The sequence below is a fragment of the Microplitis mediator genome, chromosome 2 (assembly GCF_029852145.1).
Source record: "Microplitis mediator isolate UGA2020A chromosome 2, iyMicMedi2.1, whole genome shotgun sequence".
Classification (NCBI taxonomy): Eukaryota; Metazoa; Arthropoda; class Insecta; order Hymenoptera; family Braconidae; genus Microplitis; species Microplitis mediator.
Genome location: NC_079970.1, coordinates 19144861 through 19289039, shown reverse-complemented (window position 1 = coordinate 19289039; position 144179 = coordinate 19144861). Strand labels below are relative to the sequence as shown.

The following is a 144179-nucleotide window of genomic DNA, read 5'->3' as shown; positions in this document are numbered from 1 at the left end:
TTTTTACTCGAGTCGTGCACTCATATAATTTCATAAAATAAAACAAAAACAATGATTTACTTCATTATTTTCTTTTGGTATTGTTTATTATTCGAATTTTTGCAATGGAAGTTTAGAAATTACTATTTTTGAGCTCAAGAGCTCAAAAATAGCGAGAAGTTATAGGGCTGGTCTGCAGGGTCAGGCGATTTTCAGATATTTTTTACATTATAAGATTAAAAAAATCAGAAATAATTTATCAAAGTGGAATATCTAAAGTAACTACAGTTGAAAATATTTTAGCAATTACGATATAAAAAATATTGAATTTTCATAACTTTCTATCTTAATTTGATTTTAAATAAGACTTTAAATTTGAGGATTAAACTATGAATTTTTGAATAGTGTACAGTCGAACTTCATTATAAGATTGTCGGAACAGTACACTGTAAAAAATTAGCGGAGTGAACGTCGAGAAAATTTGGAGTGAATTCGGAGCGCATATCTTATTATTCATTTAATCCCCTCGGAGTGAAATTTACTCCGGAGGGGCACTGAACAAAAAGAATTTTTTCCAATGGGGGTTCAATTTATTATTGAAAATTCGATTTGGAGTGAAATTTACTCCCTAAAAGAGTTTATTTTAATATTAAAACTCCGATCGCTCCGAAATCATTCAGCTAAAAAAAACAAACTCCCTATTTACTCCGGATGCATATTGATTTTTTTTTAAACTCCGGAACTCCAAGTCCGTAGTCACTCCAAATTCACCCCCAATTTTTTACAGTGTAAGGGTAAAAACTTAGAATCCCGATCCCTTACTATGTCATGCTAAATAGCGTTTTGCGTCCGAATTTTTCTATGAGATCATCGATGTTTTATTTGTAAAAAAGCGATTTGTTGTATTTTGTGTCACTTTGCTCGGCTTTTCTTTCCTTTCTGACTATCGTTCATATTAGGCCACGGGTCAGATTTTGTTAGTCTTCTAACGAGAACTAAACATGTCTAACGAAAATGTAAATAAAGCGATTGGTCGGGAAATCGTTCCAGGCAATTTTTAACGAATTGAGGGGAAGAGTCTTATAACGTGGTTGGACTGTAATCTTCGTTGTTTACACGATTCATTTTATTAATATTAGTGTATTATCAAACTTTTTGTTATTTACAATTTTGCTCGTTTCCGAAATATATTTACACTATAAAATATGTTTTATGTTATATTATATGTTTACGCATTTATATTTTAGCCGTCACCGGTATAATATAGAGTAATTGATAATTTTCATTCAATAATTTAATTTCATTACATAAATAAAATCAGTTTATTTATTTATTATTTTAAAAAATAATATACATTATCCAGCCTTACTTTCCACAGTAAAATATAGTCTATGACGTATTTAATGCTACATCGAACCTTATATTTATTCATACCTATAAATTAAACATATCGCACATTTTTATAATTTTTATAAGGCGTACAGATGCTTTTTAGTGTACCCGTAAAGGAAGTTGTAACATCTCTCAGATGTCCGTCGCCCTTTTTCGATAAAAGTTTGATATCTTGGGAAATATGTATAACCGATTATTATAAAGTAAGTTTTCCGAACCCAGCGAGAAACTCTATTTTTATAAAAAAAAAATCATTTATTATTTATCGCACACCTAAACAACGAAGCGTTGTGTGTTTTACTCCCACTTTAAAAGTCCTTTAATGATTCACTCACGTTAAATTATATATGAAGTTTGTATTTTATACTAGTATAAAATAATAAACATTTTTATAAAAAATGTTTAATTTCCATGTCTTATTTTTAAAATTTACTTGATATTTTCGTTACAAAACATGAGTACTTATGTGCGCACTTTAGGACTTCATACACTAGTTTTGCGATTTGTTTTAAAAAATAAAAATTTCTCCTGCACAGAAAAAAAGGATTTTTTGATTCAAGAAAATTGTTATTTTTAATTATAATTCAGAAAATTTCTTGAAATGAGTAAAAATATTTTGCGTAAAAAAATCATCTTTTTCTGTGTGGCTACTGAATGAAAAGTAATGATTAATAGACTTCTCAATTTTTTTAAATGTATTTTTATTTATTTCACTACCAAAAATACTTGACTTTAATTTTCTATTCTGCTGAGAAAAATTGATTTGTTGAAAGTAAGCATTTTGGTTTCTATTGAAAAAATAAATTAAAAAGTTTGGAAAATCCAAAAGTGCACGCCTCATAACGCTTATTTAATTTTGAAGTCAAAATAACTTGTATTCCTCAATTATACTCCTCAATTACAGAGTAGAATAAAAAAAAAAATTTTGCTACTGTCACGCTACTGTTTATGTCAACATTTGACGTCAAAAAAATCGAAAGAAAGTAAAAAACAGTTGTGCAAAAAAAAGCCGTCTGGATGCAGCACCGGTAAAAGGCCCACAACTAAACAGAGTATATCTATATATATGAGGTATATATCCGTCAGAGGTAGCACCAGTGAAAAAAAAACATACACGGGATTTTGTATACAAAAATGCTATCACTCATCACTTTTAATTTAATATTTAAAAAACGATAGAAACTACGATAGTGAATATCGAAAGGGTTCATCTTGAGAAAATTCTGAACAAAATAAAAAAAAACCGCTCTCGATACAATAATTTTTTCGGCAGTTATTCTGACTACATCCCAAAAGAGTTAATACATACAGACATCGGGAGGTCCAAGTATAGTATATTACACACCTAGGGAAGTTAAGTAAAAAATGTCTCAGATCACATGTAATTGTTGGCCGAGGCGAAGCCGAGGTCAACAAACATGTGATCTGAGGCTTTCTTATTTACTTCCCGAGGAGTGTATACTATTTTTCTCCTCGACGGAGGCGGAAAGCGGCAACTTCGATTTGCACAGCGGGACGAAAGTTGCACTTTCCGCCCGGAGGTGAGAAAAAATTTTTTTCAAACTCGTTTTTTCTTTAAAGTAGCAGAACCAATGTTCTTTAAAAAACATAAAATAAGTTTTCTCAATTCTTTTCTTGATATACGTGTACTCATATTATCCTATCGATGAAATATGAACGTAATAGAGTCATTTTAAGGCCAGAAAATTGATTGACCTTGACGAGTTGAGAGTAGAGCACTACCTCAAACGCTTTGCGTTATGAGGCGTGCAATAGTATATTGTGTACGATATCAAGGAATGGAAGAAAAAATGATTTCATGACCCTAATTAAAAATTCCAATTAAAACCACTAAATTCCGATTGAATCCGATTGGTTCCGATTGACATCCGATAGACTTTCAATCGGAATTCATTGGTTTCAATCGGAGTTTTTAATCAGGGGAATTTGCCTACAAGCCAATTTGAGGTTAACGGACGTAAGTTTTAAATTGGTGTATCGTCATATAATGACATACCCTATCCAAAAATTCCCATAGAATCCACTCGAATGCAACAAAAACCGCATAGAAACCAATATAGCCTATAAGATTCTATGCGGTTTTTGTCGCATTTGAGTGAATTCTATGGGAATTTTTGAATAGGGCACAAAAGAACTTAATTATCTAGAGACGGTCAAAATAAGACAATTTAAAACCAATTACACATTTTTAAATTTAACTGTCAGTTTGTTTAGTTAGAACGGCATATATGGTTACTCTGGAGTTTACAATAAACAAATGCAATTTTAAAAGGGTTGGAATGATGCCAAAAACTAATTTAGTGGGTAGAAACTAGATGTTTTTCCGCACCAGAAAAGTAACCGATGATTTTAAATCCGTTAAATCACATTGCTCTTAAATTGGGTGGTTTCGATTGGCTAAACAGGCATTGAAACTAGTACTTTCAATGCAGAAAATATGCAAAGTCATCGGAAAATTATCGCTGAACAGACACTAACCGAAAAAAAACGATAAGAAAATTAAATCGACAACATGATAAAATTAGTTATTTTATAATAAACAATGATCGCATCACTATAATAAGTAACAAAATGGTCAAAAAATTACTTCATAAATAATTTGAGAAAAAAATTAGGTCATTATTTAAAATAGAAATAAATTTTTTTTTTTCTTAATTAAATATAATTATAATGGAGTGCAATGTTATGATTAAGAGACTCTAGAAATATATTTAAATGCATCTCGTGCATTTATGAAACCAAAAATAAATTGTTATTTAATAAATATACCGGATTTTAATGACAGCAATATATTTTCCGAGTTGGTATGTTGGAATTCAGTTAAGGATTTATGAGATTGACCTACGAAAACACTTGGATTATTAGTATCAGCTCACATTTATCAGTTTTTTTTTTTTTTTTAATACACTACTGCATTCATTTAAATGTGATGCTAATTATCTTATAAACTGTTCATTTTTTTGTAGTTACTGATTATTACTTCTTCAAATTACATAAAAACGTTTATTTAACTGTCATTTTCTCTGTATGAAAATCACTATATATTTTAAATAACAAATTATCAACGATAATTTAATTTAAACTAGCGTACATGTTTCGCGCACAAGGGCGCGCGTGTCGTTTTTCATATATTTCGTTTGATGTATATTTTTGTGTCGTTTTCATATATTTTTTCGCTTTCGACCAATCACGTTACGAATAGTTTGCCTTCACATATATTTCATCTAAATTTTATTATAGGATACTCTGTTTTTTTTTTTTTTTTTAACTTTTATTTTGTTCTTCTCAATATAAATAGTATTCAGTGAAGTATATTCTTTCATAACATACTAATATTAGTTTATTTGATGCCGTGAGATGGACAGCGGAGTCGCTTTATGTCCACCAAGGTAGCATCGTTTACGGTAAACGTGCACCTTCGTCGACTCGAAGTACGTAAGTTCGAGTCCAGGATACGAAAGAATATTCTTTTCTAGATAATTAGTGTTCAGTAAAGTATATTCTTTCATAAAATACTAATATTAGTTTATTTGATACTGTGAGATGGACAGCAGAGTCGCTTTATGTTCACCAAGGTAGCATCGTTTACGGTAAACATATACACTTTCGTTGACTCGAAGCTCATAGGTTTGAGTCAAGAAGACAAAATAATATTCTTTTCTGAATGATTTTTATTCAGTGAAGTATTCCTTCATAAAATACAAATATTTACTCATTTCTGTGCCACTTCGTTGCCATCAATTAGTTTTTTAATACGAATAGTTAATTGAATGTAAACAAGTAGATATTTGATGATCAAATGATTTTCGAAAATCTTCATCATCTCTTTATTCAAATTTTCATACTCATAAATAATGAAAAATGTAGGGATACATAAAAATAGAATAAAATTAACTTGAATTTCGTGAAAAAATCTTGATGGAGACTAAACAAACAGCCAACTAGAATAATTTTTTTTTATTAGAATTGCAAAAAAAAATTAAATGAAGTTATTTTTCAATTTATAACTTTATATTTTCAATCCAAATATTTTCAATGCGTGCTTGAAATTTTTTTAAATTTTAAATCAAATGTTTTTTCCAATAGTTCTACGAGCTTCAGATTTTTCAGCTATTGCTGCAAATGTTACGGTATTTTTTTAACTGAAAATTCTTCACTTCTCTATTTTTGGAGTCATAAGAGAATAAAGGAAACTGCTGAGTTATAAAATCGATCATTGTCGCGAGCAACAGCTAGCCAACTCTAATTCATAGCTTTTCGTTGTGTTAAAAACACAAAACATATTTTGTAAATGATGGATGAAGGCAAGTGTGAACATTTAATATAGTTATTGTGTCAATGAAAGTATGCTTTGCATAATATTATTCTAATAAATAACGATTTTATTTACTATACACATGCTGTAAAAAATTTTTGGTATCGGTGTAGTGTAAATGACTGAGTGTACAAATTTTGATGTGAAAATTTAAATATTCAAAATACTATTTACATAATATGTAAATAAAATTAATATAGTTAATGAGTACACTGTAAAAAGAGCGGTGTTAAAAATGGACTCATTTTAACTCCGCCCAGTGTTAAAATAAAATTACACCGGTGTAGGAAGAGTAATTCACCGGTGTTAAAAATATCGGTGTTAAATCAGGGTAACCGGTGTAAAAGCAGAGTAAAATCGGTATGAAAGCGGAGTAACCGGTGTAAAAACGGAGTAATATCGGTGTAAAAGCGGGGTTACCGGTGTAAAAGCTGGGTAAACTGCATCCGCTTGGAGTATTAACTTTAAAGATTATAAAACACAAAAAATGTCAGTTCTTTATGAAAATTAATAAAGAATATTATTTATTAACAAGTACAGTGATCGAATAAGTACAAATATTCACAAAGTAAAATATTTTAACACCGGTAAAGAATATCTACACCGACGGTGGGGTTATTTTAACACCGGTACAGAATATTTACACTGGCGGCGGCGTTATTTTCACACCGCTTTCGGTGTTGAAATTTAACACCGCCAATTTTAACATCTACACCGCTAGGACTCACCCCGGTGATTTTTTACAGTGTGATATACACTGTAAAAAGAGCAGTGTTAAAAATGGACTCAGTTTAACCCCACGTGGTATTAAAATAAAAAAACACCGATGTAGGCAGTGTAATTTGACGGTGTTAAATCGGTGTAAAAAAGTATTTTCAACACCGAAAAATATTTTAACATCGGTAAAGAATATTTACACCGGTGGCGGTGTTATTTTAAGACCGCTTTCGGTGTTGAAATTTAACACCGAAAATTTTAACACTTACACCACCTGGACTTACCCCGGTTTGTTTACAGTAGAAAAAATGTTCATCAATTATTTGTTGCTCATTAATTAAAATAATAATGAGTAACACGAAATGATGTAAAAAAGTAGACTACACCGTGTAATTACACGGATGGATAATTTACACCGAGGATTTTCTACACCGTTATTTCAGACTACACGGCCGTGTAAAGTTCTCGGGAACCATTTTTACACTAAAATTTTTTACAGTGCAGTAATAGTATATTATCTAACTGAGTTGAAAGTGCTTTGAAAATAAAGTGAATTAGCCCACGCGCCGTTAGACAAGTGTTGCCAACACACGAGCGTCGAAAGCACTATCTCACGCAGTTAGATACAATAGTTTTTGCATTGAATGGTAAGAACGTATGTCTTTTTATGGTAAAAAAGGGCACTACCCCGCATGCGCCGGGATTATTACACATAAGCGTACTCAACAAACACGACTAGGGTTTTTAGTCAGGTTCATATAAAGAATTATATATTATGATTGAATACAATGTAATCAGTAAGTTCATTCTTGTAGTCTGCGAGTTTCTGTTGTCCTTAATTGAGACAGATATTCAGTGGGTCTTTCGGTTGAGTCGTTTAGTGACTAATAAAAAGTATATTTATATGCATGTAAAAAGTGTACGATATCTGAAAACTTCGTGAAGAGTCTGGGCATTGTGAGAGATATTTATTCTTTGTAGTGTCCTTTGTATCCAATCTAAGACATACTTTCTTACTATGAGTTACAAAAAATGTTTTCAACTGAAAGCAGTTTTGAGCTCATAAAATTTTGCTTTTTCAGGAAAAAAAATTAGGAAGAAAATTTTTTTATCACTTATATTCCGTCAGTTCTAACCTCTTCTTTTATACTTTATGAATGTTATGAATGGATTTATAATTATTTTTTATACATTAGAGTTATTTTTGTTGAGAAATCTTTTATTTAATAAATATAAACATTGAAAATGTTAATCTAAGTGTCCAAGTAACTCAAAACTAAATTTTAAAATAAAAAATTTACTTGGTGTTGTAGATAACGTTTAAGACGAGACTTTTAATTTTTATTGGTGTTAATTTAGGGTCCGACATACTTTTAAAATTTTCAAAGAATCATTTTTTTTTTTTTTGCTGATTTTTATTTCTTTATTCGAATTAACACACGAAAATTACTAGGCCATAGTAATTTTTGCATGTGTTTATTTCAATATCCGTCAGGTGGCCAACATGGTCTGGCTTTACTATGAAGCCATAGCATTTCAAACAAGAATAATATCTCCGTGTACTTTTAAGAACTATTTAAAAAAAAAAAAATTTTAAGACATCAACCTGACTAATGTAACTGCCGCATCTACCAAAATTTAACCGCGTTTTTTGTCAAATCTATGTTTTTTATGATTGGCACGATGATCACTCAGTCAATTGTAAATATTTGTAAACGTTTTTTCATAAATTTAGATAATTGTTTTCTCTGGTTCTTTAATTTTTTTGTTAAGACATTTCATTGTGAATAATTAAACAAGTTTTTTGTTCAAAAATTGCAAACTTAAGTTTAAAACACCATAAATTTTGTATTAAAAAAAAAACACGTCCGTTCTACGATAACTTCTGCATGATTTCACAAGAATAGTTTTCATTTTTGCAAATAGGATCATTTTTCGCAAAGTTATCTTCATACCCGGTAAACATCATCGTTATTATCAGTGGCCCATTTGACCCCATAGAAGATAATCTTAATTAGGAAAAATAATTTTTTATATTTCTTTCATTATGATTTAGACTTTGATGAGGTTAATATTTAAGCTAAAAGTTATCTTGTATCTTGAAATAATCTGGCGTCAATCTCATAATCCGAGAGGTTTAATCGTCAATCTAATATCGAAATCGATAACGCTATTAATTATTATCAATAATTAAATAAAAAAATCTCATTACGATGATAAAATAATATATTTAAAAAAGATTATACAATTTTTATCATTATCTTGTCTACAACATATATCTTTTAAATGCATATATATCTAAATGAAATTTTCCAAATTTTTCTATCTGATTAAACTTTTCTGCATAAATTATTCCATTATTTTTTTTTAAATAGCTAAATATAGTAGATTATTAAAAAAAAAAAAAATTCATTGCAATTTTCAATTACTTTCGCATGAAAAAATTGCACTCGAGGGCGATGTCATGTTAAATATTCTTCACAACACTTGGAAATTTATGTAATCTCCGGAGGCACTTATTTTATGCATAAGAGAGTAGAAATTCTGGGGTGTCATATCATTTTATGGTAGTTAACAATTTACAACTCAATTAGGTCATAAAATTTCTATTTTACAAAAATTAAATCTATATTTAGAACCGTTCCCTTTGGATGCTTAGGTTACAATAATTTAAATATAGTCGGACCTCGTTATAAGACTACACGTTATAAGATTCTTCCCGTCAATTTGTTGAAACTCGCTCGGAACGCTTTCCCTACCAACAATTCAATAAAAGTTTTGTGCCGAAACCTCGCTATAAGACTAACGACTAGTACGACTAAAATCGAGATAAAATGTACGTACATAAAGATTGTAGATTAAATAACTTATTTTTACAAAAATACTTGAAATTTCGTGGTAGCACATAATTAATTAACAGAAAAGAATGACGAAATTCTGTTTATTTATGATTATGTATATTAGGGTGATCGTTAAAAATTATATTTTCTCAGACGCCCCATAAAAAGCTTCTTTTTAGTGAAAAAATACGTAGAGAAGTTAGTTTTTTCTTTTTAAGTAAAAGTAACACGTGCCGCAGGACGATCAAAGTTCATCTTTCGATACAATCGCGGTTTTTTTTAAATATCTCATGAAATATGCAGATTAAAGGAAAAAATCATAGAAATAATTTTGTAGGAAACTAAATTTTTGACAAAAAAGGTCATGTTCATTTTTTGAATAAAATGTGTATTTATAAAGATATTTAAAAAAAAACTTTTTTAGATCTTATCAATTGAGCATTTTAAGGATTGCGAATGTTTAAAATAACGTTTTTTCTTAAATATAGACAACTTCGTAACTCATAGCATATCAATCATTAATGCTTGTTGTAGTTTCTATATATTTAGAAAAATGTTATTTTCAAAATTTGTAATCTTTAAAACGCTTAATTCATTAGATCTAAAAAAAGTTTTTTTAAAATATCTTCATAAATACACATTTTATAAAAAAAATGAACATGACCTTTTTTGTCAAAGATTTAATTTCCTAAAAAATTGTTCTTATGATTTTTTCCTTTAATCTGCATATTTCATGAGATATTTAAAAAAACCGCGATTGTATCGAAAAATGAACTTTGATCGTCCTGAGGCCCCTTTTTTTTTTCTTAAAAAGGAAAAACCAAATTCCCCACGTATTTTTTCACTAAAAAGAAGCTTCTTATGGGGCGTCTGAGAAAATTTAATTTTTAACGACCACCCTAATATATATATATATATATATATATATATATATATATATATATATATATATATATATATATATATATATAAAATAGACACTCTGTATAATAGAGTAGAGTTGAACCGAATACATAAATAAAACGCAAAACGGCGATAGTCTTATAGCGAGGTGTGGGCGCAAACGCTGTTAAGCACAATAGTGGGGGTACCTCAATTCCAATAATTTTTTCCTCTAGAGCCCCGAGCTAGTCTTATAACGAGGTCCTACTGTAATAAGAAACAATAAATCATATTAAACCGGAATCGTAAATTTTGATCTGTATATTTTTTCAAGTTTTAAAAATTAAAAGAACTTATTTACGTATGCAGAAATCTAATCTTAGTAACGAACATGTTTGCAATGTTAAATAAATTTAAAATTTACATATGCAATGAATAATCGCGGGAAATAATTTAGTTTTCAACAAACCAGTTGACTTTTCATTAAAACTTTTTTTTTATCTAAATCGCTGTATATAAATTACATATTAGTAAAAATAAAAACGATTATCACTTAATATGAGAAGTAAAAAGTGATTCGATGATTAGATTTGTCTGATTACCTGCCACTGTGATAATTAAAAAATCTTTATCAATGAGCGAGATTTATTCCCACTATTAGTTTTTTAAATAATGAAAAAAAACTTTATTATTGTTCAGGATGCAAGTTAATGATAATTTTATCTTTAACGTTTGTTAGTAGTATATCAAGTCAGTTTTCCATGGAAATTTTTCTATCTAATCCAATTAAAAAAAGACTAAAAAAAAATTTATTGTATATGTATAAATATAGAGAGAACTGATAAAATTTGCATGAGCCCGCCAATGACAAGGCTCATAATCGGCAACCAATGAGAGACGTTGAATCCTCAAGTATTCTATCAATGGTCACTGGAACGTTATCAATTCCTACTGCATAAAACTACGACAAGTTTAACGTTTTCGGGTCATTCGGTTGAGTGGTCGGCTCTCAGCTGCCACTTTTAAATTCCATCGAAAAAAATATTTTCATCGTGTGTTACTGACAATAGATATTTTTTTTTTGTTTTAAAAAAGGACGAGATCCTTGTAAAAATTGTTAACTCAATCGAGTGAGCTTGTTAATTTAAAATAAAAATAAACAGGTGGTGACAAAAAATACAGCTTTGAAATAGAATTCAAATTTAAAACTCGTAAATTTTTTTTTGTGATTTCAAAATGTACACGTTTATTTACTTGCTGACCGTTGCATTAAGCTGTCATGTTCATGCCCTTAGTATCGTATCAACTCCGGAAAAATCAGATCTTTGTGACAGGTAAATTTAATTATTTTTTAATTTTATAACTTAAATACTATAAAATTTTTTTTTCATTATGTATATATAATATATCATTGTCATATTAAGAAAAGTTATTGTTAAAATTTGCGAAAGGTTTTAAGATCCATTAGCTATAAATATACTTTAAGATAAATTACGAAAAGTTTTTGCATTAATAATATCTACATAAATGTATACACGTGTACAAGACAATAGAGTAAAGTTATAAACAACAATTCGTCATATTAAAATAATATTTATCTACTTTACTGGCGTAAGCTAAAATAGAGTAAAATAGTAATATAACCGGTATTAAATGTAAACATTTAAATAAATATATATGACTAATTTTTTCAACACATGTATAACTATTGCTGATATGAGCATTATAAATTATAAGCTTCTTACTAGAGTTGCTTGTGAGTCACGAGGTTATTACATTTTATTCCGATAAAGTGTCAAGTTCACGTCACTTTTGCTGTCCTTAATAAGATCTTGAAATTGCGTCTTGTATATTAAACTCTTGAATAGGAAAAATGAAATGAAATAAAAATAGAGGACTAATTCTTACAACACATGTATACATAATATATTGTATACTACTCGTATAAATATTATAGATTATAAGCTTCTTTTTAGAATTGACCGTGAGCTACGAGGTTATTATATTTCATTCTGATAAAGTGTCAAGTTCACGTAATTTTTATTGTTTTTTCGCAATAAACCGACTTGGAAAAAAAAAAAACAGATTCCGTATCAGATTTAAATAATTTTTTTTTTTTTATTATTCTAAATTAGTTTATTTTTTTTTATTCTACACAGAAAAAATGAATTTCTTGGTGCAAGAAATATTTTGTTTTAGAAATTGAAAACAAAAATTTGCTTAGGACTAGAAAAAATTTCTCGACGCGAGAAATGTTTTTTTTTACCCCATGAAAAATTTTTATTGCCTCAGACAAACTTTTTTTTTTAAATTCATAATGCAAAACATTTCTTGGTACAAGTAAAAATTTTTTGCGCCAAAAATCTTTTTTTTCTGAATACTTTATTCTGTCTTGTAAAACGTGGCATAAATTTTGTTTTAGCGTTGGATTTTTTAATCATTAAAAACAATCTTCTAATGTGTATAACCTGTGATATTATATTTTTATTTCATTATATTCACATTAAAATTTTTAAGTAGCCAACATGTTACCAATATCTGTAAAAACTTTTAAATATTCGGCTAGATATTTTCTATTTCATGTAATTACTATTTAAGTACATTTTTAAGTCAAACACTACTGTCTAAGGCTTTTGCATCTGGCCTATCTCGCCCCTGGTTCTGCCGTGCGTCATACCCTTAATTTGGGCTTGGATAATTGTTTCTTGCTATCCTTAATCTGACGTTTGTCACGTATCCTTTGCCGAACATCGTCAGCCGCAGGAAAGGAATCGCTGCAATGTTGATTTCAGTGCAATGTTGCCATTCTGATTTCGAAGCTTCACTAATTTACATCAGATTATGAATTTTTTTTTAACATTTTTCGCAAATGAATATTTTTTATAAAATTTATGTATAATTTATACGACTAGGTTCCATATTTTTTTTCTGATTCAATCAGCTGAGAAAGTTTTTTATAAATATAGCAAAGTTGATGATCCTAAAGTTAGTAGACAATTAAAAATTTTCTGATATTTTTTTGCAAAAAAAAAAAAAAAAAAATATGCGCATGTAGAAAATTAAAAAAACTATAGGTGCAATTTTTTTTAATATTTTTTTTTTTATAATTTATGGTCTTAAAAAAAAAATCTTAAAATTATTAGACATCCGCTAACTTCAGTATCATAAACGTTGAACATCAAATGTTACTTTATAGTATACTTTTATTTTTATTTTTCTTATTTTAAAATAAGAGGATTTGAATATGGTTTAATTACAATAATAACACTGGCAAGTTTCACTTGATGTTATCAAACTATAGTATTACTTGAAGAAAACCTCATAATTGTACAAACTTGGCTATTGTCCGTGTAAAAGCAATTAGAAGACCGCTTACTCCAACAAAACTTAACTATAACGAGAGAAAACCACACGATGATAGATATATCAAGAACGCAGCTATTAATTAATTACTCATTAAAAATTTTTGTTTTTTAACATAGGGGGAGGGCAAAAGCGGGTAGGGTAGGCAAGACGGGGTACCTCCAAAATTTGATAAAAAAAAATTTTATATTTTAAATGGTTTTTAAACATTCCAAAATCACTTTTGTAAATATCCCGTGTAAAAAAAAATTGTTGATAAAAGGTTAAAAAAGTGTTGACTATTCTAAACTCCAAAACTTGACACAATGACGAACTTTTTTTAAACGATTTTCAAACTTTTAAAAATGCACAGAAAAAAACCATTGACTTATTACCATAAATAAACATTTTTCAGTGCAAAATACATTCAGAAAAAACGGATTTCGATCTATTTCTGACCATTTTTCGTTTTAGCATATCTTAATAATATTTGGACATGTATTGATTTTCCCTTGAATTTTCAAAAGTTTAAGAAATGTTCGTCACATTTAACCTTTTTTCAACAATTTTTTTTTACATGGGATAAATGAGCGTTATTTTGAATTTTTTGTTTTTGTTAAACTTTTTCAAAAATTAATTGTCAGTTGAAAAATATTAATGACTTGTTTTATGATAAAAACTATTAAAAATTTGTTTTTCTTCTTTTGTATCCAATAATTATGTAAAATATAATTTTTCTTCATGTAAATTACTTGCAAAAAAATTTAACTTAATCAAATTCATTTAAAATCCAGAAATTATTTTCTTTTACCTTTTTTAATGGTAACTAAAAATTTTTTCTATTTACTTTGAATATCATTAAAAACAAAAAAAAGATTCAGTGTATTTGAGTCCTCAAAAACTTGGTATTTCCTTAAGTACCCCGTTTTGCCCCTCCCTCCCCTATATTTTGTTTTCATTTTGATTTTATAGTAAAGAATGACAAATTATAAATTATATTAATATATCATATATTTGAAGGATATTTCGGAAATAAGATTAATAATTCTGGAAAAAATAGTTCTGATTTATGTAGACCTAATAAGTATGTTTTCGTAGATCGCGTAGGTTTGATAATAAACGAAATAAGTCGTGCGTAAATCTACAGAAATTTCATTAGATCTCCAAATAAATATAACTTTTTTTGATTTACGTTTATCTGAAGTATTATTTTTTGGTTAATTATTTAATTAAATGTTCAACAAAAAAAAAGTATCAATTTTTTATTAATTCATTAATAAGATGAAATTTAATGTCTGCAAAATTGAAAAGAAAATTCATTTTGTGATTTGCAAATTTAAAAATTTGGTGGTAAAATATTTTTTTTTTTTTTTAAATAAAATTTTAATAGATCGACTACAATTTTACCCTTCGTAAATTCATAGTTTTCATTGATGAAAATTTATAAATCGAAGCTCATCTTTAGCTGATCAATTTTATCCAGTTTAGCCAATCACTTTATATATGCATTCAAATTCAATTATGCAGATAATCATATAAAAAGTCTTTTTTTTTTATAAAATATTTTTATTTAAATTTTACATGTATTTCGACAATCACTTACTGAGTATTACTTATGCTTTGAATGATTTTATTTAAAATTCTTACAACTTTACGAACTTGTGCAAGCATTTTATTTTACCTCAATATTTCATTTTATTCCGTTTCCTTTTCCAATAGAAAAAAGATTGAACTATAAAAAAAAAAATAGTAAATGGTTGACTCTATCATCCAGCGCATAATCATTAACTTTTTTTATCTTCAATTCTCGCACGAAAAAAAAAATATATTATATCTCATCGTCATCTTTTTTTATTTTCCTTCATCGCTGAAATTCAGCTTTTCTCGTTTTTCACCGTCTCCTTACCGACTCGCTCATTTTTTTCAAATTATTTTTCTCGTGTCTAAAATAAAAAATTACTAGATTATGTTAATGATAATAATAATTTTTTCTCAACTATTTTTTTATTGTTATATGAAATTACCTAAAGTAGATGATCAAAAATATTAGAAAAAAAAATCCCTTTAACATTTGCATCTACTTGTGGGTGCTTCCGGTTTATTCTCTTCTATAGAGTAAAAAATGATGTGAGTGGCTTTTTTGTTAAAAATTAAAGAGACAGTTTGGGTAATGGGTGGAAGAGTTAGACACGGACATCTATTCATTTTGTGGGTTCTACCAAATACGCGGTTAGAATTAGCGTGATAGTTGATACGTACATTCCTGTGCAATAATAACTTCTCTCTCTATTTGTCTTTCTCTCTTTCTGTAAATGAGAGTTATCCCCCTCACAGAAAATTCAACGATGCATAGTCACATTGATAGGATGAGCTATTCTTGCGGTGACGAGTTCACGGTTCTGCAATTGCCGTTTTCATTGTAATTTGATTTGTGTATTGATGCGATGCATCAGTCAGAGATACGCTAACTAAATTGTCAATGAATGAAATAAAAAAAATTTTTATTTAAATAAAAAAATTTAAGTACAGCCGAGTCGCGTTATGAGTCCGCTCGTTATGGGTCCGTCGACTTATATTTATCTTGAAGACAATTCCCTCTCCATGAACTAAAAAAAAAAAATTCATTTCAGTCTCTTGATATGAGACCGGAACATTGGTGAGACGAACTAAATGTTGATTCTTTTTAGTTATACGTTACATTTTTTTTTTAAATAAAAAATACAACTTTTAATAGCATATTTCATAAATAATTAAATAATAATTATAAATTAAATACACGGAAAGAAAATTATGGGAATAGTTCCCAAAATGGTATTAGGGATGGTTCCCATAATATATGGGAATAGTTCCCATAATAGTATGGGAATAGATCTTATACCAATATGGGAACCATTCCCATAATATCATAAAAATTTTTTTTTGCAAAATAGTGTAAAAATTTCCCTCATGATATGGAAAGATTCAAATGAAGCTTCTTCGACGCTAAATTTGTTAAAAATTTTAATTTTTTTGCCAAATACGAATTTTATTTGAATGTTTGAATTTTTTTTTTATATTTAATAATATTTTTGGTTTTGTAGAAGTGATTACCACACTTTTCTTTAAATTAATTTTTCCATGTGAACCACTCCCATAATATTATAGGAATTGTTCCTATAATAGTATGGGACCTATTCCCATAATGGTAGAGGAACTATTTCAATAGCTTTATGAGAACCATTCCTATAATATTATGGAAATAATTCCCATACTATTATAGGAACCATTCCTATAATGTTATGGGAATGGTTCCTATAATTTATGGGAATGATTCCTATATATCATAGGTATGATTCCCATAATATTATAGGAACAATTCCTATAAATTATAGGAACCATTTCGATAATTATAGGAACCATTCCTATAATGTTATGGGTAGCATTCCCATAATTATAGAAACTGTTCTTATAATTATGGGAAACATTCCTATAATTATAGGAACTGCTCCCATAATTTATAGTCGTAATTCCTATGTTTGTATAGGAAAAAATTTTGTAGAATTATGGGAACTGTTTCCATAATTTTCTTTCCATGTACCGACTTATCAATCGGGCGAACTCATAACGCGACTATGAAAATAATCACGTACACACTCACACACTTATAAAGTAGGGGAAGCATAATCGACTAATGAGCAGAAGTGGGGATACAAGAACTCTTAAATTCTATTCTCCTACAGCCCTCTAGGCAAGTTCATAACGCGACTTTACTGTACATCTGTCAAACACTACTAACTAAATAGTTAATTGTAGTAAAGTAGCTCTATTACAATCGACTAACCCTCATAAGCCTGATCTAGGGGACGTAGGGTAAATTTTTCTGGTGATTTCAGGCTTCCCCCTACCATGCGTTCAGTTTTGTTCTCGATTACTCGTTATATATACCTGTTTTATTTTATGTGATTTTAAACGTCATATTTACGTTTTGTAAATAAAATAAGAATAAACAAATGAAATGTGTCGGTCGAAAATTATTAGCCAAGCAAATAAATGTTATAATAATATTATATATAATATTTAATATTTATTTATAATTAATATTTATTTTTCATTGAAAGTATAAATAACAATTTATCAATGAGAGAGTTGTTCTAGTTTACAATTTAAACGATACTTATATTTATATAAATAATAAAAGTAAATAATGACTTTATCAAATGTTGTACTTGCTAATTGTCAATAAATCAATATTTTTATAATAGTAATAAGTAATGACCGACATTTTTTGCATGGATATCTAATCGAAGACAATTAGTTCAATGTCAGACGATTAAATACGAATAAAGCTTTGAATCAATGAATTATTAATATAAAAATTTAGTGTTTAATGACTAAAACTTTTTTTTTTTTACCATTCTGAGAAAACTCAATTGTAAATTAAATCCCTCATTTTTATTGGAAATTGTTTACTTTCACGATTTCATAATTTTTTAGTGATGCAATTCGAATTAATATTTAAAAGAAAAAGTGTTAATAACGAGACAATTATCGATAATTATATTATAAAATTCAAATAAAAAAAATGTAGTGAAATTATATGATCTTGAAGTTGGCAGACAATTGACAACTTTTGAATTTTTTTTTCTACTAACTAATTTAAAAAAAAAAAATCTAAAAAAATGCACTTGTAGAAAATTAAAAAATCTATAAGTGCAATTATTTGAAATATTGTTTTTTTCATTATTTATAGTTTTTAAAAACATCCAAAGATTGTTAGACGTCGGCCAAATTCAGTATCATGAAATTATTATACGCAGAAAAAGAAAGGATTTCGCGGCACAAGAAATATTTTGCATCATGAATTAAGAACAATAATTTTTTTAAGATCAGAAAAAAATTTATTGGCGCAAAGAATTTTTTCTTGCCCAAAGAAAATTTTTGTTTTCAATTCATAACGCAAAAATTTTTGTTGGAAAGTAAAAATTTTTTTTAGGTCGAGTAAAAATTTTTTGCGCCAAAAAATTCTTTTTTTTTGTGATCATTTATATATTACATATATATGCTGTTAATTAAATGTGTCGCACATACCGCGATCTTGCGCCGCAGAAATTGAGAATTCAAATTTAAATAATTTAGTATAAATATTTTAATCTACATGACCTATCATAATAAATTTTTGTGACTTTTTACATCTTTAATGCTTCTAATATTCCATTTTATTTAAATAATTTTAAAAACATATATTTTTGTTATCAATAATTGAATATTTAAATATTGACCTTGAGGCTCTAGATACTTGACCAAAATTTCTGTTAGATATCCGTATTAATGAAAATAAATTGACAGTACAAATCTCAATAAATCGAATATTTAAAATTTGCTTCTATATCATCAATTAGCTGCGTTATTGTAACATTTTTAAATGAGTTAAAATAATTAAGTAATCGATATAATACTCATTCTAATGTATTAGAGTGAAAAAAACACATTTTTACGTGATGCTTACACAGATAACTTTAAAATTACCGCGTAAAATTATTCGTAAAAAATAAAATAAGAACGAAATATAAAGATTAGACTGCCGCGCTGAAAGTTAAAGTCCGAAGCGACAAGAGGTTAAAGGGAGGGGGAGGGAATCTCATTCGGCTCTGATGGTAATTATTTCCATCTTATACAGTAAAGTTTACGATACGATTTTTTCCAAGTTTATTGTTCCAATAATAAGTGTCACACTAGTGGTAATGAATATAATTTTTACCAATAAAAATTACTAACTCTTGATAACATACAGGATTACAAATTTCATTACACAGTTAGTATATATTCTCTTATTGAAAATACAATAATATGAATAATAAACGCTTTCATCGGTACCGGTCAGTACGATTTTGCAATAACTTGATCATAACATTTACGATTTAATTTTTTCCGTACGAATGTAAATAAATAATTAAATAAATAAATAAATAGATAAATAATAAGTAAGTAAATCTAAAAATTTTAATTTTATTTTTTTTTTAAGCCGCTTATTTTACTCGTCAGATTAGAGAATAAACAAAAACAGCAGTACGTAAATTTTTGAGTCTTCAGTTTTGTTTTTTAAATTGGAAAAACGCTTATTTGCTGCCAAGCTGCTTAAATCTGCGCAAAGCTTAAGTGACATCCAGCAGAGAGGAGTACAAAAAAAGTTTAAGCAAACATATCATTAAATTTTTCTTTTTTTTTATAATACTTTTTGTCTTTTGGATAAAGAAATTTATTATAATAGTCATAACAATCGTTATCAGTTGACCGTGGCGCAAAACCATTGTATCTTATAATTTAAAGTAGAGTCCAAATAATTGTACTTAAAAATAATAATAATATTAATTTTTTTTTTTTTTTTTTTTTTTTTAATACAAATACTTTTTATCAATTGATATTACAGTGATTAGAATATTTTTGTTGATTTCAATTATCAAATAAACAGTTTGTAAAGTAACTATGGAAAAAAAAAGAAATAATAAGAATTTAATATTTCAATTACATTAATTGAATTTCATACATTTTTAACTTCCCGTTAAAAAAATCGACGATTTTTTAAAAATTAAGAAGTTAATGTTTTTGCCCCGATTTTCGAAAATCGAATTTTCATCAGATGTCGACGTTTTGAGGTCCTAGGAAGCTATTCTGACTATTTTCAGAATGATGTCCGAGTGGCTGTATGTATGAGTGTATGTGTATGTGTATGTATGTGTGTTTGTGTGCGTGTGTGTGTAAACTTTTCATAACTTTTAAACTAATTAACCGATTCAAATCGTTCTTGCGACAATCGAAAGAGGTTGTTGGCCTTCAACTTTCCTGAAAATTTCAGATCATTTGATCAAGTAGACCCGAAGATAATTGAGAATTACGAAAAAAAAAAAATTTTTTTTTTTCGTTTTTTTTAAATTTCTCGAAAACGATTCTAACGATCGATTTCAAAATCTAATCAGCTCGGAAACTCAATAAAATGCACTGACTGCTACATTGAACATCAAAATCCGTCAATTAGTTTAAAAGAAATTGACGACATAGAGTTGAAAAAGTAACATTTTATGTCATTTTCCCTGGATAAATCATGATATAATGAACTATAATGTGTGTTGAGTTCGAAAAGCTCGTAAGAAACCATTGGCATCCAAGAGTATTTTCGAGCTCGAAGAGCTTGAAAATGAACTCACAACAGTGTTTTCGAGCTCAAGGAGCTCAAAAACAGCGGGAGGTTTCGGGGCTAGCCCGCAGGGTCAACCGATATACAGATTTTTTTTTAATAAAAAATAAAATAACATGTTGGTGAAAAATTCTTTTACGTATTTGCCGTCACCTTAGAGCTGCATTTAATAAAAGATTCAGAATGTACAATATATTCTTAACTGAATTAAATTTAAGAAAAATTTCGTAATACATTTACTATGAATTTCAGGTGGTCAGTCTTAGAATAAAAGGTAATATAAGCTGTATATTCCATCATGTAACATTACAATGTCAAATCATATATATGTCGTAATCTAAATTTATATCGTATACAGAATAAAATAATATATAGTAGCAAAATATAAAAATTCTCAAGCCACAGTGACGTATAAAAATATACTGCCACATTCGAGAAAATGATATTTTAAAAAATTGCAATATTGATATATGAAAATTTTTTTCCAAATCTTATTGGCAATCGTCTCAAGCGGGCCACGTGCCAGACATTTAAAAACTTGAGCATTTTTATTTATTACTGATAGTAATTCAAGTCACAATATCATTTTATTCCACAACTTAATTAATTATTTAAAATTAAAGTGAATCGTAAATCATAATTTTAAATAATAGACAATATATCTACTGAAATGTTTTATTTTTGACAATATATTAATTTTTTTTCAGCCCAATTTATTGTCATGGAGAACTTTTGAAAACTGTACAATTGGCAGAAGTATTTTCCGATAGTAAAACCTTCGTTGATCTTTATCAGTTACATGATCCGTCAGTAACTTTGGCCAAGTAAGTAATATAAGTGTACAATAAATATCTGATTTTTAATTAATAAATTGAACTATAGATAAAAATACTTAATTTCAAATATTTAACTTGGTATTTATCCGAATCGTAATATTTATAAATCAGATTACTTTCTTATCATAAAAAAAAAATATTTGCTAGCATTTAATTTCAATAATAAATTAGGTCGGTCAACAATAAAACAAACTAATCAAAGCTTACCTATAAAATAAAGAAAAAAAATGTTTAAAAATCCTAAATCGCAAAACTTAATCGCTCATTTGATAATAAAAAATTTAAAAAACTTGGAAAATCCAAATGTGCACAACTCACTTGCTCATTTAAAAAGTGATCAATTATTCCCGCTCTTATATGCAAGAAAGACTTTAAAAAAAAAATAAATACTGATTAGAAAAAAAAAAAAAAAAAAAAAAAAAAAAAGTAGCAGCTAAATTTTTTCATTAATTGTCACTTTTGAATTTTTATTAATTATAATTAAACCAAAAAAAGTTCTTCTGTTTGAGAATGCAAGTGTAATAAAAAATAAAATGGATCAATTAGTTGTGTATTTTTCAAATTATTGTGTTTACCAACATCCGTCTATACTGACGGACATCATAGGATTTTTTCACATTTTTTTTATTTTCAATTACTATTTTTAAACAAAAAGCGATTTGAATTTGTCTTTGGTTCATTCATTAATAAATTATTTTTCAATTAGTACGAATTTTGTTTTAGTTGCGAGAATATTTAAGTAAGTGTAAATATGATTTCTATGTAAGTGAATCAGCTGAGACCGAGTAAACGTTAGCAGAACGTATCTCACTGCTTCGCAATTGAGTTGCGCAATAAACAAATAATATTAAAAATGTAAAACAACAACTGTTTCAAACAACACAAAATTTCAAAACTTTGCCTCTAAGGCTCCGATACTAATCATGAGTCTTTTAAAATTGTAAAAAATTATTGTTTGCATTTGAAATAGGATTTAACTTCCGATTGTTAAAAAATAAACCCATTTTTTTATACCACTTAAGAAAGATCTGAACTTTTCTTCTCTATCATATACACTAGGGTGTGCCATTTTGAGGCGACTTTTTTTTTAAACAAAAAAACAGGCTGAAAACTTGCAGGAAGGTGAGAAAAGAAGCCTGTTTAAAGCGAAGCTCTTAATATTAATATTTAGAGGTGCCTATCTCTAATTTTCCATTTCCCATTTGAATAACATGGGAAAAAAAAATTTTTATTTTTTTATTTTTCTCGCTCGGCATTCACACCTCATATAAATAAGTTCATAGCATAATCTTGTCGAGAATTTAACGCTCTACAAAAAAGATCTCTTATCATTTTTTGATAAATCCATCTATTCGAAAGTTATTGGAGCTGGAAGTCAAATCTATAATAAATTTCCAGATCTTTTTACTTTTCCAGCAAAACTATCAGACTTGTCAAAAAATGTCATAGTGCCTTTTTTATAGACAATTTTATTCCCTACAAATTATTCAGAATAAATTTTATTCAAATTTCGCATTGTTTTCTAGTTATTTTCATTTTAATGTTAAGTTCGTAAAAATAATAGTCTTCCAATCTATTCTGAGAACTTAACATTAAAATGAAAATTACTAGAAAATAATGCGGAATTTGAGTAAACTTTATTCTGAATAATTTGTAGGGAATAAAATTGTCTATAAAAAAGGCACTATGACATTTTTTGACAAGTCTGATAGTTTTGCTGGAAAAGTAAAAAGATCTGGAAATTTATTATAGATTTGATTTCCAGCTCCAATAACTTTCGAATAGATGGATTTATCAAAAAATGATAAGAGACCTTTTTTGTAGAGCGTTAAATTTTCGACAAGTTTTCAGCCTGTTTTTTTGTTTAAAAAAAAAAAGTCGCCTCAAAATGGCACACCCTAATATACACTGATACACTGAGAAAAAAAAATACTATTTTCCAAACAAGAATTTCTTGGTTGAAGAAATCCGATCAAAATTTTTATTTTATTATTATTAATTATCAATTTCTTGACAAAAAAAAGCTTCAAATTTATTTTTGTTATTATATGAATTTGATATTATATTATGAGTAAACAAAAGAATAGCTTTACTTGAATTAAATAAAAATTATTTCCTTTAATTCTACGAATTCTTGAGACAAAATTATATATTCTTGAAAATTATCAAGAATATATGTTTTTGTCGCAAGTAAATGTTCTTGATAAAAGTATTTTTTTTTCTCAGTGTAGAAAGAGTAGAAGTTTATTAATATTTAATAAATTTTTATTAACTATTGATATGTGAGATTTGTATATACTATTAATGAGTGTGGTGGCGTTGTATACAACAGGGTATACCTTCTAACCTAACATATTGCTTTATGTACGCATTACAACTAATAAATTGTTTTTATGCTCATTGAAATAATTAAAAAAAAAATAAATTGTTATGGAATAATTATTAAAAAAGTGGGACTTGCTAAATTCCACCTAACCTATATTAAACAAAGAAATTATTTACATCACGATAGTGTATAATATATGTAGAATCGTAAACTATAGATCAGTCCATATTTATTAATATTTTCTAAACCCGTTTACTAATATTTAATAAGCTGTTTATTAATATTTAATAAACTGTGTATTAATATTTGACAATGACTTACTTGGGAACAATCTCAGTAAAACCATTTATCAAATATTGATAAATTTGATTAATATTTGATAAATTATTTTCTCAGTATACTCGAGTTGACGAACGGTAGTATTCTTGTTACACTTGTGCAGTAAATGGAAACCTTGACCACGTTTTTCTCTTAAGCAGATAAACATTTCTTAAAAATGAAAACTTAGATTGCTAGATTATAGAGTAATGTATCGAGCTTCGTTGTTAATTTTGCGCTTAGAGGTTTTGTTTGAGAGAAAAACTGACAAAAATTACTATAGATCCTTTTTAACACCAAGAAAAATTTAAACACCGCTACCGGTGTTATTTTAACCCCGTTTTCAGGATTTAATTTAACACCGGAATAGCGTGGGCTTACACCGTTTTTTTTACTGCGTACTATCTGGATAAATATTACGTTTGAAATATTTTTCGCTGGTAAATATACATCTCTCAACCGATTTTAGTTTTTTTGTATTTGTTAGTTTACTTCATTTCCAAGTGGGCGAATTCATATAAAAAAAAAATACTGAATGAATAAAAACATTTTTCTGCCCTCCGGCCGGAAAGTGGCAACTTTCAGGCCGCTGCCCTAAACGAAGTTGCAACTTTCCGGCTTCGTCGAGCAGAAAAATAGTATACGCACCTTGGCCAGTAAAAAAGAAAGCCTCAGACCACATGTTTGTCAGCCTCGGCTTCGCCTCGGCCAACAATTACATGTGCTCTGAGACTTTTCTTATTTTACTGGCCTAGGTATGTAATATACTATTTTTACCATGTGAAAAAATTTACATAAATGAAACCATCGACAAACATATTTCTATCCATGTATTTGATTTAAATTCAAATATTCCAAAATAAATATCAATTTCTAGTTACGTTATTTAAAAATAACTTCTGTATACATAGTCCAGTTAAATAGACCCCCGAAACGGAAACAGGTCCCGCCAGGTCTGATTTTTTGAGGTAAGCTTCGGAACATGATTACAAAACATATGCCAAAAAATCAAGGTGAAATTTTAATTTTTTTTTCACCTGTCTAATAAAAATTTTACCTTGATTTTTTGGCATATGTTTTGTAATCATGTTCCGAAGCTTACCTCAAAAAATCAGACCTGGCGGGACCTGTTTCCGTTTCGGGGGTCTATTTAACTGGACTATATATTCGCCGCGAGAAATTAAAAATAAAAATATATTCTGTAAAATAAACAATAAAAAAATAAAATATTTTAGCTTCGAAAAGTTTATGTCGGCAACAGGAGGTAACCCAAATAAAACCGAGGTATCCAAATTCGTAGCAGCTAATTTTCACAGTAGTATTGACGTACTACCTTGGACACCTTCTGACTGGCAATCAAACCCCACAATACTCGAACGTATCCAGGATCCAAAATATCGTCAATGGGCATATCAATTAAACTTTGTATGGTTGAATTTATCACGACAAATGTCACCAGAAATAATAGCACGTCCTGAGAGATATAGTGCTATTCCTCTTGAGAATGGATTTATTGTCCCCGGTGGTAGATTTCAAGGTACATATTGATTAAGAATAAATTTCTATGTTTATCGAGGTATATTTCATAAAATAGCGGGGCCGCTCCTTCGCACAATAATTGAAAGAAAGAAAAATAAAAAAACCAGCTCATTTTTTATTATATTTTTTCTATAGAAACTTACTACTGGGACAGCTATTGGGTTATTGAAGGACTTCTAATTTCCGGAATGAAAGAAACAGCGAAAGGAATTATTTTAAATTTTATATCAATGGTAAATAGATTTGGCTTTATTCCAAACGGTGGACGGGTATACTACTTGATGAGAAGTCAACCTCCCCTACTTATTCCTATGGTAAGTACATTTTAAATATGCAAATTGTTATTATCTAAAGCATGTAAACTAAAAATTTAATCCAAGCAAAGCGAAATTCACTAATTAATAAATATACGTTTAATAAAAAAAATCTTAAGTGATGCATTTATAAACTAGTAGCCACAACTACCAATAAAAGTGACCTTACATTAAATTTATGTATGAGTCTCTTGGTAGAAATGGGATAGTCTCTAGAGTGTGAAACAAGAGGCCGTTGTCCTAGAATCTAATATCTCCCAGGCTTCCAGAATTCACATTAATTCTTTTCTACTCTTTACTTCTTTGCTTCTTCTTTGATATTTTTTTTATCCTGAGGTTTTATAGTTTATCCGACTTTTAAAAATAAAAATAAAATAAAAAGCGGAAATTACTTATAGAAAAGTTTATGGAATTAATTTTTTATAATACTGATCGAACATAGTAAATTTTTCTAATTAGATACTTTATAATTCATAGTAATGTATTTTAAATTCGTAGCCACTAATGAGTTATAACTTGAAACATTTATTTTAAATTTATGCTGATTAATAATAAAGTTTCCCAGTAATATGAATTTTTTTTTTTTAATAATATTTTTGAGATATAAAAAATCGAGTTAAAGTAGGTGTTGAATGCCAGATTACATGCCAAGAAGTTATATAGTAACGGAAGTTGTAATATTAGCTGATAAATGGCACGTATAGTGTTGATATCAAAAGCTATACTTGTCAAATGTTTGCTTGCTTACTTACCAGTTACATTCATGAATGTCAAACTTATTGGATTTTAGTTTATAGAATATAGCTTTTCTTAGCAAACTTTCATTTCACGTAATATATGTTGACAGTAACAGCGAAACAACATTTCAATGCTGTTATCTATACAATTGTCGCCAAAATCAATACAACATTTTTTATAAAAATAATTACTTGGTAATGAATTTTTCTATGTAGTCTAATTAAATGTACACGGAGAGAATTTCATGATACTATCTACAATAAAAAATTTTTAATTTTAACTATCTAAAATGGTAATAAAATTTTTCAGTAGTTATAATAATTAGTTTTACTATTGAAAATGATAACAGTAACAATTACTATCGATGATGCTAATTGTAACTACTAAAGACTATATTTCAATCGTTTATTTGAGAAACCCCATAAATCATGTTTTTTACGACATTGGGTTTTTTGCATTTTTGGGATCTTTGGATGTCCCTCCATAGAATTCAATCGAAATATGCATCAAATCAGCGTTTAAAAAAAAAATTAACCGGGTGACAGCAATTTCATTTAAGTGAGAAATCCCATAAGTCAATGACTCAAATGAACATATGCAGTTTTAGTTTTACAGAAATCATTTTTTTTTATTTTTTATTTAAAATTCGCGTTTTTTTGGGAAATTAATTTCAAATGTTGTTTTATTGTTGACTGTTATATGACTAATTAAAATGTTTAAATTAATTATAATTTTTTTTATCATTCATGCAATATAAGTGCTATCTTGGCGCACGCTCTTTTGTTCGCCAAATAGCTGTTTGCCCATTCAACTGTTTCCACGACATTTGTGTGCGTTAAACGATTATCTGCGTGCGACAAGTAAATTTGAGTGCGACAAGTAAACTTGTCGCACTCAAATTTACTTCTTGTCGCATGCAGATTATCGTTTAACCCACAAAAATGTCGCGGCAACAGTTGAATCAGCAAAAAGCTACTTGGAGAATAAAACAGCGAGCACTAAGATAGTACTTATATTGCATTAATGATAAAAAAAACTGTGTTCAATTCGTGCGGTGTTGTCGATTACCCACTCGAGCGAATGAGCGCACTCACTTCGTTCGTGCGCTCAACTTCGCTCTCGTGGGCAATCGACAACTTACCGCACTAGTTGTACAATATACTATTCTAATTTCTGAGTTTCAGAGTTCAAATACATATTGCACACCTCAAGCGCGAAAGCGTAGGTGTGCTTTATTTAATACTTCATTTTATCAGTGTAATAAATGATTTGAGTGGAAACATTTAAAAAAACAATGATTTTATAACTTTTTTTTCCGTTTGGTTGAGAAACCCCATAAGTCAATCAACTTTAAATAATTTTTTTAAGTAGTTTCAGTTAAAAAATTAAATTTTTCTTGTTGGAATCTTTTTCAGAGACGCTAACATTATTGTATTCAATTATTTATTTATTATTTTAATGTCAAGCTTTTCCAAAAAAATGTTTTTTGTGTTTCCTGAAAAATTTTGTTTTCTTGACTTATGGGGTTTTTCAAATAAACGATTCATTTGTTAAAACCGAAGATGGTAACTGTTACCATTCAAAGTTGTAAAAATTCTTAACTAAGAATGTGTGTGTGCATGAGTGCGCTTGCGTGTGTGCGCACCCGTGTGCATGTGTGTGCGCGGGTGTCTGCACACGTGTAGGGCGCGCGCGTGCATGTGTGTGTGTGTGTGTGTATATGTGAAATTAATCACTTCCACAGTTAAACAAATTACACATAGACAAGCATCAGACTGTAACGCTGACATTAAAATTTTTTATTAGCCTAGATGGTAATCATTATTTAGGCTGATAGTAATTATTACCATCAGGTTATTACGAATTACGATGTTTATAATAGTAGTAATTATTTAAGATAATAAAAGTTATAATTTCTGATTATCATAAATAATTGTAAATTTCATCATATAATTGGTAAATACTACCATTCAGATTGATTATTTAATAATTTAAATGATATTTTCTATCATAAAATTCAGTTTAAAAATTGTAATATTACTCAATGATAACTTTTACCATAAAATTTTCTCCGTGTATTATTATTATTGTTATTATTACACTGTAAAAAATCGGGAGTGCATATGGATTTTATTTCAATCCGAATTCACTCCGTCGCTCGGGGTTCCGGAATGTAAAAAAAATCACTTCGCATGCGGAGTGAATAGGGATTTTTTCATGAGCGGAGTGATTTCGGAATGACGCGGATTTTATTTCAATCCGCATTCACTCCGGTCCGGGGTTTTAATACTTAAATAAATTTATATTTAATAGAAACGGCTGTTAATTGAAAACATAATTATTTCAATAAATAATTAATTCAGATATTAATAATTAAACTTAAAACGTTATGTTTTTAATTTATAAAATGTTTTAGTAACTCACTCAATTGTAATTTTGTACATATAATACAGAGTGAAGATATTAAATTATTGAATAGCTATAGTGAGATAGATTTTATGGGAATATTTGATAGTTCGGTACAATATGAAATGTTATCTCGTGGTATAATTAATGTAAGTCCTCAAACAGTTTGTAACTCAATGAAATTAGATTTGTAAAAGTTTTATTAAAGCTGCTTATAATTTTTTTAAATCATTTCGCGTGAATATATAGAAAGGGAGCTCGTAATTATTTCCGTTCTCAATATGAATGTCAAAATATCAAAGACCTAAGCTTACTATGTATTAGTAATTTTTTTTATAATTAATATTTTCCAAAACTTTCCTTCGAAGTGAAATTCACTCCGAGGGAATTAAATAAATATAAAATCATCCAGTCTGCGATAATTCTCTTTCGAAGTGAATTTCACTCCGAAAGAGAGTGAATAAATTAAAAGTCATCTACTCCGTGTTCACTCCGCTTTACTCCGCAAATTTTTCACAGTATTATTATTGTTATTGTTTTTATTTTTATTATTACTCTATGAAAAATTTGAGAAATGAACGTGGACGAAATCCGGGGGGGGGGGGGGGGGGACTGTATTTATTTAAACCTCTTGGAGTAAATTTAACTCCAAAATGGTGATAATTTTTAAACATCAAAAGTCCGAGTTGGAGTGAATGCAGATTTAAATAAAATCCGTAATTACTTCGAATTCATTCACGATTTTTTGCCGTGTTTTATTATTTATTTTTAGTATTATTTTTTTTTTGTTTTAATTTTTACTAAAAAATATAAATTAAAAACAAACTCACAATATAATAAAAAACTCTTAATTAAAACTTGAATAACTATAAACCAATTAGTATTGACAATACGATTCATCACATCGAAGTTATTATTAAATCAAAAGTTCAATTGAATTTATTGAATTTTGATATGGAATGTATTTCTATTGTATATAATATTAATAACGTTTACGCTCGTCAAATAACATAATTAATGTTTAAACAAAAGAAATTTAATTGAATTTGTTGCACGAAATTGATTTTACTCAACAAAGAATCTAAAGCACTTTAATGAAAAAATAAATTTACATTTATTTATAAAGTAAAGTACATGGATGAGTTTTTTTTTTATGTATTATATATAAACTAGGCAAACTCGTTTTGATAAAACAATTTTAAAATCCAGCTGATTCTTTGTTGAAACGAAACGAATCGATAAAGTAATAAAAAAAAAAAAAAAAAAAAAAAAAACTAAAAATACTAAATTCTATTCGAAAGCTTTCTGACAGAAGCACATATATATCCTGTATCATATGTATTTTATACAGTATATATCAGCGATTCTGTCAGAAATCCTTGATCTAACCGCCCACGAGATATTATTCCCAGGCAAAACTTTCGATCAGATAAATTCAAATATTTATTTAAGGTCTTTTATCAATGATTTCGTTAATATTAAAATATTATAATTTTCTTTTATAAAATAATATTATAATTTTTGAATTTTATAAAAATAAAATAAATCATTGAAATATTTTATTATTAAATAACTTTATACGAAAGTGAATTAAAATTTAATATAATAAGTTCTTAAGTTGAGAAATAGTTTATTTTAAATTTATAAAATGTAACAATGTATCATCAGTTTAACAGTTGTTAAATTGTTTGAAAGCAAATCACTGTACAGTATTTTCAGTTTTAATTAAAGTCTAAGCGTAATAAGTAAAGTTTTAAGCCGATAGAAAGTAAAAATATGTGAGCTTTTATTCTATTTAATTTTCAAACAATTTTTCATAAGTCCGCCAAATTACTGACGACCACTCTTTTTTTCTAATTATTTGTTATTATTATCATTATTATTATTATTATTATTATTATTATTATTATTATTATTATTATTATTATTATTATTATTATTATTATTATTATATTTATTATTGTTTTGTTTTAATGAAGTTTGCAATGTAAAAAATTGTGAGTGAATTCGAAGTGATAACAGATTTTATTCAAATTCTAATTTACTCTGTCACTTTGGAGTTTTAGAAAAAAAATCACTCCGTATACGGGGTATATAGGGAGGTTGTTTTTTCAGCGGAGTTATTTCGGAGTGTTCTGAATTTAATTCAAATCTGCATTTATACCGCTTTGGAGTTTTAATATTAAAATAAAATCCCTTGAGGAGTTCATTTCACCCCCGACCGGAGTTTCAGTATTAAAACCCAATGAAAAAAGATTTTAGACAATTGTATAAAATTATACATAAATTGGATAGAAAAAATGGCCCGATCCAAATGTATACAATCGTACATAATTATATCTAATTGTATACAATCATATACAATCGTATACAAATATATACTTTTGTATATAATTACATACTGTATTCGTATAGACTATATATAATTATATACATTTCTATATAATTGTATACAAATATATACATTTGTATATAATTTTATAATTCTTTTTTGCATTTTTATATAGAATTATATACGATTGTATATAATTCATATATAACTGTATACAGTTATATAAAATCTTTTTTCATCGAGAATAAACTCCACTTCGGAGTGAATTTTACTCCGAAGGGATTAAATACACTGTAAAAAAAAACTGGGATAAGTACAGGTGGTGTAGGTGTTAAAATTTTCGGTGTTAAATTTCAACACCGAAAGTGGTATTAAAATAACACCGCCGTTGGTGTAAATATTCTTTAGCGGTATTAAAAAAATTTTTCAGTGTTAAAACATTTTTCCATATTGAAAATATTTTACTTTTGTGAATATTTTTTCTTACTCCATCACTACAGTTAAACAGTTTTTTTATTCATTAATTAAATTATTAGTAATTAAAATGGTAGGCATAAAATTGTGTAATTTTTAAATAAATTACGAATAACATAAATAATTATTTAAATAAGTACATAGCAAAATTTAAATTTCCTTCCGATAATATTCATTAAATTTTATGATCCTAAAGTTAGCCGACGTCTAATAATTTTTGAATTTTAGAAAAATGATGAATTAAAAAAAAACAAAATATTCAAAAAATTCCACTTGTAGCTTTTTTAATTTTCTACATGTTCATATTTTTATTTTATTTTTTTGCAATTCATTTGTTGAAAAAAGAAAATTCAAAAATTGTTAATTGTCTGCTAACTTCAGTATCATTAAATTTTTGTATTTTTTTTACATGGAAGACATTTTTTTTTTTCTAATTTCTATACGTGGATTTTTTTTACACCGGTATTTTAACACTACCAAATTACACCGCCTACACCGATGTTATTCAATTTTACCACCGCACTTTTTTGCAGTGTGAATACACAGTCATCTATTCTGCATCTGCTCCGAATTCACTCCGGATTTAATCCTCATTCACTTCGAAAATTTCTTATTTTGTATTTGAATATAAATAAATAAATATAAAATTTTATATTTTTCAGGTTGAAAAGTATATAGAAGCTACTGGTGATATAAAATTCCTATCAGATAATCTACTAACGCTTGAAAAAGAATTCGCTTTCTTTATACGAGAAAAAACGATTGAAGTCACGAAGAATAACAAAACTCATAAAATGGCACGCTATGTAGTAAACAGTGACGGCCCACGTCCGGAAAGTTATCGGTAACTTTTGTTAAATATATATTACGTCATTCCAACAATTTTATCAGCACTCACTAATTATATATCATGTTCTAAAACACGATAATAACTTTTTGTACATAATAGATTTATGTTAGTATTGAACTGCTGGCCTTTTAATTTAAATCACTATTAATTTAACTATTTTAAATCCAGGTCAATGACCATTAATTATGTGTCAACTATCAACTAATCGTTGCAGCGTAACGTAATTTTGTGGTGTACCAACAGATAAATGAATTTAAACTCAAATTTATTCACATACTCGCAGCCTTGCTAATCAATTCAAATAAATAACATTTTTATCTCTCTCGATAGCAACAGAGTATTTAAAAAATAAATAAATGCCTGTAGTTATTTTCTAACTTGACAATTTTTTTTAAATTTATTTCTTAGAGAACGCGAGTAAGAACTAATTACGAATTATTTTTTATGATTTAAATTTAAATAATCAATCGTCTATTTATTTATTTTTTTTTTTTTTCATTCAATGACTTATTGAAGTATTGAACATTTTACATAAAACTATTTTTAGCTTTTATTGCTCTCGAACTTTGTTACTAATATAAAAATAGTCGTTCAATATAAATCGATATTCACAATACAAACGTACCCATCTCATAATAATTTTTATATTTATTCCTTTTTAAACTTCTTATGAATGAGTTATATTTAACCTTTTGTTACTTTATATAATTACATGCTATCAATATTTTTCATATTAAGAGGCGTTCTTAGTTCTTCTCTCTCACACCCAAGTGGGCGAACGGTATTATCTTTGTTGCACTAATACAGCAATCAGCAACTTTAGCCAAGTTTTTCTTTTAAACAAAGGAATATTATCAAAAAATTAAAGCGCACTTCGCTAGATTAGACAGTAGTGCATCAATGCGCAGTAGGATGGTCGTTAAAAATTAAATTTTCTCAGGCGCCCCATAAAAAGCTTATTTTTAGTGAAAAAATAAGTGGGGAATTTGGTTTTTTCTTTTTAAGTAAAAGGAACACGTACCGCAGAACTATCGAAGTTCATTTTTCTATGCAATCGCGGTTTTTTTTTAATATCTCATGAAATATGCAGATTAAAGGAAAAAATCATAAGGACAACTTTGTAGGAAATTAAATTCTTGACAGAAAAGGTCATATTCATTTTTTTTATAAAATGTGTTTTTATGAAGATATTTTGAAAAAACTTTTATAGATCTTGTCAATTAAGCATTTAAAGGATAACGAATGTTAAAAATAACGTTTTTTCTTAAATACAGACAACTTCATAACTCGTAACATATCAATCATTAATGCATGTTATAGTTTCTATGTACTTAGAAAAATGTTGTTTTCAAAATTTGTAATCCTTAGAACGCTCAATTCATCAGATCTAAAAAAAGTTTTTTCAAAATATCTTCATAAATACACATTTTATAAAAAAAAATGAACATGACCTTTTTTGTCAAAAATTTAATTTCCTATGAAATTGTTCCTATGATTTTTTCCTTTAATCTGCATACTTCATGAGTTATTTAAAAAAAAACGCGATTGCATCGAAAAATGAACTTTGATCGTCCTGCAGCACTTGTTTTTTTTACTTATAACGGAAAAACCAACTTCCCCACGTATTTTTCCACTAAAAAGAAACTTTTTATGGGGCGTCCGAGAAAATTTAATTTTTAACGTCCACCCTAATGCGCAGTCTGTAGTTTGTATTTAGAGATTTTGTTTGAGAAAAACTCAGCTGAAAATATCTGACAACCCCTGATAAAAACCGTAAAATCATAAAATTAAAAAATGGAAAATCCAAAAGTGCACACCTCAATCGCTCAATTTATTTTTAATCATTACTTTTATTTTATAATATTAATTCATTTTTTTTATGAATTTTTATTCAACTTATAAATTATCAATTTGATTTTTTTTTTATTATTTTCAATTTAATATTTTTTGATTAACATTTTTTTTAAATATCCCGCCTTTTTCTCTTAGATGTCGCTGTTTTTTTTTCAAACCTATACTATTACGCTAGCGCTGCCACCAGTAGTTGATGGAGACATGAAATGAAAAAAATAAAAATAGTAAAAAAAAAAAATGGCAGCTATATTTTTCGTGAATAATCAGTTTTACGTTTTTAATTAATTGCAATTAAACTAAAAGAACTTAGATAGAGATTTTCAATAGGGTTCTTGTGATAAAAAATACAAAGATAATAAAAAAAAATTAGGCCGATTAATTGTGTCTATTGAGAGCTATCGTGTTTACGAAGCTTCATACATAACAATTGACAGCACTGGTTTCTAGAGTTAAAATAAGTCATCTTAAATTAATAAAATAAGGAAGCAACTTAATATTAGGTTCAAATCGTTCTTTAATAAATTCTCTATATGCTAGTATAAAATTTAAACTTTTTTGGTGTAATTAAAAGAGTGTAGAAATATTTTTGTATGAGTAATATAGCCGAAAAAAACCGTTCTTAGAGCACGCTCGGCGCTTCGCGCTTGAGGTGTGCAAAACTTTAATTTCCCATGCATTAAAAGAAAATCATCAGACGTCATTTGTCCATAATTTTGAATCATTCTTGTTAGTGTAATAAATATAAGTTTAATGATTAAATTTTTTTTTTTACTTATTTTTTACTCACCAAAATAATTTTCGTAAAAATAAAAGCGGCAACGCGTCATCCTGAATTTTTTAAGATTTTCCGAGGCCATAGAATTAAAAATTAGGGAGCGGAATGAGGTCATACTTTTAAATTTTAATTATTCGCGCTAGCTTGCCCGGCAATTTTTACTGCGTGGGAAGCACTATGCCTCGGGTTAAGAGAGATGTACCATTGCCATTTGTCACAATACCGTATCAAATAAATAGGAATTCAAGACCTAACATACGTTTGTTAATACTTTAATTTTTTTGTCTCTGAAGCTACGTCGCGCTTATAGCGCGAGAATTAGAAGCTGCGCGTATTTCGTCGCATTTTTAAATTCGTTTAGTCAACAAAAATAACTTTTAAAAAATTTTAATATATTGATGAAAAGCATTCATTGAAGGCAGTTCACTCGCGACCTATAGTGTGTACTATTGCTTACTCTCTCACTCGCTGTTGCTTCCTCTTTTACTTGATATCGCTTACTCGCTTTTTCTAATTTGAAATTGTGAGACAGATTTCTTTGAATACTTATAACTTTTTTACTAATCAGTAGAATGATTATTTAAATAATTTTAAATTCGAAATTTTTTTTTCTATAATCTGTTAGGTTTTGGAAAGATTCTTAAGCAAAATAATTTGAAATATACGTGAAGATATGACTTTTTTTTTAGGTTATTCCGAGCTACTACATGTTAACTGTGTTCACTTTGATTATCAATATCTCGCCTTACAAATGGTCAAAAATTCTAATTTTTTAAAACTACATGCAGGACATCTACCTTGATATCATATTTCAATTACATGAAATTCTTATTTAAAGTCGGTTTGCGAGTGAACTACCTTAATACCCAGCATGTAATTTTAATAAAAGAAAATATATTAAATTCAATCATGCAAAAGAAGTGATTTTTTTCTTAAAAAAATTTAAGCTTTCTTTGAATCTGAGATAGAAATTATTTTATCACTATACCATGTTTTTAAATAATCTGATGAATATATCTAAATTTTTTTAATATTCATTTAAAAAATATACTATCATACATCCGAGCAATCTTATAATTTAGTTCATAAAATTTTAAATAAAAAAAAAAAAATATCATTAATTAAATTAAAATAAAAGGCTTTGAATTACTTCGCTTGTGAATTCACACAAACAGAGGAGATCCTTTAATAATGTCTTCATCATCCGGGTTTTACAGTTGTTTTACTACCCTCCGGCATTCTCTATTTACCGACATCAAAAGCCATGAATTTATACATTTATCGTTAAATATAATTCTAGAATCCATTCAATTACTAAAACTATTACGAAAAATAATAATAAAATATAGGAAGTTTTCATTTTCATTTTATAAAAAAAAAAAGTATTATTGAATTGAAACTTAGTTTTTTTTTTTTGTTATAAATTTAAAATGTATATATTTCAGTGAGGACTTCAAGGAAGCTCAGAATTTTGACAGTATCGAACGTCGTAAAACTTTTTATGAAGACATAAAAGCTGGTGCTGAAAGTGGTTGGGACTTTTCGTCACGTTGGTTTATCCCCAGTGGACCAGGACTAGGAAATCTTTCAGATATTTCAACGAGAAATATTATTCCAGTCGATCTTAATGCATTTCTCCAACGTAATGCACGTCTCTTGAGTCAGTTTAACCAGCTTTTAGGAAATGAAGTGGTAAGTATCGTACTTGTGATTTATAATTCAGGTTTTCTTTTCACAAAAATTCAATTTAACAATCATTGACTCGATCCAATGGATCTTCTGAACACATAATGGAATTTCAAAAGTAATAATTAATAAACAATTATTTGCTTTTGTAATTGAAAGAAAAAATAGCCTTTAGAAACATCGTAATTTTCTCCCTACACAGAAAAAAATAAACTTTAAAAATTAGTGTTTAAAATTATAACCCGAAATCTAGGTGTTAATATTTAAGTTTCAATTATGAATGAAAGAATTTATATTTAGAATGATAGTATTTACTGATCATTTTATCATTATATTACTTGTCATTTTTTGCGTTCAACACCATGCTGGTATGGTCTCAAGACAGATACTAAAATAGTATGTGAAATATTCCAAGACAGTATTGTAACGAGTCCCAGAAGTATGGCGTTATTTACTATACTGTATAGTACTAGAACTATTGTATTGTTCACACATATGCATAGTAGGCACGGCGAAACAGCATGGCCCTGAGACCCATACTACAATGCCGAGGACACACTGCTACTAGTTCTTCCCGCCTTCATTTTTGGCGTGCCAATCAATGTATACTATCGTATTACCGCCAAAATTATATAGATGTAGTTAGACTAGGCTTATCTGCCAGAAGCATTGTGGATACGGCAACGCAGTATGGGCCTGACGGCCAAATTGACATCGCGGCGTCAGCGACAACTATCGCCGATGTTACTATTCCCGCAATGGTCGAATCATCTATGCATACAATTTTACAACCTATAAAAATCTTCGATACCATACAGTATGGCGTTCACGCCCATACTGGCATTGTGATATCCGCAAAATATTTCTCACCGTGTAAGAAATTGAAATTTGCCGCTGAAAAGTCCGATTCTTAAAGCGGAAATTTAGGAGTCATTGAAGTGAAGAATAATTTTGACACAAAATAATTATTTAACTCGGTTCTAAATATTTTGAGTTGAATCCCTTATTAAAGGAAACGATTTAAAACGATTAGAAAAAAAAATTTTAAATACTTTTTAATGCTTTTGAATACTTTGAATACTTTTGAATCGCCCTTCTTATGGACATTTAACATTGCAAATCGTTTCTTTTAATCAGGGATAATAAATTCTATTAAAATAAAAGCGCAATTGTTGAAATAATCATAACTTCATCAACTCAAACAAATTTAAATTTACTCAGTTTGTTTTAGTAATTTTCTCAAATAATTTTATTATTTAACTCGATAATTTTTTCTTTTCCATTGAAATTTATGTAACGTTGAAATAATTAGAGTATTCCATCGATTCAATTATTTACGAGTTGATTCGACCTTCAATAATTTTAAATCAACCACTGAAAATTTAGTGAATAAATATCAAAGTAGCTTAGAATCAAAGACATAGTTCTCACAGCGAATGTTGCCCAGCCAACGACGGCATCGCTAACTTTTTTCAGTGGATATATGAAAATATTGTTTTTGCAAAAATTATTTGTTTTTTCTGTTTTGATTGCTCGTCATAAGAATACGAGGTAGTTTTCTTAGATAACTTTTGCTTGCCTAAATGAATTATTCAAGTATTTTACCGCAGAAATAAAATGACTTTAAAATCTTTGTTTACATTTCACTATACATATATAAATCACTATGATTCTACTGTCCCTCGGCTTTTTTTAACTTCCGTTCTTTAGTATACCTCATTCCATTAAATTTTTCATTCCCTTTTATTCTTGAAAAAAAAAAAGAAAAGTAAAAAAAAACAACAATAATATGTAAACCAACATGTTTATTCACCAGAAAAAAGCTCACATGATATATTATACTTATGAGCAACACATCAAAAATTTAAATTGTAGTCCAATTAAAATATATATAATAAATTATTCAAAATATATTTCAATTAACATTTTAAAATATAAATAATTATATCATACTTTATTTTTATAAAATTATTACCGTAATTTATTAAAGTAAAAAAAAATTTTTTTGTCACAGAAAGCGAGAAAATACAGGAATATTGCGATTGATTACCAGAACGCGATTGATGATATTCTGTGGAACGAAGAGCTGGGTATTTGGTTAGATTATGACATGAAAAATGGACGTCCAAGAAAATTCTTTTATCCTTCTAATCTTACCCCGCTATATACTCGTAGTTTTGATCGTAAAAATGCATCAACTTATGCACAAAAAGTTGTCGATTACTTAAAAGCTGAAGGAATCGATAGTTTCATGGGTAAGTTCATTACTTACATCTATACTTTTCATATAAATTATCTTTTTTTTTTTTATTATAATTTATATTATTTAGAAAATAAGAAAAATTCTTTCCAAGCCATATCTTTACAAGGGAAAACATTCTTATGTTAAATTGAAACGGTACCGGACCTCTCACACTCGGAAATAAACGGGATTAGTTTTGTTGCGCTCGTAAAGTCAATGAGAGTTTTAAAACGTCTTTTCTTGAGGCGATGTAGAATTTTTCAAAATACGAAATTCTTAGCCTTCTGTTTACCCTCCGTCCGCCGCCATGTATTTAATATTGCGATGTTACCAAGTATCGTCACTACGATTTTTAAAAATTAAAACCACACAAACTTGTACACTCGACAATTGTAATTCTTTTTAGAATTTTCTTGCTAAAATAAAAATTTTTTATTAAATAAAAGTATTAAAGAAAGTGATGAATTGAGGGGGGGGGGGGGGAGGTTAAAGGCGAAAAGAAGGCATATTTCCATGATCTTGAAATTGACAGACAATCAACAATTTTCGTTTTTTTTTTTTTAACAAATAAATTACAAAAATAAATAAACTAAGAATATGCACATTTAGAAAATTTAAAAAACTGTAGGTGCAATTTTTCAAAAATTTTTTTTTTTTTTTTTAAATTTATCGTTTTGAAAAATTATTCAAAACTTATTAGACGTCGGCTAACTTCAGAATCATATATTTTCATGATTTTTTTTTGGAGATATGAATAATGTTGGTTTATTTATTTCATATACACGTTATAGTATGACATCTAAAGTAGTCTATGACAGCGAATCTCTGGAGGTGCCTCGAAAAAAAAGTTGTTATGCGGTGAACTTCATAACTCGTTACACAGAAAAAAAAGTTATCTTGAGTCAAGAAAATATTTTTTAAGACAAACGTTTTCGGGAACCAAGTCAAGATTTTCTTAAGCCAAGAGAATTTGTCTTGGTTAAAAAAAATCGTCTTGGTCGGAGAAGGTTTCTACTTTATCTGAGAAAATTTAGGTCTCCAAAAACTTTTCTTGAATCAAGAATATTTACCTTCAGCCGAGATTTTTTTTTTTCTGTGTACCGGGTCATCTAAAACGAAAAAATCGAAATGTGCTTAAAAGGTGATGTTTCTCTAGGTAATTAATAAGAGTTTTTTTTTATCATGTATATGAAATAAATAAACCAATATTATTCATATCTACAAAAGAAAATCTTCAAAATATGCCTTTTTTCGCGTTTAAAATCCTACCCCCCTCACCCCTCAAATGAGCTAGAAATGAACCTCTGATAGTAACCGGCAACACATCGCAGAAAACCCGAACAAAGTCGACGCCCGAGTTTACTCGCGCCAGCAGCAAATCGTCGCGTCTCTCAGGTTTTCCAACAAAAAAAATTATTTTATCAATATTTAAAATATCGGAAAAATAAGTATCATTCATTCATTCAATACTAAGAAGTATAGTAGAAAAACTCGTATAGTAGTAATACCCAGCAGTCACGCGTAAGGATGGCAGGTTGCTAATTTATTTAAAAAATATTTCATTTAATGTCTTTATTTCTTATATAATAACTCATTTATTGTCTCTATTTGTTTTTATTGATAAAATAGGCGGTACACCGACATCATTAACTCATACTGGTGAACAATGGGATTGGCCTAATGCATGGCCACCACTTCAATCAATTATGGTTCAAGGACTCCGAAACCTTGGTATTGAACCAGCGCTCAGTATGGCTAAAGAGCTTGCAATGAGGTGGCTTAAGGCCAATTATATTGGTTTCCAAGAGGGTGGAGTAATGTATGAAAAGGTAAGAAAATTTTTTAATTATTTATATTATATTTTTTTTTTCTATTGAAAATTTAAAGTATATAAAATTAATATACATGTTTGATGAATGGAATTGAAATTAAATTAGCTAGTAAAAATTTAATTGATAGGGCAAATTTATTCTGATCTAAAACATAAACTAATTAAAAATCATAAATCAATTACCTTAATTATTAAACATTAAATGTCAATGATCAATGACAATAAAAAAATGATTGGCAATTAAATACATTAGGTCTTTCTTTACATGCAACAGGAAAACTTAAATTCTTATATGCAACTGAATACTTTTATCCAGAAAACTTTTGAATAATTTATTTTAATAAAATATACTGTTATTGCAGATTGAAATTACTGAAATATTATTTTTTCACTCATATTTTACATCGTTATTATATTTCATTATAATTAAATTAGACAATTAAAATTATTATTATTATCATTATTAAAAATAATAATAATAAATGAATACAATTATGAGAAAATTATTCAGGAAAAATAAATTCCCAGGATTCCTTATATTTATAGAGTCATAAACTGAGAAATAATTGTAATTATTTACGCGCTTATTCACCGGAAACTCATAAGAAATTATTAAGCTACTTAGAGTGAATAATTTCATGAAATATAATTGCAGTACCATACATTGAAAAAAAAAACTTTTTAATAAATTCAGATCTACATTAGTCTAAGTAGATTTGAAAAAATAATTGTAGATCCAGAATTAAGAAATCGGAAAAAAACGATAGACCTTGCGGGCCAGCCCGAAATTTCTCGCTATGAGTTTTGGAACATGAGAAATTACAATATGCGTTATCCGAAAAAAATTAAGTAAATTGTTATCTCTAAAATTTTTCATGGCCTATATCCTTCGAACTAATTAACCAAATTTGATGTTAAAGGCAGGTTTTGACGTAGTTTTTTAGCTTCTAACGCTAGAACATTATGAGAATCGACCAGTTTTGTGATTTTTGAGTTTATTAGAAAAAAACCCTTTTTTGAAATTTTTCCGACAACGATATCTTTTAAACATTTAATCCGATTTTAATGGTTGAGGCGGCGTTCGACGCTGCTAATAGAGCTTTAGAGCTACTTAGATTTTTAAGAAAATCCATCACATGGAGAAAAATGTTGGTTCGAAACCTACCAATTTTTATTATGCTGTCAACCAAACTTGAAACAGGAAGAGAAGCATCCAAAAAATTATTATGCTCATACGAAAAATTATTATGCTGTATCATAATACTTACTACGCGCGAGAGACTTATCGATAAGATTTAATAACAATTACTTCCATACGTTATAATAATTGTGATGCGGCATAATAATTTTTCGTAAGAGCATAATAAATTTTTGGATGCTTCACTTTCTGTTTTAAGTTCGGTCGACAGCATAATAAAAATTGGTAGGTTTTGAGCCAACATTTTTCCCCATGCAAGTATACTAATAGTTATCAAAAAAAAACATTTTTCAAAAAAATATTCAAAAAATTTTATTTTTGGAATAACTCGGAATGTACTGTACCGATCAAGCTAAGTTTCTCACAGCACCTAGGAATTATGAAGTCGCTTCAAGTTATAGGATATTTACATATACATACATACACACATACATATAATGGGACATCCTTTTGAAAATAGTCAGAACAGCTTCATGAGACATTAAAACGTTGAGATCTGATTAAAAATCGGTTTTTGAAAATCGGACCGAAATCAATAACTTCCTTTTTTTTTTAAATTATCAATTTTCTTAGCGAGAAATTAAAAATTATACCTCCGGTGATCTAATTAAATCTTTTTGGGTCTAAATTTTTTTCCCGGGTTACGGACAAATTTATAAAGTATTGTTTGACATAAATACTTAATCTTTTTGTTTTGGTAATTTAAAAAAAAGAAAAAAAAGTTTCATCCATTTTGATAAGAAAAATAAATTACTTTGCTGCAAATAAATCTAGACAGTTAAACATATTAAAAAAAAACTTAACTTTTTTACTCTTAATTTTAAACTTCCGGCAATGAAAATTATAAATCTTAAAGAAAAAGGAAGTTAGTGGTTTCAGTCAGATTTTCAGAGCTCTTTTTTTAAACAAATGTAAGTGTTTCACAGTCTGAAGAATCATTTCTGGCTCTTTTTAAAAGGCCGTTCGTATGTGTGATCGTGTGTAGACTAAGTTTTGTCCTAGGATATATCGCAAATAAATCAACCGATTAAAACGTCCCTTGCGGCAATCAAAAGGGTTTATCAGAACCAAAATCTGATTTGTTTCTTAGGTAGATTAGCTAAGTAGTTTCCAAGTTATCTAAAAAATAAAATTTTTTGAAAATTTTCTTTACGTTCATTTTTGTAGATAACTTAAACTATACTCAGCTGATCGATCTCGAAAGTTAACCAAACCTAAGCTTGAATGAAACTTTCCATTTCCCTAACGTGCGTTCAAACTGTCAAGATTATAATTCCAAATTTCGAATTTCGTTAGTTAAAATTTATTCGAAAAACTTCTATCTGAGATTCCCTTTAACATTTGATTATTAAAATTTTGAAATAACTTTAAAGATATATACTTTCATTGATTGCAAAAGAGACAAGAATTTGAAAAAATTATAAATTTTTACACACTCAAAAAAAAATAACTTTTGTAAAAACAATATTTTCACAAGTAATGAATTATTAAAAATTATTGCATTATTAATTTCATTTCTAACTCAAAAAAGAATTTTCTTGACAGGAGAAAATCGAAATTTATTTACATTTTCGAAAAAAAGTAGATCGGCATATTTTGACCTGATTTCAGATTCCTTCGATTAAGAAAATGACTTTGAATGAAATCTTCAAACTTTTGCACCGAAAATATATTAGATTGAAAATTTTTTGTGACAGGACTAAATCGAGCTATCGGACTAGTAGAGTATGGGTTCCACATCAAAATTATTCACAAGTCATAAAATTTACACAAAATTCCTGAAAAAAAGGCCAAATAATTATATAACATTAACTTTGTTGTGGATGTTACGTCTTGAGACATAACTATGCATATTTTTGATATAGATATTGTAGTAAGTGGTAACTTAAATTACTATCACTTATATACTACAATGATAACACACTTAAATTAGAAATAATAACATCACAATTAACAGCAGTAAAAGTAAGGCAAGAGAGATATAGCTTATAAATATACAGATGTATGCTGTTATGCTGTCAAATTATGACTGACTGACTCTAGTCGCGTTTCTATAAAACAAGAAAAGAAGGTATTTATTTTCTAATTATTCAAACATTTTAAAGATCAGTTTCACATTCGTTACAATATTAAGATTCATAGATAATTTTGACATGGATATTTTGTCGTGTAACCAAAATTTTTAACAACACAATTTCTACTAGTAAGAAAATACAACGATTCGAAAAATTTTTTTTCTCTCAGTGCACATCTGTCAATTGCTTTAAATGGAGATATCCCAAAAAAACTAAAATAAAACTTTATTTTTTTTTTTTAATATGTTTCACAATATGTTGGGTATATGAGTATATGTTATAATGTGTGCAGAAAAAGTTCGACCACGGAGTCTCTTTAACTCGTTTCACTACTCGCTCGGGACAATAAAACATTCCTAAAACGTTCACGCGCTAAATTCTTGTGCAATGAAACTTTTATAAAATAAAAAAACTTCAAAGTAATAAAAATTATAAAAGTTTATTTTTTATTTTTTAGACAAATAGTATAACGTAAACTTTTTATAAAATATTTTCTTTTCATAATTTCTACATGAATAAACGTAATTAACTTTAGATGAATACCTCAGTATATATATATAGTTAAATAATAAATCCTTTTTGTTTTGTACAAAACAATGAATGAGAGAATGTCTCTATAAATTTTTTTGCTATCGTATAGATGCAGTGATTTATAAAAAAAAACATATATTCAAGTGTGTCGTTTATCGTTCGATCTAAATTTAAACAAGTCTGCGCTTTAATACAAATCGATAATCTCTTATATTCATTTTTTTTCTTTCTTTCTTCTAGTAGATACTTATGAAATTGTTCAAACAATATCTATAATTTAATTTGCTGAATAAGGTATTCTGTACATTGAAAAGTTTATATTTTCAATCTTCATGAATTATGTTAATAATGTAAGAAATTTACTTATTATAATTATTTGAAAAAAGGCCATTGAGCCTTTAATTAAAATTAGAAAATTTATCGTAAAACAAAAAGTAAAAAAAAGGAAAACATAGTTTACTCTATCAACTTGACGTTACTTTTACATAATAGAGATAGATGTTTCTGTTACAAAGTTTTTGAAGAAAAAAAACACAGAAGCAGTACACGGTGAGAAATATTTTTCGGATATTACTATGCCAGTATGGGCGTGAACGCCATACTGTATGGTATCGAAGATTTTTATAGGCCGTAAAATTGTATGCATAGATGATTCAACCATTGCGGGAATAGTAACATTGGCAGTAGTTGTCGCGGACGCCGCAATGTCAATTTGGCCGTCAGGCCCATACTGCGTTGCCGTATCCACAATGCTTCTGGCAGATAAGCCTAGTCTAACTACATCTATATAATTTTGGCGGTAATACGATAGTATACATTGATTGGCACGCTAAAAATTAAGGCGGGAAGAACTAGTAGCAGTGTGTCCTCGGCATTGTAGTATGGGTCTCAGGGCCATGCTGTTTCGCCGTGCCTGCTATGCATACGTGTGAGCAATGCAATAGCTCCAGTACCATACAGTATAATTGAGACCATACCAGCATGGTGTTGAACACCATGCATTTCTTACCGTGTATTTTCATTAATTAGAAAATTTCAAATTACCGCCATTTCTCAAATACTTAACTGATTTTCTGAATTTTTCATCAGAATGAAGAAAATCACCTACATGATAAGTATATAAAATTTCCTAATCATTTCTTAAAAACTTTCAAAGATGTGATAATGACAATTTTACCCTAACACTAAAAGCAATCATGTACTTTTGAACTGTTATTAAAATTCGGAAAATTTTCGTAAAACAATAACTACGAGAAGAAAAATATAGCTTATTTCATCAGCTTTGGCGTTCTTTTTACACACTAAGCCTTAATGTTTCCGTAAAAAAGTTATTCACGAAAAATGACATAGAAGTGGCATTTTTCGTTATTTTTGGAATTTCAAATCTACACCATTTCTAAACTAGTCAATCAGTTTTGTTCATTTTCAAACTTAACCTAACCGAGATAATTATTTATAGAATAAGTTTGTTAAGTTTCATCAACCTCTTAGCACTTTCGTTATGAGCATTTTGCTCTCTGAAACTACTCAAATTATAGGATGTCTCTGTAGCCCAAGTGAGACACTAAAAAAACACGAGAGTTCTGAAGGGTTAAGATCCGTGTAAAATTGTGGGTGCTATCGTCGCTATGAGACGCGATATGTTACACAGATATAAATTTTTGAACCAACGATATTTTTGGAACCAACTCGACGAATTATGATAGACTATGGCGAAATTCTTTGAAAATTCTACCATTGGGACAGATGCGATAGATAAATCTCTAAGAAATCTACTGTAAAAATACAGATATGTTTAAAAAATTGAATAAAAAAAAACAACAACTTATTTATCCCTTCTTTATTTGCGTTAAGAGGCGTTCGCACTTTTCTCTCTATTACATTCAAATCCACGGACGGTACTATCTTGGTTGCACTTGTGCAGTAAATGGAAACTTTGGCCGAGTGTTTCTCTTTAACAAACGAATATTATCAAACAATTAAAAGGCACTTCGCTTGATTAGATAGTAGTGCATCAATATGCGGTCTGTATTTTGTATTTAGAGATCTTGTTTTCAAAAAAATACTCAGCCGAAATTACTGATAACCCCTGTTATAAATAAATATGAATTAAATTTAAGTATACACGACAAATACTCATTTTTCATTGGATTTAAGAGCGTGACAATTGTTAGCCAGTCATTCCTTCAATTTATATTTATATTTTTCTCGAAATAACAAAATTCTTCATTTAAAAAAGAAAAGCTTCATATATCATGAAAACAATTAACAAATTCAATTAAATGTTAAAAAAAATTTTTAATTAAATAAAAAATAGACAAATTTTTTTTATTTTTATCATATGGATTACTGTAATTAAAAGCCGTATTCATTAAATTGAACAATGTTTCTTTATTTCGCTTGGGATCATTCTCTCATTTTAGATAAAAAAATTATTTTTTTTTCCATCAATGAACAGCAAATCAGTTAATTAGTTCGTCCATAGCTCGAAACATTATATGACCTTCATCATTATACTTTTGTTTGGTCGAAAATATGTTACATTGATAATAATTATTAAAAAAAAAAAAAAAAAAAAGAAACTTATTCCAACAAATCAACTCTTGTTGTAACGTCATTATTTATGACAACGTAATTAGTAACTTATTTCATAGGAGACAAACATACAAGGGTAATTAAAAAGCAAGTACAAGATGAGTTCTATTCATTGAAGTAGAGTATATATAAGACTCTACAATTCATATATGCAAATATACGTCTGAATAATATACAACTGACTGATTGAAACATCAGCAGTCAAGTGTATAATATTCCAGCTCATTTTCTATAGATATAATGTTTCAACTATTATTCATGATCTAAATTCTAAAGTAAACATTCACAATGAACTCTGCAGGGTTTATTTTCAATAGATAATCCAAATTATGTTTTTATTAAAAAAAAAATCTGAAGGCCGGTTGACTCTGCGGGCCAACCCCAAAACTTTCCGCTATTTTCGAGCTCAAAAATAATTTTCGGCTCCTCGAACTCAAATAAATCTATAGTGATCGAAAGAGACTATAAAATGGTAGACTCGGTTCAATTTTAGATACACTTGATAAATTATATAGTGAGTTATCTAGGAAAAATTAGGACAATTGTTATTTTTTAAATATTTCATCGCTGGATATCTTTTGAACTAATAGACCGATTTTGAGGTTCGAGCACGGAAAAAAGAGCAGTTTCAAACTCGATATTGTCGATTTAAACTGTAAAATTTGCTGCTTAAAATTGTATTAATTTTATTATTATAACAAATTTCTAAAATTACAGTTCAAGCTTTAATGTTTAAAGATTTTTGCCCGGAAGGCCTATTTTTACTGTAGAAACTGTAATTTTTCAACTGCTCTTTTTTCCGTGAGGTGCGCTCTAAAAGTAAATTAGCGAAATTCACTAGCAAATAGTTATTAGTCACTAATTCAGAGTTATAGTCGTATACCACTTTTTGGCGTAAGTGATACGACTGTCACTCCGGCATTCAACGCAGTCTTTTAGTCTCTAACGCTGAAATTTTTTTAGAAATAATCAAGTAATCGTTTTTAATTTCATTAAAAACAAATAATTCAATTTTGGTAAATAAGAAGTTTAAAGTTATCAGGAACGTGGACCAAGGGTAAAAACAAATGTTACGTTTTCAAATGTTGCAACGTTTCGTTGTTATTTACAACTTCTTCAGGCAAGCTGTGTACAGAGGAAAAAAAAATAAAAAAACATGTAAAACAAATGAGAGAATATAATTTGAAAAGATAAATTCTTACATTTGAGGTTAACATTTATGTAATAACAATAATCTTCTGAAACACTTCATCGTTAATTAAAGTAATAAATGAAGGAAAAACTACTTGGTAAATAAGGTGGTATTCGACGCGGCTTATAGAGTTTTAGAGCTGAATAGATTTTGGAATCAATCAATCAAGTAATTTATAAATTAGGTTAAAAAAACATTTTTTCTGAAATTTGATTTTTCAAATAACTCTGAACATACTGTACTGATTAAGCTCAATTCTGCTTAGATTGTAGGAATAATAAGCCGCTTCGAATGCCACCTTAATGCTCTAAATCGGTTTATCTGTTCAAATTATAGAACAATTACATACACACGTACGTACATACGAACACAGATACATAAACTCGGTCATCATCTCGAAATTAGTCAGAATAGCTTCTTAGGACCTGAAAACGTCATCTGTTAAAAACCCGGTTTTCGAAAATCGGACCGAAATCAATAGCTTCCCCTTTTTTTTTTTTAATTTTGAATTTTCGTAGCGGGAACTTAAAAAAAATGCATTAAATAATATTTTATTAATGATAGGAACGATCTCTTTTTAATGTTAAACTTGTTATTATTTTTCACACCTTCATCATTCTCGAAAATGGAGTACTGAAAGCTGACAGATGTTTTTATACTCCCAAACCATCTCGGCAAAGATCGATACTCTTACAACCCTCGTTTAGTAAAAAAAAAAAAAAAAAAGTTTTCTTTTAATCATTATCACATTTTAAATTCAAAAACTCATTCATTTATATGTGTATACATTTTTTTAAACTAAAAATATGTTTTATTAAAAAGTTTTATAATAATTATGAAATTTAAATCCATACAATTTTAGGAAATTTGATTAAGAATTGAATAATTAATTTCAATCACATTCTACAATGTACTTGAGGTTTAATAATTTACATATATACATTATAATAGGTATAATAACCCAGTAAACTTTTGAGGTTGCTAAAGTAATCTTATACCTCCAAGTTTTATAAAAGCTTTTATGGTATTACGCTAGATCATTACAGAAAATCCTTCAGATGTTGAACATTACGTAAAGTTTACAAAGGACTACAAAAATATGTACATACATGAGTTTAAATCGAAGAAAAACTTTACGGAACTTCCAAATCGCATTGAATTTTACTATATAGTTTTACTTTTATTTATGTGATTATTTTTATTTGAAACTACTTTGTTAGTATAATGAAAATATCAAAAAAATTATGTTTCTCAAAATATTAAAGTGTCATTATTTATTTTTATTTCTTTAAATTGAAATTTCAATTAACATATTATTAAGAGAGTAAAAAAAACTTTTTCAAAGCTTTATATTTCTAGGATAAAACAAATTGGATTGGGTAAATTTAGTACTTTAAAAAGGTCTTGACTTGAAGTTGTGACTTATTTTATGGTTTCGGATGTTTCTATGCGGTAATTAGTTCAATATATTAAGCGCCAACTTTTCAATCTGAGATTTAGGTAAAACCAAGATTAATTTATCGTTGTTAGTATATATACATACGGAAAAAAAGGATTTCTTGACGCGAAAAATTTGTAATCGCTCTAAGAAAATATTTGCATTATGTATTGGAAACAAAAATATTCTTGGGGTAACAAAAAATTTTTTCTAAGCCTAAGAAAATTTTCGACTTCATTTCATAACACGAAATATTTCTTGCACCAATAATTCCTATTTTTTTCTGTATATATATATATATATGTGTATACATATTAGGATGCTTTGGAAAAGTCAAAGATTTTTTTTTCGCTGACACATCTAAATATCGTTGTAAACATCGAAAAAAAAATTCCCTTAAAGTTTGAACCCCATATTAATTTTAAGTACTTCCTTTTTTATTTAAAATTTTTCCCATTTAAAAAGCATGTAAATCGAATAACTTTTTTTGTAAATCGCTGTAACTTCACTGGATTTTAAGCTATCGTTTTGAAACCATTTCTATTTGTAGAGTATTTGTTGCTTTTTGAAAGTCAATAGGACGATTTTGCTCTAACTCGATCCGTGTCGATTGTATCAGCTCCGAAAGTCAATTTTTTCACTGTTTTCATATATTTTTGTTAATAGTGAAAAAACGGCTCATCGTACGAAAAATATGCATACGACCAATCTTCTAGAAAATTTTGTCCTCTACAAAATTGTTCATTACACATATATTACTAAAACGCACTGTTCATAAGATATAAGCAGTTGAATATTTTTTATTGTTCTTAAGATATTTTAGAAGAAAAAATAACAAGAAAAATAGGCAACAAATATAAAAAAAAGTTAGCGGTTGTTAATTTCTTGAAATATTTCACAACTACAATTATAAAAATCAATAAGATTTAGGAAAAATAAGAACGGCTCGGCGAAAATGTGCCACAGCCGTCTAGGAGAAATGTAGTTTTAAACGTGACACATTTTCGCCGAGCCATAAGAACGTTTATCACAAAAATTGTAATAATAAAATAAATAATATCTGAAACTATGTTAAAAAAATAAAAAATTTTGAAAACGGTTATGATTAGATCAAGGACTTTTTTTTAAATTTCATCAAAAACATATCAAATATTTTTATTAGTGACCCTCAGGCAGTTACGTAGGGACTTCGGGTTCTTAGGATGATAAAGGAGTGAAAATATTTGAATTTCGAAAATTTATTTAAACATTTTTATTGTTATTCATGATTTCTTTTTACAGTATAGTGCCATCGATCCTGGAAAATACGGCGGAGGTGGTGAATACGATGTGCAAGCTGGTTTTGGATGGACGAATGGTATCGTATTTGAATTCCTTGATACATATCCAGATGCTAAGTCATAACTTATCGTTATCCTGATCCTACGATTCTACCGATAAATAACTTTAATTGTAAGTTGAAATTTTTTTTTAATTTATAATAAATCAAATTAAAAAATATATCTATTTACTACATACCCAAAAATAGTTTCGATTTTTTTTTTTTTAAAGGATATTTATATTTAATTACTTATGTATTCACTCAATCAGTAGAAAATCAATAAATGCAAATGTTTTTATTAATAAAACTATTAAGACCTTAATCGCTTATTCATAAAAAAAAACTTTACCAATAAAAGCGTGCGGTGAACTGATTGAAGTTGCATAACTTAACGCTTTTTTCCCTTTGTTAAGTATTGTAGCTATTTATAAATCCAATAATCTTTGTATTGCTTTCGTAACGTTTCTTTGAAATATTATAGAGAGAAATTAATTACTAAATTAAGTTCTGCAATACAAACAAAAAAATAATAATTTTTCATTTCAAATCAAAACTTTCCGCGGTATTCGAGCTCAGAAAACTCAAAAAGATTCTTTGGATATTTTTTCGAAAAACTCTTAAACCGAAAAAAAAATTAATTTTGCTGAAAAAATAATTGATTCAATTTTGAGGCAAATCGGTCAAGTGGTTTACAAGCTATGCAACAAATGAAAAAAAAAAAAAACATTTTTTTATTTTGATTTTTTAAATAACTAGAAAACTAATCGGCCATCGAGTTTAAAAACTCTAATCAGCTTTAAGTCTATGAGCTTATCGATTGCCGGAAAAAAAAAAAAAAATTGATTAATTCGTTTCAAAAAATATCGTCGGACAAAAAAAGTTTACACACACACACACACAGTTGGACGTCTATCCGGAAATAATTAGAATAGTTTCCTTGCACCACAAAACGTCAAGATCTGACGAAAACTGAATCTGAAATTTGAATCGAAATCAATAATTTCTCTATCTTTGGAAATTTTCGAATTTCTTAGCGGGAAGTTCAAAAAATTAAATTTATCTCTTTATCAACTGAATCGTTTATTTGAGAACCCCCATAAGTCAAGAAAACAAAATTTTTCAGGAAACACAAAAAACATTTTTTTGGAAAAGCTTGACATTAAAATAATAAATAAATAATTGAATACAATAATGTTCACGTCTCTGGAAAAGATTCCAACAAGAAAAATTTAATTTTTTAACTGAAACTACTTAAAAAAATTATTAATAGTTAATTGACTTATGGGGTTTCTCAACCAAACGGAAAAAAGTTATAAAATCATTGTTTTTTTCAATGTTTCCACTCAAATCATTTATTACACTGATAAAATGAAGTATTAAATGTGTATTTAAACTCTGAAACTCAGAAATTACAAAAAATTATAATTAATTTAAACATTTTAATTAGTCATATAACAGTGAACAATAAAACAACATTTGAAATTAATTTCCCAAAAAAGCGCGAATTTTAAATAAAAAAAAAAATTTCGTAAAAAACATGACTCATGGAGTTTCTCAAATAAACGTTTAAACTACTTTTTGCTTTTACATTAAATAAATATAATTTTAAAAAATTTTTTTTCACAATTATTGAATTATTAACTCGTCAGCACTCCCGTTATGAGCATTTTGCTCACAGGACACTATTCAACTTATAGGATGTCGCTGTCGCGCAAGTGAGACACTGAAAATCACGGGAGTGCTGACGGATTAAAGCTGCGAAAAAATTGCAACTTTTATTTTTAAAAAAATTTATAGTTTATTGAGACAAACCACAATAGAATCATTGAGTTAAAATATCATTGAATTTAAAAATAAGCTGCTTTTAAGAGATATAAAAGTTATATATTTATATACAATCGATTTCATCGAGAATTGTCATATATATATATATATATATATAAATATTTATTCTCATTATTGTACTCTGCTTCTATATTCTTCCATTTAATATATAAGATATTTAAAATTATGAAATAAATCATACACTTGTTTTATTTATTTATTTATTTTTTTTTTTTTTAGGTACAAGATTTATTTTCATATTTCACTGGTGTTACGTCTTTATACAAATTGGATGGTTACAAAGATCGATAAACTTTTTAGCAAAATGAAAACAATAAATTTTTATAAAAAACCTAAGTATTATATAAATTTATTTTATTATTGTCAACATAATAATTTGATAAATTATTGGAATCTAAACTAATTAATTAATTAAAATTTATGAAAACTTGATCAGTATTTCAATTAATTCTACAATTAGCTAATTAGTTTATGGCTGTGTTTGGTAGCGAAATTCCAAGAAAGAAAAAAAAGTTAATTTATATTTAATTAGTATTTGTAACAATTAATAAAAGTTTAATTTTCTTTTATCAATAAAATGACATTTAATTAACGTTCCGATAATACTTTTCACACTTTGCATGATTCGCAATCTCACAAACTTTCAAAAGTAAAGTTATAATAATAATCATAATTACTTGTACTTAATACTTGTGTTATATAATATTTATTATTGCATTTCATAAATTTATTGATTGCACTTCTAAGTTACTCTAGCGGATTTTTTAAACCGTATAAAAAAAGTTTAATTTATATTTTAAATAAAATAAAATTCAAATCTATTTTATTTTGGTTTTAAAAAATTTTTAATACGTCAAAGAATTTTAACGAGGGAAAATAAATTTTTAATTAAATCATTATCGAACTTGAATCGATTGATTTTGGTTTATAAAATTAAAAATAAACAAACTATCATTAAAAAAAAAATTAATACCATGATTATTTTTAATTTAAAAAATTTAATTAAAATTTTTTAAGTGAATGAAAATTTATTCAGTTTAAGGATTAATTTGTACTTGCATCAAGTTTATTATTAAAATTTGTACTTTCGTTTTAATGTTAATTTTGTAAACTTTAAGTTAGAAGAAAAAAGTATAAATAGTGATTTATTTTTCATTTGTTGCCGATTTATGAGGATTTATACAGAAAAAAAGGATTTCTTGGCGCAAGAAATATTTTTCATTTATATTGAAGACAAAATTTTCTGTGGACTAGAAAAAATTTCTCATCCAAGAATTTTTTTCGCCCCGAGAAAACTTTTTATCGCCTTAAGAAAAATTTTTTTTCAATTTATTATGCGAAAAATTTCTCAATGTAAGTAGAAGTTTTCTTAGGACGAGTTAAATTTTTTTGCACCAAGAAATTTTTTTTTCTGTGTACTTTCAATTTGAATTTGATACAGGTTTATTTTTAAAAAATATATATTTTGGATAATGGTTTATTTTTTATGTAAGTAACAAAAAAAAAAGTTCTGGGCCCAAGAAATTTTTCATGTTATGAATTAAAGACAAAAAATTTCTCGACGCAAGAATTTTTTCTAGCTCCAAAATACTTTTTTTTGCCCCAAGGAAATTTTTTCTTATCTCAAGAAATGTTTATTTTCAATTGATAATACAAAAAATTTCTTGGGTCAACTAAAAATTTTCTTAGGTCAAGTAAAATTTTTATGCCAAGAAATCATTTTTCTCTGTGTAAATGTAAGTTAAGATCAAATAATTTTTTTTTTTGTAAATTAAAATTATTTGATGTGAATTTATTCAAAAAAATTCTCCGAATCATTTATGGTAAAATTTAATTTAGTTAAGTAAAAATTCAATTGTTAATTATATATTCTAATAATTTTTTTTTCGTTTCTGTTTATAAATTAATTAATATACTTATTTTAATTTTACACTTCAATGCTTTTCTCAACGAAAATTTTATTCCATTAGATTATATACGAATGTAACGAACCTAAAGTCCATTCAGTCACTCATTTACATTTTAACTCACGAGAAAATGTTATAAAGTTTTCCACTACTCGTAATTTATTTTATATTTAAATCATCAAAGTAAATCGAAATAATATATAATTGTTAATTTATGTAATTTTTTTTTTTTATTGTTAACAGTACATTCAAAAAATAGAACAAAATACAATTTTAAGTAAAAATTATTGTGTAAAAAATAAATAAATTGAGTACAGAGTAAAAATATATTTTTTTTATTATTTACAATTTTTTTTTTTTACCCTTATCATTATTGTCGTATCCTAATTTATGAAAATCTTTTAAGACAACATTGAAGGATGCAGTGATCGCCCCCTGAACTTTCATCCGAGTTACTAAAAAAAAATTTATAATTTTATTATAATTTTGAATAAAAATTATAAAAAAAAATTTAATTAGAACTGTAATTAAAATTATTTATAAAATAATCATTAATATTTTTTTTTTTTTTTTTTTTAATTAAATTAAAATTGTAGAAGGAAAAGTTATTGATTAAATAATTTTTCACTCCAATTGTCAATCCCAAGAAAAACGAAATAACTGAGATAAAGAAATAGAACATATCCGTCTGTTTTATAATAATATCCGGTTTTTTACAGTTCTAATCTCCGATATTCAATAATTAATAATTCAATATTACATTCTCGACCAGAACCTGATGCTAGAATAGACGGCTCAATTAATTCGGGACGTTTTCCAGTAATCCATGCTGCAAAATGATGTAGCATCGATGAGGACTCGGGTACGTATATTGGAATTCTAAATAATTTCAAATAATAATTAATGAATACAGACTCATTCCGAGAAAAAATGATTTAAATCTACTTGGAGAAATTGTTTTTTTTTTTTTAATTTCATCCCACCCTGTGAAAAAAAAAAAAAGTTAAAAAGGCGATGGTGACTATTCTAAACTTGGAAACTTGACACAACGATTTACTCTTTTGAATGTTTCTTAAACTTTTGAAAATTAAAAGTATAAATTAATGATTGACTTGATACTATTAAAATATGGTCAAAGAAAAAAGTTCAGAAATAGTTCAAAATCAATTTTTTCTGGTCATATTTTGCACTGAAAAAAAAATGATAAAATTTATCATTTTTAATAAACTCAAAAAAAGTTTAGAAAAGAGTTTAAATAAATAAATGCCTTAAAAATAATTTTTACTTAAAAATTTTTGAGTTCTAATTTGAGGAAAATGGAAAAAAAAAAAAAAAAGTCTACGACACGTGGTGTTCCCAAGCGGTCACCCATCCAAGTACTAACCACGCTCAATGATGCTTGACTTCAGTGATCAGACGAGAACTGGTTTTTTTTTTTTTTTTTTTTTATAAAGAAGTTTATTTGCCTTATTTAATTACAAGTATTACAATAAATAAAAAAAAATATATATTGTTTAATTGGCTGCAAATAACTTAAAAAAATAGCCATTATTTGTATCCATGGATTTAAGGGGGTTGTTGGGCTCTTTGAGAGCAGCTGACAATCCTTGGGCTCATGTTAGAGATGTTTCTTTGATGGTTTATTGTTGTCTTTAAATGCTATGTCATTTAGGCTGATGATGTCGTTTTCGTTTAGTTTTAGTGCCATGATGTAAAAATATAATAATTTTATAAAAACTCATCTGGGCTTTTGGTCTTGTTAACGAGAACTGGTTTTTTCATCATGATGTGGCCGTAGACAATTACATTGGATTGTCTTGTACTTTATGTACACTTGCTATCAAATCATAATAACTTGGCGTAGAAATAGCATTTGCGGTCATTTTTGAACATTTAATACTTTATTTAATTAAGAAAAAATATAAAAACGTTCATTTATACCCAAAAAAAAACGGAGTAAGTTCAGGAGGTGTAAATGTTAGATCTAAATTATTAATTCCCGGGATTATTTTATAGATATAAAAAATTTTGAAATAACTCTACCTAGATTCGTGACGTCCTGATGTAAAAGGTATATGACAAACTCCATATCCTCTTATTACGTCATGCCCAAAAAAATCGAAACCATAAACTGAAATTACCAATTGTGGCCCTAAAATTTATTAAAATTTTTAAATTAAATTTTTTATTTTTTCCAGTGTTTTTATTTTGCTATTCAATATTTTATTAATTAAGCAAAAATCTACATGTTGCAATACTAAATAAACATACAATATATTTAATTTAAAGACAGATTAATTCATCAATTTGAAAACTAACTTTCTGAAATATTTATCGTTTAAATGTAGTTTAATTACTCTTGTAATACTATTAAAACTATTAAAGTAAAGTTTCATGAAAAAAAAATAAAGGAAATTAACGTAACGCTTCAGAAATTGTTAAATAATATATATATAAGACTTTCTGACTCTAACTAAAGCATTACTATCCTCGTAACAATAAAATTAAGTAATTAAATACAAAGTAAATTTACAAATTTAAAAAAAATACGAGTATTGCAATTTTTAACGTTAGTGAAAATAAAAAACTAATAAAATAAAAGAATTTGGCAGCAAAAGTAAAAAAAAGTGTAAATAATATAGTGCAGGAAGAATAAATATGTTTGTAAAATGCAGATAATGTAATGAAAGAAATGTATAGAGTTATAATTGTAATTGTACATTGCAGTAAAGTTTTATTTATTTATTTAAAAGGATTTGAATTTAATAAAATTGTAAGAAGAATTTAATATTATTAAAATAATTGTAATCCTAAGTAGCACAGTAGGCTTTTTGAGATTTATAAGATAGCAGTTGAGGCTGTTTTTTGATATCGATATGGCGCCAAAATGTTAACAAAATCAGAAATTAATGCCATGAAAAAAGATATCTTATTAAAAAACTTGACACAAGCGGTGGCGAAAAATTAATTTTAAATAAGTGAACGACGAATGAATCAGTATGACGTCAATTGAGATTTACTTTTTCAAAATTTGTCCTTTTAAAGACATCATAAATTTATCTCTGCTAATTGGGAAATCACGAGTAGAAACCCAAGTAGCGTATACTTGGCTTTGTGACGTTCACAAGATAGCATTTTTTTTACCTACCGATATGTCACTAAAATGTTGTCAAATTTATAAATTAGTGTCATCAGAAACAAAAATTTGATTAAAAGACTTGACATCAATGGTAGCAAAGAGCCAATTACAAATAAGACATCTAAACGACGTCAATTGAAATGACTTTTTTACGACGGGAAAAAGAAGACAAATTTTATTTATCTAAAAAAATTTGGCTTTAAGACATAAGAAAATTTGTCCTGTCCTTTTATAATGACATCTTAAAATTGTCTCTGTGCTACTTGGCTTTGTGACATCTATAAGATAGCAATTTTGAGGCTGTTTTCGACCTATCGACAAGGCACCAAAATATTGACAAAATCAGAAATGAATGTCATCAAAAATATCTGTTTCAAAAACTTGACACTGGCGGCAAAAATTTAATTTCAGATAATTCAGATAATTATCAAATAAGTCATCTAAACAATTTTTTAATTAAAATGACTTTTTTAAGACGGGAAAAAGAAGACGAATATTTTACGATTTACCTAAAAAAAATTTGAATTGAGACAAAATAAAATTTGTCGTCCTTTTCAAGGCATATTAAAGTCGTCTCTGTGCTACTTGGAAAATCACGAGCAGAAAATAAATTTTCGATCGTAAAGCACACTCTGATGCTTCGCATCATGAGTCGTGCAATTTTTTTTTAAATTATAAATTACTCTACATTATTTTTAGCGATTAAAATTTAACATTAAAATTAAACTTACAGCCATAGGGTGTTGTAGATTTAAAAGTAACATCCAAAGGAAAATTCCATGAAGTTAAACGTCTTGCATCATTACTGCACTTACTCATTTGCGTCAATCCTTCTTCAATACCCTGTTACGATTTCCACAAAATTATAAATACACATCAGCAGCATACACGGAAGTTTGTGCTCAACAATAAGAATTAAAGAAAAAAAATTCGCGCAAATTTCTCAAATAAATTTTTAAAAGATATATTCAAATATCGAATGCCATAAAAAAATGTTGAAATTAAGGTTGTGAAAAAAATATGTCAATAAGACAATTAGCAAGACCATCAGCAAGACAATTATCTTGCTCGTTGTCTTACTCGCGGTCTTGCTGCTTGTCTTGCTAGTGGTTTTGCTAGTTGTCTTATTGATATATTTTTTTCACAACCTTAATTTCAACATTTTTTTATGGCATTCGATATTTGAATATATCTTTTAATTTAATTCACATGAATTTGCTCGCGATCGTAAATTTGATACAGAGAAATTTGGGCAAATTCTTTTTTTTTATTCTTTTATTCTTATTGTTAAGCACAAACTTCTGTACCCTGCACATCAGTAATAAACAAAAAAAAACAAATATTATTTTTCTTACTCCGACAATATTCCATTCTGATCCATAGTGATAACCGTACTTACAATACGCGTTATCAATTTCGTAAAATTCTCCATACTCAATTGATCCAGTAGCACACACGTAAAACTCACCATCAACCATTTTTACTTTTTTTAAAAATAAGCAATTTAATTAATTAATTATTTTTTATTTTTTTAAGTTAATAAAATAATTAAAATAAATAAGACCACAAACTCGTTTGTAAAATGGGAAGATTTGTTTTGAAATATCAGTACCATAGCAACGAATTGTGTAAACACATGGACGGAAGCAGCAGGTGTGTAAAAAAAACAAACATTTTTTTTTTAAATGTATTTCCAAACATAATTTTATTTAAAATTAGGAGTCGTACAAGAGCTCTTATAAATATTTGAGCTGTTAAATTTATTCTTGTAGTGAGATGATAAATAATGTACAAGTTGATTTATTTTTTTAATTCTATAATTATAACAATGACTTTTTTTTTAAATTTAAAAACATGAGTTGGTATATTTCTTATATATACATAATTATACTGTCGACGTACGATTTTAATGATTAATAATTTAAAAAAAAAAAAAACAATTAATTATTTAGTTAATTTGTAAATGTCGGTAACGGGGCTGATGTTAAAGTACCGACATTTAAAAATTTAATAAATATCAAATTGTTCTTTTTTTAAATAAATACCAAAAAAGGAGAAAAAAATACTTGTCGTTTATTAAATATAAATAAAAATGGTAATTATTTGAGGTAAATATTGTCAGCTCAAGATAAAAATTCTTTTTGTAAAACGATTCATCATTGATTACCTCAAATACTTAAGTATCACATCCATCGTTATTTATATTTTTTTTTTATTTAATATTAATCTATTGCATAATTACGCATAATTATAATGCGATTTACAATACAATGGCATAATTTCATTCATAATTATTGACTACGTTGTGTCCTATCGTAGTGTATTAATCAATCACATATATATATAAATATATATATCATCGACTATTGTAAATGAACTGTATTCTTCACAGTGTATTATTATTATAAATTTTTACAGCTAAAGCAGCCTACGCACAATTGACTGCGTTAATATTTTCCAACAAAGATGTCAGCATTTACTTCTGCGTACATTATAAATAATTATCGCATGGTTGTTTATTTATTAATGTCCAGATGCAATTTCCTTCATACGATTTAATGCTGAGCCAGCTTTGAACCAACCGATTTGTTGTTCATTCAGAGTGTGGTTGAGCGTAATTGTCTCAACTTTGCCATCCTTATGTTTGATTTCAGCTTTTATTGGCTGTAATAATAAATAATAATAATTATAAGCATGTTGTAATAATAAAATATTTAATAATAGAAATGCGCTGACAGTTTCTTTAACAATAGGTGTTGTAATTAATACACGCAGATAAATTTTTAGTAAAAATTACCCAAAAAGTTGGGTACTGCGAGGACATAGATGTTCTACAGTGCCAAACTTTATGGGTAATTTTTACTCAAAAATTATCTGCGTGTAATTTTTGTACTTCGTCGATTTCCCAACTTTTTTCAAGTACTCAATTATTGAACATTAATTGTTAAGAAAATGAAAAATAATTAAGGCAATGTGATATACTACTCTTTCCTCCAATACACTATTTCTTAAGGGTCATTCATAAAATACTTCACGCTAAATTTTACAGACCCCCTCCCCCCCTTCGTCACATTTTCTGCGATCTCCCTGTCAATATTACCTCACAAATTAAAGACCCCCCCCCCCGTTATGACGGAAATATATACATAGAAATTAAACAATAAATACATAGAAATATTTATATATTTACAAATATGAAACGAATGACTTTCTATGGTAACAAAAAAATAAAATCGATGAAAAAATTTGAAAAATTGTTGATGAGCTGCGAACGTCAAGTTTCCTTAGACCCCCCGACCCCCCTGTCAAAGTAAACGACACCCCATCCTCCCCCATAAATGCGAAAGTATTTTATGAACGGCCCCTTATATTACTAATAATTATTTTAAAAAAACTTGAAAATCAAGAAAAAATTTTTAAAAAGTTAATAATAAATATGACATGTAAAAAAAAATTTGTTGTCTTGATATTTACATGTCATATTTATAATTAACTTTGTAAAAATTTTTATCTTGATTTTCAAGTTTTTTAAAAATAATTATCAGTAATATGAGTTATAGTGTAGTCCGCTTGTTATGAGTCCGTTGACTTATATTTCTATTGAAGCCATTCCCCCTCCATGTCTATGAAAATAATCATGTACGCACTGAATGCTTGTAAAGTAGGAGAAGTGTCAGTATGATGTCGACTGCTGGGAGAAGTGGGGGTACAGGGAAGTCTTAAAATTATATTCCCCTACGCCCCCGTAAGCGGGTTCATAACGCGACTAGACTGTATACCAGACTGTAATTAATGTTTAATAGTTGAGTACTGCCCAAGAAACTGTAAACTTATTTCTATTACATATAAAAAATGGATATGATTTGTAATAATTTAAACAATTAAATTTTAATTATATATACTCACTTTTCCTGGTGCGAGATCTTTTAGACCGAGTAAACTAATTTTGTCAGTCGGTTGAATTTTATCGTAATCACTGGCATTGGCGAAAGTTAATGGCAGAACACCTTGTTTTTTGAGATTTGTTTCGTGAATACGAGCAAAACTTTTGACAATTATTGCGCGGCCACCAAGATGACGAGGCTCAAGTGCTGCGTGCTCCCGAGATGATCCTTCTCCGTAGTTTTCATCACCGATTGCTACCCATCTAATGCCATTTTTCTTGTAGTGTCGTGCTACGTCAGGAACGGCACCCCATTCTCCATTCAATTGATTTTTAATTTTATTTACCTCGTTATTTTCAGAGTTGACTGCGCTGTAAAAATATCAAAAAATTATTCTTTTATTTCACTCATTAATAAATGCATTGAAATATAAAAAGTGAAAACAAAAATAAGCTTTAAAATATTTTGGTAAACAATAGAGGAAATTGATAGATAAATTTTTAATAATACCGCGTTACGTTTCCGTAAAATTTATTGAATCAATAAATATTTTTGGATTACTTTTATTGTTTATAAAGTCCAGGTTGGGCCCCATTGAGATGTCGATTATTCGATTTTTTATTATTTTTCGCGATTTAATTATTTTTATTCCCGATTCCAATTCCATATATTTATTATTTATGGGATCAGAAGTCAAAAATTACTTACAGTTGTCACCAATTAGGAGTGAAACGAATTTCGTTAAATAAAGTTCAGTAAAATCTTCATATCAATTTTGCAATTCGAATTTCCAAATTTTTTAGACTAAAATATATTCAACAAATTTTGTTTCTCTTACGTTACCCTTTTTTCAATTAATGCTTTAACTTTTTTTTCATTAATTACCAAAATTTTAATAACGTCATTACAATTGAAAGTTATTGCATATTTTTAAAAAGTGGGGGCACTGTCTGAAAATATCTTTAATGGAGGGTAATAAGCAAGCTGACAGATTCGGATTCAACAGATTACTCGTCTCTGCATGATGCTGAAATTAGCCGACGTCTAATAATTTTTTAATTCTTTTAAGAACGATAAATTTTAAAAGAAAAATATTTCAAAAAATTGCACCAACAGTTTTTTAAATTTTCTACATGTGCATATTTTTTATTTTCTTTTTTTTTTTAATTAAATTGTTGGAAAAAAAAGTCCGAAAATTGTCAAATGTCTGCTAATTTCAGGGTCACGTCTCTACTGAATCCTCCGACTAAACAACTTTTCTTTTCACACTACATTAATGATATATCAGAAAATTAATAATGTTGCGTCTCAGGTTCTTCATGGGAACGTCGAGGCAGTCCAATTCTCATCTACGAAGACTTTGTTTTGTCTACGGATAGACTGTGTCGATGTTCTAAAAATCTGTTCTACTAATCAGCGATATTTCCGTTCAGAGGATTATAAACAATAAAAATATTTAAATGAAAACTGATAAATTTTCAGTTTGTAACAACCGCATTACTATTATTAATTAAAATAATTAAATTACCCGATGAACATGTTGTTTGAGATGTTGTCAAGATGACCACGATATTTCAGCCAAGGTCCAGCAGCAGAGATGTGATCAGTTGTACATTTTCCTTTTACTTTAATAAGAACCGTCAGGTCAGTAAGATCTTTGCCATCCCATTTATCAAATGGTTCCAATAATTGTAATCGCTGTGACTTGGGATCAACATCAACTTTAATTTTACTACCATCAGCTGGTGGCGCATTGTAAGTGTCCATACCAGGATCGAATCCACGAGCCGGAAGTTCATCACCTAAAAAAAATAATTATTTATATTTTTTGTTCAAAATAATTTATTATTGCAATTAAATTTTATTTAAGTACCGAATGGATTATCTAAAAGGAATTCTTTTCCGTCAGCGCCCTTGAGTTTATCAGTAAGAGGATTGAAATCGAGACGTCCGGCGATAGAAAGAGCCGTAACGAGTTCAGGACTTGTTACAAACGCATGAGTTGCTGGATTGGCATCATTACGACCAGTGAAATTACGATTGTAAGAGGTGACAATAGTGTTCTTATCGCCTTTCTTGATATCTTGACGATCCCACTGACCGATGCAAGGCCCGCATGCGTTAGCCAACACAATACCACCAAATTCGCGAAGTGTTTGAGCCTAGAACGAATAAATAATAAATAATTAGTTTTTAATCTAAATCAAGTATGAAATGAATTTAAAAATAATTAACTTACAATACCGTCGCGCTCAATAGTGGCTCGAATTTGTTCAGATCCTGGTGTGACATTGAATGTTGACTTTGATTTAATACCATGTTTGAGCGCTTGTTTAGCAATATTAGCACATCGTCCCATATCTTCGTAAGAGCTGTTTGTACATGACCCAATTAGACCAACTTTTACTTCATTTGGCCATCCGTTTTTCTTGGCGGCTTCACCTAATAACAAAATAATTTAATTATTAAACTAAAATTATCATTTATTTTATATAAATAATACGAGTGTGCGAATAGTTCGAGCTTACGAATTATTCGTACAAAGAAAAAAAATTCTCGACTAAAAGTAAATATACTTCGAATCGATTAATTCAAATTTTTTTCATTATTTGTAAATTTGCGGATAATTCAAAAATTTTATTTTGTAAGACTTAAATTTGTAATATTTTGTTCTAATTATTCAAATTTTTGTCAGAGGTAAGTAGAACTCAAACACAAATTTACGAAAAAGTTATTTTTAGTCACTTGAGATACTAAGCTCTCCATTAAATAAAAAACGATCCTGAAGTTAGAAGACAATTAAAAATTTTCCAATTTTTGTTTTTTCACAGGGTGGCTACAAAGAAATGATTTCAAAATTCCCTAATATTTCTCGGTTTTCCAGTCAAGTTTTACACATTTTTCATTAGTATCATTAAGTTATTCAAAGTTTTAATTACATTTGCAAAGTCAATAATTAAATTTGAAGTTTAAATAATGCGAGAAAGCACAAAAAAAGTCAAAGTAAATTAACATGGCCTACTTTTGATTATTCAATGTTAAAAATATCTAAGTTCAAATATTTAATATACTGTAACTAAATATTATTTGTGTAAGTAATCATGAAATAATGTTAATAATCATTATTGTTTTATAGTCTTAGTAACTTCAAAAATTTCGTTATGTTCAATAAAAAGTGTCAGTTGATTTAACGATTAGGGTTTAGCTCTTTCAATGACTTCTTTGAATTTAATATAACTATTTTTAGTCAGTTACATTAACAATAAAATCGTTGAATTAACTACAAAATAGTTACTGCAATAAAATTTAATTGTTACATTAACTAAAACTGATTTTTCATTGTAACTAAGAAAAAAATTTGTCTCCGTATTTCACTATTTTTATGTAGTTGCAGTTACTGATTTTTTCTCTGAGTGTACAATTTGGCTTTTTTTTTTTTTGTTGTATGGCCATTTTCTTTCGAATTACAGCCTGTTAAAAATCTCTTAAAAATTCGGAATTTTTTTAACATCCCTTAATTTTGTGACTTATTGAGTGCATTATTGAGAAATGTTTAAATTTTTAACTGTCGCAATTAAATTCCCGGATACTTTTTTGAAATTCCCGGACATTTCCCTGATAATTCCCGACATCCCCGGTTTCCCCGATTTGTAGCCACCCTGTTTCAGCAAATAAATTACAAAAAAGAATACTAAAAATATGCATATGTAGAAAATTAAAAAAGCTATAGGTGCAATTTTTTGAAATATTTTTTTTTTGTAATTTATCGTTTCTAAAAAAAATCAAAAAATTATCAAACGTCGGCTAACTTGAGTATCATAATAAAAATTGAATATTTGAAAGCTGATCAGAATTTTCTCGATTCGAATCGAGTAATTTAAAAAGCTACAAATAATTTGAAAACTTTCAGATAATTCTACACCCCTAATAAATAAATATTTACCTAATTTAGAAATAGGATGTGCGAGATCAGGAGTGAATGGTCCATTGACATGTGGCTCGAGTGTAGATAGATCTAGCTCAATAACTTGATCATATTTAGCATTTGCATCAGCAGTCAACAAGCTGGTTCTAAACATATCTGCAGAGGCGGCGATATCAGCGCGATTTGTTGCTTTCAAATAATCTTGCATACGATAATTATATGGGAAAACAGATGTAGTAGCACCAATTTCAGCACCCATGTTACAAATTGTTGCCATTCCCGTACAACTTATACTATCGACACCTGGACCAAAGTATTCAACAATAGCACCAGTACCTCCCTTTACCGTAAGTATACCCGCGACTTTTAAAATAATGTCTTTAGGACTTGTCCAGCCTTTCAACTCTCCAGTCAATTTAACTCCAATCACCTTGGGGCACTTTAATTCCCATGGGATATTTGCCATTACATCTACTGCATCAGCACCACCAACTCCAATACAAAGACCACCAAGACCACCACCATTTGGCGTGTGGGAATCAGTACCAATCATCAACAAACCAGGGAAAGCATAATTTTCCAAGATAATTTGATGAATAATTCCTGATCCAGGATTCCAAAAACCTACTCCGTATTTAGCGCCAGCGGTTTGTAAGAAAGTGTATACTTCTTTGTTCATATCTTTAGCACGGCTCAAATCTTTTACTCCTCCTATTTGAGCTTCAATCAAGTGATCACAGTGGATTGTTGATGGTACAGCTACTTTAGGTAAACCTGTAACAAAAAATAATTTATAAAAATATTTAAATACTAAATAAATAATTTATTTACTTTTGATTATCAAATATTTTAATTAAAACTACAAGATATTTTTATATTCTCATATTTAATAAATTTAGTAGTGACACTCGAGCAGTCACGTCGGAACTGCAGGCTGCTCGTTATATGTAATTTCCAATATCCGTTAACTTATCTATCTTTTTTGTTATCTCACATCAATTAGGTAAATTGAATATAATTAATATCTACCATTTCTACTAATAATATATAAATAAATAAATAAATAAATAAAATTACCAGAGCTTATGAATTGTAACATGGCCATTTGGGCTGTAGCATCTTGCATGGCAACACGATCTGGTCGGAGTCTAAGATAACTGGTTCCTCGAACGATCTCTTGCTTCTCGGGTTCATCCAAGTGGGAATATAATACTTTTTCTGAGAGTGTTAAAGGGCGACCAAGCCTGTAAATAAAAACGAAAATATTAATATTTAAATCAATTTTATTAATAAATTATATTTTTTTGATAATCAATCAGTTGTTTTTTTAATTTTTTAATTTTGAACTTCCCGCTAAGAAAATTTAAAATTAAAAAAAAAAAAAAGGGAAGTTATTAGTTTAAATCGGTATCAGATCCTAAGAAGCTATTCTAAATATTTCCGGACGAACTTCCGGTCGTGTGTGTGTGTGTGTATGTGAATGTATGTGTGTAAACTTTTTTTGTCGGACGATATCTTTGGAACGAATCAACTGATTTGAATATTGTTTGCGGCAATCGAAAGGCCTCACTAAGACTTTGAACTGATTATATTGTTAAGTCGATCAGTTGAGTAGCTTACAAGTAAGATAAAAGACCCAGTACCCGATCAGGGAACTAGTACCCGATCACTCATGTATTTGTATATCTATATTTAGTAGAATTTAATAAATATAGATATACAAATATACATGGAGTAATCGGGTACTTGATATTTTACCTTAATACGAAAAATAAAAATTAAAAAAACTTTTTTTTAAAGTTTTTGTTGCCTAACTTGTAAATTACTTGACCGATTCATTTCTAAGACTTAATAAGTTCTTTCGTTTACTGCAGATCACGTGCAAATCAGCCGCGTTATTCCGAAGATATCGTCGGACAAAAATTACTTTTTTTTCAGCGAAATGTTTTTTTTTCGGTCCTATCGTCTTTTGACCTCAAAGAGCTCAAAAGTTTTCAGATAGTAACGTTTTCGAGCTCGAAAACAGCGGGAAGTTTTGGGGTCGGCCCACAGAGTCAACCGTTTTACAGATTATTTTTTTTTTTTTTATAACAACTGAATAAAACTTTACCGTTTCTTGACAACTTTTAAATTTTCGCTCAATTTGTCGTATGGAAGATAAGCTGTTTGATCGAATTTTGACATTGCTACCTTTGCGGCAGCAAAACTCAATGGGCTCATGCTGAAACATCTTTGCTGGATATCTGATGTTAATCCACAAATTTTCTGTAAAATAATATTCCATATTCATAAAATAATTCACCTATTTTATATTTTCATTATAAAATATAAATATTAAAAATTTGAAACTATTATTTTTAACTAAACGTCAAAAAACTGACAGCGAAATTTATTACCTATAACAATAATGTTTGTAATAATAAATACATATAAAAAATATATATATAATACAAATAATCTATAATTGAATAATAAATGTGACATGAATTTGTTTACAAAAATAAATTTAACTGCGTATGTAATAAAAATATTTGTTGTGATAAACATTCATTTTTATTCTTATCTCATTTCTTTAATTCTTGGCAAAGTGACATAAATGTTTAGTATATTTATTCATATATAGATAATATGAAATGTTATCTTTATAATCACTTATTATCTTACTGTCAATATTATTAAGCGTTTAAAAAATTACACCCAATCTACTGGGTTGTTTGCATTTAAATGGAGCTATAGTTTAAATTTTTGCTTATTATCTAATAATTTGCCAACTTTTTATTTGCAATATTTAATTATAAATAATAATTAATTCTAATTATTTTTATTTAATAATTTTATTGGCCCTGAGACATGTCCCCAAGGGGCGCAAATACAAAAGTATACAAATAGTGCAATAATATATAATTATATATTTATTTATATTGACTCTATAAAAATTAAAATATAAAAGATATTTGTTAATAATAATAATAAAAATATATTTATCTCATTCTAAGGAATGTAAAAGCTGTAAAAGACTGCAAAGTTGTACAAAGGGAAATAAAGTTTATTTAAATTTAAAAAAAAAGTTTAATAATAATAAATTTATGATACTGAAGATAGCCGACGTCCAATCATTTTCGGTTTTTTTTTTTTTAAATATATTATAAAAAAAAAATATTTAAAAAAATTGCACCGGTAGTTTTTTAAAATTTTCTACATGTGCATATTTTACGTACCTAAAGAACGGAACGTTTTTCGCGCAACGAAAATGAAAAAAAATTTTTCGATCGTAAAGCACGCTCTGATGCTTCGCATCATGAGTCGTGCAATATGTAATTTCACTGCTTAAGGGGTAGTTAGAAGTGGCCTGCAATTTTTAGCTGACATACTAGCGTAAATGCGAGACATTTCAAAAATTTAGATCCAGTAGATTTTTTACTTTTCGATTTGTTCTTTATTTTTGTCTCATCAAAAACGTTCCGATCTTCAGGTAGACCATATTTTTAATTGTTTTTTTTTTTTTTTGGAAATTAATGTTTGAAAAAAAAATCCGAAAATTTTTAATTGTCTGCTAACTTCAGGATCATATAAATTTAAAATGAACAGACAATTTCAAATTTCCGGATTTTTTTTTTCAACGAATAAATTACAAAAAAAAAAAAGTAAAAAAATATACATGTAGAAAACTTAAAAAACTATAGGTGCAATTTTTTTAAATATTTTTTTTTTCATAATTTAATGTTACAAAAAAAAAAAACCCAAAAAAGTTATTGGACGTCGGCTAACTTCAGCATCATAAACTTTAATGAATTTGAATGTAGCAGACATCAGACAAATTTAAAACTATAAAAAAACAGAGTAAATAATTAATGTTATTTATAAAAAATGCACTTATTAATTTCAAAATTTTTTAAATGCACATTTTTTAAAATTTTATTTGATTAATTATTTATTCTATTTATTAATAATTTTAAATTTGTCCGATGTCTGCTATATTTACACTCATAAATTTTATTATGATTATAAAAAAATTATTAAATAAAAAAGTAAAATGAAAATAAAAATATAGATTGACAGTAATGGAGTACAAAATACAAAAGAAATACATGCGCACTTAACAATGTCAGCATAACCTCATATCCTAAAAATTAGCGCAATATATATACAGGATAAAGTTATGTAAGCTTTTAAAAATATTTTTCTATTACGAGACACAAATTTTTTATTACAACAATATCAGATAATATATATTAATTTAAATATATCAATCTATTATTTAAATAAAATTAAATTTAAATAATTAAGTGACATATTTCAAACATTCAAATGACATTTGAACGTTTGAATTTTTTTTTTTTTTAATTAGACGTAAAATATAAAATTTCAAAATTAATAAATTAAAAACATCTATTTAATTGACGATAAAAAAATTAGTAAGTAAAAAAAAATTAATTGACCTAAATTTCAATAACAAAAAATTTATTTTTGACACATATTGAGGTCAGGGAATATATCCATTGAGTTTAGTTGGGTGTGAGATAATACGGATGATTTAAATAATTAAGGAAAATTATTATCAGAGTTACGTGAATTATGATATTGATATAAAAGAGAGGATAAAATATATCATGTGATGAATAATATAAATTATTTAATTTAAATAATCGCCTACCTGTGCCCGAAAAATTCTGGCGCAGTAAGACATTGTTGCAGAATTTGGTCTTCAACGACTGCACTCTTTAGTATAAATTAAAAGTTTGAGCGCACGCGCTTATATATATATATATTTTTTTTAATATAAATATAATAATTTGTTATCTCTAGTATGGCAGTCCTTCTCAAACTGGCCACCAGAGAACTGAAGTAAACTGAAGATCTAAATTCAAGTTGACCTATCATTCAGTACATTCAGAATCTTAATATTTAATACGCATGCGCTCTTATGTAATATTATTTTTTTTTATTCTGCGCGTACACCATACAAATTTAACAAATAAATAAATCATTGGAAATGTGTACTCGCGCCAAACAATTTTGTAATTTTTAATTATTTATTTAAAAAATTACATACTTTCCAATAATAATAAATAATTTATTTACCAAAAATTATATACACAATTCAGTACATAAATTTGCGCATGATGAATTTTCTAAAATAATTAGAAAATTTCATTTGATCTGAGTATCAATAAATCCTTTGATAAAAAAATAAAATTTCAATTATTTGTTAAATTGAAAAAAAATTAACAATAAAATATAAACTGAAATAATCCGCAAAAAATTAAGAATGTAGCAGACATCAGACAAATTTAAAATTATAATTAAAAAAATAATATTTATAAAAAATGCACTTATTGATTTCAAAATTTTTTAAATGCGCGTTTTTTTAAAGTTTTATTTAATTAATTATTTACTCTATTTATTAAAAATTTCAAATTTGTCTGATGCCTGCTACATTTACACTCATAAAATCTTTTGCGGCTGGTGCTGATAAAAAAAGTTGTCTCCTAATAATTTATTGATATTGACGAGTGACCTACAGTCACTACATGACCGCCTAAGTATTACTACCAAACTTATTAAATATAATTTAAATTTAATTGTTTATTGAAATCTTACTAATTTACTCTAAAATATTTGATTTGTTTTTATTATCATTGAAGTTTAATAAGACAAATCTTGTCATTAACTCGCAAACTTATTGATCTTGATAATTGTATAATTATGGGATTCTAAAAAAAATCTACACCGTCAAATTTTTTTTTTATTAGTCGTCTAATATATTTTTTTTCAGGGATACCAAATTAAATTTGTTTAATTTTTATTAATATAGAAGACATGGCATGGACTGAATTTTTCTTATTCTCTGTTAATTATATATATAATAGTTAAATATATACTCAGTCATATTCAGTGACAGAATAATTAAAATATTAATTTATTTATTTAAAGAAAATAAATCCGATCGTGTTTTTTCCCGCGTGATTTAAATGCAATTCGAATGATATAGATAAATTAATTCATCTCGATTCTTGACAATAAAGGACAGTTTAAACCATAAAAAAGCACAAATTAAAGTCAAGACTTTTTCAACGATACCAAATTTAATAACATTAACTAATTCTGTCATGTTCTGATTAAGAAGAATGATTTAATCCATGCTAAGTGTATGTATATATATATATGAGTCGTCAAATTGTTTTGAATCATTTCAAATCATTTTTCTTAATCAGAGAAAGATACGGCTGGAACAAAATTTTCCATATTTTCTTAATAATGTAGATTGTTATTATTATTATTATTTTGTTTTTATAGATAATTACACATAACATATTATACAATATAGCATTTTATATAATACGTAATTATTTAATAATTTAAAAAAAAATTATTTACATCAATTTTTTAAAAAATATTTCAGTTAATGAAACCGAAAATAAAAAAAAATCTTTTACATATCAGACGTGCTCCATTTGTAGGCTTCTTCTTGAACAGCAACACGAGCATTCTTAGCCTCGAACCATTTCTTTTCATAACCATTACTTCGATCAACACCATCCCAACGATAGCCTGGCTTTATACCAAACCGATTGGGCGTATAAGAGCCTTGATAACTTGGTTTGTCTGGTTGTCTTTTGCCTTCTTTTATTTGTTTTTCTTTTATAAAGTTCAGCATGGGATCTCCTTCTCGTTCCTCTGCTCTTTGGAGAGCATCAAGATCAGCATCATCAGCATACCTGGCCAATGGTTTAGTCATCTCATATGAATCCTGTTTCAATTTTTCAGCCCGGTCATCAACTTGCTTAAGTCCTCGTCCCCATTTAGAATATTTATCATTTATTTCTTGCTGACGTTTTTCTTTTTCTAGACGTTCCAATTCTTCAGCTTTTAAATCACGTCGTTTACCAGTTTTTCGGTCTCTCATTACTGGAGCTTGACCATATCCACTTACTTCAGCACTCATATTATTAAACACTTCTTTTTCTTTTTGTTTATGAGCTACAGTTTCTTCTCTTAATCCTGCAGCATCTTGTAAGCCAGCAGTTTTACCATCCAAAGTCTTTTTTAATCGACCATCAGCATCTGAACTTGAAGGTGGTGGTGTATTTTTACTCCGTCCTGATTCATGACGTCGAGATGAATGTTTGTGATCATGTCTAAATTTTCTTGATTCATGTGAATGATGCTTTGATTTTTCATGACTCAAATTTAATTCTGACCTGTGATTTGTCTGTTTTGACTCACGTGAGTGATGCTTTGATTTTCTAGGAGGACTCAAATCTAAATCTGAATCATGTCTCGTCTGATTTGACTCCCGTGAATTATTACTGGACTTCCTGGGAAGATTTAAATCCGAATCGGAATCATCTCTCGTTTGTTTTCTTTCACGTGAATTATTTTTCGATTTTCTAGAAGGACTCAAATTGAAATCCGAATATCTCGCGTGTCTTGAATCAGATTCTGAATTAAATCTTGAATGTCGATCATGTTTACTCTTTCTTTCACGTGAAGATTTATGAGACACTCTTGGTACGTCTAAATCAGAATCATATTCAGTTTGTTGGGAAGTTTTTACTGAATTCTTCCTGTCATGTGAAGATCTAGGTGGACTTATATCAGAATGTCTTTTAGATTTACTTGATCGTTTGTCATTTTTTGAATCTGACTGTGAAGATGAGTCAGAGTCAGACCGACTTCTATGTCGCTTACGAGATTTATTATGCTTTGATGTTGACTGTTTAATAGAACGCAGTTGCTCTTTTTCAGTTGAATCATTTCTATCATGATTCGTTAATTTATTACTCAAGTGTTCTTGAGTATTATTCCTTGATACTTTGTCATAACTATCATTGCTATCACAATTATTTCTATTTGAACTGACAGCTACATTTCCATCACCATCATCAGCTATTATTTTCCACTTCTTTTTATCAGCAAAGTCAACTGGTCCACGTTCATCAATGACACCAACTATCATTGGAGCATCTTCTGTTGCATTGATAATGTCATATTCTGCATCGTCCATAGGACGTATATTTTCCAAGTTGATGTCGTCATCAATGACTGTTACTCTAAAAAAAAATATTTAATCTCATTAAAATTATATAAAAAAAATAATTAATAAATAAATAAATAAATTGAAACTTTATAATTAATTTTGATAGAAAAAGTTATGAACAATTTTATGAAATTACAAAATTTAAACATTTATGTTTTATTTACGTTGATAAAATAAAAGTAAACATAACCTAATACACGAGTAAAATTTATCAGTGTAAAATATAAATAAAATTCTTACCTTGGATTTTTAATTTTCAACTTTTTTTTAGTTTTACTTTTTTTATCACCACCACTTTTGAGATATTTTTTTAAATACTCTTTTTGACTTATTTTTTTAGTTTCCATTATTATTGTAATTTATATACCTATATATTGATATATATATTTTACCTCATGTATATTCAGTTCGGAGGTTCGACGGTTGGAGCGTTTGTGGCAACTAAAGTATCGACTTGAAAGAACCGACTTCAGGTTTACATTTAAATTTTGTAAAATGCGACAGAGGACCGAAGAAACCCGAAGTCAATTTTTTTATCAGCACGACTATTTTTTTTTTCAAATTTCTCCATCTAATTTGTGATTCATCTGGTTGTTAAAAAAAAATTGTTAAGGTAGCAAAGAAGCTACAATTTGAAATCAAAATGGAATATGATCTTGGAGTTCGAGGACAATTGGAAATTTTCGGATTTTTTTTTAACAAATCAATTACAAAAGAAAAAAAACTGAAGATATGCACAGAAAATAAAAGAAAACTACAGGTGCGCGTTTTAAAATATTTTTATTATTATGATTTAATAATTACAATCAGTTGATAATTAAAGGCAGGTATACGACCTAGCCATAAACGACCCCACCAAAAATAAAACCCTACTCAATTGAAGTCAGCCGCATCATACCTATCTACTCTCTTAAAATGAACCAGTGAAATTTCACTGATTCTCCAGTGAAATCCACTGGTTGAATCAGTGGACTAAGATAATCGCTTGGCTCACTGGTTGAACCAGTGATTCGCCGGTACACTGTTAAAAATAATTAAAAAATTACAATACAAAAGGAATTGAATTTTCATAACTAGATATTTGAATTGTATTTTCAATCAAAAAAGCTTTAAATTTAATATACATAATTTAATAATCAAGTTGGTATTCAAAATTAAGAAAAAAAATATGAATTTTAATAAACGTACTTAGTGTTAATTTGAAAATTCAAAAACGTATATTTTAAATTCTATATCCCTCGCGGATTCGGGGTTACTGTGAAATCACAGTGAAATCACAGTGAAATCAATTTTACCGTAAGTTTACTGTGTATTGATGGTAATTTCATAGTGAATTCACAGTCGTTTTGTGCCATTTCGTCACTCTGGTTATATAGTAATTTTACAGTAATTTTATGGTAGTTCCATAGTGATTTCACTTGTGATTCTTTTGTAGGTTTAGAATTAAATTACCATACTTTCATGATAATTTTACTGTCGATCAGCTATCGATTTATGGTAACCCAACAATGGTAACACTGAGGCTTTATCATGGGTTCACAGTCAGTTTATCGTGATTTCACTACGAATTCACTGTGATTCCATAGTAATCTGATAGTGTTAACTCTGTGACTTTACAATAGTTTCACAGTCAGTTCATAGTAGTTTAACCATGAATTTACCGTGATCCCATGACAACCTAGTAGTATTAGCACTGTGACTCTATGATATTTTCACAGCAAATTATTCGCGTTTTCTCCATGATTTCACTCTACTTTGATAGTGATCTGATACGGTACATCTATCATTAATCCAATTTCAAAATCAAAATTTGAATTTTTAATGTCATTAATCGATCGAAATGGAATTGAAAAAAAAAATAATATCAATTATTTCATAAATGCTCCTATAATTGTTTGTAAGTTTAGCAAATATTTTGGCACATATGTATTTTATTTATTATAAATTTAGCTATTTTAGGAATTTCCGAGCGAAACTTTATCTGTAATTATCTAATTTAGTTAATTTTATAAAAGCTTAAGACGGTAAAATTCTTCAGAATTATAAAAAAAAATAAATAAATAAAAAAATTGAATAACTTTTTTTTTAAAACTGTATAAATTGAATTTAAACTACTGCAAAAAATAAAGAGAACATCATTTAGATTAATATTTCAATAGTAAATATTTATTATTTATCATAATTTAGAATAAAATATTCTTCAGTTCAGAAAACTTGATGATTTACAAATGAAGGCAAACATTTTTTTTTTTATGAATATCGTATTCTTTTAATTTTATAGTATTTAATAAAATAATTTTTCTTATAACTTAGTCTTGAGTATATATAGTATTGAATAGCATCAAGTAACAGATTAAATATTTAGTTCCGAATGCGTGTGGTGGCCGAGTGGGCTAAAGTACATGACTTAAGCTGCTCTTCAATCGAAGGGTCGGCAGTTCGAGTCCCATCGTACGTTAAAAAAAAATAAAATTCCTTCTTTACCGAGGGTAAAAAATAGCATTTAATTCTCCAGAGGAATTACATGAAGTCATACAAAGGGATAATAAATAATTTTTTTAAACAAGAAAAATTATTTATAGAAAAACCAAGATTAGGATTATTGTTGCTATTATAATATTATTATTAATTTTATTATTATTATCTTTGAATCAATAAATATAGGATCTCAATATTGCCCCTAAATCTCGATGAAAACTAAGCAGATCCAGGATTAAATGATTAAGAAATCACAGTAATATTACTGTCAATTCACAGCGATATTATTGTGATTTCACGAAGAATCTATAGTAAGACTGCTGTGAAATCACTGTATGATCACGGTATTATTACTGAGAAAGCATGACTGAAGCACTGCAGATCCAGCATAAACTGATAGTGAAATCACTGTAAATACACAGTGAGACTACTGTCAACTTACAGCTATACTACTGTAAATTGACTGTTATACTATTGTGATTCTACTATGAATCGATGGTGAAATCATCATAAAATTACCATCGGATGATAATTATCACACAGTAAGCAAATGGCACAAAGTTACAGTGATTTCACTGTCATTTCACTATGGGTTCACTATCTTTCCACTATGATTTCACCGAAATTTCACCATGATTTCGGAGTAATCCCGAGTCCGCGAGGGATGGAATTAGTAATGAAATTTCAAGCACAAATGTATGTGTTCATTGCGTTATATACAATCTTTGAAAATTCAAACAATTTTTTTTACAGTGTATACTATATAAATACACTGGTCACAGAGATTAAGAGATAGAAAAAAAATCCGAAATTTTTGGGTGATTTTCAACATGCTGTAACTCGGTAAAAAATGGTCGTATAAAAAAAATAAAAAAAGCAAATTGTAGCCTCAAGTTTCTAGTTTTCAGATCTGGACCTCAAAATTTTTTATCATGTACGGTTCCGGAGTAATCATAAGAAAACCAACGAAAAAAAAATTTCCAAAATTTTTGCTGGTCTTTCAATACCTCTATGGGCGACAGTAAATTTTTTTGAATAATCCGACTATCTGACTTTTCTCGGAAATTTTATGCCCTTTAATTTGGTGGCCTTAAAAAGTCTCTACGACGATTTGGCGCCGAGTTATCATTGATCAAAGCAAAAAAGTCCATTTTGGCTTTGATAATCAATAACTCCGGATGTATTGGTCGTACAGAGAATAGAAGCAGGGTTTTGAAAACTGGAAAACATTCTCTATAAGGCAAAATTAGTGGCATTTGATAGAAAAATTTTTTTTAAAGCGATATTGTTTGGTAAAAAACAGGTCAAAATTCACAAATTTAAGGATATTTGGAAATCTTGCTATAACTTTGGATATAACGGATAAACAAAGGATATCTTCGACTTTTTTTCAACCTTTAAGTGTCCTGAAAAAACCCTGAAAATTTCAAATCGCTGCGATTTTTCTTTCTTAGTGCCCCGAAGCTTTAAATTTATCGATTTTGTCAAAAATCACCATAATTGGTAGTTTCTCGGTTTTTGTTCATTTTTTCGATTTGAAAATGGTTTTTTTACCGATAATCTCCATTTCTTTGATCAAAAAGATCGATAATCAAAAAAAATTTTGAAAAAAAATTTTCAAAATTTTTCAAAATTTTTTTTTGTTGTATCTGCAATGATTTATCATTGTTAAAAAAAATTCCTAAAATTTTTTTTACCGCCGGCATTAGAGTTACCCAAAGGTTATGTTTGTTAAGTTGACATTTGAAGCAGATGCAGTTACAGTGGTAAAAAAAATTTTAGGAATTTTTTTTAACAATGATAAATCATTGCAGATACAACAAAAAAAAATTTTGAAAAAAAAAAAATTTTTTTTCAAAATTTTTTTTGATTATCGATCTTTTTGATTAAAGAAATGGAGATTATCGGTAAAAAAACCATTTTCAAATCGAAAAAATGAACAAAAACCGAGAAACTACCAATTATGGTGATTTTTGACAAAATCGATAAATTTAAAGCTTCGGGGCACTAAGAAAGAAAAATCGCAGCGATTTGAAATTTTCAGGGTTTTTTCAGGACACTTAAAGGTTGAAAAAAAGTCGAAGATATCCTTTGTTTATCCGTTATATCCAAAGTTATAGCAAGATTTCCAAATATCCTTAAATTTGTGAATTTTGACCTGTTTTTTACCAAACAATATCGCTTTAAAAAAAATTTTTCTATCAAATGCCACTAATTTTGCCTTATAGAGAATGTTTTCCAGTTTTCAAAACCCTGCTTCTATTCTCTGTACGACCAATACATCCGGAGTTATTGATTATCAAAGCCAAAATGGACTTTTTTGCTTTGATCAATGATAACTCGGCGCCAAATCGTCGTAGAGACTTTTTAAGGCCACCAAATTAAAGGGCATAAAATTTCCGAGAAAAGTCAGATAGTCGGATTATTCAAAAAAATTTACTGTCGCCCATAGAGGTATTGAAAGACCAGCAAAAATTTTGGAAATTTTTTTTTCGTTGGTTTTCTTATGATTACTCCGGAACCGTACATGATAAAAAATTTTGAGGTCCAGATCTGAAAACTAGAAACTTGAGGCTACAATTTGCTTTTTTTATTTTTTTTATACGACCATTTTTTACCGAGTTACAGCATGTTGAAAATCACCTAAAAATTTCGGATTTTTTTTCTATCCCTTAATTTCTGTGACCAGTGTATAAAGAATTTTCTTTAATCAAATCAAATAGGTTAGATGAATTTTATTTTATTATAAAAGTTTATTTAAAAACAAAGTGAACTAAAAGAGTCTTAATAACAATTATATTTAATTATAAATTATTTAGATGATCTTGAAGTTAGCAGACAACTAGTAATTTTCGGTTTTTTTTTTCAGCAAATCAATTACAAAAAATCAAAAACCAAAAATATGCACTCGTAGAAAATTTTAAAAACTACAGGTGCAATTATTTCAAATATTTTTTTTTTTTAATAATTTATTGTTTGAAAAAAAATCAAAAAATTATTGGACGTCGGCTAACTTCAGTATCATTTATTTAGTAATAAAATAAATAATATTTATTAGGAATTATAAAAATTTAATTTATTTTCAATATGAGCTGTTTGCTGTTGAGTTCTGATGGCAGCAGCACAAAAATGTTCTTTAAATTTGGAACTGGAAAAGTTCTCTATAATTGAACAAAAAAATTTTTTTTTTTTTTAAATTGAGTTCAAGTTTTGTCATAGTATCATCATCCTTAATAATTGGATTTAGATAATCCAGTAATTGCTGGATATTTAATTTTAAAATGTCATTCATTTTTGAGGTTAGCTCCAAGCTATTGAAATTACTCCAAAGTTATTTATTTTTATACTCGGTAAAAATTGTGTCATATAATTATGATTGTTATATAAAAGTTAGATGAAATATTACATGAAGATAATAAATAAATATTATTTACTTATGACACAATAAAAGACTTAAATATACAAATGTACAGAATGCTGCTGTACTCGCGCGCTTACATATTTCAGTTCACTGGTTGAAAACAGTGAGCGCGACATTCACTGATTCAACCAGTGAAATTCACTGGTTTAACCAGTGACTAAAAGTTCACTGGTTGAATCAGTGGAATTTCACTGGTTCATTTTAAGAGAGTAGAAAATTCCCGCTCCAATAAAATATTCTACCATCTCAAAATCTCTACCAATGAAAAAATCTACTATGATATAATCACTACCAGAAAAAAACTCTACCAAGTTGCATTTATGAATAAACCCTACCGTTTGAAAATCCCTACCATCAACTTTAAAACATATATTTACAGACAATATATTTATTTTTAATTAATTGAGAATTATTTAGGAAGATTTAGGAATATAATTTAGACATTTTTTGCACATGTTAGAAAATATAATTAACACGATTTTTTCGTTAGTTAATAGGAAACTATTTGGGAAGAAAGTTATGAATTGTTTTGGTTTTATAATCCCAAATGCTAATTATTCATTAATTAGTCCTAAATAATAAAGTCATATTCCTAAATCTTCCCAAATGATTCCCAATTAATTAAAAATAAATTTAATGTCTGTAAAATATACATTCTAAAGTTGATAGTAGGGATTTTCAAACGGTAGAACTTATTCATAAAGTGGTCCCAGTAAGAGAATGCACCTCGGAAATTGCCCCCACCACCGAACATTTATGAATTGCGCATGCGCACAGAAAAGTGGGAGAACATTTAACACATAAAACACCCAGAGTGGGAGTAAAAACCGATGACACCCGAGGTGCATTCTCTTGTTGGGATGACAATAAATGCAACTTGGTAGTGATTATATCATGGTAGATTTTTTCATTGGTAGAGATTTTGAAATGGTAGATATTTTGTTGGAGCGGGAATTTTCTAGGTAGGTATGATGCGGCTGACTTCAATTGGGTAGGGTCTTATTTTTGGTAGGGTCGCTTATGGCTAGGCCGTATACCTGCCCTTTTAACCCTTCAGCACCCGCGTTAGAACAACGTAAAACATTACCCGCGTGATGAGAAAAAGTCTCACGCTTCGGCGCATCGTAAATTTTAAGTCAAATAAAACAAAAATATTATGCACTTTCCCGATAATGACGTAATTATAATTTATTTGAATATTTCGCTTGTTTTTATTTTTAAATTTTCTATAATGTACTTGTTTTTTAGTTTTTAATTTTGTAAGCAATGACAGGCTTAACGGCTGAAAAAAACGGCGGTGATTGCCGAAAAGATTCGGAACTGCCCGAACTGAGCCAAACCGTATTAATTTTTATGCCTTACTTTACTCGCGTGATGAGAAAAAGTCTCATTGCTTTTTAAAATAAATCTTTTAAAAATATTTTTTATGTTCGAAATAATTTTTTAATTTCAAAATCATAAAAAGCATAAAATTTCATTAAGATAAAAAAAATTTCACTAGGTCATTCCATTTGAAATTACTTAGAAAAAAATATTAGAAGGCAAGTGTGAGAAAAAAACTCATAGCGCGGGTGCTGAAGGGTTAACATTACGTTCGAACGGTTCGGACTCCTGTGTGTTATAACCTGTCAATTGGTCATCGAACGTTTATAAAAAAAGAAAAGGTAACGTGTGTTTAATTTACGTACATTAAAAACTAATTAAAGTTTTTTCTATTTAACAATAAAAGATAAATGGAAATATTTATAAAAATTGCTATGAATGAAAATAGTAGATTACATACCTAGGCCAATAAAATAAGAAAAGTTTCAGATCACATGTAATGGTTGGCCGAGGCTGACAAACATGTGGTCTGAGGCTTTCTTTTTTACTGGCCAAGGTGTGTATACTATTTTTCTGCTCGACGGAGCCGGAAAGTTGCAACTTCGTTCAGGGCAGCGGCCCAAAAGTTGCCACTTTCCGACCGGAGGGCAGAAAAATATTTAAAAAAATTAAATTATTTTTTTTTAAATTTACAAATTCCAATATGGATTCCCATAGAATCTTACGTTGATTTTTTGTTGATAGAATTTTCTGCTACAAAACAACTTTATTTTATAAGATTGAAATTAGCAAACAGCCAACAATTTTAAAATCTTTGAATTTTCAAATTTAATATTAATAAAAAAATATTTGAAATATTCAAATTATTAATTTAAAAGTAAAAAATCTGTCCGCTGACTGTACTATCATGTTTTTATTTTCTACACAGAAAAAAAAAGGATTTCTCATAGCATAAAAAATATTTTTTTTTGGTGAATTGAAGAAAAAAAATTTCTTGGCGCAGGAAAAATTTTTTGCGCCAAGAAATCCTATTTTTCTGTGGATTCGGAGTTAAAAATTTTTATCAAGTTCAAAGCCATTCATGTAATTAATCAAAACAGATGAAATACTTTTTTTTTATATTCCCTGAGTTTTGTTATCAAAAAATGTTTTTTTTTATACTCTTGGGTCAAAAAAATAACTTGATTTTTGCGTAGTTTTAAAAATTAAAATTAAATCAAGTCTAACAAGACAAAAACAAGTCAAGATCAAGTTCTTTTTTTATGAATGAGAAACATATTTTAAGATACCCTCGCAGATTTGAATCACGGTGGAAACACGGTGGGTTTGTTCCATTTCACCACTGTGATTACGCGGTGTATTCACCGTGATTCAAATCTGCGAGGGTATGAAAAAACATTTGGCTTTGACTTATTTTTGACTAAGTTGTCTAACTTAGTACCGATTTACGCCAATAACTAGATCTAATTAAAGTCACGTTATCTTGGTTTTGACTTAGTTGACTCAAATTTTTAAGTTGAAAAAGTCGTATTAAAGTTAAAAGTAAGTAAAGCTAAAATCAAGTTAACTGAGTCAATTACAAGTCAAAAAAGTCGAAATCAAGTTATTTTTTTAGCCGGGGCTAATAGCTAAAGCTTCATTTTTTGTAGTATTCAAAAAATTTCGATAAATATCGTTTATTTTATCATCAACTCCAACGAATTTATAATTTTTTAATATTTTTTATAATTCTTAATAATTTTTCAGGTCAACGACAAAATTTTGTGGCATCATTAAATTATATTACAATTGGTAAGAAAATAGATTTTATTCGGATTAAAATAAGAAAATTATCTATAATTTTTATTTTTACACCAGAAATGACAACTAGGAGAACTAATGAAAAGTTACCGTCCCAAATGGCGGTAACGGAAGAACCACCAAGTAAAAAAACTATCTGTTTCAAACTCCGTAATAAAATACCAGAAGAAGAAAAGGATATTGATATTAAACCAATATTACCTATTCCTGTTGCGATTAGAAACGAACTCATCAAAGCACTTAATTCTTTTTTAAATGAAAAAATTGGCGTTAATGTTAATCAAGAATCTTCTCCACCAGCTCTACATTTAGCCGCCCAAACAGAAAACTCAGAAGTAATTAATGAGTCAGTTGACTATAAAGACGACATTGGCATTATCGATAGAAATGAAATAGATTTGGATCTTGCTATTCAACGCGGTGACAAAGCCATGGTCGAAATACTTCTGGAATCCAAAAAAAATGAAGGAAAAGGAAACGTAAGAGCTGAAGGTTTTCTGACACCTCTCGATGAGGCTATCAAGTCCGGTAACTTTGAGATATTTCAACTATTGATAAACTCTGGAGTGGATATCAAAAATATTATTCGTGAAGGTACTCCACTGCACTACACAGCCAAAAATAATGCTGTCGAAATAGCTGAGTATTTAATTGCCCAAGGTGCTGATGTTAATACTTTCATTACAAAAGGTCCGAGGCCATTTTACCGAACCGCGCCATTACACGTCGCCATTAATTGTGGAAGTTTTGAAGTAGCTCAATTACTAATAAATAGCCAAGCCAACGTTCACACTACGACAGGATGGAATATAACACCATTAGACTTAGCGATCGAAAAAGGCAATTATCGGATATTCAAATTATTAGTTGACTCCGGAGCGACTGTGGATTTGTCCTTCAAAAATACGAATCGATCACATTGGGCAGCTTATCATAATTCATTGGAAATCGCTCAGTATTTATTTTCCATAGGAGATGATATTCATTATAATTGCTTCTGCAGACGGTCGGACTTTTATCAGTATACTCCATTACATGTTGCTATTCAGCGAGAAAGTGTCAAAGTTGCTCGATTCCTAATTAGCAAAGGTGCTGATGTTAACATTTGTGGAAAAAACGGCGAAACACCGCTTACAATTGCCATTGAAAAAAAGAATTCTGAACTATTCCAGTTACTGTTAGATACTGGAGCTGAAATAAATGATTGTCCGGATAAAGTTTTACCTTTACATCAAGCTGTCGCTGTAAGTAATGACGACGTTACGAAATTTTTGCTCGAACGTGGAGTTGATGTTAATGTAATTTGTAAATGCCCAGTGTCTAAATATTCAGATTGCACGCCGCTGCAACTTGCAGTAAGCACAGAGAATTTGGAAATCGTAAATTTATTACTGAAACATAAAGCAGATGTTAATATTAGCACTAAAAAATTAGGATCAGTCATTGGAATAGCTGTGGATCAAAATAATTATGAGTTGAGTGAGTTGTTATTGAAAGCTGGTGCAGATATTAATGAACCTTTGAATATGACACTGTTACATAGAGCTGTCGGTGCAAACAATTATCGTATAGCTAACGATTCAATTAAACGCGGTGCAGATGTGAATGCGATTAATGGATCTAAAGCTTCACAGTACTACTCACCATTACAAATTTCAATTATGAATGCGGATAGAAAACTCTTAAGATTGATTCTTAACAAACCGGCAAAATTTGATGATGAAGAATTTGAAGAAACTCCACTTGTAGAAAGTGGTAATATGAAAATGGTTGAGCTTTTGCTTAAAAATGGTGCCGAAGTAAATGCAATTAATGATTCTGGTGAAACATTTCTTATCGTAGCTGTTAAAAAAGATAGTTTGGAGTTGGTTAAAATTCTAATCAATGCCGGAGCTCAGGTGAATTTAAGTAATGACGAAAATTATTTACCATTACACTGGGCTGTTAGGCGTAGCAACTATAGTACGACCAAATATTTAATCGAACAAGGAGCTGAAATTAATAGTATTCGCCAAGATAAAACGCCATTGACTATTGCTTGTTACAATGGAAGAAAAGATATCGTTGAGCTTTTGATTAAAAGTGGAGCTATCATTGATGATAAAAGATTAAATATGACAGCTCTCGGCATAGCTTGTGAGCAGGCTAATTTCGATTTAGTTGAGTTACTAGTAAGCTTTGGAGCGAGTGTTGATCTTCGTTCCTGTAATGTGACTCCGTTATGTTGGGCGGTTCTTATGAAACATTTCAAAATTACTAAGTATTTAGTTGATCATGGAGTTGAAGATATTGACGCTGGTTCGCGGAGTACTACTCCATTGCACTTAGCAATTGGAAATCAAGACCTAAAAATAGTTGAACTCTTACTTGAACACGGAGCTACAGTTAATATTGTCAAAAACTATGGTACAACAGCTCTTGGATTGGCTATTAAGACTAGTAATTTGGAATTAGTCGAATTGATATTACATGCTGAGGGTACAGATATAAATGCTCCGTGTTACGAGAATCGAAGGCCATTAGAAATTGTAGCGCAAGATCACAATGTAGCTTTGATGAAGCTTTTAATTAATCATCGAGCTCATATTGATTTTATAACTAAAGAAAACCTGAAATTTATTTTTCATGTTTTACACGTAGGAAATATCGAAATGCTCAAGCTAATATTATCTAAAAATGTTGACATTAATTGCAGGAATTTTAATAATGAAACACTTTTAGTTGCTGCTATTAGACAGAGATCATTTGAAAAAACTGAATTTATACTTATGAGAGAAGATTTTGTCAATATTAATGATGTCTCCCAGGGCGAGTCTGCGCTTCATGAAGCTGGTAAATTCGGAGCGGAAAATCGGTTGATATTGAATCTTTTATTAAATGCTGGAGTTGATGTTAATCTTGTAAATAAATCCAATCAGACGGCTGTAAATACAACAAATTTTGAGAGAAACAAAAAAATTATTAGAGAGCACATGGTAAAATTAAAGGCCGCTGGTTGGTCTTTAACTAATCAAAATTTAATGGCAATCATCGAAAAAAGATTGGACGATTTTTTTATTGATTGTTTAAAAGAAATAGAACTGATGAAAAATATGAAAATTGATCAGACTATCATGAGTTACTACGATGTTTTGCGCATTAATTACCATGAAATCGCGGTTAAATTAAGTAATTTTAACGATGGATCTTTAAATGAAAAAGAGTTGCAGTTACAATTCCCTTTGTATGGTCAGATAATTTACTATCGTTTATTTAAAAGCTTACAAAGAAATAAATTGCTAGGCATGAGCACTAATGTATTTGGTACATTACTTTCCGGTCAACTGCCGTTTGATATTATAAGAGCAATTAATCCTTATTTAAATAATAGAGATCTCAAAATGTTATCTCAGTGCTAAAAAGTAATTTATTTTTCGTTTCTGTCCTTAACTCACTATTCTCCAATAAAAATTTTTCAAAAAATAGAAAAATTTGAATTTGTAATACTAAAATTTATAAAATTACATTTATTCAAGTAATCAACTGATAAAATATTTTCTTATGTAAAACAATGTGTTTTATTCTTAAATGTGAAATAAATAAATCAATTTAAATCCGAGTTTGTATTTATTGTATTATAATATTTTATAAATGTATCAAAAAAAGTATAAGACAATGATTACAGGAAAATAAGTTGCTTGAGCAAGTTTTCATTGAAACTTTCATCATTTTTAAATATTATATTAATAATAAAAATAGTTTATAGATGAATCATTTTTGTATCTATACATTATTTGATCATTGATCAATTATGGCCATTTTTCATAAATATGAAAAGTAATTTCTCTATTCTTTACTCTAATTATCGTTAACTTTAAGGGCGTTCTCAGACAGTACCCTTTACTTTTTGAAAATACCCGCCACTTTTTAAAAATACTCAATGACTCAACTGTCATGAAAATTTTATTGATTAATTAATAAAAAATGAAAGCAGTTGTTGACAAAGGTCAAGTTAGCTGCGATATAAATTTAAAAAAGAAATTATTTACAACTGCTATTTATTAGGAATTAAATGAAATTTTTTAAATAAATTTCAGTAAAATCTTCATGTCAATATTAATATAAATTTGAAATGTCTAATTTTATGGTCTAAAATTTATTTAACAAATTTCGTTTAACTCCTAATTGATACCAAATTAAAGTAATTTATTTGCAATCAATATCTTGAAAAAAACGTCGTTTTTTCAATCAACGCTTCAATTTTTTTAAATTATTTAATTTATTCATGACAGTTCGTTATTAAATATATTTAAAAAGTGAGGAGTATTGTCTGAGAATCATCTCGAAATTTCATTTCATTGCATGATAAATTACTAGAAAAATTTAAATAATCCTAGATTAGTTAAAAAAAAAGAAAACAAAATTTAATTTTACTTTCAATTCTATTGACTTGAGTACGGTTGAGCTTTAGTACATCAGATGTTTTAGCTAAAAAAAATAGAAACAAAAATAATTACAAGACATAGAAAAAATAATCAAATTAAAAATAATGATATCTACCCTCTATTTTTAATTAATTCGGAAAATTTTTTAAGTAAAAGCGATAATAAGATCGGTTTAGAATTTTCTAATGTTTTGTAATCTCCATTTTTCATCACACTATCGATATTTATTACGATGTAATTGACAACGTACTCCATCAGTAGATTTGCATGACATTGATCTGCTAACATTAATAATTTAATTGCATTTTCATTGGTCAATGATTCGCGAAGCAATTCCTCACACGATATCTTCAGTGTTTGTAATTTAAATCTATCAGCAACTTGTAATAGAGATACAGCTTTGCTGTCCAAATCATTAACTTTATCAGTGTAAATAAATCTCAACATATCTCGGAATATTTCAGGAGCTACATCACTTATCATCAATATATTATTGTTACTTTCTTGCATTCTGTGGAAAACTGAAGCAAGTACTGAACTTCCCCTGATTAAAAATATTGATTGAAAACGATTGAGAAGCGGTCGCTCCATGCAAACTGTATATCTATATATACAAACAAAAAAATTTAAATCAATTGGAATTATTGAAAAGAACTCGAATTTCATCACTTTTAATTTTTTTCAATCAATATTTTTAAACAGGGTCGTGCTGATAAAATTGTCTTATGCGCATGAAACTTTACGTCGCCAACAATTGAAATTACATCGACATTTATTTTTTTATCAAAGAACTTCTCAAAATCATCAGTTATTTTAGGCTTCAAAATTTTTAATGGAACTTCCGTTGTAGTTGATGTATAATCTTCAAGTACAACGAGATCCACACATAATGACATCATATCATTTGCTACTAAATTGACTTTATTTTCCACTAACTTTTTTATTTCCAGAAATTTATTAGAACCCCAACTCTCATGAAGTTTGAATACTCGAGTTGTTTTTTTAATACTTACTTTTTTTTCATTATTCTTATCCAAAATATGTATAGAATATATTGCTCTTACTGATTCTGTATCGCTGTGCTTTAAACACAAAAATGCTGACAGCCATTCTTTGACTTGCGTAACTTCATTATCTTTAAATTTTAGTCTCAAGTACCAGAAATCATTTATTTTAGCACCTGTTGAAAATTTAACAGAATCAACTTTTACGTCATCTGTACACGTGAGTGATGAATCGATGAATGAATTAAATTGATCTATTTTCCATTCGAAAATAACCTTATGTTCTTTCATTGACGAATAAGATCTCTTCATTTTTTTTTAAATTGTTAGTCGACAATCTGTAATTTAAAAATATTATTTAAACATTCAAAAGTACATTACTTTTTATACATTTTATATGAACGGATATATTATTAGAACCTGAATAGTTTATGGGATAAATGATTTAGATAAATTTTTGTCCAATTTATTTCCGGTTAAATTATGATTGTTTTGTTGACTCTATTCAAATTTAAACTTAAAGTTTACGCAAAGTAAAAAGTACTTTGAATAAGTACAAAAAAAATTAATGTTCAACAGTTACCTTCAGTACTTTGTGTAAATGCGATGCATACAAATAAATATATATATGTGTGTCCATGTATTTGTTAGTATAAGCCTATCGCGACATCTTCATCAAATTCAAATACGCGAAATTTTTAGATTAATACGATAAATCATTACGTTGAATCAGGACTTGGTTTATTGTTGAATTTTCGCTTTCAATTAAATATAATTTTAACCATATGTTTAATGACAATTACTAGCAAAATATACTAAAAAATGAAAACTATTACTTGCTGTTTATCTATCTTTTTATTAATTTGAAAGCCATTTAATTAATCAAAACAGATGAATAAGCCGTTCGAATAAGTTTTTTTTTAAATTCATTGAGTTTTGTTATCAAAAATAAGAAGAACATCAGAATATATGACAAATAATTTTTAAATTCCCGTTATAGGTATTGAAAATTTTCAAAAAAAGAAAATGAATTTCTGCAGTAAGTTTTCGTTGAAATTTTTAGCATTTTTAAATATGTCATTAAAAATCACTATAGTTTGAAAATAAATGATATATTATATATTTATTAGAAAAAAAGATAGGAAAGTACAAAAATTTAAACAAGTCAACAATCGTCACTAAGGAATTTCTTTCACTTACATTTGTTAGTAATTTTTAAAAATCTGAAAAACGGTTGAATTTGCGGGCCGAACCCAAAACTTCCCGCTGTTTCCGAGCTCAAAGAACTCAAAAAAGTAACTATTGGTGAACCCACCGAGCTCTTCAAGAGTAAAAAAAAAAGCCATTTTTCTCAAAAATTCATATATTTCTTTTCTAATTCTATATTTACTAAATTTTACTGAATATATATATATATAAATACATGAAGTGATCGGGTATACTGGGTCTTTTACCTTACTTGGTATTTTTTCAATCTGATTTTTTATACATATCTCTTAAACGAATTAACCGATCGAGATGGCTAAGGCGGTAATCAACAAGCTTTGTTCCAGAGCTCATTAAATTTTGAAATCTATCTGTCAAGTCGTTTCTGGAAAGTTTCAAAAAAACTAAAAAAAATTTTTTTTTTTTTCGTATTTCTCCTATATCTTAGAGTCTACTGAATCGATTGATCTTAAATTTTCAGGGAAGTTGACGGCCACCAAACTCTTTTGATTGCCGCAAGAACCATCTAAATCGGTTTGTTTATTGAAAAGATAAAGAGCGTTTACAACCATACACACATATATACACAAACGTACATATGCACACAGACAATGGGGCAAAGTTCTGAAAATGATCAGAATAGTTTCCTAGGACCTCAAAACGTCGACATCTAATGAAAACTCGATTTTCGAAAATCGGAGTGAAAACAATAACTTCGAAAATTTACAACTTTTCTACCGAAAAGTTAAAAAAATGGTATTGAAGATGAATTAACAATAAAATATACATTAAAATCCGGTAGTTTTGCGGGTAGTGCTAAAATAAATAACGTCTCTTAATTTATTTATATAGATTATTATTTTATTTTCTAGATCATTATACATAACACATGATGTAATACATATTAATTTAATAATTTTGAAAAAAAATAATTTACATCAATTCATTTAATCAATAAAACCAATGATAAAAAAAAATAATCTTGTACATATCAGACGTACTCCATTTGTAGACTTCTTCACGACCAGCAACACGAGCATTTTTCACCTCGAACCATTTCTTTTCATGACCATTACTTCGATCAAAACTATCCCAACGATAACCTGGCTTTATATCAAACCGATTGGGCATATAAAAGCCTTGATAACTCGGTTTATCTGGTTGTCTTTTGCCTTCTTTTATTTGTTTATCTTTTATAAAATTCGGCATGGAATCTCCTTCTCGTTCCTCTGCTCTTTGGAGAGCATCAATATCAGCATCATCAGCATATCTGGCCAATGTTTTAGTCATCTCATATAAATCCTGTTTCATTTTTTCAGTCCGGTCATCAACTTGCTCAAGTCCTTTTTCCCATTTAGAATATTTATTATTTTTTTCTTGCTGACGTTTTTCTTTTTCTAGACGTTCCAATTCTTCAGCTTTTGAATCACGTTGTTTACCAGTTTTTCGGTCTCTCATTACTGGAGCTTGACCATATCCACTCACTTCAGCACTCATATTATTAAACACTTCTTTTTCTTTTTGTTTATGAGCTACAGTTTCTTCTCTTAATCCTGGAACATGTTGTAAGCCAGCAGGATTACCATCCAAAGCAATTTTTTTTTCAGTACGACTATTTTTTTTTTTAATTTCTCCATCTAATCACCTGGTTGTTAAAAAAAAATTGTTAAGGTAGTAAAAACTACAATTTGAGATCAAAATGGAATATGATCTTGAAGTTCGAGGACAATTGAAAATTTTCGGATTATTTTTAACAAATCAATTACAAAAGAAAAACAAAACTGAAGATATGCACATGTAGAAAATAAAATAAAACTACAGGTGCGCGTTTTAAAATAATTTTTAAATTATAATTTAATAATAACAATCAGTTGATAATTAAATAGGTTTAAAAAATAAATATAAGTGTATTTTTACCAACAACCAGCGTAGCCATCAAAAAGACGATAAAATTCACCGGAAAAGGTGGCATGAAAAGTACTACGTTACTCATATTATCTAAAAAATAAATATAATTACTGAAATAAATAATAAAAATTGATTTCATAATTAATTAATTTCGTTATAATGATATTTAAATAATTATAAAATTGATAAAATGTAATAAAAAAGTTAATTATTTGAAAAAATTGTAGATCTGTTTTGGTAAGAGAAGAAATTCTACTTCCTCTTCTCTCTCTCTCTCTCTCTCTCTATATATATATATATATATATATATATATATATATATATATATATATATATATATATATATATATATATATATATATATACAATATCGGTCATTAATTCTTGCGCGGTAGCATAACATCGGGAAAAAAAAAACTTCTCTAAAGGAAAATATGTATCACTTTTTTATACAAATATTATCTATAAAAAAAAAAAATTGTAAAAAAAAAATACAATATTTAAAAATATATCTATATTAATTAAATGTAAAATTATAAATATGTATTGTAAAATAAGTGAATAAAAAAAAGTCCCTATAAAAAAAATCTCTAGATTTATAAATCACTAAAAAAAAATTACAATAAAAAAAAAAATTCCTACAAAGAAACATTTGCATATCTAAACATCTACTTAAAAAAAATATATAAAAATGAAAATCTCTACAAATAAAATATCTATAAAAAATCGGCTGTTTTGGAAAATCTCTATAAATCATCACATGTACAAATAAATATCTGAATAAAGTATAACCTCGAGAACTGGAAGCATTGCCACCACGTGCTCATAATCATGAATAAGTTCGTGTTGTAATATATAAGTATAAATAATAATAATAACAAAAATTATGGTTATTATTATGTTATTAAGAAAAATATAATAAATAATTTTAAACTTATAATAAGTGACTTCGAAAAACGTGAAAGATTCAAATCTGATAACTCCAAAGCACTGAGCCTGTAATAATTCATATAATTTTAATTTTTTTAATTTTATTAGTTAAACTTTATTTGAGAATATCATAAAATTATTATTATTTATTTTATAATTTTTAATTTTGTTTGACTATCAAGCCGTATGCCAGGATTCGATGAACGTCCAAAAATCACTTTTCTTTTTTAACTTCCCGCTAAGAGAATCGACGATTTTCGAAAGTCGAGTTTTCATCAGATGTCGACGTTTTGAGGTCCTAGGAAGCTATTCTAACTATCTTCAGAATGATGTCCGAGTGTATATATATATATATATATATATATATATATATATATATATATATATACTAATGCAAAAAATTAAAGGAGCAGAAAAATTTTATAAATTTTTTAGTGATTTTTGGAAGGCTGTAACTTGGTGAAAAAAAATCGTATCGAAAATTTAAAAAAAGGATTTTATAGCTTGAAACCTCTAGTTTAGGTGTATTTTTTCAAAATTTTTTAAAAGCTCCGATTATTGCGCAAACATGAGAAATACCGCGAGCCAAAAAATTTCTAAATTTTTTTTTTTTTCGAAGAGCCCACGGACCGCGGAAAAATTCTTTCAACTAAACGAATGCATACATCGTTTAGCAAATTTATTCAGCTTCAATTTGGTTTTTTTTTTTTAACCTCGTAGGACGATTTGTCGCAGAGATATCAGCCTTCAAATAGAAAGTGATCCTTTTGGCTTTGATCTTCGATATTTCAGGTACCAATGATCGCACAGAAAGTTGAAGGGCGGCGTTAAAAACTTGAATAAATTCCCTACAAGATCCTGTCATCATTTTTTGAAAAAAAAATTTTTTTTTATTTTTAACATCCATTAGAAGAAAGTACAAAAAAATGACTTTTTTTGGTTTTTTAGTAAATCAACCGCTACTCTGCATATATCGATAAAAAAAATAATGTTGCCAGGGACTTTTTTAGCTTAATGTACCCCCAAGACCCCTGTAAATTTTTGAATTGATCTATCGTACCGTTTTTTGGGAATCATCGATCAACGTTTAGCTAAACAATTAAAGGAGCAAGTTTTGTTCCTTTAATTGTGTAATCATAATCAATTGAAGGCTGATATCTCTGCGACAAATCGACCTACGAGGTTAAAAAAAAAACCAAATTGAAGCTGAATAAATTTGCTAAACGATGTATGCATTCGTTTAGTTGAAAGAATTTTTCCGCGGTCCGTGGGCTCTTCGAAAAAAAAAAAAAATTTAGAAATTTTTTGGCTCGCGGTATTTCTCATGTTTGCGCAATAATCGGAGCTTTTAAAAAATTTTGAAAAAATACACCTAAACTAGAGGTTTCAAGCTATAAAATCCTTTTTTTAAATTTTCGATACGATTTTTTTTCACCAAGTTACAGCCTTCCAAAAATCACTAAAAAATTTATAAAATTTTTCTGCTCCTTTAATTTTTTGCATTAGTATATATATATATATATATATATATATATATATATATATATATATATATATATATATATATATATATATATATATATATACACTCGGACATCATTCTGAAAATAGTTAGAATAGCTTCCTAGGACCTCAAAACGTCAACATCTGATGAAAACTCGACTTTCGAAAATCGGGGTGAAAACAATAACTTCCCAATTTTTCGAAAATCGTCGATTCTCTTAGCGGGAAGTTAAAAAAGAAAAGTGATTTTTGGACGTTCATCGAATCCTGGCATACGGCTTGATAGTCAAACAAAATTAAAAATTATAAAATAAATAATAATAATTTTATGATATTCTCAAATAAAGTTTAACTAATAAAATTAAAAAAATTAAAATTATATGAATTATTACAGGCTCAGTGCTTTGGAGTTATCAGATTTGAATCTTTCACGTTTTTCGAAGTCACTTATTATAAGTTTAAAATTATTTATTATATTTTTCTTAATAACATAATAATAACCATAATTTTTGTTATTATTATTATTTATACTTATATATTACAACACGAACTTATTCATGATTATGAGCACGTGGTGGCAATGCTTCCAGTTCTCGAGGTTATACTTTATTCAGATATTTATTTGTACATGTGATGATTTATAGAGATTTTCCAAAACAGCCGATTTTTTATAGATATTTTATTTGTAGAGATTTTCATTTTTATATATTTTTTTTAAGTAGATGTTTAGATATGCAAATGTTTCTTTGTAGGAATTTTTTTTTTTATTGTAATTTTTTTTTAGTGATTTATAAATCTAGAGATTTTTTTTATAGGGACTTTTTTTTATTCACTTATTTTACAATTCATATTTATAATTTTACATTTAATTAATATAGATATATTTTTAAATATTGTATTTTTTTTTTACAATTTTTTTTTTTTATAGATAATATTTGTATAAAAAAGTGATACATATTTTCCTTTAGAGAAGTTTTTTTTTTCCCGATGTTATGCTACCGCGCAAGAATTAATGACCGATATTGTATATATATATATATATAATCTGGTATTTGCTACGCTTCGGGGTGCGTTCCACTAAGCGTTCACAACGCTCAAAACGCCTCAAAATCCTATCTAAATACACGTGAGCGTGGCGTTGTGAACGTCAAGTGGAACGCATCCCAGTGCAGCCAGATCGTGGACTTGTGTATAATTTCCGTACATTAAAAACTAAATAAATTAGTATTTAAAGTCCTCCCAGAGAGTAAGTCGCCGTCGGTTTTTACCCCCACTATGGAAAAACAAGTCTAATCTCACGCCGTTACTATACATTAACATTACAAACCGAAAATTTCCGACAATTCCCGGCGGCGATTTACTCTCTGGGAGGACTTTATCTAAGATTAAACTAGGTTTTTATACAAATTTTTCGTAGAAACTTAAAAATCCATCCAAATGTAAAAACTTTACAAGTCTAAAAGACCAATCAAACTTAAAATTGAAATAAGTTAAATCCACATAGGATAGGAATCATCAAATGAAACATTGTAAAAAATACAACCATATGTATTAAAAATCACCTCTCAATAAAAAATAATTTAAAACCTAAAAATTTATCTAAGATAAAAAAAATTTACAAATACATAATTGTATTTTCTATTTAATAATAAAAAAGAAATGGAAATATTTATAAAAATTGCTATGAATGAGAAAATGTTTTGAAAAATTTAGTTATTTCCTTGTAAATTTACAAATTCCTATATGGATTCCTATAGAATCTTAGGTTGATTTTTTGTTGATAGAACTCTCTGCTGCAAAACAACTCTATTTTATGAGATTGAAATTAGCAAATGGCCAACAATTTTAAAATCTTTGAATTTTCAAATTTAATAATAATAGAAAATTATTTAATTTATTAATTTAAAATAAAAAAAGCTGTCCTCTAAGTGCACATGTTGTTTTTTCTATGTAGATTTAGAAATTTTAATAAATTTAAAAGCTATTTAATTAATCAAAACAGATGAATGAACCATTCAAATACTTTTTTTTTATATCCTGTAAAATTTTTTATCAAAATTTAAAAAAAACATCAGAAGATATAACAAATATTTCTTTTTACACTGATAGCTAAAGCTTCATTTTTTAGTTGTCAAAAAATTTTGATAAATATTTACATTATTATTAACTTCAACAAATTTATAAGTTTAAATATTTTTCATAATTTTTATTAATTTTTCAGATCAACGACAATCTTATCGCCATATTATCGTGACATCATCAAATTATATTACAATTGGTAAGAAAATATATTTTACTAAACTCATTAAAAAAATAAAATTATCTATAATTTTTATTTTTACACTAGAAATGAGAACTAGAAGGGCCAACAAAAAGTTGCCGTCTGAAATGGCGGCAACGGAAGAACCGCCGAGTAAAAAAACTAAATATTCCAAACTCCGTAATAAAATACCAGATGAAGAAATGGATGTTGATATTGATCCAGAATTAACTCTTCCTGTTGCGATTAAAAACGAAGACATCAAAGCAATTGACTATTTATTGAATAAAAAAATTGACGTTAACATTCATCAAGAGTCTTCTCCACCAGCTCTCCATTTAGCCGTCGAAACAAAAAACTTGGAGATAATTAATAAGTTAGTTGACCATAAAGCCGACATTGGCATTATTTATGAAAATAAAACAGCTTTGCATCTTGCTGTTGAACAAAGGAACAAAGCAATAATCGAAATACTTCTGAAAACTAAAAAGAATAAAAGTAAAGTAAACGCAAGAGCTAAAGGTCATTCGACACCTCTTAATGTGGCCATCAAGTCCGGTAACTTTGAGATATTTCAACTATTGATAAACTCTGGAGCATACATCAAACAAATTATTCGTGGAGATAATCCACTGCACTATACAGCCCAAAATAATGCTGTCGAAATAGCTGAGTATTTAATTAGCCAAGGAGCTAAAGTTGATACTGACATGAAAAATAAATTGTCGCCATTTCATCATTGCACACCATTACACGTCGCCGTTAACTGTGGAAGTTTTGAAGTGGCTCAATTATTAATAAACAAACAAGCCAGCGTTCACGCTAAGACAACATGGGGTAAAAAACCACTAGACTTAGCGATCGAAAAAGGCAATTATCGGATATTCAAATTATTAGTTGACTCCGGAGCGACTGTGGATTTGTCCTACAAAAATATGAATCGATTACATTGGGCAGCTTATCATAATTCATTGGAAATCGCTCAGTATTTATTTTCCATAGGAGATGACATACATTTTAATTGTTTCTACAGGTGGTCGGATTTTTATCAGTATACTCCATTACATGTTGCTATTCAGCAAGGAAGTGTCAAAGTAGCTCAATTCCTTCTTAGTAAAGGTGCTGATGTTAACATTTGTGGAAAAAACGGTGAATCACCGCTTACAATTGCCATTGAAAAAAAAAATTCTGAACTATTTCAGTTACTCTTAGATGCTCGAGCTGAAATAAGTGATTGTCCGAATAAAGTTTTACCTTTACATCAAGCTGTCGCTGTAAGTAATGTCGAGGTTACGAAATTTTTTCTCGAACGTGGAGTTGATGTTAATGTAATATGTGAATGTCCAGTGTCTAAATATTCAGATTGCACGCCGCTGCAACTTGCAGTAAGCACAGGAAATCTGGAAATCATAAATTTATTACTGAAACATAAAGCGGACGTTAATAAAAGCACTACAAAGTTAGGATCAGCTATCGGAATAGCTGTGGATCGGAATAATTATGAATTGTACGAGTTGTTATTAAAAGCTAGTGCAGATATTAATAAACCTTCGAATATGACACTGTTACATAGAGCTGTTGGTGCAAACAATTATCGTATAGCTAATGATTTAATCAAACTCGGTGCAGATGTTAATGCAATTAATGGATCTGAAACTTCACAGTACTACGGATGCTCACAGTTACAAATTTCAATTATGAATGAAAATAAAAAAATCGCAAGATTGCTTCTTAAAAAACAGGCAAAAGTTGATGATAAAGAATTTGATGAAACTCCACTTGGTATCGCTTGCGAGTGCGGTAATTTTGAATTAGTCAAGATACTTGTCAACGCAGGCGCTGACATTAATAAAATTTCTAACAAAGCGATGCCGTTATACTGGGCCGTTAATGAACAAAACTATCAAATTGTTAAATATTTAATTGACCGCAAAGCTCATGTTAATATTATTTATAACGGCACAACTTTACTCTATCGCGCTGTAGAAAGTGGATCTATAAAAATAGTTGAATTTTTGCTTAAAAATGGTGCCGAAGTAAATGCAATTAATGATTCTGATGAAACATCTCTTACCGTAGCTGTAAAAAAGGATAATTTGGAGCTAGTTAAAATTCTAATCAATGCCGGAGCTCAGGTGAATTTAAGTAATAACAAAAATTATTCACCATTACACTGGGCCGTTCAGCGTAACAACTATAGTACGACTCAATATTTAATCGAACAAGGAGCTGAAATTAATAGTATTCGCTTTGGTAAAACGCCACTGACTATTGCTTGTAACAATGGAAGGAAAGATATCGTTGAGCTTTTGATTAAAAGTGGAGCTATCATTGATCATAAAAGATTAAATATGACAGCTCTCGGCATAGCTTGTAAGCAGGGTAATTTCGATTTAGTTGAGTTACTAGTAAACTTTGGAGCGAGTGTTGATCTTCGTTCCGGTGGTGCGACTCCGTTATGTTGGGCGGTCACTAGGAGAAATTTCAAAATTGTTAAGTATTTAATTGACCGCAATGCTCATGTTAATATTATTTATCAAGGCACAACTTTACTCTATCGCGCTGTAGAAAGTGGATCTATAAAAATAGTTGAACTTTTGCTTAAAAGTGGTGCCGAAGTAAATGCAATTAATGAGGAAGGTAGAACAGCTCTTACCGTAGCTGTTAGAAAAGATAATTTGGAGCTGATGAAAATTCTAATCAATGCCGGAGCTCAGGTGAATTTAAGTAATGACAAAACTTATTCACCATTACACTGGGCCGTTGAGCGTAGCAACTATAGTACGACTCAATATTTAATCGAACAAGGAGCTAAAATTAATAGTATTCGCTTAAATAGCACGCCACTGACTATTGCTTGTTACAATGGAAGAAAAGATATCGTTGAGCTTTTGATTAAAAGTGGAGCTATCATTGAAGATAAAAGATTAAACATGACACCTCTCGGCATAGCTTGTAGGCAGGCTAATTTAGATTTAGTTGAGTTACTAGTAAACTTTGGAGCGAGTGTTGATCTTGTTTCTGATAATATGACTCCGTTATGTTGGGCGGTTCATGTGAAAAATTTCAAAATTACTAAGTATTTAATTGATCACGGAGTTAAAGATATTGATGCTCGTTGGCATGGTACTATTCTATTGTACTTAGCAATTGTAAATCAAGACCTACAAATAGTTGAACTCTTACTTGAACACGGAGCTACAGTTAATATTGTCAATAAAAATGGTACAACAGCTCTTGGATTGGCTATTAAGACTAGTAATTTGGAATTAGTCGAATTGATATTACATGCTGAGGGTACAGATATAAATGCTGCGTGTCACGATAATCGACGGCCATTAGAAATTGTAGCGCAAGATCACAATGTAGCTTTGATGAAGCTTTTAATTAATCATCGAGCTCATATTGATTTTATAACTAAAGAAAACCTGAAATTTATTTTTCATGTTTTACACGTAGGAAATATCGAAATGCTCAAGCTAATATTATCTAAAAATGTTGACATTAATTGCAGGAATTTTAATAATGAAACACTCTTATTTGCTGCTATTAGACAGAGATCATTTGAAAAAACTGAATTCATACTTATGAGAGAAGATTTTGTCAATATTAATGATGTCTCCCACGGCGAGTCTGCGCTTCACGAAGCTGGTAAATTCGGAGCGGACAATCCGTTGATATTGAATCTTTTATTAAATGCTGGAGTTGATGTTAATCTTGTAAATAAATCCAATCAGACGGCTGTAAATACAACAAATTTTGAGAGAAACAAACAAATTATTAGAGAGCACATGGTAAAATTGAAGGCAGCTGGTTGGTCTTTAACTAATCAAAATTTAAAGGCAATCATCGAAAAAGGATTGGACGATTTTTTTATTGATTGTTTAAAGGAAATAGAACTGATGAAAAATATGAAAATTGATCAGACTATCATGAGTTACTACGATGTTTTGCGTATTAATCACCATGAAATCGCGGTTAAATTAAATAATTTTGACAATAAAACTTTAAACGAAAAAGAGTTGCAGTTACTATTCCCTTTGTATGGTCGGATAATTTACTATCGTTTATTTAAAAGCTTACAGAGAAATAAATTGCTAAGCATAAGCACTCATGTATTTGGTACATTACTTTCTGGTCAACTGCCGTTTGATATTATGAGAGCAATTAATCCTTATTTAAGCAACAGAGATCTCAAAATATTATCTCAATGCTAAAAAGTAATTTTTTCTATCGTTTTTGTCTTTAATTTATAATTCTCCAATAAAAAATTTTTCAAAAAATAATAAAACTTAAAATTGTAATAATAAGATTTAAAAAATTATATTTATTCAAGTAATCAATAAATTCCAGTAATCAATAAATTCAAGTAATCAATAAATTCAAGTAATCAATAAATTCAAGTGATAAAATATTTCTTTATGTAAAACAATTTGTGTTTTTCTAAGATGTCAAATAAATAAATCAATTTGAATCCGAGTTTATATTTGTTGTATTAATTATGATATTTTATCATGCGTGTAAATGCAGCAGACATCAGACAAATTTAAAACTATAAAAAAATAAAGTAAATAATTGAAAAAATAATAATTTTTTAAATTCACTTATTAATTTTAAATTTTTTTAAATGCACATTTTTTTTAAATTTGAATTTATTAATTATCTACTCTATTTGTTAATAATTTTAAATTTGTCTGATATCTGCTACATTCACACTCATTATTTTATTGATATATAAAAATAAGTATAAGAGAATAATTCCAGTGAATTGAGTTGCTGGAGTAAGTTTTCGTTTAAAAAAGAAAGCATTTACAACTGCTATTAATTAGGAGTTAAATAAAATTTTTTAATGAATTTCAGTCAAATCTTCATGACAATATTAAAAATTCGAAATGTCTAATTTTATGGTCTAAAATTTACTTAACAAATTTCGTTCAACTCCTAATTGATACCTAAGTTAAGTAATTTTTTTTTTAATTCATGTCTTGGAAAATTTGTCGTTTTGTCAATCAATACTTTAATTTTTTTCAATCAATTAATATTTTTATGACAGTTCGTCATTAAATATTTTTAAAAAGTGAAGAGTATTGTCTGAGATTATTTCAAAATTTTATTTCATTGCATGATAAAGTATTAGACAAATTTATTTTTTAAGATACATCCATCCTAGATTAGTTAGAAAGAAAAAAGTTTAATTTAACTTTCATATTAATCTCGATCCTATTTACTTGAGTGTAGTTGAGCTTTAGTACGTCAGATGTTTCTGCTGAAAAATATATATAAAAATAATTACAAAACATAGAAAAAATAGTCAAATAGAAAATAATGATATGTATCCTCTATTTTTAATTAAACCAGAAAATTTTTTTCTGCCCTCCGGCCGGAAAGTGGCAACTTTCGGGCCGCTGCCCTAAACTAAGTTGCAACTTTCCGGCTTCGTCGAGCAGAAAAATAGTATACACACATTGGCCAGTAAAAAAGAATGCCTCAGACTACATATATGTTTGTTAGCCTCGGCCATCAATTATATGTGCTCTGAGACTTTTCTTATTTTACTGGCCTAGGTATGTAATATACTATTAAGTAAAATCGATAATGAGATCGGTTTAGAATTTTTCAATGTTTTGTAATCTCCAGTTTTCATCACACTATCGATATTTATTATGATGTAATTGACAACGTACTCCATCAGTAGATTTGCATGACATTGATCTGCTAACATTACTAATTTAATTGCATTTTCATTGGTCAATGATTCGCGAAGCGATTCCTCACACGATATCTACAGTGTTTGCAATTTAAACCTATCAGCAACTTGTAATAGAGATACAGCTTTGCTGTCCAAATCATCAACTTTATCAGTATAAATAAATCTCAACATATCTCGGAATATTTCAGGAGCTACATCACTTATCATCAATATGTTATTGTTACTTTCTTGCATTCTGTGGAGAACTGAAGCAAGTACTGGACTTCGTGCTGATAAAATTGTCTTATGCGCATGAAACTTTACGTCGCCAACAATTAAAATCACATCGACATTTATTTTTTTATCAAAGAACTTCTCAAAATCATCAGTTATTTTAGGCTTCAAAATTTTTAATGAAACTTCCGTTGTAGTTGATGTATAATCTTCAAGTACAACGAGATCCACACATAATGTTATCATATCATTTGGTAGTAAATTATCTTTATTTTCCAGCACCTTTTTTATTTCCAGAAATTTATTTGAACCCCAACTCTCATGAAGTTTGAATACTCGAGTTGATTTTTTAACACTTACTTTTTTTTCGTTATTCTTATCCAAAATATAGATAGAATATGTTGCTCTTACTGATTCTGTATCGCTGTGTTTTAAGCACAAAAATGCTGACAGCCATTCTTTGACTTGTGTTACTTCGTTATCTTTAAATTTTAGTCTCAAGTACCAGGAATCATTTATTTTAGCACCTGTTGAAAATTTAACAGATTCAACTTTTACGTCATCTGTACACGTGAGTGATGAATCGATGAATGAATTAAATTGATCTATTTTCCATTCGAAAATAACCTTGTGTTCCTTCATTGACGAATAAGATCTCTTCATTTTTTTTTAAATTGTTAGTCAACAATCTGTAATTTAAAAATATTATTCAAACATTTAAAAATACATCATTTTTTATATATTTCATATGAAAGTATATATTATTAGAACCTGAATAGCTTACGTGATAAATAAATGATGTATATCAATTTTTGCCGAATTTATTTCCAGACAAATTATAATTTTTTTGTTGAATTCATTCAAATTTAAACTAAAGTGTAAGTAAAGTAAAAAATACTTTGAATAAGTATAAACAATATTATTGTTTAACCGTAATCCTTAGAACATCGTGTGAATGCGATATCGTGATGTATACAAATATATATATGTATATACATATATTTGTTAGTATAAGCCTATCGCGTCATCTTCATCAAATTCAAATACGCGCAATTTTTCGATTGATAGGATAAATCATTACGTTGAATCAGGACTTGGTTTATTGGTGAATTTTCGCTTTCAATTAAATATAGCTTTTATCATATGTTTAATGACAATTACTAGAAAAATATACTAAAAAATTTAAACTATTACTTGTTGTTTATTTATCTTTACTGAATATTGAAAATAACAAAGCCATCTGCTGATTGCATTGTAATTTTTTTTTCTCATGAGAATTTTTATTAATTTGAAAGCCATTTAATTTATCAAAACAGATGAATAAGCCGTTCGAATAAATTTTTTTTAAATTCACTGAGTTTTGTTATAAAAAATGACATAAATAACCATAGTTTAAAATATATATTTCACCACATCAGTTATCCGAATTCAGTTTGGAGGTGGGAGCGTCTGTGGCAACTAAAGTATCGATATCGAAGGTATCGACTAGAGAGAATCGATTTCATGCTTACAATGGTGGTGGTGCCATCAACAGTTATACGTTACTTATTACCTTAAAAATGAAATATAATTAGTCATAAATAATAAAAATTAATTTCATAATTTATTAATTTCGTTACAATGATATGTAAATAATCATAAAATTAAAAAATATAATAAAAATTTTAATTATTTCAATAAATGAATTTTCGCGGGTGTAATTTTGTAGTTACCGTTTTAAATTTATTTTGAATTTCTTTTTTAACGATCGTAGATCCGTTTTGATAAGAGAAGAAATTCTACTTGCTCTTCTTCCCTATATATATATATTTATATATTATCTGGTGATAGGACGCTCTGGTATCCTTATAAAATAAATTTAATTATTATTAATTAATGAGTTAATAATTTCTTTCAATAGAATTTTTGAATTTTGTTGCTACCGGATAATTTTTTGAATTAATAATTTTAATCGGTGACTTTTAAAACGGCGACTAAAAATTATAATTAAACCAAATTATAACCTGTCAATTGGTCATCGAACGTTTATAAAAAAAAGAGAGGTAACTTGTGTTTGATTTACGTATATTAAGAACTAATTAAATTGGTATTTATCTGAGATAAAATAAATGTTTAAATACATAATTCATATTTTCTATTTAATAATAAAAGATAAATGAAAATATTTATAAAAATGAATTGATTTTTATATAAATTTACAAATTCCAATATGGATTCCTATAGAATCTTACGTTGATTTTTTTTTTATAGAATTTTATGCTACAAAACAACTTTATTTTATGATATTGAGATTAGCAAACAGCCGACAATTTTAAAATCTTTGAATTTTTAAAGTTAAGATTAATAGAAAATTATTTGAAATATTTAATTTATTAATTTAAAAGTAGAAAATCTGTCCGCTGATTGTACTGTCATGTTTTTATTTACACAGAAAAAAAAAGGATTTTTCATAGCATATAAAATATTGCACGACTCATGATGCAAAGCATCTGAGATGTGCTTTACGATCGAAAAATTTATTTCGCCTCACTTCGGCAACTAATTCCATACTTTTCAAAAATTTATTTAGTTCAAGAAAAACGGAAAAAACATGAAAATAGTTTAAAAAAGTTTCCTGTCCGTCACAATAACTTGCAAAAAAATCTAGTTATTGTAAATATAATTATAAAAAAAATACTAGTATAATTAAAAAAAAAAAAAAACAATTAATGAAAATTGTAAATTTATTCGTGCTTCCCGCCATTTTTTTGTTATTTCATAGTAAATGAGCATTATGAGTCGTGCACTTTTCGACTTTCCAAATTTTTTTTTTTTTGGTGAATTGAAGAAAAAGAGTTTCTTGGCACAGGAAATTTTTTTTCGGTGCACAAAATTTTTCTCACCCTATGAAAATTTTTGTTTTTAATTTGTAACAGAAAAAAGTTTTTGAGATGGGTAAAAATTTTTTGCGCCAAAAAAATCATTTTTTTCTGTGTATTCGAAGTTAAAAATTTTTATCAAGTTCAAAGCCATTCATACAATTAAACAAAACAGATGAAATACTTTTTTTTTATATTCCATGAGTTTTGTTATCGAAAATGTGAAAAACATCAGGTGATACGACACAGGTTTTTTTTTATACTCTTGGGTAAAAAAAAATAACTTGATTTTGGCGTAGTTTTAAAAATTGAATTGAAAAGTCTAGCAAGACAAAAAAAAGTCAAGGGCGTGTTCAGAAATACACTCTGGAGGTGAAAAATTACCTGTCCAGGTGTGATTAGTACCTTTGTAATGTCAAATCGCACCTCTGATTCGACTACAGAATATTTCTGAACGCAGGAGTTGAATATTTCTCTTCCAGAGTGTGTTTCTGAACACGCCCCAAGTTCAAGTCCTTTTTTTTATGAATGAGAAACATATTTTAACCCTTTAGAGTCAGAGGATCTCGAAACGTCTCCGTGTGAGACTAGTGGGGAGAGTGCGAATCGTAGAGTCCCGTGAGCTTGTATGAGTGACATGTGAGAGTAGTAGTGTGCCTGTGAGTACGCTTCCACTCGTTTGAATCTCGCGCTGCGTTCATCGACAGTGCCGTAGTTAGTATTGTTGACGTGAGGAAATAGTCTCCGAAAGTAAGATTAGAAAAATTAAACAAATTTTATACATTGTTAGGTAATTGCAATATTACTTAATTATATTTATGATGAAACCTAATGTTTATCTTACTTTGAATTTAAGTCCTTTGATATTTATTATTTAATAAATTAAAAATAAAAAATAAAATAATTTTTAATTCCCGCTTAGGTGAAATTTTTTCTCTTATAATACGGCCCTGTCACATTTGCTTCGCGCTCTTTCTAATTCTATGGGGCTCCGCCAGTTCGAAAAGTGGGGTTTCAAGGTCAGACTCTAAAGGGTTAAGATATGAAAAAATATTTGGTTTTGCCCAAGTTGTCTTACTTAGTACCGATTTACGCTAATAACTAAATCTAATTAAAGTCACGTTATCTTGGCCTTGACTTAGTTGACGCAAATTTTTAAGTTAATAAAGTCATATTGAATTTAAAAGTAAGTGGAGCCAAAATCAACTTAACTGACTCAAATGCAAATCAATAAAATTAGAGCCGTCGAAATCAAGTTATTTTTTTGACCTGGGCTAATAGCTAAAGCTTCATCTTTTATAGTTGTCAAATAATTTTGATAAATATCATTTATTTTATCATCAACTTCAACGTATTTATACTTTTAAAATATTTTTCATAATTCTTATAAATTTTTCAGATCAACGATAATCTTATCGCCAAATTTTGGTTACATTATTAAATTATATTACAATTGGTAAGAAAGTATATTTTATTAAACTTATTAAAAAAAGAAAATTATTGATAATTTTTATTTTTACACTAGAAATAAGAACTAAAAAGGCCAAAAAAAAGTTGCAGTCACAAATGGCGGCAACCGAAGAACCGCCAAGTAAAAAAACTAAACACTCCAAACTCCGTAATGAAATACCAGAAGAAAAAGTGGATGGAAATAAAAACATTGGCGTTAACATTAATCAAGAATCTTATCCACCAGCTCTCCATCTAGCCGTCGAAACACAAAACTCAGGAGTAAATAATAAGTTAGTTGACCATAAAGACGACATTGGCATTATTTATGAAAATAAAACAGCTTTGCTTCTTGCTGTTGAACAAGGTAACAAAGAAATGGTCAAAATACTTCTGAAACCTAAAAAAAATAAAAGTAAGGTAAACAAAAGAGCTAAAGATCATCCGACACCTCTTACTGCGGCTATCAAGTCTGGTAACTTTGAGATATTTCAACTATTAATAAACTCTGGAGCGTCCATTAAAAAAATGATTCGTGACGATAATCTACTCTATTATACAGCCCAATATAATGCTGTCGAAATAGCTGAGTATTTAATTGCCCAAGGTGCTGATGTTAATACTTTCATTACAAATGCTCCGTCGCCATTTTACCGATTCGCGCCATTACACGTCGCCATTAATTGTGGAAGTTTTGAAGTAGCTCAATTACTAATAAATAGCCAAGCCAACGTTCACACTACGACAAGAAGGAATAGAACACCATTAGACTTAGCGATCGAAAGAGGCAATTATCGGATATTCAAATTATTAGTTGACTCCGGAGCGACTGTGGATTTGTCCTTCAAAAATACGAATCGATCACATTGGGCAGCTTATCATAATTCATTGGAAATCGCTCAGTATTTATTGTCCATAGGAGATGATATTCATTTTAATTGCTTCTGCAGACGGTCGGACTTTTATCGGTATACTCCATTACATGTTGCTATTCAGCGAGAAAGTGTCAAAGTTGCTCGATTCCTAATTAGCAAAGGTGCTGATGTTAACATTTGTGGAAAAAACGGCGAATCACCGCTTACAATTGCCATTGAAAAAAAGAATTCTGAACTATTCCAGTTACTGTTAGATACTGGAGCTGAAATAAATGATTGTCCGGATAAAGTTTTACCTTTACATCAAGCTATTGCTGTAAATAATAGCTACGTTACGAAATTTTTGCTCGCCCTCGCGGTCTTGCAACCACAATAAATCCACCGTGGATCCACCGTGGTTTCACCGTGGATCCATCGTGGATCCACCGTGGTTTTGTGACATTTATCCACCGTGGTTCCACGGTGAAACCACCGTGGATCCACGGTGAAACTACCGTGGATCCAAGGTGAAACCACTATAAATCCACTATAAATCCACGGTGGATCCACGGTGGATCCACAGTGGATCTACGGTGAAACCACAGTGGATCCACGGTGGTTTCCACAGTGGATTCATAGTGGTTTTATGGTTTTTTTTGTCGTGTTTGCAGTACGTTTTCAACGTACTTTTATGGTATAGTTATACCGTTTAATACATAAGCACTAACTAAAAATAGATTTTACCAACTATCAAATAAAAAAAATGAAAAATTCGAGAGTGAAACTACAATTGAATTACGATGTAAAGCTATAAGTCTTAAAAAATTAAATTTACTATAAACTAGATTTATCTTTGCTGGGTTGATAGTAAGTGACCGAAGACCGATTTTCACATGCCTTAGCGCGAAAGCGCGTATGTATATTTTGGTCTCACCTCAAAATTTATTTTTTGTACTTTGACAAAAATAGTTCAAGAAAACATTAATGTCATAGTGTAATACAAGATACCCCTGTATTACTATCAAAAATGGATTATTATCTCTCTGCTAACATTCAGCGAGTAACGCATTCCATGATTGCTTCAAGATCAGAATTTATAACTTCTGAAATAAGTATCTTACCAGGGACACTACAAAAGGTGGGCGCGATCTAGTGGTGAGCACTGAACTACTTCCGCTGCTGCTGCCTAGCATCATAACTTTTTAAATCAATAATCATTAGGATTAAATATATATTCGTTAATCTCGAACAAATATATATATATATATATATATATATATATATATATATATTTATTCTAAATGGATATATTTTTTTGTGTCTAAGTAATATTTATTAGAGTTGATATAATAATATATTGCTTTAATATTTGGGGTTGTTGGCACTGTAAAATAATTTATTTGTCTATTAAATAAATATTTTCTTAACTTAACCAAATGATTTTATTATCTTAGAGAGAGAATTATTAATGTCAACCAAATAGAGTCTATTAAATCATTTATTAAAAATTGAGAAAATAGATCATGTTAACGTAATAAAATTTAGTTGTCCCAAATCAATTTTAGTTTAATAGAATTTAACAAAACCAATTTAATTGCCGCAGAGGAATTTTTTTCGTGTATTAAAACTTCCTGTAGAAAATTTGTGCAGCTGTGAAAAGTGTTATTTGGAGTTTTTTATATTTATTAAAATGTAAAAAAAATATTCATGTTATTTTTTTTTAACTGTTGATTATTTATGATTTTTAAATTTAAAAAAATTATATTTTTTCTTAAATACTATAAAAATATACAAAAACGGTCATGTGTGATTTTTTAAGAAAAAAAATTTTTTTATATTTTTTCTATAATTTATAAAGTTCTCATGTTTCGAACTTGCAGTTTTCTTCCGTGTTTCTCATTCTAATAATTATTATAACTTATAAACTATCGAAGATACGACCATGACCCTTCAAGTCTTTATTGTTTATCATGAAACAATAAATAAATTAAGCTATAATTTTAAACTCTTGATCATTTATTTATTTAGTTTTAAGTGAATGTTTATAAAAAGATTTTGAGAAAATTTGTTTTAATGTTTCAGCTCAATTATTTATTGACTTTTATATGATTATTTATATAACAACATACAAATAAATTTAATGTCAATATAACTTTTAGTTATTAAGATACTAACTCTTCAAACACAAGAATATCTCTTTTTTCCGAATAATTTCTCTCATTGTTCAGAAAAAAATTGAGCTGAAGCATTGAAACAAAACTGAAATTGTTTATTGCTTAATGGAGAACAAAATTGACTTTGAGTACTTTAATCTTATCTTAAGAATTATCGAGGTTTTATTGTTTACTTTCATTTTTACAAATTTTGTTAATTAACAAATACATAATTAAAAAGAAAATTGGGATTAAAATTTTTTTGAATTTCGAAAGACTTCGTCCACAGAATTTTTTGAGCAAATCAGCTAATTATTACATGCTTTGCAACATTTGATATCGTGTTTGAATAAAATTACTAGTTAGTTTTCAGGAATTGATCAATAAAATTACGTAAAAGTTATCACTCCAAAACAATGTTATAGATAATTTTATTCGTGAGGTTGTTGAAAATCAACGAGGTAACGTTAATTATTATTTACAGAAAGTTGGACAAAAAAAAAGTCTTATGATTGCTGCATCATATTTTAGGTTAATTAAGTCGACAAAAAAATTATGTAAAGTATCACTATTATTTATACATACTAGAGTGGTCCAAAGAAAAAACTGCTTTTAGACAAAAAAAAATTCCCTTCAAAGCACAGCTTTATATCTCAGTTCTTAATGAGATTCAATGAATTTCTATTTTTCCATTTGAATTACACGCGTACAAAAATTCATTTTACGTTTTCATCCGGTAAAACTACGGAAAAAATTTTTTTACTTGAGTTAGATTTTTAGAAACGTCTTCATTTATCACTATTTCAACTGAAAAATTCACGTCAAGATCTCGCGTCAAACCACGGTAAAACCACGGAAAAACCACGGTGGATCCACGGCGGATCCACGGAAAAACCACGGTGAATCCACAATGGGTCTACTGTGGATCCACTGTGGATCCACCGTGGTTTTGTCGTGGATTCACCGTGGATCCACCGTGGTTTTGTCGTGGATTCACCGTGGATCCACCGTGGTTTTGTCGTGGATTCACCGTGGATACACTGTGGATTCACCGTGGATTCACTGTGGATTCACCGTGGATACACTGTGGATCCACTGTGGATCAACTGTGGTGAAATGTCACGAAACCACGGTGGATCCACAGTGGTTCCACGGTGGGTCCACGATGTGGTGGTTTCACCGTGGATCCACGGTGGTTCCACGGTGGTTGCAAGACCGCGAGGGCGAACGTAAAGTTGATGTTAATGCAATATGTAAATGTCCAGTGTCTAAATATTCAGATTGCACGCCGCTGCATCTTGCAGTAAGCACAGAAAATTTGGAAATCATAAATTTATTACTGAAACATAAAGCGGATGTTAATATTAGCACTGAAAAGTTAGGATCATCTATCGGAATAGCTGTGGATCAGAATAATTATGAGTTGTACGAGTTGTTATTAAAAGCTGGTGCAGATATTAATGAACCTTCGAATATGACACTGTTACATAGAGCTGTTGGTGCAAACTATTATCGTATAGCTAATGATTTAATTGAACGCGGTGTAGATGTTAATGCAATATGTAAATGTCCAGTGTCTAAATATTCAGATTGCACGCCGCTGCATCTTGCAGTAAGCACAGAAAATTTGGAAATCATAAATTTATTACTGAAACATAAAGCGGATGTTAATATTAGCACTGAAAAATTAGGATCAGTCATCGGAATAGCTGTAGATCGGAATAATTATGAGTTGAGCGAGTTGTTATTGAGAGCTGGTGCAGATATTAATGAACCTTCGAATATGACACTGTTACATAGAGCTGTCGGTGCAAACAATTATCGTATAGCTAATGATTTAATTGAACGCGGTGCAGATGTGAATGCGATTAATGGATCTGGAACTTCACAGTACTGCGGTTGGTCACCATTACGAATTTCAATTATGAATGAGAATGAAAAAATCGCAACATTACTTCTTGAAAAACAGGCAAAAGTTGATGATGAAGAATTTGATGAAACTCCACTTGGTATCGCTTGCGAGTGCGGTAATTTTGAATTAGTCAAGATACTTGTCAACGCAGGCGCTGACATTAATAAAATTTCTAACAAAGCGATGCCATTGTACTGGGCTGTTGATAAACAAAATTATCAAATTGTTAAATATTTAATTGACCTGAAAGCTGATGTTAACATTATTCATCAAGGCACAACTTTACTTCAACACGTAGTAGAAAGTGGTAATATAAAAATGGTTGAGCTTTTCCTTGAAAATGGTGCCGAAGTAAATGCAATTAATGAGGAGGGTGAAACAGCTCTTATCGTAGCTGTTGAAATAGATGATCTCGAGCTGGTTAAAATTCTAATCAATGCCGGAGCTCAGGTGAATTTAAGTAATGACAAAACTTATTCACCATTACACTGGGCCGTTGAGCGTAGCAACTATAGTACGACTCAATATTTAATCGAACAAGGAGCTAAAATTAATAGTATTCGCTTAAATAGCACGCCACTGACTATTGCTTGTGACAATGGAAGAAAAGATATCGTTGAGCTTTTGATTAAAAGTGGAGCTATCATTGAAGATAAAAGATTAAACATGACACCTCTCGGCATAGCTTGTAAGCAGGGTAATTTCGATTTAGTTGAGTTACTAGTAAACTTTGGAGCGAGTGTTGATCTTCGTTCCGGTGGTGCGACTCCGTTATGTTGGGCGGTCACTAGGAGAAATTTCAAAATCGCTAAGTATTTAATTGATCACGGAGTTGGAGATATTGATGCTGGTCGGCGGGGTACTACTCCATTGTACTTAGCAATTGAAAATTACGACGTAAAAATAGTTAAACTCTTACTTGAACACCGAGCTACAGCTAATAAAGTGATTAAAAATGGTACAACAGCTCTTGGATTGGCTATCAAGACTCGTAATTTGAATTTAGTTGAATTAATATTACATGCTGCGGGTACAGATATAAATGCTCTGTGTTACGAGAATCGAACGCCATTAGAAATTGCAGTGCAACAAAAAAATATAATGTTAATGAAGTTATTGATAAATTATCACGCTAATATTAATTTTACAACTAAAGAAAAGCTGAAATTTATTTTTCATGTTTTACACGCAGGGAGTCTCGAAATGCTGAAGCTAATATTATCTGAAAATGTTGACGTTAATTGCAGTGATTATGATAATGAAACACTCTTATTTGCTGCTATTAGACAAAGATCATTTGAAAAAACTGAATTTATACTCATGAGAGAAGATTTTGTCAATATTAATGATGTCTCCCAGGGCGAGTCTGCGCTTCATGAGGCTGGTAAATTCGAAGAGGAAAATCCATTGATATTGAATCTTTTATTAAATGCTGGAGTTGATGTTAATCTTGTAAATAAATCCAATCAGACGGCTGTAAATACAACAAATTTTGAGAGAAACAAACAAATTATCAGAGAGCACATGGTAAAATTGAAGGCAGCTGGTTGGTCTTTAACTAATCAAAATTTAAAGGCAATCATCGAAAAAGGATTGGACGATTTTTTTATTGATTGTTTGAAAGAAATAGAACTGATGAAAAAATTAAAAATCAATCAGACTATCATGAGTTACTACGATGTTATGCGTATTAATCACCATGAAATCGCGGTTAAATTAAATAATTTTGACAATAAAACTTTAAACGAAAAAGAGTTGCAGTTACTATTCCCTTTGTATGGTCGGATAATTTACTATCGTTTATTTAAAAGCTTACAGAGAAATAAATTGCTAAGTATAAGCACTCATGTATTTGTTACATTACTTGCTGGTCATCTGCCGTTTGATATTATGAGAGCAATTAATCCTTATTTAAACAATAGAGATCTTAAAATATTATCTCAGCGCTAAAAAGTATTTTTTTTTTCGTTTTTTTCCTTAATTCATAATTCTCCAATAAAAAATTTTTCAAAAAATAATAAAACTTGAGTTTGTAATACTAACATTTATAAAATTACATTTATTCAAGTAATCAACTGATAAAATATTTTCTTATGTAAAACAATGTGTTTTATTCTTAAATGTGAAATAAATAAATCAATTTAAATCCGAGTTTGTATTTATTGTATTATAATATTTTATAAATGTATAAAAAAAAGTATAAGACGATGATTACAGGAAAATAAGTTGCTTGAGCAAGTTTTCGTTGAAACTTTCATCATTTTAAGTGTTCTTAAATATTATATTAATAATAAAAATAGTTTATAGATAAATAATATTTATATCTATACGTTTTTTAATTAATAATCAGGTATGGCCATTTTTCATAAATGTGAAGAGTAATTTTTCTATTGTTTACTCTAATTATTGTTATACCTTTAAGGGCCTCAGACTGACCCCTTACTTTTAAAAAATGCCCGCCACTTATAAAAAATATTTAATGACTTTCAACTTTAATAAAAATACTATTGATTAATGAATAAAAAATTAAAACATTTATTGACAAAAGGACAAGTTTGCCGCGATATAAATTTTAAAAAAAAATTATTTACAATTGCTATCTATCAGGAGTTAAATGAAAATTTTTAAATGAATTTCAGTAAAATCTTTATGTCAATATTATAAATGCGAAATGTCTAATTTTATGGTCTAAATTTTATTTAACAAATTTCGTTGAACTCCTAATTAACACCAAATTTAAGTAATTTTTTTTCAAATTCACATCTTGAAAAATCGTCGTTTTTTCAATCAATACTTTAATTTTTTTTTAATTAATTGATAATTTCTCTAATATTTTTATGACAGATTATCATTGAAAATTTTTAAAAAGTGAGGAGTATCTTCTGGGAATTCTCTCAAAATTTTATTTCGTTGAATGATGATGTACCAGACAAATATATTCTTTAAGATGCATGCATCCTAGACTTGAGTACAGTTGAGATTTAGAACATCAGATGTTTTAGCTAAAAAAATTTAAACAAAATTAATTGCAAGACATAGAAAAAATAATCAAATTAAAAATAATGATATCTACCCTCTATTTTTAATTAATTCGGAAAATTTTTTAAGCAAAAGCGATAATAAGATCGGTTTAGAATTTTCTAATGTTTTGTAATCTCCAGTTTTCATCACACTATCGATATTTATTACGATGTAATTGACAACGTACTCCATCAGTAGATTTGCATGACATTGATCTGCTAACATTAATAATTTAATTGCATTTTCATTGGTCAATGATTCGCGAAGCGATTCCTCACATGATATCTTCAGTGTTTGCAATTTAAATCTATCAGCAACTTGTAATAGAGATACAGCTTTGCTGTCCAAATCATCAACTTTATCAGTGTAAATAAATCTCAACATATCTCGGAATATTTCAGGAGCTACATCACTTATCATCAATATGTTATTGTTACTTTCTTGCATTCTGTGGAGAACCGAAGCAAGTACTGGACTTCGTGCTGATAAAATTGTCTTATGCGCATGAAACTTTACGTCGCCAACAATTAAAATCACATCGACATTAATTTTTTTATCAAAGAACTTCTCAAAATCATCAGTTATTTTAGGCTTCAAAATTTTTAATGGAACTTCCGTTGTAGTTGATGTATAGTCTTCAAGTACAACGAGATCCACACATAATGTTATCATATCATTTGGTAGTAAATTATCTTTATTTTCCAGCACCTTTTTTATTTCCAGAAATTTATTTGAACCCCAACTCTCATGAAGTTTGAATACTCGAGTTGATTTTTTAACACTTACTTTTTTTTCGTTATTCTTATCCAAAATATATATAGAATATGTTGCTCTTACTGATTCAGTATCGCTGTGTTTTAAACACAAAAATGCTGACAGCCATTCTTTGACTTGTGTTACGTCATTATCTTTAAATTTTAGTCTCAAGTACCAGGAATCATTTATTTTAGCACCTGTTGAAAATTTAACAGATTCAACTTTTACGTCATCTGTACACGTGAGCGATGAATCGATGAATGAATTAAATTGATCTATTTTCCATTCGAAAATAACCTTATGTTCTTTCATTGACGAATAAGATCTCTTCATTTTTTTTTAAATTGTTAGTCAACAATCTGTAATTTAAAAATATTATTCAAACATTTAAAAATACATCATTTTTTATATATTTCATATGAAAGTACAATATCGGTCATTAATTCTTGCGCGGTAGCATAACATCGGGAAAAAAAAAACTTCTCTAAAGGAAAATATGTATCACTTTTTTATACAAATATTATCTATAAAAAAAAAAAATTGTAAAAAAAAAATACAATATTTAAAAATATATCTATATTAATTAAATGTAAAATTATAAATATGAATTGTAAAATAAGTGAATAAAAAAAAGTCCCTATAAAAAAAATCTCTAGATTTATAAATCACTAAAAAAAAATTACAATAAAAAAAAAAATTCCTACAAAGAAACATTTGCATATCTAAACATCTACTTAAAAAAAATATATAAAAATGAAAATCTCTACAAATAAAATATCTATAAAAAATCGGCTGTTTTGGAAAATCTCTATAAATCATCACATGTACAAATAAATATCTGAATAAAGTATAACCTCGAGAACTGGAAGCATTGCCACCACGTGCTCATTTATTATTTATTTATTTATTCATTTAACGTACAATTTTTAGGAGTAGTTCCTTGATGTACGGTACAATAATTGACTAGGTATATACAAAAAATATTAAAAAAGATTTGCGCAGTTTTACAATTAATCCATATAATTTAATTTTGGGAAACAAAACACATAAAGCATTATAAAATAAAGTATGCCAAAAAGGAACGAGAGAACATGTACAAAAATAGGTGAGAAGTGCGTCAGATACTCAGAGGCGAGTTATTACTATTTCTCAAAGTAATTACTTCGCAAAGGTATGCGTATAACGCCTTTGTTGATGTTAGAGAGTCCTCTGAGATTATCGCTAGTAGGTTTGGTGAAGAGCTGTCTGTAGGCCACCAGGGCTGCATGTATCTATGCCTCAGAAAATCGTAAGCAGGACATTCTGCAAGCATATGAGCAATTGTTTCCTCCCTGAAGAGATGACACTGCGTGCATATTCGCTCTGGCATGAATTTGTGAGTTATCCCATTTAAGGTTAAGTTGTAACCCAGGTTACCGGCAAGTCTAATTTGCAGTTTCGGTTTTGCTTGTTGATGAGGGCAGATACACAAGAGCCGAGCAGGGAACAGATGGTTAGAGTAAGCGAATTGTAGCATACTTGAATGCGCATATCTGTTGAGGTCCAGATTCTTGCGATAGCGACGGTATTTTTCGAGAATGATAGTACGGCGGCTCAACCAGACAGGTAGGGATAGATTATCGAGCATAAAATCTTCGTGTATGGGTTTTAGAAGTGCTTTAAGACGTAAGAGCCAGTTGAATCTCAAATGGCCGTGCTCCTGTGCTTCGAAAAGCCTAAACAGACATTTCTTCGGTAGGCGAGAATCAGGCATTTTTAAGATTCGTACGATCCAGTTGATTGTGTTTTTTAAGATGTCCACCGAAATATGCTCTATGCCCAGTTCTAGGCGTATTGCGTAGTTTGGTGTGCACTGAGCCAGGGAGAAAAGTCTCTTGTAGAAATAAAGGTGCGCGGTTTCTAGTTTTTCCAGGATATTTGGGTCGAGGGCCCATATGTGCGCCTGATACAGGAGCGTAGTTTTTACCAAGCTATCGTGAACCTTCTTCTTACTAGGCCAAGTACTCGATTTGAGCCGCGCTAGGGTTGTTAGAACTACGCCAGCGGCAGATTTTACTTTCCTAGTTGCCATATCTGCTGCTAGAGAGCCTGATGTTGATATATTGAACGGAATACCTAGGTATACGTATGATTCTACGACTTCAATTTTTTTTCCTTTGTACAGAAAGTAACAGATTTTTTTGCTCCGCCTGCCGGACGCTTTACAGATCAGAATCTTGGTTTTTTCGATGTTTACGGTTAGGTTGTTGTCATCACAATATTTTTCCAGTACTTTGAGGATTTTTGCAAGGTTGTTTGCTGAGAAAGTTACTGCCGTCGAGTCATCGGCGAATCCTAGCAGGCTGATATCTGTGGACCCATTTAAGTTCAAACCTATACATTCTTGTTTCTCGAAAACACTCACCATGTCACTAATGTAGAGAATAAACAGAAGTGGGCTAAGAACTTCACCCTGTAACACACCTTCTGTAACTTCTATGGGTTCCGAAAGGGCGTCCTCAGTCCTGACGTGCATTCTAATAGCAGCATAGAATTTGATAAGGATGTTTACGAGTTTGGGGCATAGACCAACTTCTACCAGCTTGCTCCAAAGCTTGTCATGTGGGACTGAGTCGAAAGCCCGCTTGAAGTCTATAAATAGAACTAGCGCGGAGGCACCCTTGTGTCTTAGTAATAATTGGAGAACTGATTGCAGAGTAAAGACGTTATCCTCGCAGCTCCTGCCTTCCCGGAAGCCCGCTTGTTCCTCAGGAAGTATTCCGTTTTTTTCGGCCCAGATCCTCAGGCGTTCATTAATAATACCGGTAAAAATTTTCGTTACACAGTTCACTAATGCTATGCCCCGGTAATTGAAGAAGTCACCTGGGTCTCCTTTTTTATGTAGCATGAACATGCAGACCTTAGACCAGTCCTCTGGAATATCACCAGAATCGAGGATCTTGTTAAAAAGTGAGAGCAAGTAAAGCTTCCAATTACTAGGAAGATTTTTTAAAAAATCGTTTGAAATACCATTTATACCCGGAGCTTTACCACTTTTGGCTTTATTCAGACTCTTTTGGAGTTCGTCAAATGAAATGTCACACGTTAATTCCGTAGTGGGGTAGAAGACATGAAATGGGACTTGGGTGGAGCTGCGCGCCGGATATATATTGTTGTAGAAATTTACCCAGTCTGAAGGGCCGATAGCCGAGACTTTGTTGGACCTTGGGTTCGCTAACCTGACCGCTTGCCAAAAATCGGCAGGAGATCTAGAGTTTGCAAACAGTCTCGAAATCGATTTTGCGTATTCGCTTTTTTTGTACCTGAGTAGGGCAAAGTATTCCTTCTTGACAGTATAGTAGTAGTCCCACAAGATCGAATCACTATACTCCTTTTTGCAAAAGCGTAAGTAGCTAGATACCAGACGCTTACGTTCTTTACATTCGCTATCGAACCATCTAGCCCTAGGTGGCTTTGGGGTTGTGTTTGAAAGTTTGTACATTCCCGAGCTTTGGGCAGCTTGTGTGACCGCTTTTTCCAGTATCGAATACAGCTCATTCACTGAAGTTGCTTCAAAGTTTTGGCCCACATAGGAAGACCATTTCATGCTGTGTTTAAAAAGAGACGCTTGCACCTTATTCCATTTAAAAAGAGGCTGGGGCACCTTAGCAGGTGTTTGTATCACATCATCCGAAGTTGTAGTCAACGAAAGTGATACTGGAAAATGATCTGACTGCGTGACGATGTGATTGACACAGAGTTCGTTGATGTATTTCAGTCCTGAAAAATGTATCCACACTAGGTCAATCGTGCTTTTGCCAAGAACACCGCTGAACGTGAATTGTCCTGGAATATCCCCGTTGGTTCTGCCATTCAGTAGAATGAAACCGTTCTCCTCCATCAGTTCGTTAAGTAGTCGGCCTTTCTCGTTGACTATTTGGTCTTGTGCAATGCGAGTCTCTTCCAGGGGCGATCCCTCGATAATGCGCGGTTCGGAGTGTTGGACCTGTCCCACTCTGGCATTAAAGTCTCCCCCTAGGAGTAAGATGTTGAAGTTAGTAGTGTTTAAGATGTCATTTAATACTGATTGTAGAGAGTTGCAGACATCTTTAAAATTTGCAGAGGGCTTCCAGTAAACCGAGCCAATTATAATTGAAAAATCATCTTTAGTATGTCTGGAAAAAATACAATTCTCGGAGGAGTAAATGGTATCTAGTTGGTAAGCCCTGTCACAGGTAGTCAGGAGACCACCGCTTGCCCGACCTGGAGACTTAACTTTGTTTGCTTGTACCCATGTGGACTTCCAAGTTGCGAATTTTCCCGAGAGAGCTTTACTATTTGAGTGTCTCCATGTTTCACTTATGCATACAATACTATGGTCGAGAGATGAAATATCTGTAAGATTAGTTATGCCGCGGCAGTTCCAAAAAGTTATGATCACCGGTTTTTTCTGAATGTGTTTTGTTTCCTGTAGTTGTTAGGCGCTTTCCCTGGCAAAAGGAGCATTATTTGTGTATTGTTGGGATGGACTGTGCTTAAGCGGGACTATAGCTTCTAAGTGTAGGTCGTATGTATAGTCAATACCGTCTACCGTGATCTTGAGGTTACTAGTTTTAACCTTTTTGTTCGAGAGTTTCAAGCGGCGAGATTCATCCCTTAATTTCTTGGAGATAAGACTTTCTTGCGGTGTTAGATCGTGGTTTATGAACACCGTTGATTTTAATTTGTTCTTTTTGGTCATGATTTCTTTCTTAGTTGTCCCGTCCAGTATAGTGGCCTTGATCATGTCGTTATTCTTACCGATCACTGTGGCGCTGGTGATACAGTTGGCGATGCCCAAGTTGACTTGGATGTAATTGCTTAGGGTCTTGAAGGGATCGCCATCCTGCACCTGTAAACCTTTGACAATAATATTATTTTTACGAAGTTGCTTTTCAACCGCGTTTGCCGAAGCAGAAGCTATCTCTTCGTGCAAAGAGCGAACAGTTCCCTTCGGCGAGGTTATACAGTTGGTTGAAGAGGATTCTAGGATTTTGACACGAGCTTCTAAGGATCCAACGGTATCTTTTAGTTCAGAATTTTCTTGCCTAAGGCTTTCTATCAATTCTTGGAATTCCTTGGTAGACTCCTTGCGAGAATCTTCAATTTTGGTCATTAATTCCTTTTTCAGCAAATTTAGCTGTGATGCTGTACTTGTACTCATCTCGTCGAGTTTCTTGAGGATCGCTGACTCCATGCTTATTGCAGAATTTAAGCCACTAGAATCCGGATATGAACCCTGATTTGTTGGAGATAAAACCTGCCTGGAAATTTTCTTTTTCGGATGCCCTGCAGGTGTGTGGGTGAAAGAGTCTTCTTCCCTGCCTCTTTTGGAACTCGCAGGAGACAGATAATTTAGTATAGAATTGGACGAGGGTGTTCGATCCTTGCTCCAAGCTTCCGCTTTTGGCGGTCTTCCTCTTGCTTTCGTTTGGATGTGGGCCTGGAGTTCAGCGTAGGTTTCCTGGTATTCCGATGGTAAGAACTCAAATGTAGATGGGCTGAGAGCGAAGTTTTTGAGAGGAGCCGGAGGATTAATTGGACACGGGGATAAATTCGAAGTTGCAGTCGGAGAGTCCGCTTCAGAATCCGATGAGTCGGTAAGCTTTGCCGGGTCCGAACCTCTATAACTCATGTTCCATGTTTAACCTCGGGGACCAGTAAATTGCATAAAAAGTACCACTTTGAATTGACTGACCACGTGCAGATTCCAACCTCAAAAGTCACGTGTTCGAGTGAGAATAAACCTTATCAGCGATAGCACAGTTTCACAGCAGGAAAGTTAAAAATAAAAAGTATAGAACTAAGAGTAATAAGAGTAAATTGTGTAAAAAAAAAAAATAACACTTCGAATCGACTGACCACGTGCGTAATCCAACCTCAAAAATCACGTGTTTAAATAAAAAAGGCCTGTCACTAAATAGTACAATTTCACAGCCGAGAAGTTTTAAATAAAAAAAAAGTACAGCAGTCAGAATAGCAAATTTTAGTAGTTTAGAGATAAAAAGGTAAATTAATTAAGATAAATAATCAAAAATACTCAAAGAAACACTAGGACGTAAAATTCGAGCGATGTGTGCTGTACGAGCGCCACCTAGCTCAATCACGTGCTCATAATCATGAATAAGTTCGTGTTGTAATATATAAGTATAAATAATAATAATAATAAAAATTATGGTTATTATTATGTTATTAAGAAAAATATAATAAATAATTTTAAACTTATAATAAGTGACTTCGAAAAACGTGAAAGATTCAAATCTGATAACTCCAAAGCACTGAGCCTGTAATAATTCATATAATTTTAATTTTTTTAATTTTATTAGTTAAACTTTATTTGAGAATATCATAAAATTATTATTATTTATTTTATAATTTTTAATTTTGTTTGACTATCAAGCCGTATGCCAGGATTCGATGAACGTCCAAAAATCACTTTTCTTTTTTAACTTCCCGCTAAGAGAATCGACGATTTTCGAAAAATTGGGAAGTTATTGTTTTCACCCCGATTTTCGAAAGTCGAGTTTTCATCAGATGTTGACGTTTTGAGGTCCTAGGAAGCTATTCTAACTATTTTCAGAATGATGTCCGAGTGTATATATATATATATATATATATACTAATGCAAAAAATTAAAGGAGCAGAAAAATTTTATAAATTTTTTAGTGATTTTTGGAAGGCTGTAACTTGGTGAAAAAAAATCGTATCGAAAATTTAAAAAAAGCATTTTATAGCTTGAAATCTCTAGTTTAGGTGTATTTTTTCAAAATTTTTTAAAAGCTCCGATTATTGCGCAAACATGAGAAATACCGCGAGCCAAAAAATTTCTAAATTTTTTTTTTTTTTCGAAGAGCCCACGGACCGCGGAAAAATTCTTTCAACTAAACGAATGCATACATCGTTTAGCAAATTTATTCAGCTTCAATTTGGTTTTTTTTTTAACCTCGTAGGTCGATTTGTCGCAGAGATATCAGCCTTCAATTGATTATGATTACACAATTAAAGGAACAAAACTTGCTCCTTTAATTGTTTAGCTAAACGTTGATCGATGATTCCCAAAAAACGGTACGATAGATCAATTCAAAAATTTACAGGGGTCTTGGGGGTACATTAAGCTAAAAAAGTCCCTGGCAACATTATTTTTTTTATCGATATATGCAGAGTAGCGGTTGATTTACTAAAAAACCAAAAAAAGTCATTTTTTTGTACTTTCTTCTAATGGATGTTAAAAATAAAAAAAAATTTTTTTTTTAAAAAATGATGACAGGATCTTGTAGGGAATTTATTCAAGTTTTTAACGCCGCCCTTCAACTTTCTGTGCGATCATTGGTACCTGAAATATCGAAGATCAAAGCCAAAAGGATCGCTTTCTATTTGAAGGCTGATATCTCTGCGACAAATCGTCCTACGAGGTTAAAAAAAAAACCAAATTGAAGCTGAATAAATTTGCTAAACGATGTATGCATTCGTTTAGTTGAAAGAATTTTTCCGCGGTCCGTGGGCTCTTCGAAAAAAAAAAAAAATTTAGAAATTTTTTGGCTCGCGGTATTTCTCATGTTTGCGCAATAATCGGAGCTTTTAAAAAATTTTGAAAAAATACACCTAAACTAGAGGTTTCAAGCTATAAAATCCTTTTTTTAAATTTTCGATACGATTTTTTTTCACCAAGTTACAGCCTTCCAAAAATCACTAAAAAATTTATAAAATTTTTCTGCTCCTTTAATTTTTTGTATTAGTATATATATATATATATATATACACTCGGACATCATTCTGAAAATAGTTAGAATAGCTTCCTAGGACCTCAAAACGTCGACATCTGATGAAAACTCGACTTTCGAAAATCGTCGATTCTCTTAGCGGGAAGTTAAAAAAGAAAAGTGATTTTTGGACGTTCATCGAATCCTGGCATACGGCTTGAAAGTCAAACAAAATTAACAATTATAAAATAAATAATAATAATTTTATGATATTCTCAAATAAAGTTTAACTAATAAAATTAAAAAAATTAAAATTATATGAATTATTACAGGCTCAGTGCTTTGGAGTTATCAGATTTGAATCTTTCACGTTTTTCGAAGTCACTTATTATAAGTTTAAAATTATTTATTATATTTTTCTTAATAACATAATAATAACCATAATTTTTGTTATTATTATTATTTATACTTATATATTACAACACGAACTTATTCATGATTATGAGCACGTGGTGGCAATGCTTCCAGTTCTCGAGGTTATACTTTATTCAGATATTTATTTGTACATGTGATGATTTATAGAGATTTTCCAAAACAGCCGATTTTTTATAGATATTTTATTTGTAGAGATTTTCATTTTTATATATTTTTTTTAAGTAGATGTTTAGATATGCAAATGTTTCTTTGTAGGAATTTTTTTTTTTATTGTAATTTTTTTTTAGTGATTTATAAATCTAGAGATTTTTTTTATAGGGACTTTTTTTTATTCACTTATTTTACAATTCATATTTATAATTTTACATTTAATTAATATAGATATATTTTTAAATATTGTATTTTTTTTTTACAATTTTTTTTTTTTATAGATAATATTTGTATAAAAAAGTGATACATATTTTCCTTTAGAGAAGTTTTTTTTTTCCCGATGTTATGCTACCGCGCAAGAATTAATGACCGATATTGTATATATTATTAGAACCTGAATAGCTTACGTGATAAATAAATGATGTATATCAATTTTTGCCGAATTTATTTCCAGACAAATTATAATTTTTTTGTTGAATTCATTCAAATTTAAACTAAAGTGTAAGTAAAGTAAAAAATACTTTGAATAAGTATAAACAATATTATTGTTTAACCGTAATCCTTAGAACATCGTGTGAATGCGATATCGTGATGTATACAAATATATATATGTATATACATATATTTGTTAGTATAAGCCTATCGCGTCATCTTCATCAAATTCAAATACGCGCAATTTTTCGATTGATAGGATAAATCATTACGTTGAATCAGGACTTGGTTTATTGGTGAATTTTCGCTTTCAATTAAATATAGCTTTTATCATATGTTTAATGACAATTACTAGAAAAATATACTAAAAAATTTAAACTATTACTTGTTGTTTATTTATCTTTACTGAATATTGAAAATAACAAAGCCATCTGCTGATTGCATTGTAATTTTTTTTTCTCATGAGAATTTTTATTAATTTGAAAGCCATTTAATTTATCAAAACAGATGAATAAGCCGTTCGAATAAATTTTTTTTAAATTCACTGAGTTTTGTTATCAAAAATATAAACAACATCAGAAGATATGACGAATATTTTTTAAATTCCCGCTATGAAAATCGAAAAAACGTGCTCTGCGGCAATCGAAAGAGATTTTTAAGATTTAGATTTGATCAAACTCGCCCTGCTTAAAAAATCCGACAGATTCTTATAGCTGTATGTATAAGGCCCTATACTCAACTATAGCACTTCTCATAGAACTCATTAATTCTCATAAAATCTATATGGGAATTTATGAGAATCTATTGGATTCTATGAGATTTTCTAAACAGGGTGGAACTTAATCCGTCAAGTGATTTACGAGTTACGCAAAAAAAAAAAAACAATTTCGTTAATTTTTATTATTTGTATAATTTGAAAACTACTCGACCGATCGACTTAGAAATCTAATCAGTTCTAAGTCGTGGTGAACCTCTCGATTCGTTCCAAAGATATCCCTGGTTAAAAAGGAGAATTGAAAAGGATTGAAAAGAATTAATTTTTCAATATTTTTGATCCTTTTTAATACTGCCAATCCTCTCTTAAATAGCCACGTTACATGGCTTAATCCTTTTTAATTCTCTTTTTTAACCAGGGATTGTCGGACAGAAACAGTTTACACACAAACACGCGACCGGATGGACGGACGTCTCTCTGGAAATGGTCAGAATACTTTTCTAAGACCTCAAAACGTCAAGATGTGTTGAAAATTCGATTTTTGAATACCAGATCGAAACTACCCCAGTAACACACTTGCCTTTGAGACATCTATAAGATATCAGTTTTTAGGCTACTTTTTGACATATCGATAAGGCAGCAATATGTTGACAAAACGATCAGAAATTTATATCACCGAAAAAATACCTAATTGAAAGACAAGTGACGACAAAAAGTAAATTACAAATAGTGGTAAAATAAGTCATCTAAATGACTTTTTAATTGAAATAAGACAGGAAAAAAAACACCACTTTTCTCTGTCTTCGGAACCAACATTTGCATGACGTATTTATACCAAAAAAGGTGACTTTGGGACAATAAAAAATTTGTCTTATCCTTTTAAAAGACATATTAAAAATGTACCTGAGCTACTTGGGTAATAACTTCCCTTTTGTTTAAAATTTTTAATTTTTACAGCGGGAAGTTAAAAGAAAAAATAAAATAATATTAATTAATTTTTACTTAGTATTGAAATAAATTAAAAAATATTTATATTGTAATGTGTATTTTAATTTGTAATTTAACTATAGTATACTTAGATACAGCAACTATCTAATGTATTTAAATCTTAATTTATAAACATAACATTATTATTATTGACAAAATAAGTATGAACCGTTTTTAAATCAAACAATCCAAATATTTTAAGTAAATATTCGACTTATGCAGTTCTCTAATTGACTGAGTACTTTGTGTACAATATCCCAATTATTTTTTATCTGTTGGAGCTAAAAAAAAAAAAAAATGAATCAATGGAATTGCAAATAAAAAATAAGTTACATAAAAAAAATAATATACCGTTAATCTTTATTGAAGTGAATAATATTTTTATTAATTTCGAAAATAGGAGTGGTTTAGTTTCTTCCAATACTTTATACTCTGGAGTTTCAATGACATCTTCGATATTTTTTATCATAAATTCAAAAATAAACTCCAGTAATTGATTAGCATTATGCAGATCTGCTAAAATCATCAGTTTAATTGCATTATCAATACTGGCCGACTTAGATAACGATTCTTCGCATAAACTTTTCAGATTTAGCAATTGATATTTATCTGCAGCTTCTAATAAATACGCAGCATCCGCATTCAAATTATCTATTTCGTCGGTATATATAAACTTCAACATTTTATTGAAAATTTCAGGTTTTATATCAGGTATTGCAACTTCGTTGTCTCTCTTTTCCTTCATATCATGGGTGAACATCGCAAAGAAAACAGGACTGCGAGCTGACAGTATGATCTTGTGAGCTTTAAATTTTTCATCACCCACAATGAAAATAACGTCACTGTTTACCTTACTGTCATAGAGTTCTTTAAGGTCATCAGTTACTTTACGCTGTGGTGATTCCAACAGGAGTTTAGTAGGAAATGTTTGATAATCTTCGTAAACCGTTAGTTCAATACCTACAGTTAAGGTATTATTTGGTAAAAAATCATCTTTGTTTGCCAGTAACTGTTTTATGTAAAGAAATTTTTCAATTCCCCAACCGCCAGTGGATTCGTATGTTTTATAGAAAGTAGTAATAAATTTCCTTTCGTTTTTCTTGTCTGAAAGAAATATAGAACTGCTTGCTCTTACTTTTCCTTTCCCATTATTTAGATGCAAATATAGTGACATCCACTCCTTATGATTTATCTGATTCTTTCCTTCCCCTTTAATATTTTCGTTTCTTGATAGTTGCAAATTCCATGAATTTTTTGTCCTGCCATTTGTGGTAAAGTTAGATGAGATAAGCATTGTCGTCTCTTCATCGTCTTCAGTAAACTCGATAAATGGTATTATTTCATCAATTTCCCATTTATAAATTACTCGATGCTTTTGGGAACGGGAATAACATGAAATTTCCATATTGTTTAACGACAACGAATACTTGAAACTCAATTCTTTTAATTAAATTTATTTTAGAACTATTTAAGTTCATTTATTCATCAATAGTTTAGTACTATAATAATATAGAAAAACACTATGCTACTGATTACTGATTACTGTGAGAAAAAAAAATCGTGAAGAATAAATAACAGTACCAAGAGACTAAACGTTAACCCTCCAATACTCCGTGTTTTTTAGTATCTCGCTTCCACTACAGCAAAATCCTATAATCCGAATAGTGACTTGTGAGCGAAATGATCATAACGGAAGTGCTGATATGACGGGTTAAAAAATGTAGAGATAATAGTTATTATTTCTGCCACTAGCAGCATCGCAACTTGAACGTTCTAAATTGTTTTATTGTATTATTTCTGATCAAGGGTCGGCAGTACTAAACGAATTTTCGAATTTTACTTTTCTAATTAGGTTTTGAATAATTACGTCACTCGAATGATGAAAATTTTCCGAAAAAGTTCGTCTTATACATTTTTTCGGAAGCTATAAAAATTTCTGTAATAACAATTGATTAATAAATTAAAAGAAAAGTAAAATTCAAAAATTTGTTTAGTACTGCCCATCCTTAAGGTTGGGTCGCACCTAACGAAATTTCGAAGTTAAGAATCCTAATTATTTATTGAATAATTATTATAACAGCAATTTTCTTAGCTTCCGACTAAAAGCAGATGACCAACTTCTTCGGAAGATTTTCGTCACTCGAGTCCCATAAATATTCAAAAAGTAATTAGAATTCTTAAATTCGAAATTTCGTTAGGTACGGCCGAGCCTTAAAACTGTTTATCGATGTCACGAAGAATTGATATAAGTAGTGATGCGTAATTACCGACATTTTGGGTTTTAGTCACAAGGCGGTCCGCTGACGGTCTTGTGACCGACGGACCTGAATGACAAGCCTGTTCTAATGTGAAATGACCGTCACAAATTTTTCGATCTGAGTCCGTCATTTTGGACCGTCCGAAAATTTTTTGTCACAAATTTGGCCAGTCGCATCTAGCTAGATGGTTTGTGACCATCATTAAATTTTCGGTTACAAATTAACGTTTAATCAACAAATTTGTCAGTCATAACCAGCTGGATGATTGGACGCATTCTTTTTTTGTAATGATTGAAAAATTCATTTTTCCCTTCGTATTCTTATCTCGTGGTATTTTTAAGAAAATGGCGGTTTCAAAATTTCAATTTGTATAAAATTTATAAAGGCGTTTGTAAGATGTCGCCACAATTGTGACGGTCTGTCATTTCTTGAACGGTCCGCTGACGGTCTTGTGACCATGACGTGACGGTCAGCTTCACGTCACTAGATATGACATATGATAATAGTTATCTAAATATTCTTCGTGTTAAAATTATAACGACTTTTGATACTTTAAAAACTAAGCGTCCTAAGCCAAACCTTTATATATATATATATATATATATATATATTTCAATTGCACTAATTGGTGTCAGGGCCGATCGTAATGAATGGTAATTTAAATCGCTGACTAAAAATTTTAATTAATTAAACCAAATTATAACCTGCCAATTAGCCATCGGACGTTTATAAAAAAAGGAGAGGTAACTTTGTGTTAAATTTACGTACATTAAAAACTAATTAAATTAATGTTTATAAAGATTTCTATGAATGAAAAAATATGTTAACCAATTAATTAATTTTTTTATAAATTTACAAATTCCGATATGGATTCCTATAAGATCTTAAATTGATTTTTTGTTGATAGAATTCTCTGCTACAAAACAACTTTATTTTAAGATATTGAAAATAGCAAACAGTCAACAATTTTTAAATCTTTGAATTTTCGAATTTAATATTATTTGCAAAATTGTCTAAAATATTTAATTTATTAATTTAAAAATAAAAAATCTACTATCATGTTTTTATTTTCTAAAAAAAAAAAAAGATTTCTCAGCGTAAAAAATATTTTTTTAGGGGAATTAAAGACAAAAGTTTGCTCAGGACTAAAAAAAATTTCTTGGCGCAAGAATTTTTTTCTCGTCCTAAGAAAATTTTTCTTTTCAATTTATAATAGGAAAAATTTTTCGGATAAGTAAAAACTTTTTACTTCGAGAAATCCTTTTCTTCTGTGTATTCGAAGTTACAAATTTTTATCAAGTTCAAAGCCATTCATGCAATTAATCAAAACAGATGAACAAACCATTTAAATACTTTTTTTTTATATTCGCTGAGTTTTGTTATCAAAAAATGTTTTTTTTTTATGATTTTGGGTCAAAAAAATAACTTGATTTTGGCGTAATTTTAAAAATTAAAATTAAATTAAGTCTAGCAAGACAAAAACAAGTCAAGCTCAAGTTCTTTTTTTTTTGAACGAGAAACATATTTTAAGATATACAAAAATATTTGGTTTTGACTAAGTTGTCTTACTTAGTACCGATATACGCCAATAACTAAGTCTAATTAAAGTCACGTTATCTTGGTTTTGACTTAGTTGACTCAAATTTTTAAGTTAAAAAAGTCGTATTGAAGTTAAAAGTAAGTAAAGCTAAAATCAAGTTAACTGAGTCAATTACAAGTCAAAAAAGTCGAAATCAAGTTATTTTTTTTAGCCGGGGCTAATAGCTAAAGCTTCATTTTTTATAGTTTTCAAAAAATTTCGATAAATATCGTTTATTTTATCATCAACTTCAACGAATTTATAATTTTTTAATATTTTTTATAATTCTTAATAATTTTTCAGGTCAACGACAAAATTTTGCTGCATCATTAAATTAAATTACAATTGGTAAGAAAATATATTTTACTAAACTCATTAAAAAAAGAAAATTATTGACAATTTTTATTTTTACACTAGAAATGAGAACTAGAAGGGCCAATAAAAAGTTGCCGCCTGGAATGGCGGCAACGGAAGAACCGCCAAGTAAGAAAACTAAATATTCCAAACTCCGTAATAAAATACCAGAAGAAGAAATGGATATTGATATTGAACCAGAATTAACTCTTCCTGTTGCGATTAAAAACGAAGACATCAAAGCAATTGACTATTTATTGAATAAAAAAGTCGACGTTAACATTACTCAAAAATCTTCTCCACCAGCTCTCCATTTAGCCGTCCAAACAAAAAATTTGGAGATAATTAAGAAGTTAGTTGACCATAAGGCCGACATTGGCATTATTTATGAAAATAAAACAGCTTTGCATCTTGCTGTGGAACAAGGTAACAAAGCAATGGTCGAAATACTTCTGAAACCTAAAAAAAATAAAAGTAAGGTAAACAAAAGAGCTAAAGATCATCCGACACCTCTTACTGCGGCTATCAAGTCTGGTAACTTTGAGATATTTCAACTATTAATAAACTCTGGAGCGTACATCAAAAAAATCATTCGTGAAGATACTCCACTGCACTATACAGCCAAAAATAATGCTGTCGAAATAGCTGAATATTTAATTGACCAAGGAGCTAAAATTAATATTTGCAAAAAAAGTGATTCGTCATCATTTTATCTTTACGCGCCATTACACGTCGCCATTGTTTATGGAAGTTTTGAAGTGGCTCAATTACTAATAAATAAACAAGCCAGCGTTCACGCTAAGACAGACTGTGGTAAAAAACCTCTAGACTTGGCGATCAGAAAAGGTAATTATCGGATATTCAAATTATTAGTTGACTCCGGGGCTACTGTAGATTTGTCTTACCGAAACATAAATCGATCACACTGGGCAGCTTATCATAATTCACTGGAAATCGCAAAGTATTTATTTTCCGTAGGAGATGATATACATTTTAATTGTTCCCACAAGTGGTCGGACTTTCATCAGTATACTCCATTACATGTTGCTATTCAGCGAGAAAGTGTCAAAGTTGCTAAATTCCTAATTAGCAAAGGTGCTGATGTTAACATTTGTGGAAAAAACGGCGAATCACCGCTTACCTTTGCCATTCAACAAGGGAATTCTGAACTGTTTCACTTACTCTTAGATGCTCGAGCCGAAATAAATGGTTGTCCAAATAAAGTTTTACCTTTACATCAAGCTGTTGCTGTAAATAATAGCTACGTTACGAAATTTTTGCTCGAACGTAAAGTTGATGTTAATGCAATATGTAAATGTCCAGTGTCTAAATATTCAGATTGCACGCCGCTGCATCTTGCAGTAAGCACAGAAAATTTAGAAATCATAAATTTATTACTGAAACATAAAGCGGATGTTAATATTAGCACTGAAAAGTTAGGATCAACTATCGGAATAGCTGTGGATCAGAATAATTATGAGTTGTACGAGTTGTTATTAAAAGCTGGTGCAGATATTAATGAACCTTCGAATATGACACTGTTACATAGAGCTGTCGGTGCAAACAATTATCGTATAGCTAATGATTTAATTGAACGCGGTGTAGATGTTAATGCAATTAATGGATCTGAAACTTCACAGTACTACGGATGCTCACCGTTACAAATTTCAATTATGAATGAGCATAAAAAAATCGCAAGATTGCTTCTTAAAAAACAGGCAAAAGTTGATGATGAAAAATTTGTTAAAACTCCACTTGGTATCGCTTGCGAGTGCGGCAATTTCAAATTAGTCAAGATTCTTGTTAACGCAGGCGCTGACATTAATAAAATTTCTAACAAAGCGATGCCGTTGTGCTGGGCCATTAGTAACGAATACTATGAAATTATTCAGTATTTAATTGACCGCAATGCTCATGTTAATATTATTTATCAAGGCACAACTTTACTTTATCACGTAGTAGAAAGTGATAATATAAAGATGGTTGAGCTTTTGCTTAAAAATGGTGCTGAAGTAAATGCAATTCATGATTCGAGCGAAACAGCTCTTACTGCAGCTGTTAGAAAAAATAATTTGGAGCTGATGAAAATTCTAATCAATGCCGGAGCTCAGGTGAATTCAAGTAATGACAAAAATTATTCACCATTACACTGGGCCGTTGAGCGTAACAACTATAGTACTACTCAATATTTAATCGAACAAGGAGCTGATATTAATAGTGTTCGCTCTAGTACAACGCCACTGACTAGTGCTTGTAACAATAAAAGAAAAGATATAATTGAGCTTTTGATTAAAAATGGAGCTGTCATTGATGATGAAAGGGTATACAGGACAGCTCTCGGCATAGCTTGTAGGCAGGCTGATTTCGATTTAGTTGAGTTACTAGTAAACTTTGGAGCGAGTGTTGATCTTCGTTCTGATAATGAGACTCCGTTATATTTGGCGATCCTTAATAGGAATTACAAAATTGCTAAGTATTTAGTTGATCATGGAGTTGAAGATATTGACGCTGGTTCGCGGAGTACTACTCCATTGCACTTAGCAATTAGATTTCGCGACAGAGAAATAGTTGAACTATTACTTAAACATAAAGCTAAAGTTAATAAAGTGAATGAAAATGGCGCGACAGCTCTTGGAATGGCTATTAAGAGTCATGATTTGAAATTAGCTGAATTAATATTACATGTTGAGGGTACAGATATAAATGCTCCGTGTCACGATAATCGAACGCCATTAGAAATCGTAGCGCGAAATCACGATGTAGCTTGGATGAAGCTTTTAATTAATCATCGAGCTAATATTAATTTTATAACTAAAGAAAACCTGAAATTTATTTTTCATGTTTTACACGTAGGGAATGTCGAAATGCTCAAGCTAATATTATCTAAAAATGTTGACGTTAATTGCAGAGATCTCGATAATGAAACACTCTTATTTTCTGCTATTAGACAGAGATCATTTGAAAAAACTGAATTCATACTTATGAGAGAAGATTTTGTCAATATTAATGATGTCCCCCCGGGCGGGTCTGCGCTTCATGAGGCTGGTAAATTCGAAGAGGAAAATCCATTGATATTGAATCTTTTATTAAATGCTGATGTTAATCTTGTAAATAAATCCAATCAGACGGCTGTAAATACAACAAATTTTGAGAGAAACAAAAAAATTATTAGAGAGCACATGGTAAAATTAAAGGCCGCTGGTTGGTCTTTAACTAATCAAAATTTAATGGCAATCATCGAAAAAAGATTGGACGATTTTTTTATTGATTGTTTAAAAGAAATAGAACTGATGAAAAATATGAAAATTGATCAGACTATCATGAGTTACTACGATGTTTTGCGTATTAATTACCATGAAATCGCGGTTAAATTAAGTAATTTTAACGATGGATCTTTAAATGAAAAAGAGTTGCAGTTACAATTCCCTTTGTATGGTCGGATAATTTACTATCGTTTATTTAAAGGCTCACAAAGAAATAAATTGTTAAGCATAAGCACTAATGTATTTGCTACATTACTTTCCGCTCAACTGCCGTTCGATATTATAAGAGCAATTAATCCTTATTTAAACTACAGAGATCTCAAAATGTTATCTCTGTGCTAAAGAGTAATTTTTTTTTGTTTCTGTCTTTAATTTATAATTCTCCAATAAAAAATAAAACTTGAATTCTCCAATAAAACTTAAATTTAGAATAATAAATATTCCTTCATGTAAAACAATGTGTTTTTTTCTAAAATATTCAATAAATAAATCAATTTGATACCAAGTTTATATTTGTTGTATTAATTACACTATTTTAGTGATACATAAGAAAAAAATTAAACAATTATTACTGAGAAGTGAGTTTCGAAATTAAGTCTCGTTTATGGCGGGTAGAGGTACCTCTACCCTCCATAGTCTCGTTGGAACTCTTAGTATTTTTAAATATGACATTAAAATTGACAATAGTTCAAATCTATTATATTATACATTAAAAAAAAAAAGAAAAATTGAAGGAAAGTACAAGTTTCTTCCAGACCATAATCGTCACTGAGGAATTACTTACTCTATCATTTGACAGTAACTTAAAAATATAAAAATAAAATAATCTTAATTATTATATACTAATCATTATTTAGTATCGCAAAAATTAAAAGATATTTGTATTGCAATTTATATTTGTATCGTAAATATAAAAATAGTATATTAAGAAACAGTAAATATCTGATGTATTTAAATCTTACTTTCTAGAAAAAGTTATTATTAAATTTGCAAAATAAGTATTCGTCGTTTTCAAATCATAATACCTAAATATTTTAGGTATTCATTCCACTGAAATGCCGTTCTCTTATTAATTGCGTACTTTATGTACAAAATCCCAATTATTTATCATCTGTTGAAGCTGAAAAAAATAATTAATCGTCGAATTGCAAATAAATAAATAAATTACACAAATAAAAAATAATATACCGTTAAAATTTACTGAAGTTACTAATTTTTTAATAAATTTTGAAAATAGTAATGGGTACAAATCTTCTAATACTTTATATGCTGGAGTTTTGATAACATCTTCGATATTTCTAATTATCGATTCAAGCACATTTTCGAATAATTGATTAGCATTATGCAGATCTGCTAAAATCATAAGTTTAATTGCATTATCAATACTGGCCGACTTAGATAATGATTCTTCGCATAAACTTTTTAGTTTTAACAATTGATATTTATCTGCAGCTTCTAATAAATGCACACTATTCGAATCCAAATCATTAACATTGTCAGTATATATAAATTCTAACATTTTTTCAAATATTTTTGGATCCATATCAGGTATAGCAATTTCATTGTCTCTATTTTCCTTCATCTCATTCGTGAACATTGCAAGAAATACAGGACTGCGAGCCGACAGAATGATCTTGTGAGCTTTAAATTTTTCGTTACCCACAACTAAAATAACGTCACAGTTTGTATTGCTGTCATAGAGTTCTTTAAAATCATCAGTCATTTGACGCTGTGGGATTTGCAACGGCAATTTAGCAGTAAATGACTTGTAATCGTCGTAAACAGTCAGTTCAACACATATGGTAAGAGTTTCATTCGGTAAAAAATCATCTCTGTTGTCTAGTAACTGTTGTATTTCAAGAAATTTTAGATATCCCCGTCCCTCATTGAAGTCGCGATGGTGGTAGGAAGTTTTAATAAATTTTCGTTCATTTTTATTGTCTAAGATAAATAGTGAACGCTTTATTCTTACTTTATCTTTCCCATTGTTTTGATACAAGAATAGTGATATCCATCCCTCTTCTCTCAGTAGTTGCAGTTCTAAGTACCATGAGTTTTCATTTTTTTCATTTGTGGTAAAATGAGATGATTTGAGCTTCACTGTCTCTTCATCGTCTTTAGTAGACTCAATAAATGGTATTATTTTATAAATTTCCCATTTATAAATTACTTTGTGCTCTTGGGAACGAGAATAACCTGAAATTTCCATACTGCTCGACAACTAAGATTTGAAACTCAATTCTTGTAATTAAGTTTACTGTAGAATTAGTTGAGTATATATTTATCAATAGTTTATAATTATAATAATATATACTGACAAAATATTGATGACTGTGTTACTGATTACTGAGATGAAAAATATGACGACTTTAGACTTTATGAATGAAGCGTCCCAACTCTTGTCAGGGTTGCCAGAAGTCAGAAGTCTTCAACAGAAAGTAACGCGACCTCACAGAAAAAGCGCACACTAACAATTAAGACCGCCCAATGTTAATAATTTTAAATAAATGGACATTCTTATTTTTAAATAGTTTATTTTTGAAAATATATCGGTAAATAACAAATATTATAAATTAGTCAAGTTGTCGACAAGTTGATCGCAATTCACAGATATCAACTTTCTGGTGACCAAATTTTGTTATTGGGAATTATAGTAAATTATGTATATTTTTAAATAATCAGCTACTAATTAAACGCTAAACAAAAATAATGCAGTCTAATATAATTTCAATTATATACCTAGTAGCACGTGTTTGAACAAGATTCTGGAGTAAGTATCTTTCGCATGAACATGCATCATGAAATCTATGTCAATATTTGGGTATGTCTTGCTCATGTTATCGTACGCAAGAATATCAAAAATATCTTGAACACGGTGCAATAAAAAAGTATCTGGCGGATTTCTTGCACTAGTAACTTACAGTAAATACTTACGCATGGCTTGCTCAAGGCCAATTTTGAGCCTTGTGCAGATCTTGAGCAAGCCATGTGCAACTATTTTCGACTATCGTCTTCCTCCAGAATTGAATTATAATCTGGTACGAATTTCTTGTGTAAGGCTTGCAATTTAAATCTGCTCACAAGTATCTGCAGCGAGAAACATAAGTAGAGACACTAGTACCTATTGATTCTGAGAGCAGACTTGTTCAAGAATTCAAAAAAATTATTGTATGGAATAATTGCTTTTACTCTATTTTTTCGTATCTTTATTTGTTTCACGCTCACACGATGTTTAATGACATCAATTATTAGAAAACTATACGAAGACTGTGAACTATTATTTTCTGTTTATTTCTGTAAATAATTATAAGACACCAATAGTTATTTTATATGAACGTATTTAATTTGAATTATATATTGGAGTAATTGTAATTAAATAAATAATACGTAATACGTTTTCAAACAATTTGATTATCTGATAGAAAATATTTATTGAAGAAAAAAGATAAGAAAGTATAAAAATTTCTACCGGTCCACAATCATCACTGAGGAATTTCTTGCGCTTACATTAAACACTAATATAAAAATATAAAAATTTTACTTGATATAAATCAATCATTACTTAGTATCGAAAAAAATTAAAATATATTTGTACTGTAATTTATATTTTTATCGTTAATCTAAAAATAGTATATTAAGAAACAGTAAATATCTTATGTATTTACACTTTACTTTCTAATAATAACTATTATTAGATTTGCAAAATAATTATTCGTAGTTTTCAAATCATAATACCCAAATATTTTAGGTAAACATTCCACTCAAATGCCGTTCTCTTATTAATTGAGTACTTTGTGGACAATATCCCAATTATTTTTCATCTGTTGAATCTGAAAAAAAAATGAGTCAATCGAATGGGATATAAATAAATTAATTCCATAAATAAAAAATAATATACCGTTAAACGTTATTGAAGTAACTAATTTTTTAATTAATTTTGAAAATAGTAATGGATAAGATTCTTCCAGTACTCCATACTCTGGCGTTTTAATAACATCTTTGATACTTTTTATTATGAATTCAAGTACATATTCGAATAATTGATTAGCATCATACAGATCTGCTAAAATCATCAGTTTAATTGCATTATCAATACTGCATGATTTCGATAACGATTCTTCGCATAAACTTTTTAGCTTCAGCAATTGATATTTATTAGCCGATTCTAATAAACACTCAGCATCCGCATCCAAATCATTGATACTGTCAGTATATATAAATTCTAAAATTTTTTCAAATATTTCCGGATCTATGTCAGGAATAGTTACAGTATTTTCCTTCTTTTCTTTCATTTCATGAGTGAACATTGCGAGAAATACAGGACTGCGAGCTGACAGTATGAGCTTGTGAGCTGTATATATTGTATCACCCACAACTAAAATAACGTCACTGTTCATTTTACTATCATAGAGTTCTTTAAGGTCATCAGTTATTTGACGATGTGGTGTTTGCAATGGATATTCAGTAGTAAGTGATTCATAATTGTCATAAATAGTTAGTTCAACACATATCGTAAGAGTTTCATTCGGTGATAAATCATCTTGATTTTCCAATAACCGTTTGGTTTCAAGAAATTTTGAAAATCCATGTCCTTTACTGAAGTTGCTATTTTCATAGGCAGTTTTGAGAAATTTCTTTTCATTTTTGCCGTCTAAAATAAATAATTCAAACTTTGATCTTACTTTATTTTCCTTATTATTTTGATGCAAGTATAGTGATATCCATCCCTTTTCTCTTAATAGTTGCAGTTCTAAGTACCATGAATTTTCAGGTTTGCCGTTTGTTGTAAAGTTAGACGATCTGAGCTTTACTATTTCTTCATCCTTTTTAGTAGATTCAATAAATGGAATTATTTCATTAATTTTCCATTTATAAACTATTCGATGCTTTTGGGAATTGGAATAACCTAAAATTTCCATTTTGTTTGATAACAATAAATACTTGAAACTCAATTTCAATTTTTTCAATTAAATTTATTTTTAAATTAGTTGAGTATATTCATGTATCAATAGTTTAGTATTATAGTATAATATATACTGAGTAAATATTACTCTATGTTACGGATTATTCAGATGAAAAATATAACAACTTTTGACTATGACCTAAGCGTCCTAAGTCTTATCTTTTTTATATACTTCATTTTCACTAATCAATATTAGCGCCATCTTTCAATGGTAATAAAATGTCTAAGTGTAAATGTAACTGACAATTAAAAATTCAAAAAATTTTGAAATAAATAAAATGTAAGCAGAAAAAAAATGCGTATTCAGATAATTAAAAAATCAGCGCGCCCTTTTTTTAAAATTTCATTTTTTTAATAAATCGATTTATTTATTTGAAATTTATACATTGTCTGATGTCTATCCATTCACACTCATAAAAAATGTTAAGTAATTTTTAAATTACGACAAAGAAATTTAACTAATTATTCAATCATAAAAACGAATTAAATAATAATTTTCAAAATACTTATTACAGAAAAAATAATTTTTACATAACTGTCACTAGTCCATTACTGCTAAGGATAATTATTCTTTCACAAAATAATAAAATTATTATCTTTAGCAAGTGGCCATGGTGAACACTCACTAACTCGACGTTGAATGTCAGTTAATTTTTTTTTTTTATTTTCATTATTAAGAAGTCAATTCAAATTCAATATATTTTTACAGATAAAAAAATTATTTCTATGACACATATGAATTTCAAATAAATTAATCGTTATACCCTACTTAAAGTTATTAGTAAAAATTTTTTATGATTTCATACATTTACTTTGATTTTAAACAAACTGTTACACAATATATATAATCAAAAGTTTATGTTTAAAGATAAATGTTTGATAAGTAGCTATTGATTATTTTTTTTGAATATTTTAATTCAAAATGAATTCGAACTCTTATTATATTTTACGATATGTTTTATGACAACTGTTATTAGAAAACTACACGAAAAACTGTAAACTATTATTATCTGTTTATTTCTGTAAATAATTATAAGGTACTGATGATAATTTTATAGGTACGTATTGAATTTGCATTAAATATTGGGGTAATTGTAATTAAATAAATAATATATAATACGTTTTCGAATAATCTGATTATTTGTTAGAAAATATTCATTAATGATTAAGATATGAAAGTACAAAAATTTCTACAAGTCCACGATCGTCACTGAGAAATTTCTTGAGTTTACAAAGAACAGTAGTTTAAAAATATAAAAAAAATTAAATGTTAATTGATATAAATTTCTTTTTACTTAATATAGAAAAAAAATTGAATGGTCTATACTGCAATGCATATTCCAATCATTAATCTAAAAATAGTATATTTAGATACAGCAAAAGTATCAGCATACATTGAAATCATATTTTCTAAAACTAAAAATTATTAGATTTACGAAACAAGTATTAATCATTTTAAAAATAAATATTTAAAGTAGTCATTCCACTCAAATTTTATCCTCGTATTATCCGATTACTTTCCGTTAGCAGCTACCGATATACCAAATATTTTTCATTTGTTGAAACTAAAGTGATTTGAAACGTAAATAAATATACAAATAACAGATAAAAAAGTAATGTACCATTAATTTTCATTTATGTCTGCAAATTTTTTTAATAATTTTAATAATAACAATGGTTTAGTTTTATCCAATACTTCATACTCTGGGGTTTTAACAACATCTTTGAAATTTCTTATTATAAATTCAAATATAAACTCCAGTAATTTATCAGCATTATGCAAATCTGCCAAAATCATCAATTGAATTGCATTATCAATACTGACTGACTTAGATAACGATTCTTCGCATAATCTTTTTAGTTCCAGCAATTGATATTTATCAGCTAATTCCAATAAACACTCAGCATCTGCATCTAAATCATCAATATTATCAGTATATATAAATTTTAAAATTTTTTCAAATATTTCCGGATCTATGTCAGAAATAGTTACAGTATTTTCCTTCTTTTCTTTCATTTCATGAGTGAACATTGCGAAAAATACAGGACTGCGAGCTGACAGTATGAGCTTGTGAGCTTTAAATATTTTATCACCGACAGCTAAAATTACATCACTGTTTGTTTTGCTATCATATAGTTCCCTAAGATCATCAGTTCTCTGACGCTTTGGTGATTGCAACTGAAATTCAGCAGGAAATGATTTATAATCGTCATAAACAGTTAGTTCAACACATATAGTTAATGTATCATTTGTTAAAAAATCATTTTCGTTTTCTAGCAGCTGTTTTATTTCAAGAAACTGTGAACATCCTCGATCACTAGATTTACTGCGAGTGCTATAATAAGTATGAATAAATTGCCTTTCATCTTTGTTGTCTAAAATAAACAGTGAATATTTTATTCTTATTTTACTCTCCACAATATTTCCACCCAAGTATAATGATATCCATTCCTTCTGTCCTGATTTTCCGTCATTCATAATTCGTAGGAGTAAATACCATAAATTTTCAGTCTTGGCATTTACTCTAAATTGAAATGACTTAAGTTTTACAAGTTCGTGATTTTTTTTAGAACATTCGATTAATGATGTTATTTCATTAACTTTCCATTTATACATTACTTGATGCTTTTCGCAATGAGAATAACCTAAAATTTCCATATTGTTCAATAACAATAAATACTTGAAATCCGATTCTTTTGATTAAATTTATTTTATAATAAGCTGAATATATTTATTCAATAGTAATTTATTATTTTAATAATATATGTACTGTTAAAATAATGATCACTACGTTACTTTGACTTACGAGAGAAAATATGTTACGACTTTTGGTTTTTTTTGTAACATTTAAGTCTAATATATATATATATATATATATATATTTTCCATTAAATAATACACTAGCACCATCTTTTAATGGTAATAAAATTTTGCGCGATTTTTGAATTATAATGAATTAATTTTATTAATTAATTGATAACGAATCAGATCGAATAGTAATTTTGAAAAGACTTAGTACTGAAAATAATTATCTAATGATTTCCACTAGTATATTACTTCTGAAGATAATTATTTTTTTACCACCAAGAGTCTAAAGTTTTATCTTTCAGCCTTTTCTTACCCTGGTGGAAATTTTTCGGACTTTTTTCTGAAAAACTTTGAAAAAGTCTTTAGAATTTTAGAACTGAGTTTTTCTGAGGAAATTACAACAAATTAATTTTAATAATTTTTTAATGATAAAAACAAATTGAATAATTATTTTGAAAAGACTTATTACAGGTAAGTAATTTATTTTTACTACACTTATAAATTTAGAATAAACGAAACAATCTGTCCCCGCTAAAGTTACTAGTAAAAATTATTGATGACTTTATGCATTAACTTTGACTTTAAACAAACTATTACGAAATATATATAAACAAAAGAATGTGTTTAAAGATATATTTTTAATAATTAGCTATACAAAAATTTCTACCAGTCCATAATCATCACTGAAGAATTTCTTACGCTTACATTGGATACTAATATAAAAATATAAAAATCTTAATTGATTTAAATCAATCATTACTCAGTATTGAAAGATATGAAAAGATATTTGTACAGTAATTTATATTTTTATCGTTAATTTAAAAATAGTATAATAAGAAACAGTAACTATCTTGAGTATTCAAATCTTACTTTCTAAAAATAATAATTATCAGATTTGCAAAATAAGTATTCGTCGTTTTCAAATCATAATATCCAAATATTTTAGGTAAATATTCCACTAAATGCCATTCTCTTATTAATTGAGTACTTTGTGGACAATATCCCAATTATTTTTCATCTGTTGAATCTGAAAAAAAAAAAATGAGTCAATTGAATGGCAAATAAATAAATAAATTCCATAAATAAAAAATAATATACCCTCAAACTTTATGGAAGTCACTAATTTTTTAACTAATTTTGAGAATAGTAATGGATAAGATTCTTCCAGTTCTCTATACTCTGGAGTTTTAATAACATCTTCGATACTTTTTATTATGAATTCTAGTACATATTCAAATAATTGATTAGCATCATACAGATCTGCTAAAATCATCAATTGAATTGCATTATCAATACTAGCTGACTTAGATAACGATTTTTCGCATAAACTTTTCAGCTTCAGCAATTGATATTTATTAGCCGATTCTAATAAGCACTCAGCATTTGCATCTAAATCATCAATATTGTCAGTATATATGAATTCTAAAATTTTTTCAAATATTTCCGGATCTATGTCAGGAATAGTTACAGTATTTTCCTTCTTTTCTTTCATTTCATGAGTGAACATTGCAAGAAATACAGGACTGCGAGCCGACAGGATGATCTTGTGAGCTTTAAATTTTGTATCACCCACAACTAAAATAACGTCACTGTTCATTTTACTACCATAGAGTTCTTTAAGGTCATCAGTGATTTGACGCTCTGGTGTATGCAACGGAAATTCAGTAGTAAATGATTTGTAATCGTCGTAAACAGTTAGTTTAATACACATGGTTAAAGTATTATTTGGTAAAAAATCGTCTTTGTTATCCAATAACTTTTTTATTTCAAGAAATTTAGAAAATCCCCATCCATTTTTAAAATCACGATTTTCACAGGCAGTTACAAGAAATTTTCTTCTATTGTTGCTGTCTAAAATAAATAGTTTAAACTTTATTCTTACTTTATCTTTCGCATCTTTTCGAAACAAAAATAGTGATATCCATTCCTTTTCTCTCAATAGTTGCAGTTCTAAGTACCATGAATTTTGATTTTTCCCATTTGTAGTAAAGTTAGGTGAGTCGAGATCTACTCTCTCTTTATCACTGTTTACAGTAGACTCAATAAATGGAATTATTTCATCAATTTTCCATTTATAAATTACTTGATGCTTCCGGGAATGGGAATAACCTACAATTTCCATGTTGTTAAACAACAACAAATACGTGAAACTTAATTCTTTCAATCAAATTTATTATAGAATTAGTTGATTATATTTATGTATCAATAGTTTAGTATTATAATAATATATACTGATAAATTATTAATCACTCGGTATTACTAGTTACTGAGGAAAAATATAACGACTTTTGACTTTTTACTTTATGACTTAAACGTCTTCAGCCTCATAATTTTTATACATATACTTCATTTCCACAAATTAACGTTAGCGCCATCTTTCAATGGTAATAAAATATTACGCAATTTTCAAATTACAAAAAATTAATTTGATTAATTACTCAATCATATAAACAATTATACTAATCATTTTTAAAATGCTTATTAAAAAAAAACAATTATTTTGTAATTATTACTAGCATACTACTTCTAAAGATAATTTTTGTTTTACAAAAATGGATCATTTGTTTTAGAGTGGCAATGGTAAACATTTACTAACTTTACGTTGATTGTAAATTAATTATTTTTTATTTCTTTATTACTAAAAAATCAACTTCAATATATTTTTACATCTAAATAATGTATTTTTAATACACATATAAATTTTAAATGAACGAAAATTTCTGATCCAGTTAAAATTTTCGGTAAAAATTATTTATGATTTTATGCATTTGCTTTGACTTTAAACAAGCTGTTATACGATATAGATATAATCAAAAGTTTATGTTTAAAGATAAATTTTTTAACAATTAGCTGTTCAAAAATTTATTTTAATGTTTCAATTCAAAATGAATTTAAACTCTTATTAAGATACAACTAAATTTTAGTTAATTTACTTTAATGTATAAACTTTTTATCAAACGCTAAGCAAAAGTATTGCAATCTATTATAATTTTTAATTTTTCAACTAACAACTTTTACTTCTTATTATTTTTTTGGCATCTTAATTAGATTTCCACTCACAC

The 144179-nt window shown here is 28.7% G+C and overlaps 17 protein-coding genes and 1 long non-coding RNA gene across 27 annotated transcripts in view; 6 read left to right on the top strand and 12 right to left on the bottom strand.

Annotated features, from left to right (window-relative positions):
• Window positions 1-53695, top strand: part of LOC130664284 (trehalase-like) — a 62597-nt gene extending 8902 nt beyond the window's left edge. Inside the window, exons 1-10 of one of the 2 annotated variants that reach the window (XM_057464172.1) lie at window positions 11059-11480; window positions 21367-21483; window positions 25375-25676; window positions 25814-25992; window positions 32605-32786; window positions 36867-37113; window positions 39122-39362; window positions 40979-41178; window positions 51491-51661; window positions 53595-53695. In XM_057464172.1, the coding sequence (XP_057320155.1) occupies window positions 11383-11480; window positions 21367-21483; window positions 25375-25676; window positions 25814-25992; window positions 32605-32786; window positions 36867-37113; window positions 39122-39362; window positions 40979-41178; window positions 51491-51613 (1689 nt within the window). In that variant the 5' untranslated portion in view covers window positions 11059-11382 and the 3' untranslated portion in view covers window positions 51614-51661; window positions 53595-53695. Of the gene's footprint in view, window positions 1-11058; window positions 11481-21366; window positions 21484-25374; window positions 25677-25813; window positions 25993-32604; window positions 32787-36866; window positions 37114-39121; window positions 39363-40978; window positions 41179-51490; window positions 51662-53594 lie in introns of those variants that run through there. The other variant, XM_057464171.1, reaches the window with a different exon arrangement.
• A 1518-nt stretch (window positions 53696-55213) lies between these two features.
• LOC130664286 (B9 domain-containing protein 1) lies at window positions 55214-60018 on the bottom strand. Its single transcript, XM_057464178.1, has 5 exons — window positions 59777-60018; window positions 59153-59264; window positions 57326-57434; window positions 56043-56161; window positions 55214-55737 (listed from the first exon to the last, which is right to left on the bottom strand). The coding sequence occupies exons 1-5, from the start codon at window positions 59897-59899 to the stop codon at window positions 55625-55627; spliced, it is 576 nt and encodes a 191-aa protein (XP_057320161.1). The 5' UTR covers window positions 59900-60018; the 3' UTR covers window positions 55214-55624.
• Window positions 60019-60341: 323 nt separating this feature from the next.
• Window positions 60342-71076, bottom strand: LOC130662974 (probable aconitate hydratase, mitochondrial). The gene is made up of 9 exons (XM_057461974.1): window positions 70885-71076; window positions 68341-68495; window positions 67308-67474; window positions 66249-67004; window positions 64545-64747; window positions 64179-64467; window positions 63834-64107; window positions 62328-62676; window positions 60342-61085 (listed from the first exon to the last, which is right to left on the bottom strand). Exons 1-9 carry the CDS (start codon window positions 70915-70917, stop codon window positions 60945-60947), a joined length of 2367 nt encoding a protein of 788 aa, XP_057317957.1. The 5' UTR covers window positions 70918-71076; the 3' UTR covers window positions 60342-60944.
• A 487-nt stretch (window positions 71077-71563) lies between these two features.
• On the bottom strand, window positions 71564-74722 carry LOC130663483 (BUD13 homolog). The gene is made up of 2 exons (XM_057462730.1): window positions 74512-74722; window positions 71564-74284 (listed from the first exon to the last, which is right to left on the bottom strand). Exons 1-2 carry the CDS (start codon window positions 74616-74618, stop codon window positions 72664-72666), a joined length of 1728 nt encoding a protein of 575 aa, XP_057318713.1. The 5' UTR covers window positions 74619-74722; the 3' UTR covers window positions 71564-72663.
• A 64-nt stretch (window positions 74723-74786) lies between these two features.
• On the top strand, window positions 74787-86871 carry LOC130663482 (ankyrin-1-like). Of its 3 annotated transcripts, none has more exons than XM_057462729.1 (3): window positions 74787-75031; window positions 83240-83284; window positions 83351-86871. In XM_057462729.1, the coding sequence occupies exon 3, from the start codon at window positions 83353-83355 to the stop codon at window positions 86689-86691; it is 3339 nt and encodes a 1112-aa protein (XP_057318712.1). In that variant the 5' UTR covers window positions 74787-75031; window positions 83240-83284; window positions 83351-83352; the 3' UTR covers window positions 86692-86871. The 3 variants fall into 3 exon arrangements, with proteins under 3 accessions (XP_057318712.1, XP_057318711.1, XP_057318710.1); XM_057462728.1 differs by lacking the exon at window positions 74787-75031 and adding an exon at window positions 81496-81834; XM_057462727.1 differs by lacking the exon at window positions 74787-75031 and adding an exon at window positions 82001-82049.
• A 588-nt stretch (window positions 86872-87459) lies between these two features.
• Window positions 87460-89249, bottom strand: LOC130663602 (uncharacterized). Its single transcript, XR_008989225.1, has 3 exons — window positions 89142-89249; window positions 87833-89059; window positions 87460-87760 (listed from the first exon to the last, which is right to left on the bottom strand). It is a non-coding gene; the product is annotated as an uncharacterized LOC130663602 (long non-coding RNA).
• Window positions 89250-89424: 175 nt separating this feature from the next.
• LOC130663215 (BUD13 homolog) lies at window positions 89425-91903 on the bottom strand. Its single transcript, XM_057462334.1, has 3 exons — window positions 91845-91903; window positions 90916-91572; window positions 89425-89479 (listed from the first exon to the last, which is right to left on the bottom strand). Exons 2-3 carry the CDS (start codon window positions 91422-91424, stop codon window positions 89425-89427), a joined length of 564 nt encoding a protein of 187 aa, XP_057318317.1. The 5' UTR covers window positions 91425-91572; window positions 91845-91903.
• Window positions 91904-94351: 2448 nt separating this feature from the next.
• LOC130663737 (serine/threonine-protein phosphatase 6 regulatory ankyrin repeat subunit C-like) lies at window positions 94352-100968 on the top strand. Of its 2 annotated transcripts, none has more exons than XM_057463162.1 (3): window positions 94352-95468; window positions 96490-96546; window positions 96616-100968. In XM_057463162.1, exon 3 carries the CDS (start codon window positions 96618-96620, stop codon window positions 100743-100745), a length of 4128 nt encoding a protein of 1375 aa, XP_057319145.1. In that variant the 5' UTR covers window positions 94352-95468; window positions 96490-96546; window positions 96616-96617; the 3' UTR covers window positions 100746-100968. The 2 variants fall into 2 exon arrangements, with proteins under 2 accessions (XP_057319145.1, XP_057319144.1); XM_057463161.1 differs by lacking the exon at window positions 94352-95468 and adding an exon at window positions 95512-95797.
• A 242-nt stretch (window positions 100969-101210) lies between these two features.
• On the bottom strand, window positions 101211-103688 carry LOC130663259 (speckle-type POZ protein-like A). 3 transcript variants are annotated; one of them, XR_008989165.1, is made up of 3 exons: window positions 103236-103688; window positions 102213-103140; window positions 101211-101794 (listed from the first exon to the last, which is right to left on the bottom strand). XR_008989165.1 is itself a non-coding variant. In XM_057462380.1 (2 exons), exon 2 carries the CDS (start codon window positions 103112-103114, stop codon window positions 102311-102313), a length of 804 nt encoding a protein of 267 aa, XP_057318363.1. In that variant the 5' UTR covers window positions 103115-103140; window positions 103236-103688; the 3' UTR covers window positions 101211-102310. The 3 variants fall into 3 exon arrangements, 1 of the variants encoding a protein (XP_057318363.1); XR_008989166.1 differs by having other exon boundaries at window positions 101211-101791; XM_057462380.1 differs by having other exon boundaries at window positions 101211-103140.
• Window positions 103689-104284: 596 nt separating this feature from the next.
• On the top strand, window positions 104285-108009 carry LOC130663214 (ankyrin-1-like). The gene is made up of 3 exons (XM_057462333.1): window positions 104285-104493; window positions 106709-106765; window positions 106835-108009. Exon 3 carries the CDS (start codon window positions 106876-106878, stop codon window positions 108007-108009), a length of 1134 nt encoding a protein of 377 aa, XP_057318316.1. The 5' UTR covers window positions 104285-104493; window positions 106709-106765; window positions 106835-106875.
• A 2921-nt stretch (window positions 108010-110930) lies between these two features.
• LOC130663213 (ankyrin-3-like) lies at window positions 110931-113660 on the top strand. Its single transcript, XM_057462332.1, has one exon. It carries the CDS (start codon window positions 110931-110933, stop codon window positions 113625-113627), a length of 2697 nt encoding a protein of 898 aa, XP_057318315.1. The 3' UTR covers window positions 113628-113660.
• Window positions 113661-114443: 783 nt separating this feature from the next.
• LOC130663431 (speckle-type POZ protein B-like) lies at window positions 114444-116325 on the bottom strand. Its single transcript, XM_057462654.1, has 2 exons — window positions 114751-116325; window positions 114444-114679 (listed from the first exon to the last, which is right to left on the bottom strand). Exons 1-2 carry the CDS (start codon window positions 115785-115787, stop codon window positions 114676-114678), a joined length of 1041 nt encoding a protein of 346 aa, XP_057318637.1. The 5' UTR covers window positions 115788-116325; the 3' UTR covers window positions 114444-114675.
• Window positions 116326-124139: 7814 nt separating this feature from the next.
• On the top strand, window positions 124140-133873 carry LOC130663670 (ankyrin-3-like). Of its 3 annotated transcripts, XM_057463035.1 has the most exons (4): window positions 128661-128892; window positions 130032-130076; window positions 130146-130928; window positions 131061-133873. In XM_057463035.1, the coding sequence occupies exons 3-4, from the start codon at window positions 130148-130150 to the stop codon at window positions 133685-133687; spliced, it is 3408 nt and encodes a 1135-aa protein (XP_057319018.1). In that variant the 5' UTR covers window positions 128661-128892; window positions 130032-130076; window positions 130146-130147; the 3' UTR covers window positions 133688-133873. The 3 variants fall into 3 exon arrangements, with proteins under 3 accessions (XP_057319017.1, XP_057319018.1, XP_057319016.1); XM_057463034.1 differs by lacking the exon at window positions 128661-128892 and adding an exon at window positions 124140-124258 and having other exon boundaries at window positions 130146-133873; XM_057463033.1 differs by having other exon boundaries at window positions 130146-133873.
• LOC130663672 (speckle-type POZ protein B-like) lies at window positions 125956-127547 on the bottom strand. Its single transcript, XM_057463036.1, has 2 exons — window positions 126243-127547; window positions 125956-126172 (listed from the first exon to the last, which is right to left on the bottom strand). Exons 1-2 carry the CDS (start codon window positions 127294-127296, stop codon window positions 126153-126155), a joined length of 1074 nt encoding a protein of 357 aa, XP_057319019.1. The 5' UTR covers window positions 127297-127547; the 3' UTR covers window positions 125956-126152.
• On the bottom strand, window positions 133829-135753 carry LOC130663673 (speckle-type POZ protein B-like). 2 transcript variants are annotated; one of them, XR_008989231.1, is made up of 3 exons: window positions 134534-135753; window positions 134308-134465; window positions 133830-134147 (listed from the first exon to the last, which is right to left on the bottom strand). XR_008989231.1 is itself a non-coding variant. In XM_057463037.1 (2 exons), exons 1-2 carry the CDS (start codon window positions 135552-135554, stop codon window positions 134446-134448), a joined length of 1041 nt encoding a protein of 346 aa, XP_057319020.1. In that variant the 5' UTR covers window positions 135555-135753; the 3' UTR covers window positions 133829-134445. The 2 variants fall into 2 exon arrangements, 1 of the variants encoding a protein (XP_057319020.1); XM_057463037.1 differs by having other exon boundaries at window positions 133829-134465.
• Window positions 135754-136759: 1006 nt separating this feature from the next.
• Window positions 136760-138573, bottom strand: LOC130663142 (speckle-type POZ protein B-like). The gene is made up of 2 exons (XM_057462242.1): window positions 137244-138573; window positions 136760-137175 (listed from the first exon to the last, which is right to left on the bottom strand). The coding sequence occupies exons 1-2, from the start codon at window positions 138262-138264 to the stop codon at window positions 137156-137158; spliced, it is 1041 nt and encodes a 346-aa protein (XP_057318225.1). The 5' UTR covers window positions 138265-138573; the 3' UTR covers window positions 136760-137155.
• On the bottom strand, window positions 138491-140967 carry LOC130663211 (speckle-type POZ protein B-like). The gene is made up of 2 exons (XM_057462331.1): window positions 140005-140967; window positions 138491-138547 (listed from the first exon to the last, which is right to left on the bottom strand). The coding sequence occupies exons 1-2, from the start codon at window positions 140965-140967 to the stop codon at window positions 138491-138493; spliced, it is 1020 nt and encodes a 339-aa protein (XP_057318314.1).
• Window positions 140968-141228: 261 nt separating this feature from the next.
• Window positions 141229-143454, bottom strand: LOC130662963 (speckle-type POZ protein B-like). The gene is made up of 2 exons (XM_057461959.1): window positions 142216-143454; window positions 141229-142144 (listed from the first exon to the last, which is right to left on the bottom strand). The coding sequence occupies exons 1-2, from the start codon at window positions 143237-143239 to the stop codon at window positions 142125-142127; spliced, it is 1044 nt and encodes a 347-aa protein (XP_057317942.1). The 5' UTR covers window positions 143240-143454; the 3' UTR covers window positions 141229-142124.
• Window positions 143455-144179: the final 725 nt, after the last annotated feature.

Bases quoted from the DNA above. Each gene is read 5' to 3' on its own strand.
- LOC130664286 (XM_057464178.1), bottom strand. From the start codon at position 59,899: ATGGTTGATGGTGAGTTTTACGTGTGTGCTACTGGATCAATTGAGTAT. The intron at 57,435-59,152 runs GTAAGTTTAATT...AATAAATTTTAG, and splicing joins ATCTACAACACCCTATGGCT to GGCCACAATTGGTAATTTCA. The intron at 56,162-57,325 runs GTAGAGTTATTT...GAAATTATTTAG, and splicing joins TCAGGACGTCACGAATCTAG to AATTCCAATATACGTACCCG.
- LOC130662974 (XM_057461974.1), bottom strand. From the start codon at position 70,917: ATGTCTTACTGCGCCAGAATTTTTCGGGCACAG. The intron at 67,005-67,307 runs GTAATTTTATTT...TTTTTGTTACAG, and splicing joins GTTACAATTCATAAGCTCTG to GTTTACCTAAAGTAGCTGTA. The intron at 64,108-64,178 runs GTACTTAAATAA...TATTTTTTTTAG, and splicing joins CCTTTTAGATAATCCATTCG to GTGATGAACTTCCGGCTCGT.
- LOC130663483 (XM_057462730.1), bottom strand. From the start codon at position 74,618: ATGGAAACTAAAAAAATAAGTCAAAAAGAGTATTTAAAAAAATATCTC. The intron at 74,285-74,511 runs GTAAGAATTTTA...ATTTTTTTTTAG, and splicing joins TTGAAAATTAAAAATCCAAG to AGTAACAGTCATTGATGACG.
- LOC130663482 (XM_057462727.1), top strand. From the start codon at position 82,016: ATGTGGTCTGAGGCTTTCTTTTTTACTGGCCAAG. The intron at 82,050-83,239 runs GTGTGTATACTA...ATAATTTTTCAG, and splicing joins TTTCTTTTTTACTGGCCAAG to GTCAACGACAAAATTTTGTG. The intron at 83,285-83,350 runs GTAAGAAAATAG...TTTTTACACCAG, and splicing joins ATTAAATTATATTACAATTG to AAATGACAACTAGGAGAACT.
- LOC130663215 (XM_057462334.1), bottom strand. From the start codon at position 91,424: ATGAGTGCTGAAGTGAGTGGATATGGTCAAGCTCCAGTAATGAGAGAC. The intron at 89,480-90,915 runs GTACAAGATTAT...TTTAATTGAAAG, and splicing joins AAATGGAGTACGTCTGATAT to CGAAAATTCAACAATAAACC.
- LOC130663737 (XM_057463161.1), top strand. The intron at 96,547-96,615 runs GTAAGAAAATAT...TTTTTACACTAG, and splicing joins ATCAAATTATATTACAATTG to AAATGAGAACTAGAAGGGCC.
- LOC130663259 (XM_057462380.1), bottom strand. From the start codon at position 103,114: ATGAAGAGATCTTATTCGTCAATGAAGGAACACAAGGTTATTTTCGAA.
- LOC130663214 (XM_057462333.1), top strand. From the start codon at position 106,876: ATGGCGGCAACCGAAGAACCGCCAAGTAAAAAAACTAAACACTCCAAA.
- LOC130663213 (XM_057462332.1), top strand. From the start codon at position 110,931: ATGTGGTGGTTTCACCGTGGATCCACGGTGGTTCCACGGTGGTTGCAA.
- LOC130663431 (XM_057462654.1), bottom strand. From the start codon at position 115,787: ATGAAGAGATCTTATTCGTCAATGAAAGAACATAAGGTTATTTTCGAA.
- LOC130663672 (XM_057463036.1), bottom strand. From the start codon at position 127,296: ATGGAAATTTCATGTTATTCCCGTTCCCAAAAGCATCGAGTAATTTAT. The intron at 126,173-126,242 runs GTATATTATTTT...TTTTTTTTTTAG, and splicing joins CACTTCAATAAAGATTAACG to CTCCAACAGATAAAAAATAA.
- LOC130663670 (XM_057463034.1), top strand. From the start codon at position 130,148: ATGAGAACTAGAAGGGCCAATAAAAAGTTGCCGCCTGGAATGGCGGCA.
- LOC130663673 (XM_057463037.1), bottom strand. From the start codon at position 135,554: ATGGAAATTTCAGGTTATTCTCGTTCCCAAGAGCACAAAGTAATTTAT. The intron at 134,466-134,533 runs GTATATTATTTT...TATTTTTTTCAG, and splicing joins AACTTCAGTAAATTTTAACG to CTTCAACAGATGATAAATAA.
- LOC130663142 (XM_057462242.1), bottom strand. From the start codon at position 138,264: ATGGAAATTTTAGGTTATTCCAATTCCCAAAAGCATCGAATAGTTTAT. The intron at 137,176-137,243 runs GTATATTATTTT...TTTTTTTTTCAG, and splicing joins TACTTCAATAACGTTTAACG to ATTCAACAGATGAAAAATAA.
- LOC130663211 (XM_057462331.1), bottom strand. From the start codon at position 140,967: ATGGAAATTTTAGGTTATTCTCATTGCGAAAAGCATCAAGTAATGTAT. The intron at 138,548-140,004 runs GTATTGGATAAA...TTTAATTGTCAG, and splicing joins TTAAAACCCCAGAGTATGAA to TTACATTTACACTTAGACAT.
- LOC130662963 (XM_057461959.1), bottom strand. From the start codon at position 143,239: ATGGAAATTGTAGGTTATTCCCATTCCCGGAAGCATCAAGTAATTTAT. The intron at 142,145-142,215 runs GTATATTATTTT...TTTTTTTTTCAG, and splicing joins GACTTCCATAAAGTTTGAGG to ATTCAACAGATGAAAAATAA.